General features: G+C 36.2%; 6 protein-coding genes, 1 long non-coding RNA gene and 1 other non-coding gene across 20 annotated transcripts in view; 5 read left to right on the top strand and 3 right to left on the bottom strand.

The window, feature by feature from the left end:
• LOC105249895 overlaps positions 1 to 42,474 on the bottom strand; it is a 44,064-nt gene extending 1,590 nt beyond the window's left edge. Inside the window, exons 1-2 of one of the 2 annotated variants that reach the window (XR_003123341.1) lie at positions 38,363 to 42,474; positions 1,444 to 1,681 (exon numbers count right to left, since the gene is read on the bottom strand). This is a non-coding gene — a long non-coding RNA (POU domain protein CF1A). The remainder of the gene's footprint in view (positions 1 to 1,443; positions 1,682 to 38,362) is intronic. The other variant, XR_003123342.1, reaches the window with a different exon arrangement.
• Positions 42,475 to 77,507: 35,033 nt separating this feature from the next.
• Positions 77,508 to 85,183, top strand: LOC105249893 (radial spoke head protein 3 homolog B). Of its 6 annotated transcripts, none has more exons than XM_025412366.1 (11): positions 77,512 to 77,632; positions 78,269 to 79,155; positions 79,823 to 79,906; positions 81,142 to 81,223; positions 81,384 to 81,557; positions 81,669 to 81,797; positions 81,879 to 82,082; positions 82,222 to 82,384; positions 82,567 to 82,653; positions 82,835 to 83,029; positions 84,998 to 85,183. In XM_025412366.1, the coding sequence occupies exons 2-10, from the start codon at positions 78,371 to 78,373 to the stop codon at positions 83,023 to 83,025; spliced, it is 1,899 nt and encodes a 632-aa protein (XP_025268151.1). In that variant the 5' UTR covers positions 77,512 to 77,632; positions 78,269 to 78,370; the 3' UTR covers positions 83,026 to 83,029; positions 84,998 to 85,183. The 6 variants fall into 6 exon arrangements, with proteins under 6 accessions (XP_025268154.1, XP_025268151.1, XP_025268150.1 ...); XM_025412365.1 differs by lacking the exon at positions 84,998 to 85,183 and adding an exon at positions 83,723 to 83,852; XM_025412367.1 differs by lacking the exon at positions 84,998 to 85,183 and having other exon boundaries at positions 79,826 to 79,906; positions 82,835 to 83,852.
• Positions 85,184 to 89,755: 4,572 nt separating this feature from the next.
• On the top strand, positions 89,756 to 92,394 carry LOC112639162 (zinc finger protein Xfin). The gene is made up of 3 exons (XM_025412282.1): positions 89,756 to 90,079; positions 90,719 to 90,980; positions 91,535 to 92,394. Exons 1-3 carry the CDS (start codon positions 89,756 to 89,758, stop codon positions 92,392 to 92,394), a joined length of 1,446 nt encoding a protein of 481 aa, XP_025268067.1.
• Positions 92,395 to 94,182: 1,788 nt separating this feature from the next.
• Positions 94,183 to 95,292, top strand: LOC105249891 (ATP synthase subunit delta, mitochondrial). Its single transcript, XM_011255664.2, has 4 exons — positions 94,183 to 94,281; positions 94,492 to 94,617; positions 94,711 to 94,908; positions 95,005 to 95,292. Exons 2-4 carry the CDS (start codon positions 94,501 to 94,503, stop codon positions 95,170 to 95,172), a joined length of 483 nt encoding a protein of 160 aa, XP_011253966.1. The 5' UTR covers positions 94,183 to 94,281; positions 94,492 to 94,500; the 3' UTR covers positions 95,173 to 95,292.
• Positions 95,293 to 96,399: 1,107 nt separating this feature from the next.
• On the bottom strand, positions 96,400 to 101,269 carry LOC105249892 (zinc finger protein 148). 3 transcript variants are annotated; one of them, XM_011255665.3, is made up of 5 exons: positions 101,013 to 101,269; positions 99,737 to 99,954; positions 98,684 to 98,966; positions 98,299 to 98,482; positions 96,400 to 98,169 (listed from the first exon to the last, which is right to left on the bottom strand). In XM_011255665.3, exons 1-5 carry the CDS (start codon positions 101,240 to 101,242, stop codon positions 96,586 to 96,588), a joined length of 2,499 nt encoding a protein of 832 aa, XP_011253967.1. In that variant the 5' UTR covers positions 101,243 to 101,269; the 3' UTR covers positions 96,400 to 96,585. The 3 variants fall into 3 exon arrangements, with proteins under 3 accessions (XP_011253967.1, XP_011253968.1, XP_011253969.1); XM_011255666.2 differs by lacking the exon at positions 101,013 to 101,269 and adding an exon at positions 99,158 to 99,164 and having other exon boundaries at positions 98,684 to 99,029; positions 99,737 to 99,861; XM_011255667.2 differs by lacking the exon at positions 101,013 to 101,269 and having other exon boundaries at positions 98,684 to 99,029; positions 99,737 to 99,810.
• Positions 101,270 to 104,437: 3,168 nt separating this feature from the next.
• Positions 104,438 to 109,635, top strand: LOC105249903. The gene is made up of 7 exons (XR_003123336.1): positions 104,438 to 105,010; positions 105,776 to 105,998; positions 106,845 to 107,137; positions 107,200 to 107,268; positions 108,132 to 108,230; positions 108,747 to 108,965; positions 109,039 to 109,635. It is a non-coding gene; the product is annotated as an uncharacterized LOC105249903 (transcript).
• Positions 109,636 to 110,495: 860 nt separating this feature from the next.
• LOC105249890 (neuropeptide FF receptor 1) lies at positions 110,496 to 138,990 on the top strand. Of its 3 annotated transcripts, none has more exons than XM_011255663.3 (9): positions 110,496 to 111,024; positions 113,183 to 113,625; positions 119,555 to 119,697; positions 122,133 to 122,305; positions 124,782 to 124,974; positions 125,938 to 126,041; positions 127,538 to 127,661; positions 129,397 to 129,566; positions 136,637 to 138,990. In XM_011255663.3, the coding sequence occupies exons 2-9, from the start codon at positions 113,333 to 113,335 to the stop codon at positions 137,024 to 137,026; spliced, it is 1,590 nt and encodes a 529-aa protein (XP_011253965.1). In that variant the 5' UTR covers positions 110,496 to 111,024; positions 113,183 to 113,332; the 3' UTR covers positions 137,027 to 138,990. The 3 variants fall into 3 exon arrangements, with proteins under 3 accessions (XP_011253965.1, XP_011253964.1, XP_025268155.1); XM_011255662.3 differs by having other exon boundaries at positions 129,394 to 129,566; XM_025412370.1 differs by lacking the exon at positions 110,496 to 111,024 and adding an exon at positions 111,948 to 112,395 and having other exon boundaries at positions 129,394 to 129,566.
• A 3,176-nt stretch (positions 138,991 to 142,166) lies between these two features.
• The window catches only part of LOC105249889 (extracellular signal-regulated kinase 2), an 8,313-nt gene continuing 6,300 nt past the window's right edge, over positions 142,167 to 144,179 (bottom strand). For 2 of the 3 annotated variants that reach the window (XM_011255659.3, XM_025412376.1), the window contains one exon: positions 142,167 to 143,120. In XM_011255659.3, coding sequence (XP_011253961.1) covers positions 142,503 to 143,120 — 618 coding nt within the window. In that variant the 3' untranslated portion in view covers positions 142,167 to 142,502. Of the gene's footprint in view, positions 143,121 to 144,127; positions 144,160 to 144,179 lie in introns of all 3 variants that reach the window. The other variant, XM_011255660.3, reaches the window with a different exon arrangement.

Raw genomic sequence — 144,179 nt, 5'->3', positions numbered from 1 at the left:
AATGTTGTTACAATTTTTTACATCGGCTTATAATTATTGCATTCTTTTAAGGAGCAAAGTAAATCAAGTCGAAAGAAAATCTTTCATTAAAGGAAGGAACGAAAACAAGCTCTATAAAGAGGTACTCTTATCAAGATTTCGATATTATATACTGTCAACAAGTATCTTTCATATCGCGTGCAAGCATTTCAAACTCGCACTTGCCAACGACTTCTCGTCCCATCTATCAACGCCATTTCTCTTATTAATGTGATATTAATTAAGGAAAACACCGCGAGAACGAGTGATATGAGACACTCAAAATACGAGAGATGCGAATGACAATACACAATTCTAGTTAGATTTTAACGTGGAAAATGAACGGATAATATACGCGGGGAAGAAACGGCAGGGGAATATGAGAGATCTACCATTCTCTTATCTGTTTGTATCTTTCCATCCCTTATAATTTTTTCTCTATCTGTCGTCCCTATTGATCTTTTTCCTGTTCCCTAACACAACCTTCTTCCTCCTTGTCCTTTTCCATCATTCTTAGCTTGCTCTTCCTTTTACAGTGATTTTTAGTTTCTTTACTTGACTCGTTACACCCGGTGTCGATGGGGTACATATATCGCGTGTGTTTGGTACCCCTATCGTTTCTCTACCTTTCCTCTTCTATTTCTTTATTTCTCTCTCTCTCTCTCTCTCTCTCTCTCTCTCATTTTTTTTCTTTTTTCCTTTCTTTATATCGATACGTGCATCCGTTCGCTGTTGTTGTTGCTGTTGTCCCTCCCAAGGATGAGGGAGTAAGCACGAGGGCTATAGGCCATAAGGGCTAACAAGGTGATTACTCATGCCTCCCATAAGAAGAAGTTACAAGCGGTTTCGAAGGTTTATTGCGGCAAATGGCGAAATTTGTACCTTGCTAACGATTGGTCGTCTTTTTGCTCCTGTCACCCCCTCCTCTCTCGCTCTTTTTTTCATCGTCCTCCGTGCACGCTCCGTATGCATCCCTCGATATACGCGATCTTCGTGATTTAGCGCTCGATACATGTAATTATGCATCGAACATCGACGTATTCTAAAAACGAGTGACACCAACCCTATCGATCGCGGAGAAACCTAACCGTATTTTATCGTTATCAACGTTACTAAAATCCGCGAGTGAAGCCCGAAACGCGAACTATCAAATATTTGCGCAACATATATCAATCAACTGTCGGAACACGTCTAGTTCTGCAAGGCAACAATTTAAAAAAATGCAGAAACATGTAGCCAAGTAAAAGATACTAAAGAGAAACAATTTCTAGCTATGACAATAGAAGAATACTTTCTTCTTTCATGTTCTCGAAATAACCTGATATATTATGATTTTTTTCAAGCTAGGAAATTTGAAGAAAAAAAAAATTTAAACCTTAAATGGCAAAGTAGGAGATTTGCTCGCAACGATAAAAAATATCTCACCTCAAATCCGACGATATTTGAGTCCGTCCGAGTGTCCTGACTGCGCGCGATCGACGCGATGACGCGTCCCGGACGTTCCAAAAGCCTTGACGACCGATCCTTGACGGCTGGATACTTGTTCTCGGAGGCCCCGACTGAGAGCGGCGGCTGTGGCGGCCGGGTTGGTCGGGGCCCATCGTCGAGTTCGGTGGGTCCGAAAATGGGTCCGGGGGACGATCGGCAATCCGAGGGCAGGAAACTGCAATTTCGCAAAGTAGGGCCTTAGGTTGGGATCCGTCTTTATTCCGAGGTCAAACTCGCGGCTCGCTTGTGTCGAGAGAGGAAGGGGGGAGGACTCTCTCTTTCTCTCTTTCTCTGTATCTCTCGATCTTGTTCCTTGCCCCCCCACTTCCCCTCATATGTTCTCTCTGGTCGGCCTACGGCAGCTCGAGCTCCGGCAAGCTCTAATTAGATTTTAAGTGAGAAATTGAGCCTGCCGGCAATTTTAAGGAAGCCGAACACACCGCCCTGATTAATATCATTATGCGCGTTCGCTTGTTACACCGTAGGGCCCACGAGATGGAATCCGCGGATATACAGGCAGATCCAAAACCCCTTCGTAATATTCTGCATTTACTATTCAATAAAACTGAAATCTTGATTGAAAAAGATTTAATCGATCGAGATTATTCCTCGCAAAAGTGACTAGTATTTTTTATAAATTCCTATTATATCTAGTCCATGTAATGTGATAAATTGACTTTGTATTATAAAGAGAAAAAGAGAGAAAGGGAGAAATGTGTCATACAACAAGTAGAATATTAAAAACATATAGAAATTAAAATCCATACATTTCGATCATTGAATAATCTTACGAGTCGTCTGTTGTTTTTAAGAAAAAAATGAACAAACAAATGTCATTCTTGGAGCGTGCTATATCAAAATATGCGGCGGCTTTTATGCGATGGTCAAGATAGCCGTGTGTCCGAAGGACGAGAGACAACAACGAAGAAAGATCCGCCGAACCATTGAGAGAGGAGGAAGAGAGGTGTACCCTTAAAAACGCTTATTTTCGAATAATCGCGCGATGGTGCCACGGAAAAAACAGCTTGCAATTATCATTGTTACATGGATGCATCGTCTGCATCGAACGGCATCTTTTCTTTTTCACCGCGAACTCACTTTGTTTCTCTGCCCATAGGCAATGCTAATTTTTGCGTTTTAAGGAAACGAGGCCCATTGTCCGCGATTGCCTCGTCGCGTGTTGCCTGACACGCGAATCATGCATATCGATACGCAAGTTTCACGTACGTTAAAGGGGTCCAATAAAGTATAATCTAGATAAAAATTTAAATAGTCGTTCTCACACGTGAAGAAAAAATTAGAAAGCTATAAATCAAACTCCCTGAATTGACTGAGATTATATAATCACTAGTGAAAAATTATTATAAATATGTAAAATCCATGTATTTTTTTATAACGAATCTCGAACAAATGACGGTACTTTCTTTTTTCCCTCGTGCTTGCAAAAATCGCGATTGAAAACGCGGAGAATATCTCGCCAAAACGATACGTACAAAAGTGATGTTAAATATGCGTAACTGGCGCTATTGCTACACGTTTGCTTTAATGACAGCTGATTGGATGCTACCAATATGCGTGTTCCGTAACAGATTATATATATTATCTAATCGCTTAAGTAGCGCATAACCAGGATTATATTAATTATATTATTATCAAGTATAATCGCACGGACGGATTAGAAATTGGCCTGAGAGAGTCTTTGTTGTTTTTGTAATGAAATAGTGGGTTCGTATTATTAACGCGATTCAGCGGTGGAATATTTTTACATAAATCTTCATCTTCAACGTAATCGACGTGTGCGGTTGCACAGCGGCCCTGTTACTGTTGAATGTCGATGACGCTGTCGTTAGCGCTGGACGATCCAAATCATTAGTCTCGGCAAAGTGCCGTCATTAGCACAACATTAAATGGTTATTAAGGCGTGTACACCGGAAAAATGTGATCTCGCGGGCGAATAAATTAGACGAGAAAAAAAGCCAACGCGTTTACTATTAATCATCGTGTACGCCGTTAGCGTCGCGCATCGTTTCATATTGATTTCTGATTCAGTGCTTTCATGTGTTTGCTCGTCATATTGCGATAGCCGCAAGTTTAACGACATATCGTGGTCGGCATACTGTTTGTGATGGGTGTCGCATAAATAAAAATGAATGCACACATCTGGTTTGTTACTTTACTAATTCAGTTTCGAAGCTCGAAAGGCCACGAGGATCGCGAAACCTCTCGCGTGTAAAGCACCATTCCAGTATAAATCATATTAACATCGTGTTAAATCAAATCTCTCGTTAGAAAATTTCAGAATTCTTAGAATCTTTAATGTTAGGAGTCTCGAAACCTCGACAATTCGAATGTCCCGATTTAATGGCGGCTTAAATAGCACTGTATATCAGCGAGGCGATTTTTCCGAGTGACAGCCACGGCAATTACGTAAGTGCCATTACGGAAGCGTCGTGCGTGCCTCCGGTTTATTTCGTAAAAGAGAAGCATAATGAATGATGGCGCGGTCGGATAGACTTTACCCTTCGAATGCGCGACGATCATAGCGCTATTCATCAGCTGCGCTCTTTTACCACCGGCATGACGTGCCGTGGCTAATGGGACCTTTAAAAGCACCGGACAGTGACGATAATCCTGACGTTCCACTTCACGGCCGCCCTTCCACGCGCACGATTTCCCAAAATCTCATACGAGCGTCACGCGTGTATCACCTGTCGCGCACGCAAGCGCAAAAAATGTGTTGGCATGCAGGTAGCATAATTCCCAATGACTCGGTGAGCTTCGACCTACGTGTCGATCTTTCTTTAAGAACATGCGTCAAGCTCTTCTGAATAACTTTTACAGACAATGCGAGTACACTTGAGCAATAAAATGTTTATGTATCTCCTTTTTATCTATGCTTCTTTCATTTAATATATATATATATCTTTTAACAGAGTTACGGATCGGAGAATTAAGCTTTATTAACTTGATCGAGCTTTAAACACGTCAATCTATGATTTTTCTCTCTCTCACTTTTCGCATTTTCTGCACATTGATTTCAGGTAAGAGATCTCGTGCAGATTACGAGGTCTCGTAATGAAGTTGTTAACGCACGAAGCAGCGAGCTGGGCTTATAGCCCCTCAAACTTAATGCGAATAAAACGGCACTTATAAAATATTGCACGTATGAAGGATTTATTACGTAGGAATAATTATATAATTTAACACGTTCAATGGCGCATAAATTTTGCGTGACTTACCGCGTGGTCGCGCGAGAAAGAATTAGATATGCATAATTCTCTTATATTATTGCCGGTCAACGCTGATTCACGTGTTAAACGCATTAATTAATCCAGTTATATTACTTGGGAGAGTAAACAAGCAGTGAAAAAAGGCCTGAATTGAATCTGTTGCGCAGTTAAATAATAAATAAACGACAGAAGGTGATATAAAGAGATGGATGTCTTGTGTATCAAGTAGTTCGTTGCTCGAACGCGGCTAAAAAATGAGCCAGGAGGTACCCACTTAGCGGCCTTAATTAATGACTGAATCCATCATCGAGACGTTCCCACAATGAAGCAGGAGAGCTTCTTCTGCCACCCTACGAGCAAAGCCTGCGCGCAACTCTTTTTTTCTCGACTACCGCCTCTTTTCACGCATATTGCCAAGTAGACAAAACCGCGATGCAACTGGCTGCTGGCCGGTCCACCTTTTCAGAACGAAGGTCTCCGCCATCTTCGCCTATAACGGTCGCTCGGAACCGCTTCAGGAGGCTGAACTCGATTTCTAAACTGGATTTTGACAACACTTTGAAGAAACATCTCGAAACGAGGATAAAAAGCGCGACCCTCTCCAACTGACGGCGATTGCGACGTAATTTTCTCCCAGTGAGAAATTCGAAAGAATGATAAATGGATGACATTGATCGAGCCGATTAATTAATAATCAAGATAACGCGAAAGAAAAAAAGATCGGAGCGCAAATTCCCGGTGAATTTTAATCACACCTCTGGTCGATATCCATCTAAGAAATGTAGAATTAGCAGAGGGTCAAGATGAAAGTTGGACGTAGTGTCGCCTTCGGTATCAAGTCATCAGAGCGGCAGCAGCGCGTGCAGGAGGCGGCCGATGATAAATGATACGTTGAAATCTAGCTGTGGTAGCACGGCTGAAACCGCGGGCCGGCGATGCGGCGTGAAACTTCCTCCCTGACGGACGAGAATGGAAGGAGAGAAGAAGAAAAAAGTCGAGAGAGAGAGAGATCTGAGACGAGCGACGAGAGCTGCTCTGCATCGTAGTGACCGGTAACCGGTGCTGACCGGTCAGCATCGGAGAGAATCCCAGAGAGCGAGAGCCAGTCTTGCAGAGTCCCGAAGGCTAGGACTCCTAGGGAATCCAAGCAAAACCGGTCCAGTCGGATCCGGAGCACCCGCTGGTCAGTCCGGGCTGCCGACTATCCTCTACCTGATCTTTCTTCTTCTCATTTCTCTCTCTCTCTCTCTCTCTCTCTCTCTCTCTCTCTCTCTCTCTCTCTCTCTCTCTCTCTCGCCTTCTCCGAGCGACCACCTCGTACCCTCGAACACCCGACCACGTCTCTTCAGCGCCTGTAAAAGCGTTGTGGACAAGGCGGAGAAGGACTCGAACACGCCCCATCGACTGTCGAAAATCGATATTTCGTGCAATTATTCGCACGACGCGCCGGGAATTTCGTCACAATTTCCGTCGTCGTCTCGTCATCGTGTGTTTCTATTCGTCGCTTATTCTCATCGTTTCTATTCATCGCGATTGGAAGAACGAGGCGGATTCTTCTTGCTGTCGTGTAAAGCGATATTCTTACGCAATGGAAAAACATTCAGAGAAAGAAACGTATATGTAGTCTGCGGGGCTTTAAAATACCAACGGTATGACGGATGTGACTCCAACTGACTCTTCCTTTCACTCCGTCTTGTTGCTGACACGATATATTTTTCGCTCAATCCCGCAATCTCTCTAATACAAGTTGCGCTTTTTTCAAGAATACGCGCTTTATAAATCTTCCACAATGAGCTCATGCTTTCCATCTCACAAATATCCGGGTTAGCTTTGACTCTTATTCTAGAAATTAATATTTTTCGCATTCATATTGCGTTCATTATCTAAAATAAAAACCGTGTGACCTTCGATAAGACTTGGATTCCCGATTTTGAAAAATTCTACGACACCGTATCTCTCGTTCATCAGCATAATCGATCCGGTAGCGGACAAGTCCACTACCGATCGACGTCAAAGACTGCCGTGAACGGTATACGAGTAACAACGTCGCGAGATGGTATCTCGATACAGAAGAAAAAATCATGGACGTCGATGACGTGATTACGATGGAACGTCGTCGTCGTCGTCGTTAGCTCACGCCCGTGACGAATCACCCCTTGAACTATGCGGAGGACGACAGCTCCGTTCCGTCTCGCTCTCTTTCTCTCTGAAAACTCTGGCGAGGAGACGACAAAAGGGCCACCGGTGTGTAAGAACGAGCCGGTGACCCTCGAGGGCATCGTCGCGATCGATCCTACGATCAATCTGTCACCATTAGATTCCAAAGTGAGAGAGATGCTGCGAAGCTCTCGGAGGGAGCGGATCTCCGAACAGTTTTCTTGCGCCAATAGCGGTATCCTGTGCCAGCGCGACACGATTATCGATGCCTTAATTATTTATTTAGAATGTTCCAGCTGGACCGGATCTCTTCTAATGATTCCGCATACGCAGAGATGTAAAGGCAGCGACAAGTATCGCGAACACGATATGGAATATTGCACGCGCGCGATTCTAAAGCTCGGCCAACGTGCGTAGGTAGTTGGCTATTGCTATTTGCACGCTCCATACATTCCTGCGAAGACTGTACGATATTAACTCAAGTTCGCGTAAATTAGCAACGAGCGAGGATACGTGGGCTCCGTATCTCGGAAACTTCCTCGCCAGGCCGAACTATCATAGAAAATAGTCGAGAGATGATCGTAGAATCGAGAAACGTGAAAATCGGAATCGCTTAACCAAGGGTAATAAAGACATCGATGGGCAACGATAAAGCGCGAAACGAGAAGCGATGAGCTGTTAAATTCGCAAAGTTATCTCGCGTCTCTCGTCTCTGACTCTTTTTAATCTTCAATCGACCGATCGCGATCGTTGTATCTCATTTTCTCAGACTCGCATCCGGAAACCTTATACCGGATTGTTCCTTTTCCGTGAGAATCACCGATACGAGTAGTTTTGCGATCGAATAAAAAGCTAGAGCGCAATGAACTCCCTTTGATTTCCGTCGAAATACGTTGTTACACGTGTAGTTTACAGACGATTTCTCTGCCAGATATCGCGATACATCACGTTGTTATTATATAACGCGTGTAAAATGCGATTTTAATTATTAGCGCGATCTCCGATCGCATCGTTCCGATTATATAAAATTCTTACACTTTTCCGACAAAATTTCTCGGAGAAAATTTCTACGTAGCAGTCGGTCCAAAATCCCCCCACCTTGCTCGTGACATGGATTTATATTCCATGACTGAGTTGCGAGAACAGGTTGGTGAAAATTGAGGAAAAAGCACGTACTTCTTTAGAAAACACGAAAACACAAAACTCGGTACGATCCCAGACCTGGTCGGACTGCCGTTCGAAAGGTACGAAGGGCGGAACACCGGAAGCCGCGGGGAGAAGAGAAGCGACGTCCTGGGTTCTCTTCTAGACAATTCGTCGGATCTCAACGATAGACACCTCGCTGGCACGCTCGAGTTCTCGCAGCGCAGCATCCGAAAAGAATCGTGCCGAACCGGCATACTCGCAGGATTACGCGTCCCCTTCGTCCTCCTGCTCCCAGGTCGCCTCGGCTTGTCTCACCTCGTCTCACCGGGTCGCGCTTCTTTCCTCCTTCGACCTCGACCACGACCACGTCATCGGCACGTACATGAAACTTTTACACAAACGCTCGCCGACGTGGCGAGATACCCCTTGCTCCTCTCGTGTCTTCTCTCTCTCTCTCTCTCGGAGTAAAACGACGCGCAATGAGACCCGGCGAGGATCCCGAGCCGAAAGCGGTCGCTTCCTTTGAATCTTCCTGAGGTTCTGCCGTCGTGCGCCTGCTCACGCCAACCAGAGGTTCTCAGAGATAATTCTAGGAGAGACTGTCAGTGAAGCGAGAGTGACCAGCAGCTCTTTAACGCTATTGTAATGTCCATTATTATTCAAATTCGCCTTGTTTGGCCCTCATACTTTGTCGGATGTACAACGTTGAAGAACGGATTATACAGTTCATCAGTAGCAATGTATACCGCAGAGAATGATAATCTTGAAGACATAACGGTAGCAAAAGAATCAAGTGTTAAACACTTGCAAGGAAGGCACTTCTGTTATAAGTAGAAGAAAAAGCGCTTCCATTTTAATTAGAAAAAATTGGAAATTCTCTCGTCGAAGAGAATAATTGTTCACGAAACAAATTTTTTTTGTATATTGCTGGATATCTTAACAAGCCATAATTAAGCGGCGAAAGGGAGGAAACGACCATCAATACCGGTGAGTATAGCTACTGACACGGTAATTACCGCTATTACATCCTACCCGAACGTCGTATTTAACGGGTAAACGCCATTCGCCTACTAATCGCACGAGAAGCCCATTGATCGATCGCATTCGATGCACCTCGTGTTACGTCGCCTCCATGCAGTCTTTTTTCAATACTATTACATTTCCCGTGGATTTTCTCGTAATGGTCGCTCGTATCCGCGACTCTCGTTACGGTTATTGTTATGGTTACGTATTCGATATTAAAATCAATAGTCAAGAGATTTATATCTATCGACGCTAAAGTTTTTAATCGAAACTGTGATTGCCAAGACAATTGTTTGTTTGATAAAAATTTGTGTGAGACAAGCAGACAGACAGCAATATCAATTATTATTATATCGAATATGCTTGTAGAAAGAAATGATCTCAGAATTATCTCTCAATTTTCTGGAATTTTCTGGAATTTTGACAAAACAAATTCGAATTTTCTTAGAAAAGATAGAATTTTCTCCGACAAACTGTTATTTTTGTTGACAAAAGCGATATGATTACCTAGCGTTTTCTTTATTCCATTTCTCATAAAGGAATCCTGGTCGGTAAATGCATCGAATGCGTTTACCTTCCATGTAATCCTGTAAGAGCCCCTTAGTACGCTCCGCGAGCTCCATTGTCGCGCGATCTTAACTTCTACGGATTATAAACTGTTTTTTATTTGGCATTAGTGTTTTGCTCGCTACTTTGTCTGCTTCTTTCGCGCAAACTTGTGACCCCTGCTGGGTGAGTAAGGCCTTCGTTTTTGTTCCATAAATCCGATGAAACGCCAGTTGCAACGCCACCGATGAAGACGTCGACGGAGAGGAAATTTTCCCGTGCTCGATAATTAAAATATTTGTTCGAGTTTTAAACTAGGAATATATATAAAAATATATTCGCATGTAAATGAATTTTAAAATGAAGAAAATTTGTCCATGTTGTATATTTTAATGAAAATCCCAATATTATACAACAATCATGTATTTTATATCAAAGTTTTTGTAATTTTATAACCACTAATAAAACAAAAATGTTTATAATTTTACAATTACTAATAAAACAAAAAATTTTTATAATTTTACAACTAGTAATATTTCAAAATGTACGCGAGCAATATCAGCTATCGTTTGAGTAGCATTTTGCAAACGGCTGGCTCTCGCGTGCCAAGACGCATGTTATGAACGGTCATAAGAATTTTTTTGGCAATAAATATCCTTCGGTGCAAGCTTTATCACGACATATACCAGTAAAGGATGAAAAAAAAGAATATCGCGAGCGCATATATCCCTTTTGCCTTGGACTGGCGCGATGCATGGATAAAGCTGGATCCATAATTCCTCTTTCTCTTTTCTCTCTTGCACGTACCATCCGTAATTAATGAACACCATGTAGAATAGGGAGAATTATTGCACGCTTTACGGGCGCGGGTTCTTCTTTTGTGGAAAGACCGAGATTGAAATCGTGCCCACGGATACAAGCAAATTTATGCTCGTTCTCGTAATACGGAAAAAAGGAATGAATCATCGAAGCCATGTGATCGGCTACCGCGATAATCGGATGACGCGTTTTTTATCGATACCGAAATCCATGGCTGTCGCGAAATTACATAATGATTGTTCGGAGGAAAAATTAAAACCATGTATCAGTTAAAGTTAAAATTAAAATACGATATGTAAGCCATTCGATTCAATGATTTATTATAATATAATGATTAAATTAAGGAATAAATATCCTTTCTTGCTTGATCAGCAGATTGCTAAATTTAATTAATAAATTTAATCTTTATTGTTATATAAAGCTCTTAACGTATCTATCAGCCAGCAACTAAAAGGCATCATCGAAAAAATGATACACAAGAAATGATTTGTACATCTTCAATGTTTCAATTAAAACATCTTTTCGCGTTTAAAATCGTGTTAAGGAAAAGCGGCACCTTTCGAAGCCTAGACGGTTTTCCGTCCGTGGAACACTAGGCGTGGACAGCTGCGTCATGAACCCCCATAAACGGCGGTCCCCATAGCGTGCGCGCAGCGTGGATGAAAATACGACGATGTGTGCCATCGAAAGCGCAGCAATGCGCGCGGACAAAAACTATAGATCGCGCACAATGGCCACATTGTGATGGGTGTATCCACAAAAGGCGTCGATCGAAGCGAGAACAGCAAACGCGTCGTGCCAAAAATCGACTCAGAAAGCTGGCGAAACGCGCGTGCTCCATCATTCCACGTCGGGGCGGCGTAATAAGGGGACACCCGGTAGCCGCCGCGCTCGATGACACACACCGGCTCTCTCTCCTCTCTTTCTAACATAGTGATAGTTATATTTATATAACAGATACGTATATTTTTTTGGTCGATTAAGGAGATGTGAGAAAAAAGCTTGGGCGGCTTTCGTATTTTAATTTCGCGTAATCAAGATAATCAAGATAATCAAGATTGATAAGTTCGTATCACAGATAGCCAGTCGAGGAAATGGGAAAAAGGGTGATTAATGACTAAATAATCAGAAGCGCGTTAAAAAATTAATTATGATGGCGGATAATATCGGGCTCTTTCTGAAAATTATAGAGATCAACAGCGAAAACATCAAGTATTATCGCAACTTGAATTAATTTCTATTTAATCATATGCCGATAGAATGCGTTTTTTCGTGGAACTAACACGAAGCACGTATCTAGAGAGATGTGGAGGAAAATAATTTGCGAGAATAAACGGGACATGTAAATGCTGGCGCCTAATCAGGAAAGTCTAGTATGTTTATAGAAAGAAATATCGTTTAATGCAATAGCATTTCATAGAATTTTCGAGCTCATTCATAGCTCGAAACTATGATAAAACTGCCTTGTAATTTATTTTTATGTTTATATCTTGCGAGTCTATAAATACGTTACTCAATTACTTGCGCAAATATTACATATTAATTATATTAGTTACATATTGCTAATAACTGGGAGCTATTATATTTTCTGCGGGATAATGAAGATCTTTTTTGTTTGATAATCATTATTAGGTGAAGATCAAATTAATTATGCGTATTATAAAGTAAAATTAACAACTCATGTATTTTTTACGCAACGCAAATGACGAAACAACGGCGAGAAGTAGCTTCGATAAATCGCGAAGCAGCGATCGGCGCGGAAAATCACCGACGCGAAACTACCGCGCGAGACCGCAGTCAATTAATCTAAGGACGCGATTCCTCCGCTTGCAACTTTATCGCCGGTATTGTGACTCACGACGATCTTCGTTGCAGGCTATTGCACGAGTCACGAATCCGCAATGAGTCTGAGTGTACGATCCTTGGTCACGGAAGATCGCCCGGAAAACCGTGAGAGGTCTCAAAAAAGGTATCCCAAGCTTGTGCACGAGAATGTCGATTCTAGCGCGAGCGATCGTCAATCGTAAGATTACAACTCTGCTTATTGTTAAAGTTAAAGAACCGAAAAAAAATGTTAAATATACAGGTGCTAAAAATATAATAAAATAAATGAGAGTATTATATCGAAGAAACTTATTTTTTTATTATTTATTCTTGTGAAATTTCTTCTCTAGCAAAGTTTCGAAGTGTGCAATTGGAAAAATTCTCGATCGACGCGCGAACCCCACACATTCTGCCTCCCCCTATTTATAACGCAAACAAAGGTGACAAAGAGCCGACACGCGGGGAGATGCACTCCCTTTCTCTCCGTGTTTTGCGCTAGTCGAGATAGAGCTTCTCTCATCTACTATATATACCGTTACCGCCGCTAATGCCACCGGACAACAATGCGATCGCGTCCGCATCGCACGCGTCCGACCGCTAATTCCTCACGTTTTCTCTCGCCCCTCCTGTTTCGATACATCAACTTCCTCACCCCACACCTAGCACGAGATCTGACTGTACCGCCGTCCGAATCTGGAATTGGATTTCAGGAAAGGCCGCTGTTAGATTTTTTCGGGCAAATCTCGCCATCTGCTCGACGCGGTCCCGCGTCTCGCAAGGCACGACTTGATATAAAAAATACAAGAGAAAATTTTTCTTTCGAGTAATTGTGGTATTTGCGAAATTTATTTAATTAATTTTTTCGTGAGTTGTAATTAAAAAAGATTTATTTTGTGTGAAGAGAGTAGTCTTCTCTTAATTTATAGGGTTCCCTTAATTTATATAGGGTTCTCCTGAACGATGTTAATCGTGTGCTCATTTTGAGGAATAAATGATTTTTACATGATCGAAGAAAAATCGTCGATGAACAATAAAGTGCGAAGGCAGCGGAAAGTAGACGTCCAGAAAGTCGCGAAGCGTCCATGGAAGGCCGACGCGTTCACAAGAGCTCCTATCGATGCGATGGAAATGCAAATCCTACGGCAAATTCTCTCGAGGATAGATGCGAGAGAGTAAGAAAAGGAAAAAGGGGGAAAGAGAGAGAAAAGAAGAGGTTGGCAAGTGTAAGAAATTGAGTTCTGGCGAAAGAAACTTGAGCACTCCCGGTAGTTTTCCTGTAACGCAAGGTCGACCGTTTCTCGTTATACACAGAGATAGACTTGTATAAAAGATGGTAAAGCATTTTTGAAAAAGTAAAGCAAAATACATATGTTATACTTGCACACAAAGCGTTATAGAAACAAAAATAATGTACGACCCCCTCCCCTTCAATATCATAATCTTTACTAATCCTCTATAACTCAATAATATAGAATATTAAGTTGTTAATAAAACGATAAAACAGTCTCGTTAAACTACGAATCAACGATAATCGTGCAATTGCTCGTAGAGGAACGCGGAATGAAGATGGAAAAGGGGTTAGTTAAGGAGGAGGGAAGCCGCTTTTTTCCGCAGGTAAATATTTCGTCGCTATCGCGGTTTAGAGACGATTTAATGGACGGCCATTAAATTTGTCAGCGGGTTCCGGAATTCGTGCTCGATCTCCCCATAAGAATGAACGGAGGGGGCTGTCGGCCACCTCCCGCGCCGGGCCCGTTTATCGCCGCCACCCGGTACATTCGGTAGCCGGGTGTACGCCGATAGTGTACCTGCATCCGAGTGCTCAGAGGCTCCTCTCTATCTCTATCTCTCCCCCGGTTGGAAATTTGCATGGCATTTACATCCGATTGCGGCACAACGCAGGCTGAAAGCGGCGAGCGCGCTCGTGGTCGTGGTGGGACCCGGGGATCGAAAAAGGATGGGCGAGGGGGAGACCGAGGGGTTGACCGATCTCTCTTCCTTCCCTTTCCTCCCCCTTCGCTTCGACCAAGGGGTCAGGGATGCGTAGGTGCACTTACGTCGGAATTAGACATTATTTTGCCACTTAACTCCGACGCGTGCACCGGCAACGTTTCAGCGACTCCTTCCGCCCAACGAGCTGCGTTTCGCGCCCGGCTAAGTGCTGTTTACGAGACGGACAAGTTAAAGAGGGATCGAGGGGAGCCTCGTCTCGCTGCTCGACTGGGAAAAGGATCGTTTGCTCGGTAAACGATCCCGATTTCTATCCAAAGGATGTTTATGCGTCAGTCGTTGGACGACTGTAAAATATATCTTCCTCATCCTGAAGAAAAAAAAAAACGTGACGACTGTGAATAGCTAATATAAAATTTGTATATTTTATGAATTAATTCTCTTTATTGTAATTTCGCACGAAGCGAAATAAATATTCAGATGCATCGAGCATCGATCGACATTTAGACGGATCGATAGCACGTGGCTAGAAAAAAAAATATATAAATATGTATTATATTTATTATTCATAAGAAGAAGATATTTACATAAGATAAAAAAAAAGATCGCCGTCGCGTCGTCTGATGCAAAACGTTGGTTCGTGGACGAAATTGACAAGCGCTGACAGGTGACCGTAATTTTCTGCCACAAGATTCCACTGGAGATCTCTAACTGTCGTAATGATATCGACAAATTCATTAAGCGTTCACACACGTCTGCATATTTCGCAATGATTTCACGCGCGTGCACGTTACAAGGACATCTGCAGGACGTTCTCGGGTTCTCGGTCATTCCTTACGCGTGACAAAACGATTACTCAATTTTTTTGAATCTGTACAGTCACGCAATAATTCATCGGATTTAATTTAAAGCGAACTCCAAATCTCGTTTCAACCGAGAGAATTCTAAGAATAATTCATTTTCAAAAAGCTCGGTAATTTATTCGTAAGAGTTTCAAGAGAAAAAATAATTATACATATTAAAAGACTTTTTTTTTTCATGATAAAACAAATGAGGCGATAATTAATGGAAGTAGTTGGCATCTTTGAAAGGAGAGGAAACTATCTTTAGACATTAATGTGCATTTCTAAGATTAAGCACGATCCGACACATGCATACATGAGAATGTTCCCGATATCCGAATGAGCACTCAAGGTAAAATCGCGGGGTCAGGGTCATAGGTGCAGTTACGTCGGAATTGGACATTATTTTCAGCGAGTCCCGGCCACTTAACTTAGGCGTGCGCGAGCGTGTGCGTGTCATATGCGTGTCATAGGTCCTATTATCGCGGCCACTTGGTGCAGGAATGACGATACTAGTCTGCTCGCTATTGAAGTTTGTACTACGAGAGAAAGAAAGAGAATACAATAGAACACAGCTCGACCCATTTCAAGCCTTTCTTGCTACTTTATGACATTGCTTTATTCGAATTTTAAATTTTTCGCGAAACACAAATTCTTTTTCAATAAGATATAACATTTACACAACTTGAATGAAATTCTACAACTTGTGTGGAGAATTTATTTAATCGATTTAATCTTCTCGTTCCAATGAACGAGACTCGATAACAAGCAAAAAGCTTTCGTAAGAGAGAACGTTTGAGATCAGCTCATGCATGAGGCGGATCTCTGCGAAATCAGTCCGGTCGCAGATGGAATCCGAGAGACATTGTATAATATATATTGACAGACCGTGTCGTAAAATATTTTTCCACTTCGTATATATCCCTTCGTGTATACGTCTCCCACTGCCCTCCCCCCCTTTCCCGTTACCGAAGGAATACAGCCACGAGCAATAAGACGGTTATAAAGCGTGGCTGACGCATCAAATATAATATCATAAAGGCAAATCCGCTACATAAGAGGGCATGGATGTTTGCGGACGATCTTGTGCAGCGCAAGCCGCGATATAAAGTCATCAAGCAGAGCTATCAAAATACCAAGACTTCTGCTTCTGGAAAAAAAAATCGGGACCTAGTTACGGTTGGGAATCGGCGGAGGAAAGCCGCCCGCATCCGCGAGCCGGGCAGAGTGAAAGGGGAACGCGGTAGTAAAGTCGATTGGAGCATCGATAAAATTGAGAATGCACGCAGTCTGCCGCTTTTAATGAATGAACGTCTCGTGAATATAGTAACGGCAGGGGGGAGTTAGGGGCACCGCGAGGAGACGGGGGCAGGGGTACGCGGGAGGAACGGCGAGAAACGCGGAGGGGAAGGGACGAGGCGGTACGTGTATATGTATGTACGCTCTCGTGTATACGGAGCTTAACGTTGTGTAATGTCGGGACGTAGCCGGAACGGATAGCGGTGGCGGCGGCGACGCGGGGAGATCTACATAATGTTTATTATGCTAACCTAGGCCAACGCGCTTGCATCAACAAGTGTTATATTATCATTCAAATAAAATGTTTTAATCTGCATACGTTTTATCGCCCTCCCGCGGGCATGCGGAATGCAACGCCGGCACGAGACACGCGTTCCACACGCGGCACGGTAGACACGCGCCCGTCGTTCGGCTCGTTTAAATGTCCGTCGAGCGAGCGGAATTCCTTCCGGGGCGGTTCCTTCGATGGCGATCTCGAGCGGGCCCTTCTCGGGAAGATTGATGAGAATTGTTTTTTCTCCGCGTACACGGTAAAAAATTGTGCGTCCATACGTTAAAATTTTCTTGCGTTGCCACGTTTCGATTAGTACTTTAATGTAAAATTAATATACAACTCATATGTTATTAAAATAAAAATAAAAAATATAAACAACATTAAAGGCTCTCGAAATTAACAAAATAAATTAAAATATTGATAGGCCATAAGGAGCCAAACGCGGATGTAAGGCGTGTTCTTTTTAAATAATTATCCAAGAGGACGATCAAATTAAACGGTCATCTTTAATACCAAACGTTTCGGACTCAATTCGAGCCTTCTTCAGTGATTGTGCATGATCGTTGAGAGAAAACGCGAGCTCATCAAGGCAAGTCAACTCGAAGGAAGCCAGACATACATGGTTCTTTAAACGGTGCAAGGCGCAAAGAGCGATGCATCGGTATCGAGAAGACGTGACAAAGACGAACACGAACACTTTGCGCGCACATAGCCGATTAGACCACGTATGTTATTATTTTTATAACGTTTTCATGTGTCACATTTTTATGTCAACTTTATAACTGAACTCTTTGTATATGTCTCTTAGAAATGGAATATTAGTCTTGAGTATTTTTAACATAGTCATTTTGAACAATCAACGTGTCTCAAAGTCAGTTTAATATTCTAAGAAAAGTTCAAGTGAATCTTGAAACAATATTGAACTTTGACATAAAAAATAATCAAATTTACTAAAATCAAATGTTTCTATTACAAATAATTTAAGTTAAAATTATTATTATTATATGTTAATGTCTCCTACAACAATTCTTAGAGTTATCGTAACCATTTTTTTATGTAATTTTTAATTAATTTGTATGTTATTTTTACTTAAAGTCACGATATAAAAATAAATGTGAAGTATCGTGTCAATTATATAACATTTTTAGTTTGTCAACAAGTAACATATGACGAATGAATTTTAATGAATTTTAATGAATTTTAATTTAAAATTTAGAATGTACTTTTTAGGACATGTGAAAAATGTTATAATTAACATTTTATATAATATCCGTCTTTAACGCGCGAAGCTTCTCCATAATAACTGTTGCGATGTGCGATAAAATTGTATATACGCGATTTACATATCATATGCGAAACTCCTCTTTTCCCCTTTAACTTTAGATTATATTAAGAGCCTTACTTTTCCAAGTTTTCCTCATTCGACGTATTAAAAATACATAAATCAAAATGATCGCTCTCCGGAGACACGAAACGGGCGAATCCGTTCTTCGAGATCAGAGGAGTGCTCCTACGATATTGTATTCAGAATTGGTCACTCGGAGACACTTTATCATCGCCCGGCGGCGAACGGGGTCTCTCCCGAAGGCAAAAACTTTACGGCAGATTTTCGATTAGAGACGGAAAAAGAAGTCCGGCGAGATTTACGAAAAGTTTCCTGGCAAAGAGCTTTAATCTGAATGCGCTTTATCGGTCCCGCGGGTTACCTTGTATATGGAACGCGCGTCAAAGTTCCGCGTTCCCCGACACGCGAGTGCGTGCACGTGTCGCGGTACATGAGTACTTATTAAAGGAACGCCTCGTGTGTGCCACGAAATGCGGAAAAAAGTCGGCCCGTGGCAGTTACATCCGCAATTTCAAGCGTGACGACACGAATCCATGTGACACAATTTAATTAATGATTCGCATGCTCGGTGACAACTGTTGTACGCGCGAGAACGATTCGAGGGAGCGAGAGGGAAAAGGAGCGAAAGGGTTTAAAAGCACACGCGATCAATCACGCAACGATCCGTGTCGCGGCGTGACAAAAAAATGGAGAAACGAGGGTACGACATATCAATATAAATAATAATTTGCAAATTTTTCTTTCTAATGTTTTTCACTTCCGTCGTTTGCGTATCCGCTTGAAACAAGAAGGACGATTGCGCCCGCTAAACATATCGTCGAAGAAGACTACGCTGCGATTATTCATGTTTACATTTCGTATACGGATATATCGAACCGCGAGATCTTTGCTTATAAATTCACCGATGCGATATAGAGAGATTATCTCTGCGATCGCTGGTATCGCAGCAACGAGAGCTCGTATATCCGAAGCAGACAGAATCTCGCCTCCTCTCTATCTCACTTGCGGCTGATCCGGTAATCATCCTATTTATGTGTCTCTATCTCTCTGTATTTCCGCCCCTTCGCCGAGTTCGTCCCGCTCCCTCTGGATCATTCGCGCGACGATCAGGGTGGGATCTTTCCGTGCCACCTGTGTGTCTTCATTATTCAGCAATGCAAATAGATTGCAGGAGAGCGCATTACCATAATTAGATTCAATATTTGTAGCTTGTCACGCCGTTACTATAATTCATCATGGCGACCGCGCGTCTATCCCGGCGATTTGTCAGTCCGATCTCATTCCGCAGGTGAAAAATGCGTGATTAATACGTAACGCGGCTGAGGTGAAATTAGCGCGATCATGTACTTTCCGCGAAACCCAACACCTATTCGACGTAACTAGATGATTCCTGTATTTGAAATATGTGTATGACTGCCCGTGTACATGATACGAACGGGTTTCTCATGGTCACAAAAACGTGACGTGCAAATTAATTTCTCAAACATAAAAAAACGATCTACAAGATGCACGATTAATAATCATTATCATCGAAGCGCAACTAGTAATATCGAAGAAAAGGATGTCTCATTCAGGAAACATATTTCGTCACATTTTACTGGGTTTATTTAAAACTATGACGACTATCTCAAGGATTTTCAATTTTGCGAAACTTAATAAAATATATCGATGAATCTATATCTTTGGAATTATAAGCGAATGTGAAAAGTAAAATGAAGATTTTTTTAATGAAGATTTGATGCATACGTTTCCTTAAACGTAAGCCGCCTACTAAAAATCCGTGAACATAATATTGTTTTTCCATGCATAACAATATTATTCTCATAAATAACTCGCAAGAAATTTTGCTTGCTTGCGAAGAAAATGTAGAAACAAGTCTCGACAAGACAACATATCTGCGATTCGATCTTAACTTTGCGAAAAGCACTCTAAGGTAATAACTTTTCAGCGCAAACGTGGATTCTGGAGAGTGATATTGATCACGAAGATCCATGGTGACGATGAAACAACGAGTATTCTAAGCTAAACGATAAGCCAACACAAGCATAAAACGTCTACAGTTAATAAATTTACCGAGCACAACAATATAAAGGCTTCTTTTCTTCAACGTTGTCTAATTTGCATGAGCAGGAAACACAGACAAAGTATCTTATAAGAAGAATTGATAAATCTGTCGCGTCATGCGCGATTGTTCATGCTGGAGTTTGTCGCTCGTGACTCCATAACTTCTAACTCTCGCGTCTACGTGTCAATCTGCGTCGCGATTTATCATAAAAGCTTCTTTATTATTTTTACACGTATACACACATCCCGGTAATTCTGGCTGTCTCGTGGCTGACGAATATGGGTCGCGTTTATGTCACGGCGTGTCAACTTGTCATTATATTATACGTTTCGCATACGGAGTGCATTTCGCGAAGTCAAGACGCATTTGTAATGCATGACGCTCACAAATACGATACTCTGGCACGAGGCGAGTAAAAAAAATGATTTTGTCAGCGCATGCAAACGCGTCTGATCCAAGACAGTCGACTGCACGTGAGCTTCGCAGGTAACCGAGAAAAATTATTCCCGATACGCATAAAAACACGTATAAAAATAATACATTTTATATCTGTTTTTTTCCCCCGAAAAAGATATATTTTACGTAAAGAGCCTTTTTTCAGATCTGAAAATTAATTTCAGAGCTGTCGACGAATTTCACACTGGGCCTTTTCCGACAAATGTTTTCGGGTTAGTCAGTAGATCGTGGTGGACGTTTGCCCTCAATTAACTTTATAAGTGAGTAAGGAGGCGTACGCCCGATCGTCCGTCAGTTCGTCCGTATCTCAATTGCATGGGATGTCCATTCTACAAGTGCCAAATCTCACTACCGGGTGTTGGGCACTTTTATTGACGTGTAATGCAGTCACAAAAGAGCGGAAGAACTTGCAGGATGCACGCACTAAGATTATTTAAACGGAATAGCTATTCCGTTTACATCAAATGCTTGCACGTTCATAAATATACTTCCAAGATATTAAAATAATTAATATATTTTATAAAGAGAATATTAAATATTTAAATCTGAATTATTATTAAATATTATTAAATATTAAATATTATTAAATATTAAAATATATATAAAAATGAATTTTACACATGTAGAATAATTAATATTTTATACTGAAGGAATGTATCTATGAAAAAAATTTATTATTTATATATACTATTAATTTTCATACAAAATTAATTGTCAATGTTGAATTTATAATATTATCCTTTTAAGAATGTTTAATGACACATCTAGCGCAAAAAATCTTGAAATTAAAGATCAATTCTAAATTAAATGTCTTCGTTTACGAGAAAAAAATTTCCCAAAATACATAAGGATATTTCTTACAGAGAGATAACTTCCAATCAAGTCGCGAGAAGGTCATCTCCTACGCTTTTACGGGTTCAGCCAAGCGCCGGACCCGTCGTTTTCGCAACCGAGCGCGTTTCCGCGGGCAGTGCATAAGTCAAGCGAATGTCGGCGGATACTGACGGGATCTCGGCTACCTAAAAAAGCACGGTGCTCTCTCGGGAGAGAAACGCGCGTTCAATCTTTATCGTGCTGCGGCGCACACCGCGATCGCGCATACACGCGCGAACGGAGACGATGCACGCGTGTACGTGCGCGCAAAATGAGAAAAGGAGAAAAAAGTCGCGACGCTTACACATGGACAAGTCCGCCGAGTCCGCCCACGCTCGCGAGTGTACCGTACAAGAGGCGTATACGGCCGCGTTCGCATGACGTGCATTACACACACGTTACGCGTGTATACGCACGTACGTAACGCGACACGTGGACGTACAGGTGTACGTTTCACGAGCGCATGCGTAGGCTCGTTTACTTAGCCAATGCCATACCTGAGTTATTTATCTGTCTTTTACCCGGCAGCGCCAGCCGAGAATGCCTCTATATACGAGCCAACACTCCTAGAGTGCTGTACGCGCGTGGGTCCCGAGCTGTTCAAGGCCTACCTGGTTGTGTTGCTGTCGGACGCGCGCATGAGAGATCGGTTCTCTCTCTCTCCTCTCTTACGCCACGTCCGTCTCTCGATCTCCATCTCGCTCTTTATCTCCGTCTCTTCAGCTCCGATCTCTCTCCTCCTCGCTATTTTCCTCTCCTCTCTTTCCGTATCTCTGTGTTTTCCTCTCTCGATCCCTTTCGCCGGGGCCACTATGCAATTTCGCGTGAGAGAGGACGAAAATATCGGCGAAAAAGATGACCCGAGAGAAGCGAAAAGTCGCCGTGAGGACGAGGTATCTCCGAGGAATCTCCCACGAAGTGGATCCGGTACTTAACATCGACGAGTTCGCGCTTGATGGGACCTCGAGTGGCACCAAGAACAAGCATTAGACGATGACGTCGATATGCGCCGACGTATTTTCGATCGTGCCGAGTGGAGGATGTGTTGGGTTTGCAAAATTGAGCCGCATTTTACGAGAGATTCGAAAACAACGAAGCATTTGTGCAGCACGAGATGCTGAGCTTAGATTTGTTTACAGGTTCTTACTGTTTGCTTATGAATCCAATCACTCACTCCTCTTTTTTTTTTGTATTTATTTTAGAAGCAAGATATGAATGCTTGGAAAGAGAGAAAAATCCTTGTTGACCTTGGACTTCGTCCAAGATTATTGCATTTCGACGACTTTATCGAAGTTGCACTATTCTCGAAAAGTAAAAGTCACGACAGAAAGTCGCGCTAAAAGAAAGAAACGGAGATTCGTTGCGGAGATACGTAAACGATAGATGAAGTCTCGCGTACGCGGCTCGCGCTCGCTGTCCGTAGCCGGATTGTTGAGTGACGTCAGCGTCACCGGAAATGGAATGTAGGTAGCGGTGCTTATTAAGCTTCAGAGTGCGAGAGAGGGAGAAACAGAAAGAGAGAGAGAGAGACAGAGAGAGAGAGATGCAGCAAAAAGAGAATGAGACGGAAAGAGCGGAGCGATCAGAGAGAGAGGTCTAGAGTGAAAAACGGGGAGAGGGAAGGATGGCGTTCAATTGTTTCCTCCGCACACGCGTGCCGTATGCACGTACGTAGGTATGTGCGTACCTACGTCCGCTCGTACATAGAAGACGAGGAGAAACGACGTCGAGCCGCGCCGAAGATCCTAGTGTGGGCATCGGCTATTAAATCAATGCGCTGGTGTCAGGATCTGTTCACGCCTCGCTAATACGCCCGTGGAATGTCAACGAGACGACTACCTTGAGAGGAGACTGTTGTTGCAGTATGGAAGAAACTTCACAAAGTCAGAAGGGGTAAAATATTTCCTCTCGCCGAGTTCTTCGACGAACGGAGATTTTAAAGCGCGAGCGCTAAACGAGGAGCAGAAACGTTAAACTAACTCGCAGAAAATGTTTTCGAAACGATTACAACATGTTTGTCCGGAAAATTAAACTCTATGGATGTTTACATTCTTTTTATTGCTCATTTTCAACGCTTTATACTTTGAATTTAGCTAATCAAATTATTTTAAAGGCAGTTTGACTCCAATAAATCGGAGCACACATGCAAATGGCATGGAGCAAAAACCCCTTTTAATTACTTCATCTTTTACGATGAGTGTAGAAAAAAATAATCACGCATATGAATTATTTTCTCGATCGCTCAAGTTGTTTGTGAACGAGAAACGAATAAGGAAGGATGAGTAAATTTGCGAGACCGCACTCGGGAAGAACGCTTATTTAACCGATACTTAGATAGAGAGCTTTGCGGTTTTGGCGTATTATTCTCATACTTCCAGTTCCTCGTCGCGTCATCTAAACATATGCACGAGCAAGAACGGCTGCGTCTACGCGTTCGTTACGCTCCGTATCCCTCGAGAGAGGCAGGCATTGAGGGAGCGGCGAAATGTTCGTCAATAACTAATTAACAGAAGTAACGCGACAATTTGCGAGGCTCGAGCGACATGCTCGACAGGCGAACGAGAGGTTCTACGCGCGTGCATATCCCATAATTAAGGCCGGTGTTATCTTGTCGCGCGTACACCTTATCTTTCACTCGTTTCTCATCGTTGCACAAAGTTACGCGCAGTTCTCCTCAGAAAAAGAAACACCCCGAGCAATTTAAAAGATGGATAAAATATATACAATTAAATAAATTTTATTTAAATAAATTTTTAAAAATATATATAAGATTGTCAAAAATATCAAAAAAAAGAAGTTTTAAAATATTGGTTGTTCTGCCTAAAACAGCCTATATAAGCGAAATGTTCGCACTTGCAATATGTTAGGTGCAGAATGTCGATGAATAAAGATCGACGGTAGCGGTTCAAGATGAAGTCGAATCCAGCGGAATCGCGCGAGAAGTGTCACTAGATATAATTATGGTATTTCAGATAAGGGGGTAACATGTAGCATCGACTTCGCCTAGCTACCGGTCTCTCGTACGTGCAGCCACCTTTATCAATCGGCTATTAAATCAATGCACCGCCGATCGGCGTACACGCCTTACTAATGCGCGATCCTGAGGAATGTCGGGAAGGCGATCGGGATTGGCGCCGTGATAACGAGATCTCTCAAGAGAACCGGAATCCGTTCATGACGACTCCATTGAATTACTACCCTTTCGCGCCTTCTGATCCTTAACATTCAAGTGGAAATCAGACTGAAGAGAGTCGGCGAGCTCACTCTTTCTTTTTCCAAAAAGGACTTTTCTCTCACACAAACTAGAATTCTTTTTAAATCTCGGAATATTATTTTATATAAAAATATAATTAAAAATATTTATATTTTATATAAAAATATTTTATATAAAATTTGATATTTTATATAAAAAAATTATGTGTTAATAGAATAAATATACCACGTTTTTATGAAAATGTTACTGGTAAAGTAAGGTACAAAGTTGGCGCAGTGTATTTTGAAAAATGTCATAAAAGATAAGATATTGAAAAAGTCGATGTTAAAATTTGAGAAACTTTAAGAAGACCGATGTTGGTCAAATTGATCGTCGAAGAAAGCGGCACAAATTGCAGCGTGCACGCGCGAATCCACGCAGACGTCGCGTTACGCCTATAAAAATAATTTCGGTAGGTGTGAACGAAATCGCCGAGGGAAGGGATTGAGAACGCGAAGGGATGAGGAAGGAAACTACGAGCACGACGAGTCCGAGAGCGCATGCCCGCTGAAATCGGAGGGGTTGATGGGGGTTGAGTAGCGCCTGCGCCCTCCGTTTCATCCCTCCGTTTTATCCCTCCTTTAGGAACTCGCCTCTCCTTATCAGCCACCCCACTCCGTTATCATCCCCCCTCGTTTTCTCCGTTTTCTCTCCCCCTGTCTCTCTTTCCCCTTCCGTCATCTCTCGTTTTTCCCGTCGTCTCTCGTCTTTCTTCCCGTTTCTCCGTCGCTCGTTTGCGTTTCCCTTTCTCTTCTCCCCCGACTTTCCCTCTCTTCCTCGTCGAAACACTCGGATTTTATCCCTCCCTCATCAAGCATCTCTTTTCCTCTGTCTCCGCTTTTCTTTCTCTCGCTTGTTGGTCAGTTTCATCCCTTTTCGATACGCTGCTCATTGTTCGCGCGTGTCACGCATCGCCGAGGTGAAACCATCCGACGATTTCCTGGCTGGCACCTGGTTTCGCGCGCTGCTTTTTCCCCTCTCTGTCTCTCTTTCTCCTGTTTGCTTTCACCGCAGAAGCCGATTGTTACCGATGACCGGTCGGAGGGCACACACGATCGGTGGGTCGTAACGAGACGACGGAAGGGGAGAGCGACTTCCGAAGTGACCGATGTCACTGTCAATGATGGAAGAGTGGGACTAACGAGGGTGTGACAGGTGTAGCGTCAAATTAGTACATTTGTGATCCCAAACCGGGGGCGAGTAGTGCCGTTGGGGATGAAATCAGTAGAATGAGGGAGACAGTAGCTTTAATAACGATGTTTAAAGGCTGTTGCGCTTTTTCAAACGTCATTTAAGGTAAGATTTAAATGGAGTTTGTCAGGATTTAACGATTTTACGCGAAGATGACTTATTCTGATGCATTATGTAGCATCAATCAATCGTCAGATTCTAAAGTTTAATGTAATATTACACTATTAATATTGATAACAGTAAATAGACTCTCTATTTAATCTTATGTAACCTGCATTATGTCATTATTTGATAACGTAAATTTATCAAAGTTGCGATGCGTACTTCAGAGTATTGAAAAATTCATATGTACAAGATTTATCTGACGGCATCATAATATCTTACGAGATAATTAACAGGTATCGTTTCTTAATAATTTCGAGTTAAATAATTGAATGATCTCATAAACACGCAAAAAATGTATAAATTTGCGCTCGATAAATATTCGATTCGCCAATGATGCCTTTAGCATATCATAAAGATTGATTCTCTCGAGTCTCTGTTCGAAGAAACATGTGGAACCCGCGCGTATTAACAGCTTAATCACGGAATGCGTCGCGCTTCGCCGCGTAACTCTTGGTCGAAACGTAATGATGCAATGAGAAAAGTGCTTACGTTCCGCGTATCTTGCTTTCTCGATCCTTTGCGTGATGAATCTTAATCGGATGCACATTTCCACACATAATTAAAGCCGATTCGCACATTAACATAATAATCTGCCTCGCGTGGATACGCCCGGGATGGCGCGTCAGACGCTTAAACACGTTGCACACCGGGGAACCGTTCTTTCGGCACGAGGAACCGGAAGCACGTGTCAGCCACCTGATCGTCACCTCCGTTGCGCGACCGTCCTGCGTCAGCATACAAAAACAGGGCCATTCATATCCCCGTATCGATCTTTAATAACACGCTCTTTAATCTAGAGCAGATTTTTTCTCGGATAGCGATCTCTTATTTTTATCGATGAATATTTTATCATTTTATCTCTATTAAATCGAGTCTAAATACCGGTTTTTATAGAAGAATAACATTTTTATTATATAGATTTTTATATTAATTAGATTTTTATTAAGATTTTTATTATATAGATTTTTATATTAATTAGATTTTTATTATATTAGATTTTTAGTCCTCTATGAAATTTGATTCAAAATAAATGTTTGCTTTTACCGGAATCTTCAGAAAATATTGATTCTTTGATACTTTTGTTGCGGAAAAATCGGCGGCAATTTATCAAACGAGGTGGATGCGATGATGATCACGTCCAGTGGAGCTTTCACAAGCGCCGAAACGAGCAACGACAACGATGAAGTACGCTGGCGGATCGTGGGGACTATCGCCGCTATCGACGGCCACGATTATGATCATCGGCATTCCCGTCTTTTACTCTCCCGGCAGAGATTACCTGGAGCACGTTTTGCGCGCTTCCGAAGTGAGTAGATCGTAACGCGATACCTTCGCCGTGACGCCCATTCGCCTCGATTGGCGAAGATCGCCGCATCGTCAGGAAGCCGCGATCTTCGCCACCGGCGCGCACCGGAATTTGCATATTAATGTCCCGGCGATTTTTACGTCGTCTTCCCGCGTGTGTTATTGTCGTGGGGGGTTCCCGCGACGTTATACGAAATTAATTCGGAAATTACAACTGCGTTTATCGACGGGCCTATAAAAATTTACGGCAAGCATTTAATGGATGCTCTACAACTCCTGTCGAGCTAAAAAAACCAAAGATCCAAACTAAAATTGAATGTAGAATAAATATCATTAATTCCTCCATTGCAATATGATATTATCGAAGAGTAAAGTTCGATTCTTAAATTTAGCCACTATTTTGAGTGAAATTACTTGCGATTCTCGTGACCAAGAAACGAAGCGGATGAATAATGCATCGGAAGGTTAATTTGCGCACGGGGAAGCCGCAGCAGGAAGCGAACGCAGGCAATGAAATCAACGGGCTGTTTCCCAGTCGGTGCGATCATATCCTTTCGCCTTTAACGGCCATAAAAATAAGCGTGACATAAACCGCGAACACAATGCGTGTAAAAACCGACTGTAAAAATGCGTACACGCGCGAGACGCGGGAGAAGCAGCGTCCCTTTTTCACCGCCGCGAAAAACACCGGCGGAGAAGTATTATTCCCTCGAATAGATTCGGCGGGTTGTAAAAGAGGCGAGACACCACGGTTTTACCCGGTCGAGATTTACGAGACAAACGAACGCGTTCGGAATATAACGGTCAGTCGTATCCTGCTCGTCGTTTGCCATGGCACGAGAGGTGGTTAAAGTGCTTTAAGCCCGTTACACAATTGGGACATCGAGTTCGGCTGGAAGAAACGAGCTGTTACGTGGTCGTCCTACCGATACAATAAAGACGATACCTTTATCGAGTATCTTTTGCACCTGCTAATTTTACGACGGCGAATTGGCTGCATGATAGGCTAATGATCGAAGGGAAACGGATCGGAGCAAAACAGAAAAATGATAAGCGTATTGAAAGAAAGATATTAAAAATCGTAATATAACAATAATAAAATAAAAAAAATTGCATATTAAGTAATCTACTCCAAATTTTGATGGAAAGATCTTCAAAATCTCACTTCCAATATTCTGTACATTACTTCTCAAATTCAGAGTTCAACTCGGATACGCATTAAGTGAGACCACTTAATTAAGAGGAAGAATAACATTCTATAATTTAGTAGATTTGCATGCGATCAAAGCAACTATAAAACGTTTAATTATTTGTAAATCGATGTATATTGGGATATATAAAATAATTCTTCTTGTGTAAGGTTTTTGCCGCATAAAAATATTTTTACGTAACTTAACATGATATATCCGATAAAAAAAGACTTTTCTTCCGATCCCGCATGGAATAATTGGACCAGATGTGACATAGTTCCAATTAATTCATGGGCATGTAGAATAGTTATACAGAAATAACGTGGACAAATCATCAAAATCGAGCGATCTAAATATTTCATGGCCCAAATTTAGCATGACGCGATAAGCAATTATTTCGACGAAAAGCATCAAATCAATCCGTGATATACCTAATAAACATCGACATACTGGTTACGATAGCAGAAATCTTGTTACGCCAAATCGAGAATGATTTCGGCTACAATAATAATTTACTATGTGCCTTTCGATTAGTTTCATCGGACTTTCAAAATTGTCCTCCAGTCCTGCAATATCGAAATCCAATGGAATGAAGGAAGCAAAATAAAATATTGTTAAAAATATTGCAGCTGAAAGTATTTTGAAGTAGTCTCAAACAAAAATAATATGGAAAAATTGATATTTTCTACACGAATCCTTAGCTATTGAGGAAATATTATTTTTTAAAATTCTTTTCCTCTATTTTTAAGTCTGAATTATGTTATAGAGATCCTTCTAGACGTATTTATTTTAATTCCGCTTAAAGTTACTATTTTTTTGCAATCCAGTTTTTTAATGTGGTTTACGTCGCAATTCTGGTTTATCAAGCAATCGAGCTATTTACGTAACGCTTACGAGATATATAAGAAGGATATCCAGAAAATAAACAACATAATAAAAATGTATGGTCCGGGATTATCTAATCTTTCAGATTTAAATGATTTAATATTGAGCAACGGGTGCGACCAAATTCCATAAACAATATAATTGGACGCGAATTTAACTCAAAACTAGTTGTATCTTAAAAAAAATAAGATATGCAATTATTATCGGATAAAGTCGATGTTAAAGCCTTTTTTGTTTCGGATTACGTCACTCGACTCGAGTAATAAAATTCCGATGGGAGGAGGCGACTTGCTTCTTCAAGGTAAAACGTGCCACGATATTCGATTTCGCGATAAGCAACAACGACACGAGCCTTCGATGCGTAACTGTAGGCGTAGCAAGAAACACCTTCGGAATCAGTATGATGCGTTCGATGATGAGCAAACAGCAGGCTATCTCTAGGAGCTCACGAACGTTAGGGTAATGTTTTCCAACCTTCTTTGCGTAATGGACTACTAAATGATAAAACAAGTTGAGTGTGAAATGTAAAGAATGCATTAAAAAAATATACGTATATATTATTAAAGCATTCACATTATAATTAAAAAATCATGAAAATAATTCTATTCATTATTCGGAATAATATTATTAAAATATCGCTCATCTTTCTAGATATTTGCATATGTTGAATCACACATGTGGCGCTAATTGACTATTAACTAATTTTAGAGAATGCGATATGTAATATAATCAATAATTCCGAATTTCCAGTATGCGTTCCCCAGTTTTTTGTCGATTGTTTTAACGCGAACGATAATTGTGAACAATATTTTATTATTCGATATGGGAATATATACATGCATATATTGAAACATACCCCTCCCCCGGAATAAACGACGCTTAATCAATTTTGCTATCTCAGGCATGTTTCTTTCTGCGACACGCGATTATTCCGCTTGTCATTTGGCCGTCATGGCAATTTCATCATATCGTGTGATAATTACACACGATGCGGTGTACGAGATGGAATAATCGAGAGATCGGGCGAGGTACCTCTCTCGCCATCGATCGACAAGCAGAACCATACTTTGTTCGTGGAAACGCGAGAGACAATCGCGAGGAAAAGGTCTCGGAGAGATGAAGAATTATTCAGGTTCGATCGATTATACGCGCGAATACACATTTTTCGCTGTTTTCTCACGTCGCTCACGTTGCTTATTAAGCTCTTAATTAATGCAATGAAAGACTTCAATATCATGCCACGGTTAAGTCGCGCGAATGAACTTTTATTGTAATTATTCATGGATACATCATGAATGGAAATGAGACGCGAGAGTAAAAGTGTTCGCCCACAATGATTCGACGAAAAAAGAAACATTTCATCGTAAAAAATCGTAGCCTCTGCGAAATAATGAATAACTGATTGATTTAGCGACGCGTCAATGTTTATTTCCGTAAAATTTCGATGGATAGAGCCCTTTAATCTTGAATACCTATCGAGTGAAATCTTTTCGCGCAGAAAACTCTTTCAATTATTAACGAGAAATGTAGATTGTCAGCAATGATCAAGACTAAATTGAAATTTTCGCATTTATTGGATCAACATAAACACACACGCACAGACAAACATTCACATGCATCGTACAGTAAGTAATTTGGGATATGGAGCATCCGTAGAACAAAATTATTCTCATGATACTGGTGTATATGGAATATCGAAAGGAGAGAATTTTCCAATCACAGATGATGATGATGATGATCGGCAAATAAAGCAAAACGCCAGGTGTATGTTGTATTACTTTCATGTCGTTTATTAATCGAAATTCAATAGTAATTTAGCTTCTGCCATTCTAACAAAACGTACGCTCACCATCACTCGCCAAATTTATATTTTTACGTTAATAATAATTAAGATTTAATTATATTAATAATATACAGCAAAGAGAGGAAAGAGGGACGGGGGAAAGAATTGTTTACAAATGCGTATTAACGATTTCGTGTATCTCTAAGTTATCTTTACACATGTCTCTTTGTCGCCTCTCTTTTGCCTGAACATCGCTCGCAATTTGTGGTATCCGTACGCGTTAATATTTTAAGAAAACGATCATCGAGAGATCGGGGATTAAAATCCATCGAAATCGGTGTAATTTTCATGAGTTTACATTTTGACACGTACCAGAGATATATATAAGAATAATTTATAAATAAAAAAATATTTATAATTATATATATATATATATATATATATATATATATATATATAGTGTAAAATATAAATTATAAAATATTCTCCGAAAAATGTGTCAAAAATTAAAGTAAAAATTTAATATAAAACACGAAATATAAAAAATAGCATTTTATATTAAAATATTTCCGTCAATTTTGTTTGAAATGTTGTTAAATATTTTAATAAACATATAGTATAACAAAAAATTAAACTTATCAAAATTATACCGATTTTATTTTTTATGCGAGATCAAATCAAAGAGCGCGGTTGTTTCGCGAAATCATTACCATTGTCTCTGTAAGAAAAGAAAGAAAAAGAAAACGTTATCTCAGAAAACCATCTAATTATTAAATTTCACGTTCGCGTGCCTTGATCTGTTCAGAAAAGGATTTTCTTAATTTTCTCAACAAACAACTGCGCTCCTCGACCTCTATGCGTCCGAACACGTTGTTCGCCACGATCGCAACAATCGATATCGATTTTTCGCCAATCGCACGCACACATTTTTCTATCACTCGTTTTTCACACTTCTATTTGTCCTCTTTTTTACATGTTCAAAAAAATGTCGAATTTTGCGCAAACATCTCATTCATTGTTTCCCAATTTCGCATCGATCTCTCTCTCTCTCTCTTTCTCTCGTTCTCTCTCTCTCTCTCCCTTGCTCGTGTTCCGACGTCCTAAAAAACGAACGGTCCGATTGTTCAGCCAATAAAATCACCCAACGCGATCGATCACCGTTAATTTCGATCCCGGGGACGCCCATTCTTTTTGCGCGAGAGCTAAATTATAAGCGTCCGTCGGTCTCGCAACGATTCTCACAATCGTGCGCTTCGCTACGATGCCGATGAATAAAATCGTTTATCGACATAACAAAATCACTTTACCGAACGTATACCCGTTTTCCTTTTCTCTCTCTCTTTCTCTCTCTCTCTCTCTCTCTCTCTCTCTCTCTCTCTCTCTCTCTCTCTCTCTCAATCAAGTTTTATATCTAAACGATAAAAATCATAAGAATGTATTGTCAAATTTTATAAAAATAAATTGCTTTTTGTTTCTCATAATAAATTTAACCGCAGTGGCAGATGATTTTATTGGCTCAATAAATCTTTTTTCAAATTAAGGTGGATGAAGACTTGTTATCTTTTACTCTCGTATCATAATATTATTGTATTAATTAATATTAATATTAAATATATATATGTATACTATATATATACATATATATATTTAATTTTATATACACATATATATATATATATATATATATATATATATATTTTATAATATAATATTATATATTTAATATTATATTAATATTTAATTAATATTAATATTTCACACAATGATAATACAATACGAAAATACGTACTGAATCTGTATGCATTTTTATAAGTCAACTTTTTGTTGCTTCTTCACTTCTCACCCTCTTTCTCTTCTTTGATATTTTTATAGAAAAGAAAAAAAGATTGTATGGTAACAAACATTAATCAAATTCAATATATCACATACAACTCTATTTTAACATATCTCATATATGCGATTTATTAATGTGACGCGAATATTATTATTATTATTATTATTATTATACGTAATTAATTGACTAATGCGAAAGATTCTTGTAGCCAATGCGCCTTTCCAAAGAATATTTTACTATCAATATTTATTTCGCTAACAACTTTTTATACGGTAATAAAAAAGATTGCATCATAAAATCAACGTGCAGGGCAATCTCCGCGGAATTTATAATTCACGAGCGTCAATTGAATTATGCGGAACAGCGTGTATAAAAAATATATACACATGTATATGCAAATGAAAATGCAAGTGAAATTTTTTGAATAATTTTAATAATGAGCGTCGCACGTCAATTCGCATATCATTCATGAACGCGATTTTTGCGTTTTAGAAATTAATTTACAGCATTTTTTTAAATTAAACGTTGGATTATATCATCACAATTATTGAGATTGCACTTGCTATGGAAATTAAAAACGTTTTACATTAAAATCATCGACATATTTCGTTGATATTTTTATCAACACTGCATTTAATCAACAAAATGTATGAAAATTTCATTAATGAAATCTTTGTCGATGCTTTTAATGTGTCTCTAGAAAAAGTGAAATTTCTAGTAGATGATGACTATCTTTCGGCGAATCTGATTTTCATAAGACGAAAATAAACCCAGCCAAATCGAAGATATATTCGACAAATCGCGTTCGAAGAGATGTGGAAAGAACCCAGTGATAAGCATCCAACGGCCAATTGAGCAAATAATCACAGAAGCTATGACTGATAATAATACACGTAATCGCGGATGTCATTATCATATGTAATATACAATAAAGCCACTATTTTGAGCAGAGAGAATAACGCGTCACACTAACAATATAAGTAAGAGAGAAAAACTTTCTTGTCTCTTGATAAAAAAAAGAAGATTCTATTAACATTTGCAAATATTTGCGCATGCTTAAGTAAATTTCCGAGATTTAACACGAGTTTTTGAATCTTTTCAAGTAAAATTTGAATGTTCGCAAAACTGCTAAAATTCTCGTCACGTTAAGTTTATTCGAATTCCCTCTTTATTCGCAAAAACAGATATTTGTACTGTGAATCATATATCATAAATAAAAAATTAAAAATCGATCCAGTCAATAAGCAAAGCCGCATAGTATAATAATTATTTCAGAAACAGCCGGATGATCCCAAATTGAGACTATCAATTTACAAAATATAAACGTTTCTTTACGGTCATTATTGCAGAGGATAATTCCTACGCATTATTACAGAAAATTTATCCACGTATACGAATAAAAAGAGGACATTCGGGGAAAAGCACTGTAATACACGAGACTGACGAAGGACATTAGCGTGAACTTAACGACGTCGAGCGACATAATGCCTGAAATTTCTTGGAGCGAACCTGCGGAAAAATGGAAACGTTTCTATTACACATCTCGCCGGCATCGGTAAATGGACCTAACAAGGATTTGACTCGTCCTCGACGATGGCGCGGCGATTACGTCAAAGAAGGACGACTATATTCCAATGAACGAGGAGGCTAACGAGCGTCGCTAATGCAGGAAGTACTCAACGGCTCTATCTTCGCACGAGGATGGACGGTCTAATATCGGATCTCGTAAAATTCCAAAGCTCGTCCCGGTAGGCAAATATACCTCTGCCGAGCGCGAGCCATTGTAATAGTCGTAGATAAGACCTTAAAGCTCGGACGATAGCACGAAGAGCGAATACGCGTTAACTGATTTGTAGGAGACGTTAATTCACGATGTGCAAAGGAAAATAATCGATCATAATAAAAAGGCTGAACTTTCAAGTTCGCGAGAAACTGAGAATACAAATTATCAAACGATATAAACATATGTGTGATTCCCGAAATTGAACAGATTCAGAGGGGATATTTTACAACCCCCTTCACAAATTTATTAATCAATTTTACATGGAAATATTTTATAAGAGATTTATATTACACTAGAGCAAAAAAAACAATACGCATTTTTTTAGCGCCAAAGACTAGATTCACTTTATAAACTTAGTATCACGTGTCGTAGACGCGCAAATGGCTGAATACACCTAAGTAGGGTCTGACAGGGCCAAAAGACTGGGAATACTGTGCCATTATCGAGACGTCGAGGAATTACGGAAATGAGCGGATGCGTTAAGCGCATTATAACGATCACGAATTACGATGATTAGCGGGTCGCGCGGTGGTCGTGTAATGCCGTCCAGGGAGCGGTAGGTGCCTTACGGTGGGCCCGCCTTATTAAAGTCCCATGACGCGCGCTCCGTGGAACGATCGCCGCGCGTCCCCATAAAAATATCTCTCTTCCCAAATTGGACCGTGAATTACAAGCCGCGGCTTCGGCGCGCGTTTGCGCCCCTAAACGACTCTTTTAGCCCGCCAAGTAGATGCCGTTATTAACGCGTTACCGGGCATTTTATATATACCTAGTGCATCGTTACGCAGCCCCAACTGCCAGACGCAAGTACGACACCGCGGATGCGTATAAATTACCGTCGGTTTTTCGGTAAATACGCGCAATGTCAACGCGATGTTTCGGGCATTAATAGACGATGACGGACGGGTTCGTTGAACTACCTTATTTAAAGAACGCGTCCGTCAAGGATATGCTTTTTACGGCGATCCAAGTGTTAATGAGTTGTCTATTATCATCTTTCTGTTATCTTCTAATAAGCATTGTGTTTCAATTACAATGATCAAAGAATATATATGCAAGATAAAAATATAAATAAGTCGCATTAATTGCAATTAATAATCATTCTCCAAGCTAACATAATTTTAACATTATATCGTTTCGCGTATCAGAAATGTTGCGCGGTAATAAAATTAGAAAAATTATAAGGGAGTTTCTGATATTCAAGACAACATCTAAAAAAATAAGTTCTTTGCCACATCGATGTCAAATTTCATGAAGAACGTGCAAGATTAAAAAATTATTTGGGAGATGGGAAAGTCGCAAATCGGAACAACCGCGAAGAACAGCAACTATGTCAGACAACATCGAAAGATGACGCCAGGCGAGTGAATTCGCTGCGTAACGAGCCTATCGATGGGAAAGAAAAGGAGGTGACGGCGTGTTTCGCGTAGGCACGTTGTTGGTACATCGGTGCGATTAACAAAGTACCATACAACGATTGAAGCGGAAAATAAATCGCCGGAGATAAAGCGAAGGTGCGCGTCGGCGCTATGAAGTTTGCGACCACCTACGCGTTTCACGACACCGAGAAAGAGCCGCAAAAAGGCAGAGTCGATCGACAGGGTTCGACAGATTAAAAAAAAAAAACCGGCTGAACAAAGCGAAAGAAGGTGAATACTGAAAGAAGGTGATCGAGGGAACTCGCGACTATCGAAGGAGATCTTCTTGCGGAATGCATCGAGTGGCAACGTTCCTACATGCGTATTCAGAACACAATCTCGAGATCGATAATTGCTAATGCAAGAATTATGTGGCAAATATTATAGAGCAGATTGGAAAATGTTGATACGCTTGATTAGGCAACGCGATTATCGAAGCGACGGGGAGGGAGTGAGAGAGAGAGGGGCGCATAAAAAAGTGTGGATACTCAGGATGGGGATGTTACACGAGACACACGACCACCTCCGCGTCGAACGGCTTTAAAACAACATCAAAAAAAAGGCGGAAAGTGAAACCTTGACGAAGCGCGAGAACAAAAAACAGAAAAACAAACATACGATCGATCGATCTCGTCCCGATTTCGAACGCGTGGCTCCTCGAGATACAATTTAAATTTCATGGAGCGTGTAAGGTCATGTTTGTTCCTCGTGGAAAAATCCCTACCGATCTATAACTATTTGCTGAATAAAATATCGTTGAGGATTTTAACTCAATTAAGCAGATATTCCTGTGTCAATATCTCGCGGAGGAAAGAAAAATTTTGCGAGAATAAATTTTATCTGGAATATTGATTCTAGATGTAATATCCTTTCAATAACAATATGTGTGAAATTTTTAATTATTATTCAAGATTGTTAAATGAAACATGTAAAAGAAATTTCTCGTGCGTTTCTTCTTATTATATTTTTTCTGATCTCACTTGAAATTTAAAGACTATAGTGCAAACTTAATTTTACCGACGGCAAGAATGACAGCTTCGTCATCTTTAACCAGTGTCTCTGTATATTTCATATCACGCGTAAATTAATTATACGCGTCGAAATTTGCAGAAACAACGGGAAAAAAAGAGATTCGTGTAGAGAGACGATCGGCAAACAAAAAAGGCATTAAAAAAGATTAAGTAGCAACGCAGCTGTAGTTTATGTAAGAACAATCTAAAATTTCATGTACCATTTACATATGAGAAATGCTTTTTTTCCCTAGCACTTTAAATTTTACGATTTTCATTCTTTTGTCATATCGAAAATTTAAAATACATTAAGATCTAACAACAGAGTAAATATGAGCGAAAGATTGTACTATTCTTCACAATACAAACACTATACGATAATCTCGGGCAATTAATAACACTTCTACGTAAATCACATAGTTTATCATCGTCTAATACTACACACTTCGTGACGTAAAACACTTTCAGTATATGATAATGCACGCGAACGGCATGCGTCAGCTTCGCATCTGCCTAAGCCCATTTGAAAAAAAAAAAAAAAAACAATCCAGACAGAAGAGAAGACGAGTGAAACGAGAAGCGGAGAGGCAAGGGGAAAACAGATTGAGAGAGCGAGAGAGGAAGAATCCTTCGATATCTTCGTGCCCGGCAGCGATGGAAAACGATGAGATTCTCCGCGCTCGACTCCCGGGCAGCACAAGTATCGATTAATATTGACAATGACAATAATAATAATTAAATTATAATAATCGCAATAATAAGAGATAATAATAATAAGTGACAATAATAATGGTGGCGAATATTATAATAGCAATAATAATAATAAGATCACCGCGTTAACGCCGGACTTGTCACATTTACAACTTTTTTTCGAGACCAGACAATATGAACGTCACAATAATATAATAATAATAATAATAATGTGATAATATATATAATATAATAGTATAATGGTATAATAATAAACATAATAATAATACAATAATGATAAGAACATAGCTTCCTTCCGATCTATACATAGACATAGAGCTTTCGAATCGCCACACATTTCGCGGTTTCATATACATATATATCCTTTTTTCTATATTTTTATATAATATATCATCATCTATATATATATATATATATATATATATATATATTATATATAGATTTGTGTGTATATACACATATTATTTATGCATACTTACTCTTTATACAGAAGGGGTTTTTCACGCGAGGGGGGATCTGTCTTGCCATCTCGCTAGGATTTCGCACGCGCTTTTCCGATACGTGTTCCCTCTCCGATGTATACATGGACCTTCCTGTCCCTTTATATATATATACATATGTGAATGCGTGTATATATATATATATATATATATATATATATATATATATATATATATGTATAAATTGTCCCTCTTTTTTTCTACTTCGTCGCGCCGCATATTCTTTGTCTCCCTCTTCCTGCCTTTTTCTCTTTATCTTTTTTTCCTCCGTTTATTCCAGCTCCTGCGTCTGTTTTTCTCGCTCGCCGACGACGATGACGACGACGATGACGATGACGACGACTCATGTTCTTTCTCACTTAACTTACTAGCTTTATCTAGTACATTATTTACAATCCATATTTATACTTATGTTACATCATTCGCCGAGTTTGCTTCGAGCAAATCCCGCGCGAACACAACACTCGCTTCTTATGTACGTTCTTTTCTTGTTGCCCGTTCGTCCATCCGTATAATTGTCCCGCGAATTTCAGATTCTCTTCGCGGACGATAAGCGGGAAAATCGCACGGAAAGACACTTTTTTACGACGCATGTTTCGTGTCCGATATTCTAGCCCCGCTTCGCGAGCGAGAGAAGGAGATTAAAAACACATGTCCGTCCTTTTCAGCCGCACCCTTGCCTCAAGTCCATTTCGCGCACCCTGTTATTAAACTATCTTTCTTCAGGTTCCCATCGGAGTAAACTCACTTGCGTTCACCAACGATGACGAAAGAAGAACAACAACAACAACAGCAAACAGGCAACAAAGTTCGCGGTCCAGCTTAGATTTCACAAACAGACGAACGGGCCTCGACCTGACCGCGCGAAAGAGGAACGTCATCACTTCGACCCTTCGAGAGAACGACACTGGATCTCCTCCTGGATCGCGTCGCAGAAAAACACGATGAGAAGGTATCACTTATCACCGAGACATCGTCGATGGAGGAATTTGTCGCGACAACGCGAGTAACGACGAGCTGACGGCGATGACGATGACAAAATCCCGAAGAACTCGGACGAAGGATATTTATCAATGGTCGCGACGTGTCCTCTTTTACCCCGTTTTCTCTCATCTATTTTGTCCGCAGCTTTCATTCTCTCTTCGGACCAGGGCGCGGCGGTCAAGGTCGACAAAAGATCGCCGACCGAACGCGTCAGCTTCTCAGCCTCCCCGGTGGACCGGTCTCGGCCTCGTTGAACCCCGTTGAATCTCGTTGAACGAGCCACCATTTCGTACCCTCGTTTCGGTAACGAGCGCCGCCATCCGGCAGGTAGAAAGGGCGCCGTGAATCCGTCAGCTACGAAGTCGTGTAGCTGCCGGTGCGCGCCTGAAGGTAGTGATGATAAAACGGCGGCAGGGTCGTCGTTTCCGCCGTCGACGACACGTTTGTCGAGTTCTGTGAGGTTACCGCGAGGCCCAACGGGGGAGGCCCCGGCGAACGCTAGTGAGCCGCAAGAGAGTGAGCCGTGAGAGCTTGCGGGCTGAGCATCGGCGGACTGTGGCTGTGGCCCATGGGCGAACCGTGCAGGTGATCCTGCGGATGATAACCCTGATGAAGGCCGCCTTGGCCCTGGTGACCCGGCGGCATGCCCTCCATCATGCCGTCGCCGAGAGTATTGGGCGGCGTCATCCTCTTCTCCTTCTGCCGTCGATTACAGAACCACACCCTGACGACTTCCTTCTCGAGTTGCAGCGAGTCCGCTAGCGAGGTGATCTCTTGAGCCGAGGGTTTGGGTTGCTTGTGAAAGTGTTGCTCGAGCGCGCCCTTCACCGATACCTCGATCGATGTTCTCTTCTTTCGCTTTCTACCTTGAGCGGCAATCTTGTCGATGCTCGTCGGCGAGCCAGTCGTCGAATCCGCTTCCTCGAGCCATTTTTGCAGCAATGGCTTCAATTTACACATATTCTTGAAGCTCAACTGTAGAGCTTCGAACCTGCATATTGTCGTCTGCGAAAAGACGTTGCCGTAAAGAGTACCGAGGGCGAGACCGACGTCCGCCTGGGTGAAGCCGAGCTTGATGCGTCGCTGCTTGAACTGCTTGGCAAAGGCCTCGAGATCGTCCGACGTCGGCGTATCCTCCTCGCCGGCGCTGTGATCCCTGTCGAGAGGGTGCCCCGCGTGCAGCGGATGCCCCGACGGTGGACTGTGATTGTGCGCGTCCCTCAAGTGGTGAGGTAGTCCGGTCTGATGATTGTGGAGCTGATGCGGATGCTGGTGCGGATGCTGGTGCAGCATGCCGTTCATCGCCGCATGGTACTGTTGCAGGGTGGTGGGCGAGGCCGCGCCACCGCTGGGGTTGTAATGCGCCGACGGAACGACCGGTGCGTGCCAGGAATGCGGCGAGGCCATGCCCGGTGACTGGTGCGGGCCTCGATGGTGCATCCCCTGGTCCGTCGCGGTTGCCGCGGCTGCCGCGGTCAACGGTTTCACATCGAGACTTGCGTTAGCTTGATGGGGATGATGATGAGGATGATGGGTAGTATGATGCATGCCCATCGAAGCCGCCCAGGGATCGCTGCCAGGTTGTAGGCTCACCCAGGGATTCGCCGACGAGAGACTCGCCGGATGGGAGAGTCCGTTCGGCGACGGCGAAGACGACACCTGATGGTGATGGTGATGGTGGTGATGATGCTGCGGCGCCGGCATGTACTTCATCTCCCCCGCATCGGCGGCGCTGCGGGGCGAGCCCGAGGAATAGCCACCTACGGCGATGTTCATTCCGATCGTTGTACCCGAACCACCATCCAGGTCGGTAGATACTGCGCTACTAATCGGCATGTACGTGGTAGCGGCCATCTACTTTCCGCTCGTCAAGAGGCTTCGCAAAACCCCTTTGGTGTGGTTGGTTCCACGCCGTGGAACGCCCACGGGTTTCTCGAGCTCCTTTCGCAGAAAGATCTTCCGTATGTCGATTCCGTCCGATAGATGAAATAATGAAGATTTTTTTATTTTGCGATAAGAAATCTCCACGAAAATATTGATTGTCACGGTGGAGTGTCTCCTCGCGAGATCTTAGGTTGTCGAGTGTTGTCAGTTGTATATCTAGTCACCTTACAATAATATACGATCGTACGATACTCGACGAGCAGTTTTTTTAATCACTCTTCACACGTAGCACAATCCACAGTTCGCGATGACACACTGAATACCAGACGAAGCTGGTCATCGCTCTTGACGAACTTTCGTCCATAGTTTCTCAAGATTGTGCACGGGATATAGAAACATCGACGAGTTCGCGATACGAGAGACGTTGGTGTGCTGTCTTCTTATCTTTTCCGACGGGGATGGATCCCCGCGGAAAGAAAGCGTGGATCGGAGCACCGCTTTGTCGCGGTACTCCGGTTTTTCCTTTCCTCTTGTGGCACGAGAATCACAAGCGAACTGATCGCTTTATGGTTCCGATCTCCTTCGAGAGACGAGTCGGGAAGTCACTCGCGACCAAAGATATCGATTTAGCCGAGATCACACATCCTTGGAGGGGATTCGAACTTGTCGAATAATCACTATCTCTTGAAAACGACGACGACGATGACGTCTACAGCGATGCGAGGATTACTCCACACTGGTTAGGCGTTGCGTCCGTGGCCCCGATGTGGTAAACGCGAACCGATGACGACGATGCACGGCGCGACTGCACTCGGGGGTTGCCACCGCGGACCGACGACCGAGCAACGAGCGAGCGACCGACCGGCTCGGCGTAAAGGGACGTACGACGGTAATCGCGGAACGGAAGAGACTCGACTCGGCGGGAGTAGAGTAAGTATATGATGTCGTGCGTGTATGTTCCTTCTGTCGGTGGATGTCCCTCTCTTTACATGAGTGTACGTGTACGTATACATACGGTATACGTGTATGCGTGAGTGTGGGTGAGAGAGTACGGGGAGAGAGAGAATATGTATATGTGTGTGAGAGAGAGCAAGAGAGTGATTGTGAATGTGTATGTGTATGTGTGTGTGTATGGCGGCGGAGGAGAGACGGGTTAGAAAGATCTCGCTCGGGCTTTCATGCGTTATGCATGTCGTAGCTGAGAGCGACTGACTGCCTCGCCTCGCAGCTCGCTCGAGGTTCCCGAGGCTCCCGGAGCGGCTTGTGGTGGAGGTACGTCATGCGCGCCACCGTCATGTTCATCCCTACCAGAGGTGAATGCGCCACTCGTGATTGGTCGGCCTCGCAAGGTGGCCGTCGATGTACGTCAGCATCAGGCGGAACCTGAACAAGACCTGCCTACGAAGGTAGGCAAGGCACCCCAGGCGCCAGTCCTTCTCGACCCCCTCTTGTTGTCGCTCGACTACGCTCTCGCCAGGCTAACGATGCTCGTTCGCTGATGCCGTCGACGTTGCTGCTGCCGTGCTGCGCCGCGCCGCGCCGCACCTCACCGCACCGCACCGCACCGCACCGCACCGCGCCGCACCGCACCGCGCCGCACCGCACCTCACAGCACCGCACCGCACCGCACCGCACCGCACCGCACCGCATCGCGCCGCAACCACACCGTTCTGTTGCTCTCGTGGCGATTCGGAGAAGCGCGACTCGAGCTGTCGACTCCACGCGACGTGCGACAAGATTCCACGTCTGTCATGACCCAAGCTCCTCGCGACTTCTTCTCGGATGTGCACACAGTTTATCTTCTCTATGTTTACGTCCCGCCAAATATGTCGTTTTTTAAACGACAGAAATTTTTCACGATCACGGTCGGAACATCGTCGTGATCTCCCGTGACACGCGCACGCATGCAACAGGTACTAATTTCTATGGATAATTGTATGCGCGGTAGACATCGCGATAGCTCGGATATCCCTGTCCTCGTATATCTTGTGAGAATATCCGGTGGGCCCACGAGATTCTTGCGGGAATCGCGCGAAAGGCATTATTAATTAAAAAAAATAATGATAATATATATATATAAAATTACTCTTTACGCATATCACAAGGAATCATCCTGCCTAGATAAAATTAATAGTCGTAAAATCTTCATTTTTTTTCATTTTCGAATTTAGGACAACCGCCTCTATATGCGACTCTGCCGCGTCACGATTGTTTCGCGAGAACCACGATGGCATACTCGTCACGTACGCGAGCGAAAGATCAATTTTTCAGGCACCGTCGGGATACAATCCTGCTCGTCGACAGTTTCATTTCCTTTTCGCGTAGCTCGCGGTGCAACAGGTGCACGGGTAATCGTTGGTCTCGACTCGTCCGCTGATTACGCGCGCCTTCGTTATCGATATTCCGCACCTCGCACCGTAGCCTCGTAGTCGAGTAGCGAGAGGAAAAGAGGGATAAGCCGATAAGTTTCATCCGTCGTAGTGCGAAATCTCGATTTATGAACGGCAAAATTCTTTTTTCGCAAAAAAAATGATTAAGTGGAAAATAAAAAACTCAAGAAAATCACATGACAGCTCAACAAGTGTGCTATAAAATACACAAATTTATGTAAGCTTTAATTATTCACGCATTTTCACTCGTTATGTAGTGCAAAATTCGCGGATATAGAATTTTTCGAAGAAATCTAATCAAAGTTTAATCGATCGCATACAACAGTACACGGTAGATATTAAATCGAGATGATTAATAATGAAGAATGTTCAAATATTTTCCGTGAGGGGGTGGTATTAGGAAGAACGAAATACAAAAAGCGAGTGAATAAGCGAAAGCGAATAATAAGTGCATTGAGAAGAGGAAAGGGGGGGAGAGAAAGAGGGGACGAACGCGCGAGTGAGCGAGGTTTAGTACATTTAAATGAGAGCCACAGGTAGCAGCATTATGCAGTACGTGCCAGCCACCCCTCAGAAGGGGTGAGTTAGATCATCGTGTGCCGCGGGATCCTCCTGTGTCGTAGTCTGTTTCAACTACCCGACTGGCTTTGCGCGCCTTCGCACCTGTGGCCACGCTCGCTCGCGTTATTGTTGCCGCTAACTTCCTTCTCTCCTTTTTTTTTCCTCTTTCCTTTTGCTCGCGCGTGCGAGAAGCGCGGCTAATTATCGCTTATACGAGACGTATGCGAATTCGTCGAACGTTACGATAAAAAAATAATAGGGAAAGAGATGACAACTTATATATCTCTCTCGATTTTTTCTCGGCTTGTGATTTAAATGCATTACATTAAGAAAAAAAAATAAAAATAATTTATCTCAAGTTGACTTAATATAGAAAATAAGTTGACTTAATATAAAAAAAGGAGATATTTTAAATTGATAAGAGATATTATTGAGAGATATTATTGATTAGATTGATGAATGTGTATGCCTTGAATTCGTCAACGATGCACATCAATTTCTTACAGATCGATATTCCTCGCATCGTAAGTTACCACTTTGCAAACAGGCGCACTAAAAGTCTCGCGATTCGAAAAAATTCCTCTACGAGACATTCTTCAAATAATTTTCTGCAAAGTGCAACAGTTGTCCATTTCTAAGTCGAAACGGTGAAATTGAGGCTCTCTTAACGCACGAGAGAAACCGCGGATTATGCTCAAAATATCGCGATGCTTCGGCCAACGACGATCGGTGTCGCCGCGGAATCGTCGATATTTCACTTCGACGACTTTTATTGCGTCTTTCTTATCGTCATCACGGCACGCTCGGGCGGTTGCAAAGCTCTGTCGCGCTGAGAGAGAAATTATGCATTCCGCGTGTACGCGGGTGTACGTTGCCCGCGAACGGTCTCTGGAATTTCACTCGCCACGTCCCCTTTCTCCATTTCATTGCTGCAAGTATACACGAATACGCAAAGCTTACTCAAGTTCTTGGATCTTGGAATATCTGAGATGCCGATAAAATGCGTCATATTATCAAATTAATCATTATAAACATATTATTAACATATAAACGTTACATATGCATTATCATTTATATTAAATAGATATTAAGGTATATTACTCTCTTTTTACGGGGATGTAAAATTACTTTTGCGGTTTTATATATCATTTATGTACGAGTTCCGCGCATTAACAGCTCCGCTGATCTCGCCGAGACGTAATGAAAGACCGGCCATCCGTCTTTTCTATCTCTTTTCTAGCGCTTTTTACCTTTCGCCGTCAACTTTTCGCGGATACACCGACACCGCCGATGATCTACGAGCGGTTGATAAAAGACTCGCGCGAAACGCATAAATTCACGTTCATTATACCCGCAACGGTGGCTCGTTGCCATAAGTGCCACCGCTTATCGTGGGACACTGTAAACAGGCGATAGATATAGAGGGACGGGGGACAATAATAGAATCGTCTTTACATATGTATCGCTGCGAACTGACAGATTATGAATGGCGCTGTTTAAAATGCCGAAGACGGATCTCGTCAAGCGCTCGTTCGACTGAGGTGATATGACGTGCATACGATTTTCACGCGACGCGCGCGTCTTCGGCAAAATACTGGAAACAGAGAAAGGGGTTTCGAAAAGGACTAAAAAAAAGTGCTTATTTACACGAAAATAAAATTGTCGATAATTTTAGGCAAATCAAAGAAGGAAAAAATTTGATGTTGGGTCTTAATTTTTTACTTTGATTAAAAAAAAATAGACTTCCTTGAATAATGTCATAAATGAAATAATTATTTGCAGTATCGTATTGATTAAAAAAATTTCAAAATAAGAAACATAGAGCGAAAGAGAAAATTTTTCCTTTATAATCGCTTTAGCCACTTAATTGATATCACGATATTGCTTCTATCTCCTCGATCGTTATCTTTGCGATGTAGACAGCCCGGTTTCGCAAGTTTGAGTGTCGATCGATCGAGTAGGTCGCGTCGTCATAATGCACCCTTAATTTGATTTTGGTACCCCCATTGTGTCAAATTGGATTGAATGCTGCCGTGAAATATTTGCTTAGGATCCGACAGGTAGCTAGCTGGTTTCCACGTCGCGTAGACGGAACAAACTTGTGGAAGGGGAAGGAAGGAAGATAAGGGACGAGAAACGAAGAGAAAGAGAAAGGATAGGTGCGAGAAAACGCAGGAAACAACTAACAACGGCCTAGTCCTAACTGCGCGAAAACGCTTTACCTGAATGTTGCTTGCATAATTTAGGTGCACCTTTCGGAGCTCAACCCTGAGGGATATATACGGCCCGGTTGCATCTTGTTCTACGATCAGAGGTTCACCGAAGAGTGCGAAAACATTTGTGCATGACAGCATCGAAATCGATTCCACTTAGGCGTTAAACGACCAATTTTCCTTCTTTATCCGTCTTTTCCTCTTTCTCCGCTTGCCGACTTTATAATATAGGGTCTCTTATAACATGCACTTATCACGTCTTAATTTCATCGATACAAAGTATATTAAAATAATTGATGGGAATTTTATCGCATACATTTGTGTAGCAACTTCATTTAATTTACTGCATTTAAAAAAATATATTTTAATATGTAGCATAAAATAAACAAGAGTTATATATGATGCGTAAAACAGCCGTATCTTGGATCATTTTTTATTTTGATCATTTCCTTTACAGAAAAAAATAAATGTCAAATCAAAACTTATATACTTAAATTAACGCGTTTATTGTTTCATATATACGCAACAATCTATAATCTTCTTAAAAGAATTTAATAATTTTAAATTTTAACAATATTATAATCTTATTTCACTATAGTAATTGTCATCTCAAGAATAATTATTTAATTCTACTTTAAGAAATTTATAATCTTTGATTTAAAAATGTTATTTTCTTTCTAACATTTGTTCCTTTCCATTCAAGAAAATTAAATCTTAAATCATAAGAATATATTTTTCTTGATTGAACTATATAAAATGGCTTCATTGAAGCAAGCAATTATTCAAGCAATTATATTTTTCTTTAATTAACATAATATATCTTATTTCAAGATTTCTATGTTAAAGCTAAAGATATTTTTTCAAAATAAGAATGTCCTTTTTTTCTTAGCACCGAAATTAGCCGCGACACTTTGAAAATATCACTCGAATTCCAAATAATCGCCCAGCCAACCGTCGATGCGCGACAATGCTCGTAACGGTGGCTAAGAGAACGTATTTACATACGAAATCCGTTTGTAGACACGAAGAGAGAAATACGTATCGAACGCACTCCTAGACATACAACACAAATCCTCGCCCACGTTGGAAGGTCACGATAATAGGATACGCACACAAGATCTAGCTAGGCTATCTTTTTCAAATACATTTGAAAGTACAATCGTACTCCTTTTTAACGTGTCATCGAAACTCGCATCATAATGACGATGATCCGAATAATAAAATTCTTGGAAAGATGGTCGAGAACATTTTAATGATCTTTAACGACTAGCTGCTCATCCAAATGCGTTTAATCCGGATATTTGGAACGTGTCGTAGGTCCTGGCGATCATAAAAAAGGGACTCATTCGAACCATCTACAGGTACGAAAATATACAAGCTAACATTACATCATACATGGGATATTCGTTAGCAAACACGTTTCATCGGTCATCAGAAGCATAGAGCATGATGCGTAAATTTTTTTTTTCAGTTTCTACCGATAGTCCAAAAGCTTGTCAAAATTTCGTTGCATCCATTTCCCAAAATATGCGTAAGCCGAAAATGCTGCATGAGAGCACACGCGAATTTCGCACGGATTTGATCATTTGTTAAAACAGAGTGCAACGCCACAATGTGGACTGTCGTTGTGAATTCGATCACATGCATGCATACATACATACATACATATGCACAGTATCCACATTTTAACAATCGTTGAAATAAAATCCACAACGATCTACAAATCAGCGTATGTCGTTCGCCGAGGAGCCTATAAAAACGAATATTTAGAACGTGTCGTAGGTCGCGCGGTCATAAAAAAAGTAAAAAAAAAGCGGAAAGGAATGCTACGTCACCCGTACGTGAATGGAGGACGTTAACCGATGTAATTTGGCCGCCTTTATGCCCGAAATGAATATTTTAATATTTTAATACGAGATATATATACGTTATGAGGGATTTTATGGTGCGCTATAGAGCTTTTCCCTATTGTGGGTATCTGCTCCCGTGGCGGTAAGGAGAGGGGAAAAAGAGTAACACAGAGAGGGGACAGCGAGATTCGATGTTCAGAGAGAGAAGGGAGGCAGCGATACGAATAGTGGGGACAGAACTCGAGGGGACAGAAGAGGGAGTGCCATGGGTGTTGTTTAGGGGAAGAAGGGGGATCTGGTGCATAGTGAGCAAAAGTAAAACGAGAGGGCAGCAGCACGCGGCTATGCTATCGTAAAGAGAGGGGAAACTGTGTGGAACACCCCTTCGAAGGGTTGCTCGAAGAAGGGAAGCGTTGACAAATACGGTGACACCTATGGAACAAGCCGAGAGTTTGATAGAAAAGAAAAGAGCTTCGAAGATAATATGTTATTATTATACCTTTTCTGATAATTTTAATTACAATTGCATTCGCAAATTTATCCGATAAATTAATCTCTTTTAACATCAACAATAACAATAATTTTATAATGAAAAAGAAGAAAGACTCATATCATTAGAAGAAACATAATCCAAGAAGTTATATTAATTAGAATAAAAGTATCTACTTTTGTTGATTACATTTTTTCAGCATGATTAAGTTGGCGATATAAATTATATATTTGCAAAAAGAAAGAGGAAAAAAGAGAAAAAAAAGGAAGAAAGAGATATTATAGTTTTACAATCTCAATATTTTCTGAAAAAGTAAAAAAAATCACATGTTTTTTGTCTCGTATTTTTGTGTACCCCATCTGTTCCTACTTTTTCTTTTATCCTCTCAGAAGCCCATCACTGCGTGATTAAAACGATTTTTCAAGCCGCACGTCAAGATCTTTGTCGTGGCGAAGAGCCGTGAGCTTCCTCCCTCCGTCTCGTACATTCCCACTTTAAAAAGTTCGATCTGCCACAGCGCAACCGTTAGGCCGCTCGGAAGGAGAATCGATAGCTCGCGCGTGGAAGGATGTAAGGAGCGTGAAGAAATATGTTAGCGCACGGGAGGGAGGGCAGGACGATGGTTTTATTTACTGCCGCCGGTCCGTGATCTGAATTTTTATGATCGCGACCGCCGTATCCAGGCGCGATTCATCCCCGCGGTGACGTCACCGCGTGGATCTGACATGTAATGTGACACACGGGCATCTACGCTTACTCCAATGACACCCTGTATAAAAATATAGGATAGTTATTTCGAATGGAGATAAAGTGGCACAAAATCCCTGAGCTATTAATATCCATAGGTATTTGCAGAATATTAAAGAGTTTATATATAAGCTTATTCTCTTTATATGTCAAATCTTTATTTGATTTAGTGGAATTTTTTTGATACGAAAGATCCATCTTTATTTATCGAAAGAATTCATCGATTAAAAAGTCGATGAGTTTTATTTTATGCAAAAATTTTTAAGAAATTTATTAAATTCCTACAAATGATTTATCATCAATATTCTAACAAATTAATATTCCTTTATAACACACGCGTCAGACATTGAACGCGATACAAGACGCTACGAATTAACAGGTAATTCGTGGATGACCGCTATAATGCTCAACTACATCGCCAATGTCCAACCAACCGGACGGAAATTCCCGATGGATAGTAGGAAGGTGCGGAGCTGTTAAAGCGTCACGAGGGGTCAAAGAGCCGGGGAAGAGGAGCCAGCCGTTGGAATAGATTAGGCATCTTGGATTCGATTATAATCGCCGGCGGATCGAATCGCTTTCGAGACTAACTTCGTCGACCGCGGATCCTTGGCGGGAAACGAACGAAACTCGCCCGGGATTCGCCGGTCCTGGTAAACCTTACGCTGTACGCGAATTTGCGTTTGAAATCGAGAATGAGAGGTGGGCTTTCGTCGCTCGAACCTGACGCTCTCTCAGGCGCAGACTATTTGATCCTTGCACTCTAAGGACCCGCTAACTGCGGCGGAAACTTCGACGCTCTGGGTATAGAGTTGATTAAGGAGACGATAAGCGCCGCGCTCGAGCTCTTGCTTAATGCAGCGAGTCAGGAGCGCGACGTTACCGCTGAAAGTTAGTGCGCGTTCGCTCGCCGCTGCTGCTTCCTTGATTAAATGATGTAACAATGATACCGGAATAATTTGCTACGATTATCTTGTATAATTAATTCCACAAATTTGATGAAAAAAACATAGAAAATGAAGTACGAAATCTTGACAGATTTAAAGTGAGAAGCTACAACGTCAAACAATTTCAAAAAGTAATAGTATAAAGATTAGTAACAAATATACATATTTAATAAAGATATTATTTTAAAAAAAGAACTGCAAAAAACAGTAAGTAAGAATACATCTTATAATAAGAATTAATCAATTAAATGAAACATTTGATGTGCAAAGCAAAGATGGGAATGATGTATGTAAAATATATTTGCACATTGAAAATTACATTACGTTGAAGATTACATTCATCAAAACATAACAACGATTTCGAACCCTTCTAGTCGTGGCAGGAGTTGCGAGAACGATTCGTCCTTCGTTCGTGTGCAGCCCCGAGGCTGCGTCGTTCTTCCATCCCCCACGAAAACGGAACCGCGGCGAAAGCACTGGCAACCAACAGTCTCGCGAGAGATAACGATCGAAGTCTGAAATATGCACCACGCCAATTTACCGATCGAAATTATTATTAAGAGGTACCTGTGGCCGAGAGAGAGCCCGAGGAATGAAGCCCGGGTACTCGGGGCCCCTCGGTACCCCTGCACCACCGTCGACGCCGAAACCTGGCGGCTTCTGCTCCTTTGCACCATCAGCCTATAATATTCGATATGCGAAAATCGGAAAGTCGGGAGAGAGATGAAGGAGGACGGAGAGACAGAAAAATTATAAGAGGAAAGAAGGACGACTAGAACTCGAGAATCGCCAAGTTGAAGGGGAGGAGAAGATCGGTGTACCCCTCGTGGGCAGATCTATACCGCTTATGAAATATATCGTAAAGCTTCGTGAGGGAGATGGGGAAGAAGAAAGGTGGGACGTCGTTCGAGAAGGCACGGTCAGGAAGGTAGCAGCTTCGAGACGAAACAAGCAGAAGAGAGAGAGAGAGACAAAGAGAGCAAAGAAGAAGGAGAGATTGGAGGCTAAGCCTGTAATCACGAGATTGCCAGGAGCTACTGCAGCTGATTGTTATCTTGTATCTACACCCACCACTTTATCGCCGGCCATCTTATTACCCTCGACATATTGACGTCACGCACGTACACGAAGGAACGTACTCTCTTTCTTTCTCTCTATTCCCCCTCCTTCTATTCGTCCTCTATTTTGCCCTCTTCCTCTTTTAAAGACTGTTCTGAATCAAAATCGCGAGTTATTCTCACAATTGTCAGACCCAGTCAAGATCGCGTTTATAAAAAAACAATGAAACTTTTAAACTTTTGATAAAGTGTCTCGTCAAAATAATTTTGTTTAAATATTCTTTTAAAGTGTCTTGGAAAAAGATTAATATTTCGAAAGATAATAACAATTATTATAGATAAAATATTTCTAATCAAGATTTCTAATCTAACAAGTCGGTCTTCGTTAATTTTAAAGAGAATAAATTAATTTAAAAATATGTAAATATGCAATATCAAAGCTGTCAAATTGTCGATTCTCTTCCAAAATCCTGAGACTTATTAGTTACATGATTTAGAAAAATCAATGCTCACTCTTAAAACTAATTGCAAATCATTTTACTTTTAGTCCTTCACTTCATATCATCCTTATCATTATTATCGTTATTCGCGATTATTCCTGTCCTTATCGGTAACACGTCGATAAAATGCTCCTTCGATCGCGGTAATTAATCGGTGAGCAGGTCCCTCCGATAAATTCAAACGAACGAAAGCGGGTTATTACAAGTCGGATTCCTCGACAACACTCGAAGACGTCGATTCTTCTTAATGTTCAATGCGCTCCCGGCAACGACGACGATTCAATTTGTTTTATGATCTGATCAGCGTAAAACTGATCGCTTGATAGGAAATTATAAAATTCCGAGATAGTTAGAGGTACACTTCTCAAGCAATGCACTTAACTTTCATAACTAGCTTATAAATTATTGCTGTTTTTTGTTAAATAAAGATCAGATCACAGAATCTATCTTTAAAATATAGCAATAAATTATTTTACATAAAACATTTGCAAAATTGCATTTTTAAAAATATATTTATATGTTAAGATATATTAGAGGGAAAAATGAAGAGAGCTAGCATTAGAAGATAATATTTCATACAATCCATGTAGGAAAGAAATAATTATTCACCCGAATGCAACGTTCTCATAGTGCGTACAGTCATGGATTGAAGCATATTACATATCGATGATTCAAGCGAAACCTCAAAAACCACGAGATTTTAATCTAGATCGCATCATCGACATAGCTCGTTAGAGTAGAATCGTCGCTCTTTCGAAACGTCTTACTCGTCTCTCGCGTTCGTTTGTACACAATTTATTTATGGCGTCTTCTGTGAAAGGGATTAATAATGTCGTCGAGACCAGTCGATAGTTGGCGACAGAGAGTATGATCGTGTGCCCTTCGTGTTCACGTAGAGTAAGTCATTGGGGATTAGCCGAGATCGCTAGCTTTGATATGGAAATTATGCAATTGTAAAAGGCATGCGAGCACAGGAATTATCAAAAGGAACATACTAACCGAAGCGCGATGGATACAAACTGATCCTAATTTTCAAACTGCACTGCAAAGGCAACTATGAAAGTGAAGTTTAATTCTCACTCGCAAGGGAGCAAATAAATTAAAATACAGTTATCGACAAACAAAATGAATATATTTAAATAACAATAATTAAGGGATACACTTAAAAGCTTTGTCACTTGTCGATCGGATAAACTTTTTTATTGTGGTTTGATCTCGGGAAAGAGAAGCGCGAAGCTAATAGCAATCGATAGCCAGTTTTTTCCGGAGATTAAAGTGAGCTAAGAAGCTGAACACGATCGCGGCGAAAAACATGAAAGGAAAGAAGAAATTCACGAATTGCAAAATGTAATTATCGGCATTAGTCCGCGGGGTATCACGATTCACCAGGGCTGGTCCTGCTGGTCGAGTGGGTGGCGGAGCTTTTGTACCGGGTGTATAACACGTCGTGAAGCAAATTTTACCATAAACATTCATAAATGTACCAGAAATATTAAAATGATTTCAGATTGATTTAAATAATTCGTGAAAAACATTATCAGAAATATCGAAATGATTTCAGACTGATTTAAATAATATCGTGATAAACATTGAGAAACGTTGAGAGAGAAATATTGAATATTATAAATTATATAAAAGAAAGAAGGAGAAAAATATATACAAATTTCATTTCTTTTCGGCAAACATATTGTCAAATTCATTCCGAACCTTCGTCTTTTCCAGAATTTAAATCATCTCGTAAAATCAGCTTAAGTTCTATCGGTGAAATTTCGCGATGGCTCGATGACTGCGTTGGAGGAGTTGGCTTTCAATGACGATCATTGCGACCGATTTCGGACAAATCGTGAGATACGAGGGGTCGGCACAATTTGTGCCCGAGAAATCGAGAATAAGGCGATAAGATAATCGGTTTGGAGAATATCGTTCGATTATCTCCTGACTAACAAGCCTCTCTTCTTTTCTAATCGCATCGCGGCGATGATTCCTCGTTTCGAAACGCGCTTAATAACCCGTTTGGCCATTCACGAACGATCGTGCTGGGATCATTGACGACAAGTCGATTCTAAATTACAAGTGCATCTTGAGGTGCACGTAAGTTATCTGAGAATTAACCCGGTTGGTTATCACCTAATGAGATTAATTGTAAAACGAAACTCGGCGTGAATTATGATTGTTAAAGAATTTAGGATCAATAATTAGAAATAATAATTTAGTCGCAAGAATTAATAATTTAGTGCGTAACAAATAATTAATTAAAATAATTATAAATATGTAGGACGTTAGAAAATCATCATTATTTTAGCATCATGACTTTACGCTAAAAAAAAGGCGATGATGGATATAATATTACACGTAATAATCTATCTCATTGAAATTATTTCATATTAATTATTTTAATTCATTCGTAAAATCGTGCCTGATAAAATAACGGTGAATTATAAGCGATTTTTAATAAAAATAAAATGCAACGTTATGTGCCACACCACACATTTAATTGGTATCTCAAATTAATTTTGTATCAATAATTTTACATGCGTGAAATTAACATAATAATTAACGCTTTTAAATAATCGAGTATTTACGAGATGCACGATTATCATGGTAATTAAACATCTAAAAAATATCTATGCACGCACTCGTGTTTTTCGACACCCCATATACGAGGACCAGCATAGGTACGAAGCCCGGTAGCCCAGGGCCATAAGGTCGGCCCTCCTCTACTCCTTCACCTACACGCGCAAGAGTTGAAGGAGGAGAAGGAAGAGCAACGAGTAGTAGCAGAGACGAAGAAGCGAACAAGAAGGCAACGAAACTAACGAGGAAGAAAGAGAAGAAGAGAGACGATGGGATCGTCCACATGCGACTCGAGCTTACACGGTCTATACTTTGCGCCGTGGTATCTGTATCTCAATTCTGACGGCGTAACGTATGAAGGTGGCACACACAGGACAAAGAGAGACAGGATGAGGGAGCCGAGAAGGAAGCTAAGAAAAGGGAAAGAAAAGAGGAGGCCGAGGGGAAAAGGAGAAGCGACGGAGCAAGGCTCGACCAGGTCCCTTGCGTTGTGTCGGAGAGCTGACTCCGTAATTTTCTAATTATATACTCGAAAATAATTGGTTATTATCCTCCATCGTGTGTATGTGCGCGTCTGTGTGTACCTGTGATGCTGCGCCGGATCGCGGATGCTCCGTAGTTCGAGCCTAAAGGGAATCACGAGCGCGTCACGGAGCGCCGCACCGCTTCTTCTTCTTCTTCTTCGTTTTCGTCTCTACGTTTTCTCTCCATCTCCCCTTTCCTCAGTGCCTCCGCGAGAATCATCTGCCATTTAAGATTCGCTGCGAAAGACAGTTTCTTGAACGGCTCGCAGAATTAACGTTGGATATTTTTTTGAGAGATGGAAAGATACAATGGACACATCAACCACAATCTGCACGTGATAGATTATTCGTAACTCGGTGTTTAGAAACGCAAACATAGGCAAGCCTCGACTTCGAGATGGAGAAGGATAGTCATCCCGGATGCAGGGACGTGCTGACGGGAGGAAAAACGGGAAGTGCGGCTCTCGACGATAAATTAGCGACGAATTCATGAGTTTTCGTCGACAGGACACGTCGGTAGCAACGGTAGTCCTTCAAGGACAAAACGATAGTCATCTCCTCTTTCACGAAGGGTCGAAGAGATTCACGAGTGGAGCGGCGCTTCGCCCCTAATTTGCCGTGGCAACGTTCTTCCCGAGGCCCTGGAACGCGCTCGGGGTATTAATAAAAACGGTGAGAAATAGCTCGCGCAATATCTGAAATCGGTCTCACCGTCTCATCGACATTTTTCCGACGGGCAGCGATCGAGGGTATCGCGATATCGTTCGAAGGGTTGGTAAAATCGTCAACGTCGCCCAATAGGAGTTGTACGATCGGTGAATCGTCGACAGGTATGTCGGCGAGATAGATCTCTCGATCGTCCATATCGATGTTATCGTCGCGAACGACTCGGTTCCTCCAGAGATACACGTGTTGGCAAAACGTGTCGATTGGATGGAAACGATATCGCTCTCTTCACTCGACAGAACTTGGTGAGAGAGATTCTTATTTCGCATACATATCATACTAATTTAAATATAGGAACTTTGCGCGTCGATTGAAGCGAGATTTGAAGTGCCAAGTGTATTAATGCAAGAAAATAATATTTTTTGAAAATTATTAAATAATAAAATAAGGAGATATTGAAGGTGAATCGATATAGTTTTTTAGAATTTTTAACAAGTTTGCAACGTGTTCTTTTTATCGAGTCATGTAGAAAGGAGAAATCGAAATAATGACGTACATTTTTCAAATGCATGTTAAATTAGCTCCATCAATTTTCACAACTCTACCCTATTGTGAGAGACGTAAAAAAATATTTTCCCAAAGCACGTCACGACGACTATTCCTTCACCCACAGATAAATTATCATGTGCATCTTAAGGTGATCTAGCAAGCTTCGCGCGCGACATGAAAGAGATCCATCGATTTGAAGACATTAAAAAGTCGGTTCTTCTGTTAGACGAAAAACGACTCGCGATCGAGATGAAACAGACCGTTCGTGAACGATATCGCCGATATCTAGGGCTGTAAGAACGTTGAATGACAGATCGTTGATGTGATCTACAAGAGGAATGCAAAAGGAGAGAGAGCTATCTTTCGAGATCGGTGACGATCGAAGGATCGATGGAAAACGACGACCACCAGAAGGGCACGTATTTCTGAGGCGGTGGCGACGTTTTAAACGGGTCATTAGTTTACAACCGGTGGCACATTAATTCGCATTAGTACACGTTTTGTTTACATACGTATGTCGGCACGGACCGAAATCGACAATCTCACGATCAAACTCATGCAACGGCTAAATGGAAAAATTATGCCCGTGAAAATGGTTCTTTTTATCTCCTTCCTTTCCTCCCGACCGTCCCTCCGTCCGTGCACGAACTTTTGAAATTCATGAACCACCGCGAAGATCTCGACCGTTCGATCGAAACGTGCGAGTGTCGCCGCGTCGTATCGCACCAACATTAGTCCGTGCACACGGAAATTTACGTAATACCGGTGTAATTCTCGGCCCGATCCGATTCGGGATAAATATAGGTTGCACGCTGCACTTTAAGGATGCCCATTACTTTCGGCGCGATCCTGTGGTGCAATAAAACTAGTGCGATTAAATAGCTGCTGTGTGTGCGTAATAAAAGTAACGTGTCAATTACAACACTATTATTCTTTTATAATTTTTAATGTAATTTAATGTAATTTAAAATGCGGGTTCAATTTAAATCTTTGTTAGATTCGCAATTTGTAATTTCGCGACAAATTATGTAACTAGCGATGTTATATGATACATGAAATGTAATTAAAACTAGTACAAAAAATGGTTGACAATATTTTACAAACATGACGATTTAAAAATTCTCCGAAAAAAATATATATATTTTTATTTAAAAAATATTTATATTTAAAATATATATATTTTTTATCTAGTACTATATTTAAAGATGATCTGTGAGATAATATTATATATGATGGAAGCATGCGATTTCATGTTATCGAATGTAAATTAGAAGCAGGTCAAAACGGAATTACAGCGCCCGGCGAGCAAAGTTCCAAAATGTCAGAGGTTATAAGTGGCCCTTCGCAAATTTTAGACAATGTATACCGGAAAGGCTGATATATATCACTGCTGATAAGGCAACTAGCTGTAGGTCAAATAGGTCTGTTCTTGCATTATTTATGCATCGAAGACGATCAGTGGAGTGGATCATGTTTTTATTCAAGTTATAAAGCAGCACACATTACGTACAACTTTTATACGGATTACTGTGTGTCAAGAGTGTGTTCTTATATTAACAAATTAAAAAGAGAGTTTGATTGTACTATTTATTTCATGCTTTTTATCAAATTAATCTTTTTTATAAAGCATCGAATCTTTATAAATTAGCTTATTATAAAAAGAAAATAGAATTTGCAAAATATGTGCGATGTATAGTTCTTAAAATAAAATATAGAAAAAAAGACAGTAGAAAAAGACACTAGTAAATCCTGCAGAGATTGCAGCATAAGGTGGCATAAAAATAAATAAAGTAATAATAAAGTCTCATTCGTCATCTTTAAGAAGGATAAATGGAATCTTGCTCGGGAGAAGCACGCAGCATATTTCAATATCTGTGGAGAGGAGATTTGTCGCCGTTTTTAATCGGTCGATGCGGCGCGATGCTTGCCTCGATATCAAAAGACCGGTCGTCCAGCCCGTCGTCGACGTTCGAGCTCTAATGCATATGGAAGCAGGAAGCTGACGACGCCGAAAGGTCAGCCGGCATTTCGCCGGGTGACGAAAGGTTATCTCCCGCGCGGCGGACGCGGATGTGTCAAACGTCGGCCGAGTTCCCTCCCCCTCCCCCTCCCCCGCAGCCTCCACTACCTCGCCGCGCGTCGGCAGTAGGCACGAAATGAAATTCAATCTTTGACTACGCTGGATTTGCATACTTTCCCCCGCTTCGGAAGCTCGGATGACTGTCAACGCATAAACACGGAATTACCATAAGAGGGCCCTATCCCCGGAGCGATCCATTTTTTCGGCCAGGCCGGACCGGTCAAGCTGTGCCCTCGAGTTGACTTCCCAGCCTGTGTGAATAGTGATACTTAGTAGATTGCTAAATGGTGTAAATTAGCAATGCGTCTAACGTGTTCGGAAATATTACACGAATATTATCATAAAAATGAATATATTTGATACTCGAAGTTTGAGCTTATCTTCCATGAGTATTAAAAAGATATCTAACAAAATTTATAATTAGAATTTAATAAATTGTTAAATTCTCGCATTTTGTATCTCACTTTTCATTCTCTTATATAAAATTTAGCAATTATTGTTGTTTCAATCATGAAAGACAAAGACTGCGAAGAGATAAGCGAGACGATTCGGAAGACGAGCGAGACGAATAAGAGCGCGATCGTAGAAGGGAGAGGAAAGAAAGAGAAAAAAACGAAAAAGAGAAAGAGAGAAAAGGGGCGAAGGATCGCGGGGTCGTCGTTCCTGCGGATGATGAAGTGGCCCTCTTGTTATCCCTAAATACCACGCGCGGCTCATGAGCAAACAGCGACCGCAGTGAGACTGCCCGCCGGTTAACACCGTCGATCCCTATGGGGGCCCATAAGACCCGCGCCTTAGGGGGGCCGGAGCCCCCACTGGCTTCTAGCACCCTTGTTCAACCCATTATAAACAAGGCCTGTCTGGGCCCCAATGTATTATATACCGATATTCCTGCCTCAGCCTGCCGGATTCGGGACTCGCGCGGCGCCCACATCCTCTTCCCCGCGATTCTCCCGCTCTCTTCTGCCTTTGATCGAGGAACTCGTCGAAAAAAGTGTTTGCGAGATAATCGGCGTTTTGATCATTCTCACGGCATTTTTAATTCGCCAGTCAACTAATAGAAATAAGTATAACAAAAAGACATATAGGATATAAGTTACAGTGACTTTTTTCGAGATGAGACGATAGAGGCATTTTATATTTGCTTGCACCTCGCTAGATCGAAGGCTATGGCTTTCACAAGCTTAACTAACGCTGGTATCGAGCAATCGTTAACCTCCACCATTTTTGTGTGACCCAGAGGTCCGAGATTCACGGAGGGCGCGCGAGAAGAGCGTTGATTAAATACCGTACTAATTAAATAATTTATTACAAACGCCCGCGCGGTCCACGCCCAGCTGATAAACGACGGCTCATTCTTCTGCGGACCATGACGGGCCCATGGAATGCTCTCCATGAATCCAAATAGGATTTTCTCTTTTCTCGTCCTGGCAGTTGGCGGGCCGGTATCGCCGTTTAAAGAATAAAAGATCACTGGCCCGTGGAATTAATCCTTCTCCGACGACGCACGCTCCTCAACCACTAGAATCGATATATGCTGCAAACTCGGTATAAAAAATTGATCAATATATCAAGTATTTTAATAGAAAATAAATTTAATACTTTAGAAATTTTAACCAAAATTATAATTGTCAAATTATTACTTTTATATTTATTGTATTTATTTAAGGTGATGTTTTTTGGTGCGATTTTTCATGGCTTCTCGATTTATTATAATAATAATGAATGTTCTTAGCCCTTTTTGCATTTATCAAGAAGCCTTTCGTCAATTTCGACAGGCAGATGCGACAAACATGTATTGCCTCATTTTTGTCATGCCAATCTTCGATGCGTAATCTGCTGGCTTAGGAACATCGCTCGCAGCAACGCAACAGAAAAATGACATAACAAAAAGGATCTTTGGACAGATGTCGTCTGTTCGCTAGTCTGTAAAAAGCAGCCGCAAACGACGATTTTATAGAACGAAGTTTCATAATAATAAGATATATATTTACTTTATGAAAACAATATATACCAGCTATTGCAATGCATAAAATTTTTTAATATTGTTTTATATTTCTCGACGTATCATTTTTACTACTATTATCTTTTTAAAATTATAATATCTAAATTTTACGATTAGATTTAACACTTAAAATTAAAATCTAAATATATTTTTTAAATATACTTGCCCAGTGTTTTTAAATATATTATTATAAATATAACTATAAATATAATTATAAATATATATTTAAATATATAAGTATAACGCTGAAAAAATTAATCGCACGAGTGCTATTGACAAGAATAACAGAATAGTTTGTCCTAGATTAACAAAATACATATATACCCCTGCTACGACTTAATACTCTTATTCGCTACAATATAAGCTGCGTCATTTATCGAACGATAAATTAACAGTAACAGTGAAAGGAGACCCTATTCTTGGATTGAATCGTTTCCGGTCGACGCGTGTTTCTCCCCCGTCATATTACCGAGCCATTACTCCCCAACATCCAGTCATTCATTCCGATTTGCTAAAGAAGCTAAAAGATCACACGAGAGTGAACGCATACTCAACTCACTGCCAATTTTATGTCACTAATATTTATCAATAATTGTAAGTAATAATTAATGACAAAATGATTTTCAAATATTCTATTAAAAATAAATTCGCATTTAAATAAATTTAGAATTTTTTCTTAGTAAAAAATGTTTTTGTTAAATTTAGGATTTAGATCTTTCAGGATTGTAAATTAAAATTTAAAGGAATATTATATAAAAACAAGTATATATAAAATTATTCTATATATATATATTTTTTTTTTTTTAAATTAATTAATTATATAGACTATTTAATAACTTTTAACGCAAATTTATTTTCGGAATATATGATATATCTATCAATCAAAAAAATACAGAGATTATTTCTATAGACGATACTCTAAAAATCGCTTGTCACCCCGCCGGAAAGCCACCCCAGGACACTAAAGCGCGATCCATCCTAACAAAATCGTCGCGGGTCTCGGCTGGCGATGCGGAAGCAGCCTTTGAAGGGGTCCACACCGGATCAGAACGAATCATTAGTGCCGTCGCGACACAATGGTACGGTCACGTGGACCCCAGGAAGTTTAACGCGGCGGAGATTGCGAAACGCTCGCTGGACAGAGAAAGACGAAGCTTCCCTCCGTTTTCCTTTTTTTTTCTTCTACAACGTGTACACGTGATGTCTAAATCTAAGTACCCGCGACTCCGGAACGAAAGCGGAGCCACGATGTTACCGGGAATAATTTACGATTTGTTATTCCGTCCCCTCTCCTGATACTCCAGTTTCTACCCTCGCACCGGATATATTCCCGTCTATATACATAGCCAGTGGAGAAATCGCCCAATACGAAAGAAAATAGCGTATACTTCCGTCAAATATTATTGATTTATTTAAAAAATCAGAAATATCTTTCTTCCCTCTTAAATGAAGACTTGGTAAAACTATTTAGAATTTTGAGAATCAAATATCTGAAGCTAGATCCATGTCAATTATTTGCCCTTGAAATTATAGGCTAGCATTTTCTATATGATAATGCGTGAGGGCTACTTTCACTCGATAAATTGTGATTGAAAAAGGATATTCAATCGCACTTCCTCCCGTGATTTTGACTTTGGCCACCGCGCTTTACAGCCTCAAATTCTATTCAACATTCTCGTATTCAGCATCCTCGCGCTCGCACGATTCGAAATTCTGTGTGCGCGATCATCCCGCTCGGCGCTAACCGAAATAGAGTGCATTCAGAGACAGCGCTGGAGCGTGAAGCATGATCGAGACGCTCGACGCGTCCATCCCTGCCTCTCGAGGAGCCTATCTCGAAGGAGCGAGGCCTGCGGCTGGAAAATATTTTGGTATCCCATTGACGTTGGTAGTGGTTTCGCAATCCCCTCCTCCATCTCTCCTTCGCGATGCGTCGTCGGCGGACAAAAAAAAATGCACGGCGCGTAAACACAATGGTGAAAACGATCCTCGATTTCTTCGGCATTGTAGCTGCGCTCTGGGAACAACTCCCTCCCGCTCTTCCTCCCGTACAGTAACCGTCGGAGGGACAAATTTCACCCCTAAACGCGCAAATAAAGGATAAAAGCCGCCAAATTAGCCCAGCGAAAGCGACATAAATCAAAATATTAGAAAACAGCCGCGTGGATGCAAGCGGTCGGTGCTGGATGAAGGATTTATGGGATCGGTCCGGCGTACCGGGTCGACGTGAAAGCGAGGGCGTGCCCCCCGTTCCCTCGTTCCGTCTCTTTCCTCTCGATGCCTCTCTCCTCGTTCGCGCCTCCCCTTCTACAACCCCCTCTGATGCATCCTGCAGCGCGGATCAGCGCGACTTTTGTTTAAAACATGATCTATCGCTTAAATACCTAAAACCGGACTATTTATGGGTCTGCCACCTAGGGAGGAGGGACGTCACCCCGGACAGTGGCAGGATCCTCCACTCCTCCCTTTCTCCCTTTTTTTCGCCAAGAGCGACGCGTCTATGCAGGTGAAATCCCACGCCTTTGAATTCTCTCTACGAACGTGAAACTTTCTCTCTTGCCCTCCCTTCCTCTCCCTGTTCTACCCCCTTCTGTCCTCTTTCATCGATGAAGGGCATCCCCAAACTCCCCCTCGAATGCAACGAAATTTGACACATTCCCTTTATAACGGCAAATATTCTTTTATCATTTGGACACACTTTCCAGACGGCGCGATCGAGGGTTCGAGGCTCTCCTGTTTTCTCTCTTTCTCTCTCATTTATTCTTCATGTCATGGAGTCTTTACAAAGGTGCTATCTATAGTGATAGCAACGACAATATGGATTCTCGAGCGGCACAAAGCGCGCAGACAAAGCGTGAATAGATATAATATTTCCTTGGACATGCAAATGTCTGTTGCGCAATTACGCGCTACTGCGCATTTTGACGTGCATCATCGTAGTGAATCATGGCTAAACGCATGTGTCCTAAATCGATTACATTACGATTACAGACGAGAATTATTTTGTCAATAGAAAGAATTTCTTTTTATTATTAGATTTTATTTTCAATTTAATCTAATATGTTTAAACAATCCAAAAAAAATTTCATTTATCTATGGAAATAATCTTATAAATTATAGCTGTAATTTGCATGTGTCAACAATCGATAAAAGACGAGAAAAACACTTGTACATGCTTATAAATATTTTAATCGAAAACAAGACATCTGTTATTTTCCGTTTTTTATTTAGGTTTTCAGATACACATCGATTCTCGTGATGCGATAAACACGAGGGAGATTGTTGTTTCTGCAGCAAAAGTACACGACATATATATCTTTTCCTTCTTTCGTTCTTACTCTCCCGTCTGAAAGAGGAACGAAAAATGCACTTTAGATGGACCATCGATAGATAGACGAGCTAACGAACAGGGATCCTTTATGTCAGAGAACGAAATAAAAAGCTATGGAGATTGCGACGAAGATTATGTCGACTTGGTGGCGCAGAAGCTATGTCAGGTCAGCTTTGTTAAACTCATCATGTACATCTTTATGTTATTGCACAAACAGAGCGATGCAGAGTATTTTATTTGCCGAAAGAAAATGTCTTTAAATTTTGATGCACGTTATTCCGAAATATAATTTTCCAACTGCAAATGCATCGGAATTCTATATGCTTCCCATGAGTGTTGCATCGAAATTATACGAGAGGTTGTTTATGTCGAACGAGCGCATTACGATTCATTAATATTACCGAGCAAACGTCGAAAAATTAATATTGTTGCAATCATTAAAGAGGCATTAATTGACATTTTGTAAACGATACATGTTATCAAAGTTAAATTTCAAAAAGTATATTAGCTCTACAAATGACAGATAAAATTTTCTTTTTAAAAAGATTTAAAAAAAGTTCTTAAAATATGAAAAAAAAAATAAACATAAAACTTAATGAGGAAAATTACTATAAACTTTGACAAGTCATTAATATTGTACGAATCAATACCGCGCATTTTTATTGTGCTTTAAAATAATGCAGGATAACAAAAAATCTGATTATCCACGATTATTTGTGATTTCTTTTTATGTGCAAATTGACAGACAGTTATTTCGAGCAAATCGCCGACTCGCAAGTGTCAAACTGCGTAAAAGATCTCGCTATCATCGCGATCGCTGTCGAATCTTGTTTTGCCAGTCCAAGTTCGCGAGAGCGCGACAACAACAAGCGACAACAGTCGTCGACAAGGCCCTTACGTAAAGGTACCGAGCAACGATACAGTGACGCCGATAAGACGAGGGGGGTCATGCATTGTCGCGAAGATACGTAATATACGCGTACCCGCGTGAATAATGTATGTAGCTCGTTGTTATCTATGGAGCGACCGCTCGCCATCGACGCGGGATACATATAGCGATAAGAAACGACAGAATCGTACCTGATGTCCCGGGCTACCGTGAAGATAAGCCACGGAATAGAAAAAAATCGGAGGCGGCGAAATCGGATGTGGCACGCCTAAAAGAAAAGGAGGAAAACAGAAAGGAGAGAAAAAATCCGTAACGGAAAGAGGAGAGAGAGAGAGAGAGAAAGAGACAAGAAAAAAAAGTCGTAAATGTATTTATGTATCTCGCGCGATTGTGATCCATCGAGATGCTCGTCTTTGCTTCTGCAGAAGTACATCTCACCCAGAGCCACTTTGAATGACTCTTGCAACACGTCAGTTATAAACATACAAACCATTATAAACCGACTCTCTCATCTCTCTCTCTCTCTTTCTTTAGAATTGTAAGTTTGTATTAATTGTAGTTAAAGCTAAATCTTTTTTCTCTACTTATATCGTACGCGAATTAGAAATATGATTTAAAAACCAGAATTGCTTATTAATTAAAATTTATTTATAAAAACTGCTAATCATATTAATTACTTAGAACTAAAAAAGTATATAATTTTTTGAACGTATAAAATACAATACAAAATAAAAATTAATCGTAAGGTATTCAAAATCGCGAAATGCAAATATTAATAGATGGATATGAGAAGATTTTGCTCTCTCTTTCTCTCTTTGTTCCCTGGATTGATATCATCGGTCATTTATCTTTATCTTTCAACTCGGCTTTTTTTTCATTGTGTTATACGATCACGTTTATAAGTCGTGTCGAAAAACCGCGGCATCGATCGCTCAAAATATATTCACGAAGACTCGTTTTACAACGCAGTACAACCGATCAATACGAATCTACATTGCGTATTGTCACACGAACATTCAAGAGAGAACAGATCGATTTGAGCGATCGATCTTAGGGAAAATTCAGTGTACCGTCCGTGAGTTATAACAAGGAGCTACTTTGATAAAGATCGCTCGAACATCATTTGCAATGCAGTTTTGTACTGACATCTCGAAGAATCGATTGAAAAGAAGAATCAAAACAAGCTCATGAGAGAGAATCAGATTTAAAGAAACTATAAAAATTTGATTTTGATGAAAAGAATGTATAATTCACGTAATAAATATATAAGACTGAATTAAAAATTATTACGTTTATATTGCAGCTACGAACTAACGAGAGACAAAAACTGTTCGTAACTATTTATAGCACGTACGGCCGATGATGGCGAAAATCCATTTTTCATCAAGAGGACAAGATCGTGGCAGGATGTAGCGTGCGTTTTACCTGCTTCTTTAACAGGGAGAACACAAGGCGAAAGACAAAAGCAGACAGCGAATGTGCCGATCTCGCTTTCCGGAACCATCGGGTGCAGAGTCTCGGGAGTCGGGGACGTGTCCACTTTTTTTTCTTTTCCTCCCGCTTTCCCTGTGCGTCCGCCACCCCCCTGATAGGATTATCTGATCCTTGCTCTCATCGCCGAAAGAACAAAACGCGAGTGACCCTATCTGGCCACCATCGCGATCGTGGTACATGATCTACGCGTCGCTGTCCTTATCTTGCTCCGATCAAGGATACTTACTTATTGTTAGTCCCGGGAAAGAGAGAGAGCCTCTTCCATCCCTCGGGACCGCGGCTACCATCTTGCCGAGATTGTGCCCCGCACGTCGTGTCACGTACGAGTTGCAAGCTAGCGACAGATATAATGAATGTTCCGCTTGCACGCGATCCGTTGTTCTACAAGCATCGCTCCCATGTTAATTGCTTCGGTGGAAACAAAGATACTGGTTATTGTTAAGATTTCTTTTCTCCGTCGACGATATGTTGCGCAAACTTAAGAGAAAAATCTCACACGTCGTATTATTTAAAAATATCGATCGCACATTACTTACTTTTCATCGTAAAATACAAAGAAAATTAAGTAATTATTTTAATTTAATTGATAAAGCCAATAAAACATTTACGGATATAATAAGTCTTAAGCGGCATATATGAAGCGGAGATGATAAACGAAGTTATAAAAATGAATAATGATGGATGCACTTGAATGCGTGTTTGTTAAGTAGTTCGCGAGCGCTTAATATTTTAATAATCTGTCAGAAAGGGAGAATGTTAACGGTGAGAGATTCGATTAATTTTAATAACACGATACACGGCAATATACCTGTCCGACAGTTTTAACGCTATCGAGGGTGCGACATCAGCATCACCGGCACAAGTTATCCATGTTTTCCTTTATGGATAAAGCAACGTCATGGCGTGACGCGTAAAACCGGAAAAGTTCAGCCCACGTTGTTGCACCCTGCAGAGAGAAAAACGATCGTACAGGTGCGACGCCGAGCGTCGGAAATCGCACCTACCACAAAGACGACAAGCGCGCCCGTCAAAGATGTGATAAGGCCGGTGATAAACGTCCTTCTTCGTCCCATTAGCGGATCCAACCCATTCGAGATACGTTCGAGAATGGAACGTAGTCGAGGTTGTCTTTTCATCAGTTCCAGTATAAATCAAAATTATCTCTAGCATCAGATCTAATCGTGGAAAATTATATTATCCGTCATATTTTTGATGATTAAACGGCGACAAATTTTTAATCGATATTTAATTCGTTTATATCTGTTCCGTTTAAAATGTACTTCTTCATCCTATCAATCTTAAAAAATTTCAGGTATAAAATATGACACTTTGCTTGGTAAAAGATAACGTTTGCTCTTCTACATAACTTTGTTTTATCTAAAAGATTACAAAATTTTATAAAATTGCTGCCAAAGGAATTTTCTTTATAATTCTTCGTAATGAATCATGTCAGTTCAAAAACAAATAATCAGCCATAATCTTAAAATATAGCAATCTTCAGGTAAAAATATCTTCAGCAATAGATTATCCGTAATAATCTTAAAATGTAGTTAAAATATTTTCCAGAAAAAAGATAAGAAGCAATGCTTGAATGTTATTCATCAGAAAGCAACCTGACATCGCACGAAAGCAATCGCTTAAAACACTCATGTCAGTCTTATGGTTTTATCTCTGATACCGTTAATAAAATAAAACAAAACTTGGAGAAGGATGTCTGGCGATTAAGTGCATTTCGGTGAGGCTGCTCAACGTGCCTCAAAGCAAGCACGTTTTATGCTGCCACGATACTCGACTGACAACACCGATACGATAGGATCGGGGAAACCGATCCTCCATGGGCGCTACAGCTAAAGGTGGAATCGGCGATGCAATGACAAAAGTGGATTGCGTGCTGCAGGATTCGGAGACACGACGGAGGTATCTAATCTTCTTCATGGGTCAGGTCGATCGCGGGGGAAAAGATCGTGAGAAATCGCGACGGTGGATGCGAGGGAGGGAGATCCAGCGAAATGAAACCTAACGGGATTTGACGTTCGTCGAATTCCGCGGGATCACCTATGTAAGGCGAACTGCTCCGTGTCTGTTACAGAATTCAAAATGTTTCCTAGGCATTATCTGTTACCATTTCACGTTTTCCGCGAGTCTGGGAACTTCCTCGATGTAACAAAGTAATCTCTCGTAAAGATTATTAGTCTTCTGTTGCGCAATCACGTTAAAGGAACGCTATTATCTTGAAATACAGCAATTATCATTTAGAATGAGATCAATAGATCGAACATATTATCTCGAAATATATAATTATTATCAATTTCGGAAATTTTTCAGTTAAGAAAAAATATTTTTTTAATAAAAAGACATACTTCAACAATATACACAAATTATTATTTATCGAAAAACACATTAAATTTATCGCGAGCTAACTGTATGTATAATAAGCTATGGTATATATAAGCTCAGGCGCAATAATAGAAGTAATAGAAAATGTTTAAGCTCATTTTTCGAGGACTATCAATTTTTCGCTTAACGCATGTACATCGTACGTCAGTCATGTCTTTATCTAGCGACCATTATCTGTCGGACATTATCTACCTAGTCTATTTTGGTATGACCCTGCATAGTCACGAGTTGAGTTTTTTGCTTCTCTTCGATACAAAATATTATTTTTTTGGGCATAATATATATTTGCTATTAGCAATCAGTGAATCATTGTAAAGTAGCACGATAATATTCTGAGAACGGAAACAGAGTGCCCGGTGTCTGAAATTCAAGTCCTTTCGATGCTCATAAAGAGGCTCGGCTAGTGAAATTTTCGAAATCGATCTATCGTTCCCATGAGACTACACCTGCAGCTAAACGATATTTCACCGGCGCCATAAGATGCCTCAAAAGAGAATGCAGCTAAACATGTGGCGCGGAATAGTTTTTTAAAAGAGCACGAGGAAAGGATCTGGATTTATTGTATGATCGTAATTAAATTATTAATTAAATATTAAAAATATACGGGAAGCATATCTGTTTTCACTGTCAAAGTTAAAAGCAAATTTTATACTTCAGACTAGTTGGTAATTCAAAAAATGCATTCGCACAGAATACAAAATTCTGTTTTATGCAAATAACCGGCATGACTCATGCTAAATATTCAGGAGAAAACCTATTAATAAACATACATTTTTGTAAACAGCGTGTCTTCGGCATAGATAGAATTGTTTAATTGATAAGAAAACCTTTTTAAAATACGCCTGGATACGCCTGTAAAAAGCAAAAAATAGCCTAAGAATATTAAATATTACAGCGCATAAATTTCAATATGTTCTACAAGTTTCAATGGCAAGAAAAGAATTGACAAATATCGAAGCCTCACAAAATATGATATTAATCGACAGCATTGAATTTTCACCGTAATAATTCTATGTCAAAATTGGCGAGCAACATCTTATATAAGCCGAGTTTTCATTCGCTTAAGCGCAACACCGAAGATCCTTTTAGCTCTTAAACAATAGCCGCGTCGCGTCAACTTTCTCATAAATTTCGCTACCCGTCCCATTCGGGGATCCTCTTCCATAATTCGTCGGCATTATCAAAATCACGTCGGCTAAAACAAAATTTTCTGCAATAAACATAACGCTCTCGTTGATTTAATAAAAACTTTTCGACGTAAGAGATGCAATTTTTTTCTCTCTCTGATTATTAATATATTACATTTTTTAAATTACCTCATAAATTGAAATTCTTCGATAAAAATGATGATAATATGACAAATTTCATAAAAAATTTGAAACGCAAATGATCACCGCAAAAAAGAAGAAAAGAAACTTCAACTACAGTTCAAAGAAAAATCATAGACAAGAGCGGAAACATCAAACCGCTTGAGAAAATAAAATATACAAAAATATGTTAAGTCCAAATCTTTCTTATATTTCAATGTAATTTCGGCGATAGAGCGAAAGAGAAACTAAGACATAGATATCGAATGCAAGAAAAGCGAAAAGAAAGATATAGAGAAGAAGAAGCAGCGATAGAATCCCCAGAGATCCAGGTAGATACTAATGGGCGCCCATTGTTTTTTTCCCCACTGTTTTCCTAGCAACGTCCTTACAACAGGTCCAGTTCCCCGTTCATCAGTTAACATTGTCCGTAGCATTAGATCGTTCTTGTTCCAAATTCGAGTTGGAGCGCGCGCGATCTACCGCTTTCGAGGAATGCAAAGGTTCGCCCTGCAAGGGGCGCACAATTAAGAAAAAGAAAGGACGAGAAGGGAGGAAGAACAAGCGGAAAGGGGAAGCGAGAATGAGACAAAAGTCGAGGACAATGGGCAAAGGTGGAACTATCGTGTAAACGAGATCGCCCGGGTGGCGAACAACCGTGGCCAAGATGAGGGTTGCGCCACGAGCAGAAACATACTTCCGTCTCGTTTGTTCGACCTGCTCGGTCTGTTTACCTTCGCGCGAACAATCGGTCGCATCGCGGTAAAACAAACAGCAGTTCGTTTTCACACCGCGTCAAAATATTGTACCGCGCCGGTGCAGATGCAAATGCGGGGTTGGACCGATTCGTCGAGGTTTCGTCCCGGTTCCCCAATTAACCGTGTTTGTGCGCGACGACGAGGATCTGAAAATATTTTGACTTTGTGATGACACAAAAGTCATGTTTTAACCAGATACGAAGGTGATATTGCGAGGAAAAAGTTTTTGCTCGGAATTCTTAATATATGGATCGTTTATCACAAATTATTATCCCTTATTTTAAATTTAAAAAAAAAACATTCAATAATATTTTTCTACAATATCTGATATCTAATATTTTTCTTCAATTATGTAATTTCTAGAAGAACATATTTTAATTATTTCTAAGAAAAAAATATTCTATTTTTATTTATTACTTTTATATATTTTATATGCTCAAGTACAATGCACTATCTTTTTAGTTAACATTCGAATAAATCGAATATGCTTCTACCTGCGAATTGTACCGAGCGCGATAATCGTGGTGCTAATTCGCGGGGCGCAAGATTGATGTCTTATCTCGAGTTAGGCTCAACAAGATGAGACTGCCAAAGAAGACGAAGTGGGTTAAGAAGAAGAATGAGAGAGCTGAAGGATGGCAAACGTGCTTCGGACGGCTCTAAGGAAGGGGATGGTGTAGTTGTCTTTTAAACGGAGCAACGTTACGTACCCCTGACGAATGGACAGGAGGAGGTGCCGATATCTCAACCGTAATTTATCACCCAGCTAGACCAGCTAGAAAACTGGCGGGCCCCGCCACTCACTCGTTTGCTCGCTCGTTCCTTATGTAGACACGGGCCCGAAGAGAGAGAGGAACGCGAACGGAAAATAGAGAAAGAGGAAAGACACGAAAAAGAGACTATGAACGCGCTGCACTGCATTCTCTCTTTCTCTCTTCTTTTCTTTCGGGCCCCTCAGGGCCCCGGGCCAACCCTCATTACCACGCCTCCAGACTTCCTAGTCATTATCTGGTGGTTCCAATACCGAGATCGAATTTCATCAGGAATCCCGACACTGACATTCCATAGGGATAATCATACCCGTCTTTTGCCCGTATGTGCAAAGTCTTTTCCCGTGAAATCTCGATTTTTTATGCTCGACATAATGCATTTTACATAATTTCACGGAATTACGTGCACTTTACGCTGCGCCGTACTTATCATTAACGCTCAATCAAAACCATCGAATACATCGCGCAATTATAAATTTTGTTGATAATGCGTTATGCGACTATTACTGGTCATTCATTATATTTGCACCATTATACTGGCATACTAATATATATATATATATGTTATTTTTAAAAGCTATAAAATATTGTAAAAGAAAAATTATAAAATAAATGCACGTATATGTAACATGGCAAAATAATATATAAAATATAAACAAAAAAATTCTTCTCGAATTTCTAAATAACTTCAGAAGAATGTAACAAATAATAAAATTACTCAAAATTACTTATTTCAATATAACAATTTACTAAATATACATTTCACTGTCCTAATTCCAAATTTTTTTTATATAAAATAGAAGAGCTGATGAATATCGTACAGCTAGTTAAGATCGATATAAACTGCCAGACAGGGATGAAAACTCAATCGTTAGTCGGCGCGTGACTTCAATTTTCTCAAAAATTTCTAAACGTCTTAAGAGCAGCGAAAATTTCTGGAGATAGGTCCCGGAAGATTCCGCTCGTGGGTTGGTTGTAAATAATTAAAAAGGTCCGACAAAACAAATATATCGTTTCGCGCAGTGTGATAGATGATGTTGCTTATTCAGCATCCTGAGTGAAGAGAAAGAAGAAGAAACTATCGTCGGAGAAGGCAATGCGATAGATGGGGGAGGAGAGGAAGGAAGGAGAGAGAAGAATCAAGACTCGGTGGGCTTTTAGGGGCCTTATGTGGACCCAGAGAGGGTTCAAGGGCGTGCTGGACGTTGCCGAGGCAAGGAAGGCGAGGCAATTAGGAGGCACAGCAGGGTGCCAAAATCTTTGCCCTCTTCCTCTTTCTTTCCCAAATCAAACTACCACCTCCCTACGCCCACACTTCCTTCTTCTCTTCTACTACTTCTTCGGCGGGCTGGGCTCCTCGCTATCAAGAGAAACGTCATTACATCTCCTCGGGAATAGTATATCTTTGATGAATTGAATCATGCTATTAATGACAATTTAATATTACTCTCGATAACACTTTTGCATTCTGGAATTCGACAGAATGGTACAGAAATTTTTAAAAATCACTAAAAAAAAGTAACTAAATTTTGATATTTTTATAAAATTTTTAATTTTTTGATGCTTTACAATTGTCATGAATCTCAATTTTAATTTACCAATATATTTCTAATTAAATTATTTTTAAAGTAAAAATTAATATTAATTTTAAAAAAATATTTACATGTTAATTTATCAATCTTAATTTGATTGTTTAAAACAATATTCATTTAAATTATATACATAATATTATATTAATAATTTTTGTATTAATAGTGAGATTATTATTTTTTACAGAATTAAAATATTTTTAGTATTATATAGTTTTATTCAATTAATTCTTGTATCATAAATATTTAGCATTTAACATTTATCATTTAATAAATTTCATCATATATCTATCGGAAATAGACGCAACTTCGTGTCCAACTCGGTAAAGTAGAAAAGTCTCATCCGATATAAGTATCGATTTAGTTTTACCCAATAGGTATTGATTTAACGGACTATGTCCTGGTAGAAATCAACCTTTCCCAGAATAGCTAAATCTGTTCTGATAAAAAAGTAATAAACTTTTTCTAAGTTAGATAATATTTTAATATATGCTATAAAATATTAAATATAACTAATAATGTTATATTAAAATATATTTAACATTATAATATTAGACTTATATTATTAGATTACAATATTTTTGAAAAAAAAAAAACAAAAAAATAAGGAAAATAATAATGATATTTATAATATTTATAAAAATAATAAAATTTTATAGAAAACAATATGTATATATAATTTACATACATATAATTTTAATTAATAAATTGTCTAAAATAAATGATATCCTCGTATAAATGATAATTCAAAAATCTAATTTGCATTTTAAATAAATTTGAATTATAAAAATTTGAGAATTTTGTATCTTAGATACGAAAAAACTGCGAGTCGCTATATCAATAAAAGTAATTTCAGAATTGATCCGTTTCTATAGTAACAGACAAAGAGCTTAGTAATGAATGGGATTCGCCCTGAGAAGTCGGGTTACCTCTCTTCATAAAAGACTAAAAGCCGCGCAACAATTTCCAGAATAAAATTTCTACGCAATTAAATTGTGTAAAAAAAATTAACAATGACTACAAAGATGACAGAACGGTGTCGAATGTGCAGTCGGGGATTACAATCTTACAATATACCCCTCAATACATGCGAGAAGAAGGAGACCTACACTTTCGTGAAGAGCCCGAGGGCGATATTACACATTCAAAAGAAATACAGAAATCCTCCAATGTAAGTACAATTAACTTTTTTTCTAACAAAAATTAGATACACAGAATTGAAACATAGAATAGAAATTAAAACATAAAATTGTGCATGATTTAAATAACGAAGAATTTGCAAACTTGGAAAATTGCTTAATAAACATCGACAAACTTAAACAAATCTAAGCTTTTAAGAATTCACAAATGAGCTTTTTTCACAAAAAATATTAAGGAGGAATATCTTCTATTGAGCCATATATATAATATGTATAATTAAGTAAAAGATTATTATTTAAATATTTTTCAGAAATATTTTCTAATTTTATTAGCAACTTATATTTTTTTCCAAAAAGACAATGGGACGAAAATAATTGCACATGCTGCTGATAATTGCATAAGCCACTTAACCTAATTAATAAAAAAAACAGCTTTTTGTTGATATATTTTCACGTTTATTGTCGATGCAACAAGTGTATGATATTCTGATAAACCATGTTTAACGACTTCATACAAATATACGCCCTAATCATTCCCTGAATTAATGAACATTGCAGGCATATGATACGGAAAATAGATTGTATTCGTCTCTTTACAGTACATGCTACATATTTAACACTGTGCTAAGCTTATTCGAAAGTGTGAAATTTCATCTTTACACAAAAGATAGACATCTATTAAAAGTAGAGTCATTCTATTTTTCGCGCATAGTCTGTCATTAATTATTTTCATTCTAACAATTTATCTATTTTATTATTATCTATTTTATTATTATCTCATTTTTTTGTTAACAATTTATGTTCTATTCCGAAGAAATTATTGAAAGTACACTTTCTCTCTCTTTTTCTATATTTTCTAAAACCGAAAGAAGAATATCGATAACTGGAAAAGCACAGCACATCGATAATGCAATGGCCATTTAATCTATATATTACTGCGCTTATAGACGACAAGAGGGAATGACCGCAGTTGCAGTTGATCTTATCGTTGACTATTGTACACGAAAGAGTACAAAGTATGATATACTATGCATTCGCTTTATGCGATTTCCACTTCTATATGGAAGTATAGTTATATTATAGAAATTTCTTCCTTCCGCACAAATCTCGCATTAACGATTTAGGATAATATTTTTATTAGCAAATTTAGTGAAAATAAAAGATCTAAGAGAGGAAAATTAATTTTTCGCAATGAATAAAGTTTTAAATTTCATAAAATTTTCGAAAAAAAATTTGCATTTGTAGCTTGTAAACTCTTCACTGTGAGTAAATTTAAATCTCGTTAAATTTATTAAATTTCGCTATCGATTGAAAAAATATTAAACAAAACTATACATGATAAAGTAAGAAATTATTTACACGAATGTATCATTAAAAAGAACTAATACAAAAGTGACTTGCTTATACACTTACCATTTTATAAAGTTCTATAAAGTTAGTGCACAATACAACTCTGTTAAACAACGGTTTTTCTGATTGTGACTTGGCTGCGTACTATATTTAGCATACACACATACATTAAGCCCTTCGTATGTTACATAATAAAATAACTTGCGAGTGATATTGATTAGAATAAAGAAACGCGCGCTTTATGTTACATTCGGAGGAAACAATCGAGCATGAATTAGTAATAATAACCTCTTACGTAAATCTGCCTTAAATGTCAATTCTTTGTTAATTAATTAAGAGATCGATGAGTGATCTGCGTGTTATCGAGAAAAATCGTAGTGTTGAATAAAACTGTTGTCAAGTTAGATGGAATAGAAAATTAAAAAAGTATATATATAATTGTGCGCATATAAGTGCCCTACTTATTTTATCGTTTTTCTAACAATAAAATATGCTTTTAAGCTAATATAATTGCATGCGACGTTTCACGCAAAAATGTGTAGAAAAACTAGTCGGAAATTTCTTCAAGGACATCCGCAACGTATTAATATTAATACAAAGTGCAGTAAAAATTCGCATCTTTACTGCACATATTAATACAAAATGTAATATTTACATTCAATCATAATTAATTTACTTTTTAAATAAAAATTAGTTAAGAAACCTCTTTAGTGCGAAAAAGACAATTTGAAGATATAAAAGATAATTCTGAGATGCAGTGATTTCTATTTTAGGAGCTGAAGGAGAGCGATAATATATGATAAACTACTATTGATGATCAAATACAATAGCCGTGAGTCACTATTTGTGGCACTGTTCGACTATAGATCGATCAATCGGGCAATTACGCCCATGCAAAAGCGAAAAAAATGATTTTTTATTACACCGCGCACGAACTTGGCGACAAACTTTTATATTATTAAATTTCTCTTATCATTTTCTGGATCTCGATGATCAATTCATTAGATTAATATTCTTGTAATAATCTAATATATCAAAAGCTTTATTCATAAAGACACCTCATCGTCAGATTAATATTTTTTTTGTAATATGTTAAAAGCTCTATTGATAAAGATACTTCGTCATAAATCTAGATCTAAAATAGATGAAATTTGCAGAAAGATAAAATTACATTATTTATAAAATTCATAAACGAAATATATTTACGAGATCTTTCTAAAATAAAAAAATAAAATAAAATAAAATAAAATAACATATCACTTAACTAATTTTATTAAGAGTAAATATACTTAGATTAATAAATACTCAAGTAATAATAAATACTAAAAAATGTTGATAATAAATCTTTAGGAAAACGAAACCTTTACAAATGATTGCCATATATATGATCATACATAAAATATGACGTATTTGTGTTTCGGAAAATTAGAATTGTTTTGAAAAACTGTAATTTAACATAACTAAAAGTAAACAAATTTTATTGCGTAATATATTGTTACATAAAATATAGTTCATATTCATACTATCCCTGATCATACTCTAAATCTAATTTTTCATACACATTTGCATAAATCGCGTGATAACAAAATGCCTTACTCATCTCATAATTCATTTTCACCTATCGTTCTATCGCGTGCATATACTTATTACGATTATAAAGCAAAGCAATCAGTTATATCTTCGAAAGAATTGTGAAAGATAAGAAACCTCGACGTCAAGATTATTTACGAGCAATGTTTTCAACTTGGTGTTACATATACATATATATATATAAAATTTCTTTTATTAAAAAAGAATTGCGCACATTTTATTCGTTAATTTAAGGTATAAGTTGAGCTTTCGCGATAAAATCGACCGCGAGATCAAATACGCAATTTCACCTTGAAGTGTTGCTAAGTTTGCAAGTTCCCGGACAGGTTCCCTAGACGAGTAGCGGAACCCACCGTATTCCACCCTCTGTCGGACTTAAGCATGCGCAACATTCGCGGTGGTCAGCATTATTGAGTGGCCGGTCGCGGGGGTGAGAATATACGTGCAACCTGACTGCGGTCTATATCGGTCGATTCTAAGGACATTGTCCAGTCTCTGAACTCCCCCGCGAAACGGTCAGTAATGTCGCAACCGTACTCGACGAACGACTACATTTTTCCTTCTCGATCTTCCGTGACCAGCAAAGCCGCCGATTCGGCGCGAATTTCGCACAGTACGTATCGATATAAATCAATTGACAAGGATATCGAAATCGATATAATTTCGCACAATTCTAACTCTTTTATATTATAAATACGCAAAAATGATCTCTCTGTCTATTCATAACAATGAGAGCGCAACGATTTACATAACAAACGCGTTAAAATATTTATAGAAAAATGATGCATATCCAAAAATTAAAATTTGTCTAATACGAATAAAAAATGTTTAAAGTAGAATAATTTCTCTTGATAATAATGCTGTTTATATATGTTATAATATCTTATGATACTCTTAATCATTTAAATAATATTTGCACAAAAAATCTTTATTTTTTTATATATTATTTTATCAAGATTACACACGAACATATTTTTTCGCCATGAGCGTTAAGTAACGCAAAATTACTGCTTATATTTCGCAATTAAACTTGGTTGTAGCTAGATCTCGTGACGCAATCGATTGAATAATTCAAGAAATAATTACGAGTATCACGCTTGCGTGAACTTCGTTATGTTTTCACAAGTGCAGACGATCGATGAGCAATTAATAGACACCATAATTATCTAAGATTTTCGAGAAGCACATCTCCTTTTCTATAATAAATAAAATTACTCGAATAAAAAGCAATATTTTTGGAATTTTAAAGGAAAACCACGGTTGAAAGGCAAAGCATATCGCATAATTTTATTTGTCTTCGATCGATTCACGATGTCCGCCACGCAATCGTGCGTCTAAAGAAATTAAAAGGATGCCAGCCGGTATTTCGGCTCTGGCGCCGTCGACAGACGCAGAATCTTTCGATCATGAGACGAAGAATCCACCAGCCTTCACGATCCTGCAGAAGGATGGCCTGGACTCGAGTCTGCCGCTCCTACACATCAACGAGGACGACGAAATAAACGCGCCACGACTCACCAATCTCAAGAACATGAAAAATGCGATAAAAAATAATCTTCACAATTGTAAACGCATCAGTAAATCCAATGAACATCTAGTTCTGGCTAGTCTACAATCGAACCAGACCAATCCTCTGAGAAAGAAGCACCAGAGCAAGAGTCAGGATAGTTTAAACGAGGAAAAACCGCCTGTAATTAAACCTAGCATCATCTTATCCACAGAAGACTTCAATGAGATACTCAATGCGAAATTAAAGAAGATACAGGAACAAACCGAGGTCGAGCAAGGTCGCAGATCGCCCAAGAAGTCTATCTCGCCGCATAAAAAGCCATTTATCACGACCGTAAGGTCAGGAGAATTTCTAATGCCTCCGCCGGAAGTGGCGGCCCTACTCGGTATCACACCTAGCGGAACCGACGAAGAAACGACGGACGGATGCCCGGTTAAAAGCAGGTTTAAACCCTTAGTATCGTTGGCCAAGAGACCGGAGGTACGTCACAGTAGTCACAACGCCAGATGTCCGGCTGCCCTCAAGGCTACCGTGGACTTCTCTCTTGGCATGATGAACGCCACTACCATCGCTACAGCCTCGACCTTAGACGAGCGAGCGAGAAGATTCAAGAGGAGTGAACCGCCGTAAGTGACGCTGAGGCGATGTAGCACGATCGCGTTATGAACATCGTCCCGGCTGTTCAATTAGCATGTCGTCCTTGTTTTTTTATAATCAGTCAATTTAGGAGCGGAATTCATGATGCTCTCTTATTTTACAAAATTTTTATTCAGAGAAATATTTATCTCAATTTTCTAAAATTATATATTATATAAAATAAAAAGGTTATCATTTTTTAATATCCTCTTAGGTATAATTATGTTTTACTAGGAAAATATGTTTACTAGTTCAAAATTAATAATCTCTTTGGCCCTGAAAAGTCTCCTTCCGTCCAGTGGATTTGGTTTGCGGTAATGCGACCTCGAACCTTTTCGCAGATGCAAATCGCGATATCGAATCTTACGTTCGTTTCATATCATCCCTGCCGAAAATTCGATGCCCAAGACACCGTAGCTGTTGCTGAAATAATCGATCGGTCAAAAGAAACTGGCCGAAAGAAATGTGCGAAAAGATTTCACCTTCTTCTCAATAAGCATGTGTATATGTGAAAGATATGAAAGAGCGGAGGGTATTTCTGACTTAAAAAGCAACGGGCAGCGATGAGCTCGATTGAAGCGCGTGAATGAAAAATGATGAGAGGCACTTCGAGAGGAGGAAAAGGGCGTATAAGAAGAGCGGGAATTGTTTTTCTAGCAGATTCCCGCAGGCGCCGCGAGCTTTACCGAAAAAGTTGGCACCGATCGAGGGCATGATGAATATGCTGTCGACGCTTCGCGGGTAACGAAAACACCTTATACCAAGTGGCACCACACTTATCACTGATCTTTTATTTGATAGCAGCTGCTTTCTCCCCGCTTTTTTTTTCTTCTCATCGGTCTGATTTATTCTCGTGCGCTTGCGGTCGTGTTTGAATTATCTCTCTTTCTCTCTCTCTCTTTCTTTAAGTCATTGTCGCTCCTGATGCACCACGTTTTAAATACTCATAGAGTGAAAATTATATTTCATGAAAATGATCGATAATATTATCCTTTACTTCTCCTTTATTATTCGAAGAGTTTTTTGCATAACTAATTATTATACTAACATAAATTTAAGCTTACGATTACGACAATATAAGAGTACATTTTTTAAACAAACGTCCGATTTTTTTACTGTACAACAATTTTATCATGTCTTTGATAACGAAATAAATCTATTAACAATTGCTTTTTGCTATAAATTTAAAAAAGCAATTTTAAAGAAATTATCAAGAAATTATCAAGTCATCTATGAATATACGTAGGCCAATCTAAATGTGCTGTGCACGTAAAAGTATGTCATCAATATATAATAAATTTTACCGTGCTTGCGATAGACACTGTCGCGATTGTTATCGGAAACATTAGCGTGCAGCAGGGTCGTAGACACCATCATTTTATTACTATGCGATTAAAATGCTTCATTAAATGCGAACAGACAATCGTATCTGACACGAATATAATTTTAATGACAAGTTGCAAATTTAAAAATCATTTCTTTTTTATATATTATAATTTGCTGCATAGCGTGACATAATCTTTTAATCGTTTTATTTTATATAAATATATATATAGTTAGTATATATACTCGTCGACAATAATCGAGAGAGCAATTGGATTTCGTATTATTATTATATATCTTGACTCGAAATTGAAAAATATTGGCAAGACTAAATAACAAAAATGATTTAATAAAAAATTGGCGAAATATTTGAAAGTCCAAATAAATTAAAATAAATTAATATAATTAAAAAATAGGTAATTAAAAATGTATTAAATTCATTAAAAATTAGGTATAGAAATTACTACAACTTTATATATATTGTTATAATCTCAAAGAAATTTATTATTGCAAAGTTTGTCGATGTTTGCTCAAGAGCGACGAGTCTTGCAGTAATCATTACTCAGCATGTTAAACTCAGCTGAGCTTTTTCCAGATTTGTTTGGTGACCATTAGAAACTGCATTTCATTATAAATCGATCGTTATTTTGCAGCGAACAATCGGTTCCTTTCGGGAACATCATGTTTGACCGTCGCGTGGCTCGCGGAAGTACATTCGCTCCCGTTCCTACTCTAGTAAGTATTCTTGTGAGTCTTTCAAAATAAAAGAATCGTAATTTTTTTCATTTTATTAATTTCATTTAATTCAATTTAATTTCAATTTAATTAATTTTATTTATAATTTTATTTATAATTTTATTTATTAATTTTATTCATGAAATTCGCATTTGCCTAGATCGATGGGGAACAATCGATAGCAGCGAGGCAAGCGGAAGCGAAACGAAGATACTTGGCGAGGAAACGTGCTCAAATGCAAGCTTGCAGAGCGCTCGTTACGAGGACGGGTTCACCTCCTCCGGTTCCTGGGAGAAAGCACGAACCAGTTCAAACCGAAACCTTTCTCGAGGAGGTTAATTAAAATTCGTATATCTGTTTTTTTATTATAGCAATGAATTATTATTTCCCATTTCGACAAATAAAGCGCAAATTCAAATGTTAATATTGATTTATTATATTTAAGCTGGCCGAAAAGCCGGACGAATCCGAAGTAGCCACACAAACCGATTACTTTTTGGAAAAACCGGAACCACCAAGATACTACACCGACAAGATTGGTCAAGATGCTTGCACTCAAATTGAACCAGGAGAGGTACTTAACGGTTTTTATCATGACACTAATTTTGTAAGATATAATATTTGTATATAATATTTTTTACTATGATATTTTCAGCTCTTTGATTATGACACTGAAGTTCAACCGATTCTCGAGGTGTTGGTAGGCAAGACTATCGAGCAAGCCCTAATCGAAGTTTTAGAAGAAGAAGAAATTGCTACTCTCAAAGAACAGCAGAGAAGATTCCATGAATTACACGCTGCTGAAAAAGCTGAAGAGCAACGATTGGCGGAAGAAGAGAGAAGACGTAGAGAAGAAAAGGTACTATTTTCTCGGATTTCAATTTTTTAATATCTCGACAATCTTTTAAGTAACTTGCCTATTTTTTTTTATATTATCATAGATAGATGAAAGACGCGCGCATAAATGATTAAAAGGAAATATTTTCGATCCATTTCAGGATCGACGATTGAAACAACACGAAGAAGAGATGAAAACTCAGCAGGAAACCGAGGAACGAGTCGCGGCAGCGGTATTATTAACGGGATACATTGCTGAACTTTTACCCGCAGTTCTGGAAGGCCTGAAAATGTCTGGCTTCTTATTGGACGAAATCAAGGCCGGTTCGTGAGCTCGCAAGAAATACTGACTACTTTTTCTGAATTTGTTAACTATAAAGGTTTCTTAATTTCTCTTTATTTATCGATTTTATTTTTTGTTTAAGTTTCTTTTCGTCCTGGATTATTTTATTTTTTATTTCATCTATAATATATTAAATTGTTGCGAATATCGTGATTTGTTGCAGATGTCGAAGAAGGTTTCATGCCGTGGTTAATGAAGGAAGTTAAAAAGGAGATGGGCAACATGATTGAAAGCAGAGAATTGTTAATGGGTAAGGCTGAACGGAAAGTAAACCGGCAAAAGTGTTTTTTTTTTCTCAATTTATTCTTTCTCAAATTTCATTTGAAATATAAGAATGAAATAGATTGAATAGAGATTGATTTTTATAATAATGATATAACTTTATAGAGAGATAAATTTATAGAATAATTTAATTGTACAATTTTTTACAGAAATTATTAGAGGAATTTTGGAAAATCGCGCGCGGACGTACAGACAACTCGGTGAAGATTATGATATTTCAAAGGAAAAGAAACGTGATGAACGTGACGTAATGAGCGTAGATAATTTAGAAGAAGGTGAAACTGACAGCAATTTCGTGAATTATGAATCACCTGCGATGGAAAATCAAAACGTGATTTAATGTGGTAAATACATTTGTATATATTTGCGGTATAAAAATCGAAAATTTTATTTATAGTTAAATCAGAATTTAAAAAATTTACAAAAAAATTAAATACAATTGAACTCTAAGAGAATGAGCCAGGGCGTAAAAATAAAAATTACGGATCGTAAATATTTTACGTGATATGTACAATTCGATAATAATTTTCATTATCGCGCTATTCGATAGGCGTTAATGATGCACTTCGGTTAAAAAACGAGCAAATCGTAGTTAGCTTTCGGATTTAGGGATTCACCTTAACCAGCACAAAAGCAATTTCCGAGCCCGGTACCTTTTACATTAAGCAGTGTACACAGCTGTGCAACAAATCCATCTCCTCCGCTTGCACCCCCTGACAGGTCACCGCAAAGCTCGCAATCTCTATCGCAAACAGTAACTATCGAAAGAACGCGAAAGATCCATCGGAAATTAATTATCGATTCTCAAAGTCAGCGCGGCGTAATCTCTCATAGAAATAATGTAAAGAAAAAGTTTACTTTCGCTCAGAACGATTTATTCTAAAATAATATTTTTAACATTACACATTTTTTCATTATTGCAGAATTTTAACACGTATTGCTTTAAGAAAAAATTTAATATTCTTTTTATATATATTAATATATTATTCGTAAAACACACATGTGATGTTAATGATTCATCACTTATCTGTTTGTAGTCTAGACTGACTTGGGAATCCATAATGCTGCACTATGATTTCGAGACAGTTAAAGAAATTTATTACATTCCAAGATGTAATTTATGATTTGTTAGATCCAGTTCAAAGATATTTCTCTCCAAAAAAATTAAGTATATATTAAATAAATAAAAATATAAAAACAAAATTTATAAGCAAAACATATTTTTCTTGTCACGAATTATTCCTGTTTATTAAATTGCAACCTTTTTAATGATTCTCTCGAGATTTAAAGATAAAAACATCCCCTAGTTGGTATCTTAAAAATCACTTTTAGACTCTGGTAAATCGATTTTCATGGATTAACATCTAATCCACATTGAAGAATTGTCGCAGCTGAAGATATTTCTCTTACGTCAAAAATAACAAATGTAACATCATCAAAATAGAAAGTGTTCTTGCTACTACTATTTGGACTATTATTTCAAATAACAGAAATTTTTCAGTATAAAGTACCACAAGTGTCGTAGGTTAATTATATCAATAATGTAAAAACAGATGAAAATACCAGCAGGATTGATAAGGCGATTAATAAATTAAATTTTGTATAATTGTATAAATTGTATAATTTATAATAATTCAGAGTATATAAATTAAGTGAAATTTTGGATAAAGGAAATTTAAATAGAGAAAATCAAAAAAAGAAAGTAATGATAGAATATTTTTACTTGTGTATATAAATCTCAAAATGTACTATAAATTAGGAAAAATCTTATTATTATTTTTAATTATCCAAACTAGAAAAAATTAACATTTTTAATTGTATGAATAAATATTAAACATTTAATTCAAGACAAAATTATACTTAAGAAAATGTATTTAAATTTTTTCCTATATAAATTTGTTCATGAAAAAATAATATTTTTCAAAATATGTTCACATTGTTAACATACATATTGTTAACATCAGTATGCCTGTATGTTCACTTTAAGAATGACAGATACTATGTGACGGAAGATCATTTTCGAAATCTATCTACAGACACACATAAATCACCGATACACCGCAAAAGTAAAAAAACCTGTCCGCTCCAATCAGGATTAGATCAATCATAATGGGATGAGGTTTCACGCTGAATTGAGATCGGCACAGTTTTAAAAAGCCACCCACCCTCTTTAACTCACCCCTGGCGACGCTGAGGGAGCGGGGTGAGACAAGGGAACATATTGTATTGGATTAAATTAAGCAGGGAGCTACTTTCTCGTACCGAGTATTATATGCACAAAACTTGTGTGCCAAGTGAGTCGTGTTTTCCAGGGGGTAGTCTACCACGCGGAGGGGAGAGGAAGACCAAAGGGGGGTAAAAGATGTCCGAGATGCACCGGGCCGAGACCGGTATATGCCGCGAGGGATCTGACATTATTTTGTCATGTGAGCTGTGTCACCTGCATCTCCACATGATTTTTTTCCTCGCTGCGAATACGACACATGCGAACTTAAGAATACTTTATTGTTAAATTGCGCAAAATAAACAAAATAGCGCGTGTCATATTCTTTTGAACAAAATATATTACTCTTTATTTTTTTTTCAATTTAACTTCACAACTTTCATTTATACGATAAAAATCCTTGTACAATTTATTACATTTAACATAATTTCATATTTTGTAAAAAAAAACTATTTTTCTTGGTTACTCACTCGAGTGAAAATGAGACTGTCGTATTTTAATATTTACAGAATAGACAATCAAAGATTAGATTGACTCTTAAAATCAAGTAAACAGCTTCTAATGGTTAAATACTGCTTTCAACGCGGGACGAGTGATCAGGGATAGAGAATATATCTGTGGGGTATTCGACGGTCACGTGTCATGTTACATGGCACTCGTTTCTGCGGACAAGGGCAATATGTCGATGTGGCACGTGAACAGCGGAAATGCACTTTAACTTTTCTCTTGTATGGAATGCGACACAGACAAATTTGCAACAAAAATATGTTACATCTAAATTTTTCTCTGTATAATTTTTGTATAAAAATTATCCAAAACTGAGTAATTATTATAATAATTGTTAGCAACATTATGATATAATAGTATTGTTCTAATATTTCAAGTAATATAATAAATATAGAATCTATAAGTGAAGTAAAAAGTAATATAATATGAAATAATAAGAAAAAATCTGAAAATTATCGGAATTGTTGAATAAACAAGAAATCGCTAGAGCTCTAGATGCGATTCGCAGCGAATATTAATAATACATAAGCCGCCGTCTCGTTCGCGTGCGGCACCATTAGGGATAGACTTTTGACACTTGCAGAACCGAGACGAATCACCTTTATGGCCACCTCCCCGCAAAGGCGACCATAACTCAGAATTGCAGTAAAGGGACGCAGAACAATAGCATTGGTTCCCTTTCTACGTAGCAAAAGGATAGCACACGCATCTCCTGCCATCGACAATCCGAACTCGATACGCATAGACCGCGTCCACGCATTTTTAAATGTATGCAAAATATACTTATTGAGATAACGACGATATAATATAGAAAATTTTTATATAATGAGATGAATATATGAGTAAATTTAAATAGCTCTATATCTCAATACAAATACTTAATCTTGAAACAAAACGTGAGAACATGTATTGTATATGTAATCGATTTTTATATTTTATATGTTCTTATAATAAAATATATATAAAATATATAATAAAATATATAAGAAATTTACATTAATTTATATATTAAAGAAAACTATTAAAAATATATTTTAAAAGTTTCTTCTCTTGCGTTATACTTTTACCTTTTAAATAATATATAAAAAATGAAATTTTATTAATTAGATTCAATTCTCCAATACAAGACTAACATGCTTGTGTCTCCTCGTACATCGTCACATTGAATACTTGGTGCACGGCTTGGTACGCGAATACAAGATTGTGGAGGGTATTACCGCGCGTGGGCTTATTTTGAGCATCTCACCCTAGGGACGCAGCAATAATACGTAGATGATAATCGCGATATTAATATCGCATTGGGAAGCGCACACATGCGTGCAAGGGGACCATTGGTCACGGCGAAACACTTGCTTGCGCTTGCTGGCTCCGCGGTTCTTTGAATTGCACCCTGATTTTAGAAAGAGACGACTAGAGGGTACAACCCTCCGCCGCGATACGGGCGACAGACACAAATTTATCAACAAATTGCGAGAAAAATATAATATTTTTCCCACTACTTGATATAATATTATATATATTTACTAAAAATTATTACAAAACTTAATTAATTAAAAATTATTATTATTAAGCTTAATCATAAATATATTCATTTATTAAATTATTTAATATTAATGTTAAACGATAAATATATTTATTTATTAAATTATTTAATATTAATGTTAAACTGGCTTTAATGCATTTTATATACCATAAATGTAAAATTCCGTAAATTTTGCGTACAATTCACTCTCCAACCTCCGCCTTCTGATATTTTCCCCAATAGTTACGCCTTTACTGGGAAGATTTCCGAGTCTCTCGTCCTTCTGTTTACTACCCACGAATCGTGCAAAGGGGGGCTGGAACACTTGCCGCGTACATTTTGGGGCACGATAGAATGGCGAAACACTCGTGCTCGAGTTTCCAGCGACCAGAGAGGGGTTGCAAGGGATGGTGCGGCTTGTGAACACTCGTGTCATTCCCTGCTCTGACATCGTACACGTGGATGAATCACGTCGCCCGTAAGAAATCCGCAGCCTGAAGGGACCATGCTCTTCTTCTGGTTCCGGATCAGGCTGGTAAGCTACGCGTAGCTTTAAAAGCTTGTCTTAGGAGAATTCAGAAGAATTATGTTCAAAGCTCGAACATAATTAAGAGAAAGAAGTAATTTAGAGTTATTAATAAAAGAAGTAATATAGAGTTATTAATAAATATTTATTTAAAAAATATCACATTTAATTTAATTATCTGTATTTTTTTACTTTTGTCTTCTATACTATTGTCTTCATAGAAAATTTTTTAATTCAAATATTGAATCTTAGATATGTGAACATTTTTATATATGTTAAAATATTTAAAGAAACAATTTATTAATTAACGTTTTGTTTTTAATTGTTTCATTTAATAATAAAAAAATCATAATATTTTTTATAGGAGGGAATTTTTATGATATAAAAATCAATCATTACATTATTTTTCAATTCAATTGGAATAATCCTAAAAAATTCTTAAGAATACGCTATAATTTCAAAATAAAAGATATACTTAATTTAAAATGAAGATATACTTAATTTAAAATGAATCTCATATTGAATAAACTTCATAAACTTATTTAAAAACGATCATGTTTCTTCATAAATAATTTGTAATTCGTGAGATATATTAAATATGACTCCATTTTTTTTAAATAGACATTGAAATGTTTATAAATAAATAATTGGATTAAAAAATCATGTAGAATAATCATTTATTCATTTGTGAAATAAAAAAATAAATCTTTTACTTCGCAAAATGTTGTAACTTTAATCGTCGATATTTAATTATTGCGATATTCCATTATCACGTGAATAATTAATCTTGTCGTTGAAAAGAGAAGTGTGTCATGTGCATCCAGAAGAGTTTTACGAGATCATCTATCTCGCAAATGTAAAAAAGAGAGAGATACGTATTGATATCGCACCCGATCGTGCCGAGTGCATCAAGATCGACGAAAGATTAAGCAAATTCATACGATATCGCGCCTACGCGATCGACGGCCCGGACCACCGAGAAGAATGAGCCACTTAATTTCCTAATCAACCGTTGATTCAGATGCACCTTTCGGCCGATCCCTCGTAATACAGAGACGCATAGTAGGCCGCAGCTGAGCCAAACAATGTCCTTTCACATGAGGCTTTTATAGCCCTATTGGCGTACTGAAAGTCCGCTCCTGGTTCGCTATCCTGTCGATCCGCGAATCAAGCCATGTCTTCGTCAAAATCGCAAAAATGAATATATTTTGATTTATCATACTTTGTAATAATACTACCGTAATCAAGCATGATGTCTATTCTCTCTACTTTTACGAAGATATATTTTATCGTGAAACGCATATTTCAGCTTAAACAATTTTTAAATATAATAATTCACATAATATTTTCACTTATATTTGTATGAGGATTTTCTATTTATTATAGCAAGTGCTACTTTTCTGCCACGTGCTACTTTTCTATATATTATTAATATATAGAAAAATTGAGATATATACGCTCTCATTTATTAATAATTGATTTAAATAAATTGCGTTGTAATTTTGCATAAATGTAAATGCGAAATCTATTTATAGATATTAATTACATATTAATAATTTATTTAAATAGATCTTGCATTTATTTAAATGCAATACGATTTATTTAAATTAATTATTCATAAATGAGAATATTGTATCTTAAATTTTCTGTTGTTATTTTCCTATATATTAACAATATGCAAGATCCAATATCACGTGGCGAAAAAGTAGCACCTGCTGCAGCAAATAGAATATCCCCGAGAGTTCACGACCAGCTAGCTCCTCCTATTCTGTATGGTTGCACCAACGACATGGTTCAGAAGCAACCAAAGGGTCCATCTATGACCGATTCCTAAGTAGAATTACGTATATGTATACTCATACAGAGAAATATAGAGGGGAGAACACAGCAGTTACACCAATGCTCAAAATTAGGCACCACCCCCAGTATATATTTAAAGCGTCCACGAAATCGTCTCTATGTTAGTTGATATCTTAACTTGGTGCCATGACTAGTATACAGATCATTAATGTTCAACGATTCAAGATACACTTTGAAACAATTTTATTATGACAAAAATACGAATACGAAAATGTTGTGGTGTATTTCTTTCGAAATTTTATGGTGTTTAACGTTTCGAAACTTTTACTATATCGATATTTTTAATGTGATAGAAAAAATTATCATCAACTCCCAAATGCATCTTCTGGAAATATAGTTTATAAAGAAAAAAAATCTTAAAAAAAAGAAAAATCGAGGTTTGTAACCTTTTTAAAGCACAAAGAAAAACTTTACAAGAAAATTCTTTTAACATGAATCAAGCTACAATTCCTATAGCATATCCTGTAGTGACAGAAGCAGAAACAGTGATGACAAGAAGTGAAAGACTGGAAAGAGCTAGTTTATTGCAAAGATATCCGATGCAAGGACACTCAGTGCAAAGATATCCAATGCAGAGATATCAAGTGCAAGAATGCCCAGTGCAAAGATATATTAATTTATCGATGAATGAAAGACCCAACTTCTTCATGAGCAGACCGCTCGTTCGAGCTGCTGGACTTCTCAATGAAAATTCAACGACAGAAATTATCGACGTGAATATGTTGCCTCAAAAAAACACATCGATCATTCGAAATGTATGTAGCAAAAATATATAGAATATTAAAAAAACATATTCTGCATTTCATTTCAATATTTCAAGTGAAACATTTTTCATTTCCACGTATTTTACTTATCAAAATGATAAAAAAGTTGAAGGAAATAATATATTGCGATGGAATAATTCTGTCAAAAAAATTTATGGAATTTTTATCATCAAATAAATAGTTTTCTATTCATGTTAATATTTTTAATCATAACGTGATCATTATTCAATAATGAATTTCTGGATCAAAATAAATTTTGCTACGTTTTTATTTTTTAATATCTTGAATGTGAAGCAAAGATTCATTTAAGAAAACTCTAATACACATAATTTTTTATTTTATATAATTTTTATAATAAACTCTTTTTTTATTTTGGAATGAACTAATAAATCTTAAATTTTAATTTGACTATTAATAACAACATTGAACTTTCATGGTGAAACATGAGTGAAAATTTTATTTCATTTGAATGAACTAAATTTCTTTGATTGAGTTATTATTTTTATTTATTTCGAATAATTTTTGCATTTAATAATTGCAATAGAGTAATCTCAATATACATATAAAAATATAGAATATTTCACAAAATCTTAATTTTCTAATTTTAATTAAAAATTATTAATGATCCAGAGTGTCATCGAAGTTATTGACATTGGCGGTCGACTCCATTGCCTCAATGAACCCATAAGTTCGTCATATTGGCTAAAGATGATTACCTTAGCAACAGATTTTCAAAATGCCAATATTTTACTTATGACTAGCAACAGTGGACTCATATTGAAAGTGATAAAAGACTTACTTCCAGGAGAACCATTATTCATGTGGTTCGCAGATTGCACTTTAAATATGTTAAACATTCCCTTTTTAACTCCAGCCAATTGTGATATTCAAGGTATGAGATCAATTTATTAAGCAAAGTAATCAATCATGAAAATTTATTAATCGTAAATTTTTAATAACTTTTTGATGATAATTATTAGATATTTCCTTAATAATTTTATAACAACACACTATCAATTTAATAATTAAAAATTTTTCCCGATATTATTTCGTTTGATCTTTAAATATGAAATTTGTAATAGTTATTTATAATGAAATTGCATCAATCGATAGTTCTAATACATGCATGTATATATAATATATTTTAATTATTGAATAATATACACATTTATATCATTTGGCATTATTATATATTAGTACAATTATATAAATATTAAATTTTATTTGATGCAAATATTTTAATTACGCGATGGATATTAAATTTTATATTGACTCGAGTGACCGTCGCAATCAAAAATAATTAAAACGTTTTTATAATTAGTAAAAATTTCTACTTATAATTTCAAATTACGCACATTAATATATATAATACTAATATAAGATAATAAATGCAATATTAAATAACTGGATATTTATTAATTGCTTATCAATTTTAAATAATTACAGGTCAAGTCTACACGTGCCATATTTGTAAAAGATGTTTCGACTATCCAAACCCTTTAAAACTACACTTGCTATTAGATTGCAATCAGAAGGACAACAGTTATATTTGGACGCTCTTGGCGAATAAAATTGTTTGTCCTCCGAGAACGAGCCTATCCTTCAATCAATATTCAGAAAGAAGTTTTACATTCCAGTTAAATCCTCTGCCCGTATCCAAATCGATAACGTTACCGGTCAATATTCCATCATATTTGACACAAACGACGGAAGCGAATCGGTCGATGAAGAACGATTCGCCGTGTTCATTAAATCGACTGTCACCCCTGTCCTCGAATAATCCCTCGCCGATTCCAACGTATCCTTTACCAGAAGTCTTACCGAGTTCATCGGCTTACAAATCGTCCGTGGAGAACCTAATGGATCGTCGCATGATTTTAAAACCTTACAATGTTTTGATGCATCGAGATCGGATGCCCTACAACTGTCCCACAGAAGAATCTGGGAAGAAAGCAGATCCTGCGGAAGTAGAGACACGCGCTAGCGAAATCGGCAAATGCAACGAAGGATACAGATGCATCTTCTGCAACAAGATCTATTCGAGAAAGTATGGTCTGCGGATTCACATTAGGACGCACACCGGTTATAAGCCTCTGACTTGCAAGGTTTGCGAGCATAGATTTGGAGATCCTAGTAATCTTAACAAGCACGTGAGATTACACGTGACAGACGACAGTCGTTATAAGTGCGACATATGCGGCAAGGTACTAGTTAGGAGAAGAGATCTGGAGAGACATAAAAATTCCTGGCATTCCGAAAAGAACGATGATAATGTTTCCGATGTCGAAATTAACGACGGAATTTAAGAATGGCAAATTTTGCGAATTTTTATTTAAAATAATAGGTGTTTATCTCACATAAGTGGCGAATAATAGGTGTTTATCTCACATAGGTGCTAAAGAGAACGTTTGCGATAAATCGAGAAAAACTCGAAAACGATTGTAAATATTAAAATTTTAAATACAGACGGAAAAATTATTTGAAAGTTAGTCATAAAAATAATATTGTTTCTCGCTATTCGGCACATTTTATAGCAATTATTAATTCTTCATCATTAGAAAAACTTTTGTAATTAGTTATAAATAATATTATTATATAATTATTATTATATAATTAATGATGTGTACATAACTTGAATCAAATTATAAATCATCCTTGTTTATAAATATAGCTTTATATATGTGTTGAGAAAGTAAAAAGAATAAAAAACCCGATTTGTCTTTATTACAAATTTCTTGTATCAGTCAGAAAAAAATATATTTTTTGTTGATGTTAAAAATAAAAAATTCTACGCATCATCAATTTCTATTCTTAATCATTAATACTTTTACATTATTTCATATTCTTTTATATTTTGATAGCATTGACAAAAAGTATGCTAAAACTGTAAAGTTATAATTTAACAGAAAACATATTTGCAAATAATGTATAATTTGAATCAAACTATAAATCGTCCTTGCTTATAAATATAGCTTTATATACATATTGAAAAAGTAAAAAAAAATTGAAAAATCGATTTGTCCGTATCACAAATTTCTTGCATCAGTCAGAAAAAAAATTTTGTTAATGTTAAAAATTCTACACATCATCAATTTCTATTCTTAATCATTGATATCTTTACATTATTTCATATTCTTTTATAGCATCGATAAAAACGGATATGATAAAACTGTAAAGTTATAACTTAACAGAAAACACATTTAATATATAAAATAATATATATGATTTGATGCAAATAATATATATGATTTGAATCAAACTGTAAATCATCCTTGTTTATAAATATAACTTTATATACGTATTGAAAAAGAGAAAAAAAATCTATTCGTCTTTATTACAAATTTCTTGTATCAGTCAGAAAAAAAAATATATTTTTTGTTAATGTTAAAATTAAAAATATTTAACCATCATCAATTTCTATTCTTTCTTAATCATTAATATCTTTACATTATTTTATATTATTTTATATTTTGATAGCACCGATGAAAAGTATCATAAAATTGTTAAGTTATAACTTAACAGAAAACACATTTGCAAACAATATGATTAATTTATCTCTTAAAAGTAGAGCTACATGAATTAAGCACATCAATTTATATAAATACTGTTCTTCTTTCTTTTAAAAAACGATACATATACGTTCATAACCGATTTAATCAGCTTTATGAACGAAAGATATTTTTGCTTGCAAATATGCGATCCACTTTTTGAGGATGTATGAATAATTAATTTTTTTATGTATTTATATAATTAGCCATGTAAAAATCACAACAGTAAATTCACTCACCGATATCGTTGTATAATGGTTGTTGTTGCTAAGTGCCTCCCTCAAATACTAAAAAAGAAGAAAAACAAGTTAGATAAATTCAAGAAGATTTATTACAAGAAAAACATTATAGATCTCAAAATTTATATCGTACATTGGTGAAATAAGTTATCGGATGCCATTTTTCGATTTTTTTCATCGCGCTAAACATTTTAACACTATTTTGCACCATGCACTTTGAAAAAAACAGAACGTAATCAGTGTAGCCAACTGAAAAGAATAAAAAAATTTTTTTAGAGCAATGTCAGCGCCACTTCTATCAAAGCTCCATACCATGTTGTTATTCAGTCGGTTCTATCGGCATCGACTGCATCCATATTTTGCACACATCTGATATTAGGGCTTTAAACGCGGATATTTAATATCAGTGAGTATAAAATAATTTTATTGCTGACAAAACATGTGAAAAATCTCGCTCAGAAAAACTCAAACTTATTTCTCGAACAAATCACTTATAATATCGAGAAAACGTAATAATACATGTATCTTGTATATACTTGTGATGTAACAACCTTGCCAATATCATTTCATCTAATGTAAAAGAAACGTGTTTCTAAAAATTTACTCATTTTTTTAGCATATTGAAATGGCCACTCTCGCTCGTACCTTACGTCCTTACCTAAGATGCATCCAGAACCAAAGAAGAACCTATGCAGAAGTTGCCAGTGACCAAATGAAGTTTACATTTGCTGGTGCTAATCAGGTAAAATTAGAGTAGAAAATTATGCAAGTGGTAAAAATATTATAATAATCATTTTTTAACACTAACATTTAATGTTTACTTTTTCTACATTAGGTATTCTATGATCAAGCTGCGATTCGTCAAGTCGATGTACCTTCCTTCTCAGGTGCATTTGGCATTTTACCAAAACATGTTCCTACACTGGCAGTGTTAAAACCTGGAGTAGTTACAGTATATGAAGAAGATGGTTCGACAAAGAAAGTTTTTGTCTCATCTGGCACAGTCACCATAAATGAAGACAACAGTGTACAGGTATATAATATTTTCAAAATAATAAGTATAGCTATTTTCAAAATAATAAGTATAGATTCTAAAGTAATATATTATCTATTTGTTTTTATCTATTAGATTTTAGCAGAAGAAGCTCATCCAGTAGAAAATATTGATAGTTCAGCAGCAAGAGATATCCTTACTAAGGCTCAGCAACAGCTTTCCTCGGCAACAACAGATAAAGACAAAGCTGAAGCAGCTATTGCGGTTGAAGTTGGGGAAGCTCTTGTGCAAGCTGCACAATAAATATTATAAGTAATATTATATACACATTCACTAAAAGTTTTAGGAGAAAGCATGTGTTCGACACATCTTCATCATAATAGCTGTATAACAATGTGGCAAAAATAAAAATATATTAAGTCATATATGTATATATTTGATTAAAAACAGATCACTGTGCTAATTTTCATTCCGTTATATGAAAATTTATTATTATTAAAACTAAAGAAAATAAGAAATACAAAGGATAATATTGTTATATAGATAGATATAAATAGTTATTAAATATTCTTTATTGATGTTAGTTTTGGTATTTGTTCATTAACAATAAATATGCTGCCATTTACAAGCTATTTAGGTACAATGATTTTATTGCAAGTACTTACAACAGCCATAAAAATTTTCACGCTTTAAACTGATAAAAATATTTTTTTCAATCTACTTATTATTATGATAATGCATAAAAACAACGAATATAAATCTGAAATCTAGTACCACATTACTACTGTAATATCATAAATACTTTAGATGTTCATAAGTATTTGGCACTTCTTAATTAACCTAAAGATTATAAAGTTCTCCTTGATATGCAAAAAGTTTTTTTTTGTAAATATCATAAAACAGCAACAGAAAATAATATTCCTAGAATTAACACTGTAACATATTTTTTAGGGAAACATACATTCAATTGTTAAATAAATAAAATTCTCTTATACAAATATTATATGTATGTATGTATGTGTATGTATATATATATATATATATATATATATATATATATATATATAAAATTTTTGGTATTATCATTTACATGCTGTACATATTTTTAACAAGTTCTTTAGTAATGTTATAAATCAATATTACATAGAAAAAACAGCATATATATTTGTGACTGAGATATATCAAGAAATATAACATCTATTTATTTTTGGATAAGCTATAAAATATTATTTGTTCATATCAATATCATTAATTTGTATAAAGATAATAATATATCGTATATTTATTGCCTTATATTCATATATGTGTGTATCGTTAGTTTTATCTCAGTTCTTTTTTAATATAATATTTGAATATTTCATTGTTGTGGACACTTTATTTGTATTATCACAAATTTTTTTTAACGCAACAGAGTACTTTTGTTTATAAACATTTTTTGTAAAAAAAGTCTATAAATATTTGGCACAAATTATATAATATATGTATAGAATCAATTATAAGATTCTATTAAATATAGATATAAGTATGATATAGACATATGTATGTACAGTCATATATTCTCAATTTGTCCTAGATAAAATATTTGAAAGGCAAAAATTACCCAAGGCGAATTAAAGCTATCAAATGTAAAATCACATCTTTATAGGGAAAAAAAAGACGTTACATGAAGATAGCATTATTTTCTTGTGTGACTAGTTAATGAAGAAAATATGTGATTTATTGATTTCTGGCTAATTGACACTTCAGCAAGGATGGTAGCAATTTTTCCCTACAACACATATTTGTGGTATTGGTACTTTTACAGCAATTGCTAAATACTTTCTGTAGTTGTTGTAATGTCTTTAAACAAATTACAACACAGCAAGAATCACAACCACCGGACTCGGTGTTGCAGGAACATCCACTTTGCAAGGAAGACACGAAGTCATCTACGATTTTTATTGTATCTTTTTTCACAACTTCCGTCTCATCAGAGTTATGTGTGCAATTCTGGCAATTTTGTAAATTATCGCATTTGCAATCGTTACATTTACATATATCAGCATCTGCTGTAATCTCTTGCAGAACATTTTTATTATCTTTTTTGTTTTTAATATTACTTATACTCTTGTGCTCATAATCGGCAGCTTTTTGATACTGTACAATCTCGGTATTTGCTAAAGTATATTCCATATTCACTGTATTAATATTTCTTAAATTTTCCATAGGCAGCAATTGAGAATCTATCTCTAATGGATAAGGTTCTGGACCTACTAAATCAACCAGGGAATGAACTGCTGTGGAAAAAGCGTTTAACTCAGACCAAGACTGTGCTTTCAACGTGGGTGCAGTTGCCAATGCCGTAACATCTATCCAAGATGAAGGTAATTCTTCTTCCGTGGCTATCGCGAGTTCAACAGCTTCGGATTGCGCGTTTGTAATGACAGTGTCTGCGCACAGATCGTGATTTGAAACCGCATTGAGAGAGTCTCCACTTTGCAAAGTCGCATCATTCATGAACGAGAGAGCATCCATTCCATTCTCGAAAAGAGTTTCATTCGAGGAACTTATAATATCCGGAATATGACTAGTAATACAATTGGCACTATATAACGCGTTACTGTCGGCTATACTTTCTGCATTCGAGCGGTTTGCAAATATATCGTCAGAAACAGTGGAGGATTCGTTTTTGTACTGTTTTATATCACTTGTGAAATCTGTTCCTTCCGAAATATGCGCTATTGTGTTTTGCAAACCATCCTGCATAATCTTTTGTCCTAAGTTTATCGGGATAGATTGATCCTGCTTATCTATGCTATCACTACACACTTCTGATAACGAGGATGACTTCTGCGGATGATGCCTAACTATATCCGTTAAATTATCATGTTGCATATTTGATTCAGTCATTTGATCGAATACTTTAAATTCGTAATCCTCATTATTGTTAAAAGCATCAACCGCGTGTTCGTTAAAATTATCTAACGCGCGCATATCCGTTGCGAGAAGTGCAACTTCGGTGGTTCTATTATTCGAGTCTTCTACATCTTTGGTAGAGATATAATCGAGTCTTACATCCAATTTGCGATGATTCATAATGTCCATTGTTACATTGGTGGGAACTACTTGTCCTACTGTATCATTTTCCGTAGAAATATATGATATATTTTCATGATTTTGCGCGAGATCTGAAGATATTGGTATGACAGCGTATGACGGTATAATGGTGTCACTCGCGCTAACTTTCACAAGTTTCAATTCCAATTGAGTCACCTTTTTTTGTTTCTCAATAGCATCGTCACTCCTGTTGTCTCTACGCTTCTGTTAGGAAAATAAAAAAATAGAATTTGATATAATTAAAAGAAGTAGTTAGTTTGATATAATTAACGTAAAATATTTCTTTTATTATATTTCTGAAATATTTTTAATTTTTTATTTTAATATTCTTACCGTTTCATTATTCACAGTTTTATTATGCGTTTTTATGTGGCTTTTTAAACTGTGAGGAGTAGTAAAACGTCGTCTGCAATTTTCGAAGGTACAAACATACGGTCGTTCGCCTGTATGTGTCCTCTTGTGCGTTTTTAAATGATGCGAAGCTGTAAAAGCTTTTCCGCAACCCTTTTCTCTGCACCTTAAAATAAATATAAAATAATATAATTTCACATATAATTATAATATCTATACAAAGTGTATAATGTATAATAATTTGTATAAAGAAATTAGTTGAGTTTCATAAGATCCATTTTTTCCATTCTATTTACTGTGTTTATAAGATAATAATTGTAATATCCTCTTTTTCAATATTATAGAGGAAGTATTAAGGAAAACATACTTGTATGGTCTTTCTTGAGTATGAGTACGTATATGTTTCTTGAGATCGCTTAAAGTAGTGAAGAATTTAACGCATCCAGTCTCTTCGCAGTTGAATGTATTGCCACTATGAAGTCTTTGGTGAGCTCTCAGTCTGTAAAGGGTATTGAATGCTTTCTCGCAGCCTTTGTGATTGCATTCGAACGGTTTTACTTTTGTGTGTACCCTAATGTGGATCTTTAGGCTGTAGGATGTGAGAAAGGCCTTGCCGCAATTCGGCTCTGCGCATTTAAATCGATACTCGCCTGAAAGTTTTGAGAATTCCCTCCACATAAAAAGATTGCAGGGCTACCTATCTCTTGCAGTATCTGAAAGCCATGCAGGTCGAAGCGTTCCCTTTATACCAGCATTGATGACTTAATAATATCGCCGCAAAAATTATAAATGTGATTTTATTGCTAGCATCAACACATGGTAATATGAATTTTACACTTACCTGGATCCTTTCATCCAATGAATATGCAAAAACAAGAGCACATGTTAATATGACATAAAAAATTGTATATTAAACAAGCATCACATGCAAAGCATGATTTTCTTAATGATATAAAAACAAATATGGATTAAACAAATATGAGTGAGGCAGTCAATAAAAATTATGAAATAATGAAAATTCTTTCAAAATAAACATATTAATTAAAATAAAAGATTTTAAAAATATTAATTTAAATATGAAATTAAATATTAATAAATATTAATTTAAATATAACTTGTATATATAAATTGTATTTTAAAAAATGTTATTATATATTATATTTATAAGTTAATTATATATTATATTTATATATTAATATATTATTTATTTTATTATATATATGTATGTATATAATCATTTTTATTATTAAATTTCAGTTTTTTTTTAGTAAATCGTATATAGTAAATCATATATGTTAAGAACATTTTATTGTATTATGAAAGTTTTATACTCTGATTTTTTATCACACCTATTATTTAAAAAACACGAAACTACATGTAATTATTTTTTGATAGAAAAAATTTTATTTTAAAATCTTACCTTTATGTGTTTTCAGATGGGTACGCAAATTTCCAATGGTACTGTATGTTCTGCTGCAGCCTTCGTATTGGCAATTATAACGATTGATGTGCTTCTGACTAGTATCCGGGTCAATATTTTCAATTGCGACAGTTTCATGAGAAGTTGCATGATCTTCAAATAATATATCTTGCTCTTGATGAATTTCATCCTTTTGAATGATTATATGTTGAATATGCCTATATATACATATATATATATGTAGATACATATATTTGATATTTACTTCTCTTTAATTGTTAAAAAAATAATATAAATTAGATTTTATCTTCTGTCTTAAATTATATTTTCTTCCATATATTTAACAATTTAAAGTATTATTTAAACAATATTTTTTATTTAATTGTGGAATTAAAATGGTATTTTACATTTGCTTTATTATTTCGGAAACTTTTCAATTTCTCATACATGAAAAATATGTAACATATAAACACAAGCATGCCAATTTTATTACTAGGTTTTGCTAGAAGATTTTGCTAGATTATGTATGTAGTAGTTAAATTATGTATATAATAGTAGGTATGAATAATACACATTTGCTATATGTGGATATCACTAAAAATAAATTTATAACAAACAGATGCTTCCGTTTTCGTCCAATAAGAAAATGCAAAATCATCATATTGCAACTAATATTAGATAATATTATAACATATAAAAACAATATTTTTTAATAATAATAATTTTTAATAATAATAATAATAAATCACACAATTACAACTCATAATTCATTGTCCATTTCATGAATATAAATTATTAATAAATGAAAGAGAAAAAATACAATATGCATATTTATATTTTAATGTACAATAAAAAACATAGTATGTATGTATATATATGTATATATGTGTATATATATATATACATATACTACATGTGATATAGTGATATAGCTTTATTTTGAAATTTTGTTACACAGAAATAAAATTATGAAAATCTTGAGAAACTTATATACGAGGGAATACATCGGCGAGACGTAAACGTTCGCGTGTCATTCGAACGCCCATTTTTCTCAGATTAATGAATTAAGGCTCTTGTTTCAAAACTCGTTATAGCCTTATAAGGAGGGGGACGAGAAATGTACCGACTATCACCCGAGCGCAAAGTATCGACGGTACCCGATTCGAGATTAACGGATCCAATCGCGAAAATAACGTCAGTACTAGCAAAACGATCGGAAAACGAGACCGCGAGATCGAGATTGCCGAGGGGAATTTCGAAATCGGGAAAAACTCACCCGGTCGTGTTGTCATCGGCGGGTATCGGCCTCTCGTTGATAGCAGCTTCGTCGTCGGAGTACTTTTCATCGAACACCGTACTCTCCTCGTAGACCTCGAAACCCGTCAAGTCCAGGGTGTTGTCCAAGCAGTCTTGCAGATCATGCGTCTCGAGAAGCCTGTCCAAACTGTCCCCGATACCATCGGCATCCTCGTCTTCTTGAAATTTGTCGCTTTCCCACGTCGCCATACTTTCTTGGGGCTGCGCGACAAACAAATCGCGCGACGGCCTCTCTGTCGACGCTCCGATATAATCTGCGATTGATAAGACAGGTCGCCGGACGATCGTTATCGACGCAAATATTGCACAATTAGTGCATGTAAGTGGGACACAGATGTCAGGATAATTTTATTTTTGAGCGCCTAACTTCACTTTCGTTCTTTAAATTCTCAGAGAAAGGATCAACAACTGTCCGCAGCTCCAGCTTTCTCTTTTATAATCAGGTAAAAAGAAATCTGTCGTAATTCTTGATATTTAATATTATCTATTATGAAATAAAGTAATAATACTTGTTAGAAGAATAATAATACTTTCGAACAGAAATAAAATCAAACAAAATAGTTGAATGATTTATAGTTAATGATTAATTAATTACTGTCTATCTATAATTAATTATAATTATTACTTAGTTAAAATGATCAATATTTCATTCACAGAAGTTTCTTGACAAGAAGTTGGAGTCACAAAGTTAATCAATCGTCAGAGCATTTAATCCAGACTTATAATTCGTCTCGAATATTCACTGAAGAAAGTTGGGTCTGGATCACTTCAGGAATTTGTTAAAACATTTCGCAGGTATTTTACGTACATATTTATTATCATTTTTTACGAATCTATTTTATGTTATTTACGAGACTTATGGTACTATAAATACTAATTCGTATGCGTGTGTAAATATAATATCATTATTATTCAAGTTGTGATATTGCATACGCATCAAACACATTACTGATTTATACTTTAGCCAAAGTAGCATATACTCGTCATGATCTTGTTTAACTTAATCCTACGATATTTCGATATATACATATATAGTATCTCTTTAATATTCTTAAATGTATATCAAGAAATTCTCTAGTTATCTATCTTAGTCTATCATGTTATATTCCTATTAATCTTAATGAAATTCTGTTTGTTGACATTAATTTTTCCATATTCTTTCCTTCTCTCTATCTCTTAAATCTTAAAATTCTGAAAGAAAATTTTTCAATTTATGAATATTATATCTCAAAAAAATATAATTTAAGATACACTTATTTTGTTATTTTTTTATCACTTCTCAATAATAATAATTTAAAAATTTAACGATTATCTCTTTTTTTATAAACAATGTAATAATTTTAGAATTTTTACTGAATATTTACATTACTAATAAAAACTTATTATATGGGTTTACTTTACTTAACGAGCAAACTCACATTTTTTGCATAATACTGATTACATATGTTTGAACGAATCGTTATAGCATGGAGATAAAAAATGAAATTGTTTAAAGTTAATATATAGATTTATTTATTATTATTATCTTTAGTGTCAGTGTCTAAATGTCTGTGTATAAATTATAATGTAAGATTTTTTATTAGTTTGTTTTAGAAGACCTACTTTGCCAATCATTAATAAACGAGATAAAAATGTCGCGTTTTTTTTTGCAAAAAAACGATAACGTAATGTGTCGTTACGTATTCTTATCTGTATAATCCTTTCGTTCTTTACATTCTGGGATCTATATTTCAGAGTTATTGAATGTTACATGCAAAATAAATATTTTCATTAGTTCTCAAGTCATTAATGATAGAGTACGCTTTTCTCATTTCGTATCTAACAATAAATGTTTATCTGTGCTACATATCACAAACGGAAAAACTAACTGACATTTCTACTTGAACGATGTCATCGTAGCCTATTAAGTTTTTGTTTTGCTCGCCTTGATATTAAATTATAATGTAGTGTGTATGCATATAAAAAATTTTACATATAAAAAACTTTTTCTGTCGGATTACAATGTGCCGAATCATCTTATCGATGATCGAAGCTTGTTTCGCACACGATTCTCATGTGATATATAGAAAAGAATGAAAGATTAAATATTTATATATTCCCCTTTTATTTCCTTTTAAAAACTGATTTCTCTTTAATTCCATACCCTTTTGCAGACTACAGATGACAATATCTGATTATGCTTTATTTAAAATGCAAGATATCGGTATTCTATTATTATCTTTGCGTATCTTTTCATCTCTCTCTAAAGCGAATATGAAAATATTATAGATGCAATATTTCCTGTCCTATTCCATGTCTCGATAATCTCGGGGAGCATTTAACATATAATCACAATATATAAATGTCGCGATATGTACGTGCTCTTTATGATTGCGTCGATTAGTTTTATTTTTCTTCTAGCGGATAGACAGTAGTTATCTGAAGAATCGTCATCGTGATGTCAGAAAATAATTAACAGTGACAGTCGGACAGTGTTAGTCTGTCACGCCGTCAAATTTTTGAGCAGGATACAGTCGTGCGTTAATTGCTCGCTTGTAACGTTAATATTTACACTCTATCGGTAGCAGATTAATATCATGAAATGTGAAGCACACCGGAAAGGCCTCATAAACACACATACGTATGTACGCATACATATATGACAGACATATTTCCCATTTATTTTACCGACATCGCAGTTAAAGCGGCTAAGTAGAAAAACTTAGTTTACAGACCGACAGTAGTATATACGGCCGCTTCAGGGCGGACACACCGTCACTCAAGCTAGTTTTGGTATAGTTAATATAGTTTTAAGAGTTATAATGTTCTCTAAGTAATTTTTAGCAATTTATATTCACTCTATTTGACGAATCTAGCGTCGTTCGAATTGGAATTAATACCAAACTACTATAATTTAGGATCGATTACTTTCGATCGGAAATGACAAGAGTGTTATCAGTATGAAAAGGTCCGATCTCGGTGAAACATTTAGCTTGTTTGTGTATTGCCGTGAGTATTGATAGGAATATGAGATACACTTGGTATGTTTTTAATTCTTATTTTTAAAACTCGATGCATCAGCTCCATTTATTTTATTTTTATCTTGAATTTGATGCGCGCAATTTTTCATAAATACAAATTATACAAGCCACAAGATGTTGGAAACTTTTACATTTTCGTGAAAAAATTAAAAGTTATATCTCTTTCAAATATTTTTATTCATATATTTTTATCTTGTTTTTCACTTTGTAGAACATTATATAAAAATGCATTAAATGCCTTTTTTACACATTGATGTATGCGAAGTCCTTGTCATCACGTCGACATGATTTCTTCGAGTCGGCTTTGTAGCCTCGCGTTTCTCCCACGCATATCTCAAGAATCTCATTAAAAACGGAATAAGGACGCGCCGTATTAAGAAGCATTTAAATAAAAATACCGACGGGAATCGTGTCGTGTGTTTTGCGAGACTCGCTATTTTTTTCAAAGAAAAGAAAAAGAAAAGTGTTTCCTATTTTTTATTTCGCCCGTCAGGATCGATACGATGGTGTCTTTGAGTGATGTACGACCGCTTTTGCATACCGCGAGTTTGTTCGGATGCGGATTGTACGTTATCAGCGAGGATGATATCGTGATGATGAAATACAGTGTCGTTTACTCTGGCCTGTTCGCGTTGATGTATACTAGTTTCTGTATAATGAATTTTTATATGCTTTGGATGGACGATGTGTTGGATCCGAGGCTTTTGATGCTCACCGTCCTCAGAACGATACTCTGTTACGCTTGCGTCTTGACCGACATTGCGATGACTTTGTGGTATAACTGGAAAATACGAGCTGCACTCTCGCAATTACGCATCTTCGATCGAGCGACAAAATGCAAGGAGGGTAAACGCTCTTGCCGAATACGTTACGTCTGTTGGGTTTTGTCCTTCGTGATTTTATTGTTTTGGTCGATAGTCGGATACATAACATCTCAGTGAGTATTAATTATTTTCCACCTAATCTGCTAGCGAAGAAAAGGACGATAATAATAATAATACTATTATTATATTAATTAAATTTTTTTTGTACGTAAGAAGGAATTTAATTAATATTGTTGACTTCTTTATTTAATTAATATTCTTTCAAAGGACAATGTGTATTCATGACATGTCAATATTCATAGTCAGACATGATATTCATCATGTCTGACTATAAATAGGATATTACTACTCACAAAACATTTAAAAAATTTTTCTCAAGTTCATAGATTTTTACTCCCACAGTCTCTGAAATAATATCCTTTTTTTTACTGAACATGTTGATTATGTAAGTTTTAATTATAATATATAAATTATGTAAGTTTTAATTATAATATATAATATATAAATAATTATATAAATTTTGAAATTTTTAATACACGAATTTTAAAGCAAATATTAAAAATTTAATGATTTTTTACATTCTTTCGATGTGTGAAAGAAAAATCCTTATTTTATATTTTGTACAACGGTAGATGTTTTATTATAAAATAAATTTATATCGTAAAATTTATTAATTTATATATATCGCAAAGTTTTTTATATTAGAAGCATAATACTGATGTACACATATATTATGGAAGGAAAATTATCTAATTATCGATTTGTTATCGCTATGTTAACATATTTACAAAATACAAAAATTGATGATAAGTAAAGAATTAAAGCTGAAAGGAAATTAAGAAGAATCAGTATCATATCGATATTTCTTTATTTCACAGACTTAAACCTACTTCGTACTTTAATGATCTTCATCGTGTAACAATGCCGTCATTCACAATTTCATCATCCGTAGAGTCGAGCCCAGATATTCTGTATTCAATGGTCTAACTTACGCCGTCGTTAATGCGACAATGTCGATGCAACTGATAACGTTTGCCAGCCTGTCATCCCTGCTGTACGAGAGATTTCACCGTCTCTGTGAAATATTACTACTACCTGAAGGTGGGTTAATTGTCAAGAACAATGTGTCTCTCATATCCTTTGCAGCAATTAGTGGACCAATAACTGATTTGCTGATAAATTTGCGGTCGTTTGTGTCAATTACTATAGTTTTGATTGGAGCAAAGATTTTCAAAGATTTTTGTCATATGATGTTGTCATTCGTATTTAAATCACATAGAAATATAAAATGAAATTGCTGTTTGAAGTATCTGGGTTTTTTAAATCTCAATCGTAACTGTCATCTGAAAAATTTGACAACGTTGCAGTCTTTTGTGAATTTAAACTTTTCAATTATTTTGCTCCCACTTGCTTTTTTTTATTTTCCCCTTTTGCGAGCATTTGTCTATCGACATTCGCTGCCTGAGTGTGTCGACACGCCTGCTTTCTCACGACTTGTCCAGTAAAGATAGAATAGCCGCGAGGGTCGAAAGTCTGGCAAATAAATAATGCTGTTGATTCATGACTTGTTTTAAATACAAATAAATAGATTTTTCGATAAAATGACGGAAGTATATTCGTTGAATATTTAGTAACAACATTAACAACATTATTAATAACATTATTAACAAGATGAACATTTTAAAAAGTGCTTTTTATTGACAACAAATTTCTTTATGTTTACCAATTATTTCACTTTTTGTGTGAACAAAATGTATAAAATGCAATTAAAATAGTACAATTATTCTACTCTATCCCATAAATTTAAAATTCTAATATTTAATAAATCTTATAATAAATTATAATATTTAATAATATCATGCATAGTGATTTAAGTACACGAATCGGAAGTACCTTCTATATTTACGAATAATTATCTCGTTGATGCGATAATGCATGTTTAAACAGATGGCAAAATCATGGTGATGGATCGATTGAGCAGGCAGTTTCGCTTGCAAGAGGTATGGTGGTTACACTCGTGTCTCACCAACGGGACTGAAATGATAAATTCCGTATACGCGGTGCAGCTTTTGCTGTGGATCTCCAGCATGTCTTTCAATACCCTAACGCGCATTTATACGATCAACGATGGTGGTGCGACTTCGCATCCGTTATTGATAATAAGGGAAGTAATGTTGGTATCCGCTTGCGTAACAAATTTATTGATCATCAGCATCATTTGTCACGCGACCGCGAATCAGGTATGTTGAGCCATGTTTGAGGAAGATTTCTCACCACTGACTAATCTCATTCTTTTCCAAAGGCAAATCGCGTCGGCAAGATTGCCTTCGCTCCGTCATCGACTGTTCTTGCGAAGCGAAATTTTATGCAGGTAAATGTGTGTGTATGTGCCGATTTATTCTACGTCAATTCTAAGATAAACTTAATCTTCTAAAAAATTTCTTTTTTAATTATATATATATATATATATATATATATATATATATATATAATAATTAGAAAAGAAGTAATTAAATATAACATTAGTTTAGATTTAATTAAAATTTTAATTATTTAACTGAGTTATGGAAAGGCAAACATTTTTTCTCAATTAAAAGCTTAATTATTATATTACTATTATTAGATTATTAGATTAATTATTAAATTATTAGATTATAATTAGTGAAAATCAAAATAAAAATAATTAATAAATTTATTACATCAAATCTTTTATAACAAAAACAGTTATTTTTATGCAATTACGATCCTAATAATTAGTTTCTTAAAGAGCACCTAATCGATAATTATACCGATAAATATACCGATAAATATACCGAGGTGCATAATTAACTGCAAACTCTTGCAGTAATATTATTGTGTCGTTATCTCTATCGTATTACACGTAATAAAGTTTCACTTCCGCTTAAAAGCTATTTGCATCAAGCTCACTTCTTGCAACTCTCCCTATTTTTTCTGTTCTTACTTCCAGGCGAAGTGGCAAAGAAGGTCTTCTATTATTAATCTTATTAAGGTCCTTTATTAATCATTTAAATATTTGATAAAAATATTTTTAATTATTACATCAGAAATAGGATCTTGAATGATTATTAATTTAAAGTGAAAAATTTTTAGAATAAAATAAATAATAATAAAAATTTTGCTCAATGTATTTCTGAAAATTTCTCCAACTTCGCCAACCTTTTCTATCAGATATTAATAAATATACAAATAATATTAAATATTAAATGATTGTAGGACTGCAATGTGGAAGCTGTAACGTATTTTCAACTACAACAAGTGCACTACTATGCCTTCTTCGGAATTATACGCATCGATCTTCCATTGCTACTCTCAGTAAGTCTCGAAAAGAATAGCATGAATCAATCTTCCTGTTTAAATATCGAAAGTATTTGCATGGCATGATAGGAAATAGAAAGAATAATCGTACGCGAATGTTGCTGCTTTGAAAATAATCTCTACTATTTCAAGCTTGAAAAGAGAAACGCTGCATCGCTTTGAAAGGCAAAATTGATTATTCACTTAAATAGTTTTGTTGTAAGATAACAACGCTCTTTATCTCGACGTTTGATTGATCTCAAAGTAATTATTTAGATTCAGAATTATATTTTTTGAACTCCTTTGATCATTTTTATTGTAATAAAAAACAACATCGTTACTTCAAGTTTTATCGATTAAAAATTATATCGAATTCCTACTTAGAATTTTCTTGATTTTAAACTTTTAATAAGCCACTAAATCATGGTTTGCGCTTGGAAGCCTTTTTGATACTTTAATCCGTCGCTGCATAAAATCGTTTACATAACATTGTTCGGAATGCGTGTTTCAAACTTTGATCCATTATTTTCGCAGATAGCCTCTGGTATAACTACATATCTAGTGATTCTTCATAGCGCTAATATCTAGCATAATCTTCAGGATACAACGTTATGTTTGTGCGATCAATCGATCGATCGATCGATTTATCGTTCGACCACTAATTCCAGCCTCATCTCTTCTCACGGCTTTAATGAATCAGCGATCAATAACATGTTGAAAGAAAGGATGCGGAGCCTCGTTTTTACGTAAAAGGTAAAGAGATATATTGAATCGACGTGTAACATCTCTGTCACGTTTCGATTAATCTTTGATATTAAATGCATAGGCAACTTTGTGAAGGGGAGAACAAGTGTTTGCCTGTAACAGAATACACTTGAAATTTGGCCGCGGCTCTTTTGCATTGAGAGCACGTTGTGACAACGGCAACACGAGTCGCAAGCGCGCGACATGTCGTTTCGTTCATCGATCGGCCGGCAGCGGATGCTGAAAAAGCGTCAATATCGTTCCTCTGTTGTGTACAATACGGTGGTAATGGTTAGTAATTTACTTGGAACAACGGCGGTAATCGCGGGGGCTTCCTACGTTCGCATCGCAAAAAAACACTCGGCAACTCGAAGAATTTGCGGATTACCGCGATTATATATAACGGATGATTTTTTTTACTTGAAGAACTCTTATAAACTGCAAAAACTCGAAGAAACCTGGTGAATACTCTTGAGACGTAATACTCGAAAAGGCGTATTTGGTACAATGAGAATTGCAAAGACTTCAGAATCCATTTTCGCTTCCTGCGAGTTGACGCTTTCAATGGCTTAAAGTAGGAAAGATTGAGAAGGATGTTGAATGTATTTGTGGAAAAGAAGGATCGTACGTTCTTAATGCTGAACGTACCTCGCTGACAGTTGGAAAATATAACCATTGAACGGACAAAGCCTGATGAAAAATTTCAAATTGTCATTCATTTGATATTACGATATTATTTTCGCAATTTTTCGGTGCATAATTTGTTAACAAACAAAATTTAATTTAGATTTTATTTGGAAAGATTGAAGCACTCCAAAAATAGTTTGCATCAAAAATAAAATATGAAATAATGCTAATATTTAAATTGAAAGTAAACAGAACAAGTTTCAAATTTAGCTATTTATATTTATTGCGCTTATTACGTACTAATTATTTTATATAGCATTTGTAAAATCTTTATTTTCTATATTTTAATTAAACTGACATTCGTTATGTTGGTGTAAAAGATTTATTAGTCATTTATCAAGTTTTAATATGAAATAAAATTCGAAATTCGAATCGAAAAATTTTTTTTGGATGAGAAAAATATATTGAAGTTAGTAACATTTTTACTTCGATTTTGCTATAACTTTATTTTCAACTTTATTTGACAGATATAAAAAAAGCTTTTACTCTAAAGCTTTTGAATCTAATAATTCGAAGAATAATCCAATCATTTAATTTCGTTTCTTTGTGTTAAAAAATCTGCAAATATAAATTACATTTAAAAAAGTGTATTATATCATATTTCGAAATTTAAATCGAGAAATTAGAAATTTATATTCATAAATTTTCTAAAAGTAAAATTATTACACGAACGAAACGTGAATTTTTCCTGTGAGCATATAGATAATAAACTGACAACTTGCAAATTGGATTTTGTAGAACCGATTGTAAAATATCTTCTCATTTCGGTTTAATAGCATTATTAATTGAGTTCTTCTATTGCTCGTATTTTAAGTTAATTTCAGTGAAATTTGTCATTTCGTCACAAAGGCTTTGATGAAAGTTTTCCAAAGCGTTTGCGGTTTGACATCTGCAGAACCCGATGTGCGGATTTCCATCCGGATTGCATCGCGCGCGGAGGCGGATGAATGGAAGGACGCAAGCGCGCCGTGTGATCCGTCAACGTGCGCCTTTAAGACCGGCGGCGGGAGCCGCGATTCTTCCCGATCAGTTTGCCGTAGACCCGCATCCGCAACTTTTCGACCGTAAGGTCGTGATAGACGTGATAATTCTTTCGATTTCTCATACAACGATCTTCGAGAAATCGATAACGATACATTTCCTCAACATGCGTATCGAGAATCGATCGATGAAAATGTTACGAACCTGTCGGTAGTGAAAAGCTCGGATGTGATTGTGACGATCGATCTTGATTCTTGTAATATAGTGATCCTACGACGTGTATCTCGCTTTGAAGAAAGTACTTTCAAGAGATGTGAAATTTTATGTAACGACAATTAATTTTGTTTGATTTATTAATTTTTTTTTATTTCGCGGCTGCGAGGATTGAAAGCTGCTTTCGGTGAGTTCAACTCTCGATATTTATGATTACGATTTTTATGATTGCTCTCTCAATATAAAAAAAATGCGAAAATTGTCATATAATATAATATAATAGCGCGTTTGTCTATATTAAATCAGTTGTATCAATTATATCAATAGTATCAGTTGTATCAATTATATCAACAATATCAATTTCCGGATCTGTGTTAATTAGCGTTTTAAATTACGTAACAATATGTAAGAGTAAAAGGATATCATCGATGATTGATCAACTTTTTGACGATCATTTTTCCGATCCGTATACAATAGCATCAGCTGTAGACTTTTACTTGGACGGTTATTATTTTCTATCTCACACAAGTCCGGATTACCGGCATAAAAATCGATACTTTCACTGTGATGAATCGCTGTTACATCGCAATAGACTTTTTACAAATTTTAGAAATAATACGCAATGTACCGTACCAACATCATAGTAAAATAAGTAAAAAAACAACGGAGATATAAAATTCGCATTGATGTGGATTGTGTGCATTGTTTGGTGGTAATTAATCATTCATCTTTTCATTTTCAGCAATACATAGTATAGTTTTCCGCAAAAAAATATCTTTAATAATCATAAAATACTGTAGGATGATTGATTGATATGTATTTCGCTTTAAATTTTGCGATGAATGGCTTTTTGTGTTTTTGTGTTTTTAAATTCAAATTTTTTAAGACTTTTTTTAACTTCAAATCCACTTGTAAATTATTTTAATATTATATTGATGTTTTTATATCAATTAGAGAAAAATTATTATTCAGAAACTAAAAAGAAATTATTTACGTCACTAAAATGTACACGCGATATATGCTTTTATAATTAGCATACATGAAAAGTTGACTCTGACAAATATGGTCTCTTCACTGTTAATTTATAATTAAGTTAATAGAGAAAAAGCGCGTAATTTCAAGTATCACACCATACGATTTTACGTAATAATTTCGTAATAATGGAAGCAATAGGTTTATCGATGTACATATTTATAACATATTTACTTAAAAAAGAACTATTTTGCATTTGAATACACGACCACGCATTTATTTGCGATCTCATTAACATTTTTCTGGCGATATGACGTAAGCAAAGTTCACAGCATAATCCACATCTATACATTCGAGATTTTAATCTCAATTTCATTCATGGCATTGTACCGTATTATTGACGCATCAATTGCATCGCAAAGTAATCTCGCAGCATGCATCTGCTCGAGATTTACGTCGGGAGTTCAGAAATCCATTTCGAGAAATCCATCCCGCAGTCGACAAACATCAGTCGTCATTCGGACGTACGATCGTTCTTAATAGGAGCAAATGAAAAAGCAAATTCTGTGGTAATCCGTTCCTGATTGTAAGTAAAAGCTCTATCTCATTCTATCGCTCACATCGTCATTTCGCACGAGAGACAAGTTGCAATCGCTATGCGCTACGTATGTACCTACATATATTACCTCATACTTCTCGTTTGACGTACTTTGAAGCGTAATCAACTATTTCTCATTGTTATATACCATGCGCGTCATATCAGTTACGATTTAATTGAAGCGACAAAAACATGGCTTTGTTAATTTTCGCGACAAAAGACGAGTGAAGCTCGCTTATTATGCATTAATTATCATTCGCAAGAGGTCTGAGCGATAACTCTATAATCTTCTCCTTGTGAATTCGTATTTTTTACCATGCGATTATTCTTCATCTAGAGAAATATAAATAAATTATGAAAAAATATATGAGAGTCGAATAAAAAAATTTTTGAGAGACATTTAATTTCAACAAAAATGAATCTTCATGCTATAAACACTAGTCGAATCTAAATTCAAAGAATTTTACCTTCAACGGCGGAAAAGTACGAGAAATCCCCGCGAAAAAGAAAACAACAAGATTAGGCTCATTGTTCGTGAAATTATTTTAAAGTGCGATAAGAATCACTTGGACGAACACGCGTTTTCTGGGAAATCGAATTACGTTGTCTACAGGAAGAGATGAAGAGAAGAGTAATGAAGTAAAACGATGTTTTTATATATCGGGCGACTTTTTCTTCATTTATGCGAGAAGCGGCTCGGTTGCACCCCCAAGCGACAATTATGGCAGTTCCGCGCAATCTCCGAGCGCGCTCTCCTTTTCTTTGTTGATTCAAGACACAGCCCGAGGATCGAGATATTTCGTATGCTTGTTGGAAGACTTTTCCGCTCACGTAGCCGAGTGGTAAAATACGTAGATCGGTGAACTCCCCTTCCTAACCCGATCCATCAGTGCTTTACTCTCGAGAGAGAGAAGAGACCGCAACGATGAGGGTGAACGCGATCGGTATTACGTCGACGACAACGACATCAACGTCGGAGGCGACCGCGACATCGAGAATTGAGGTCGCGACCAACAGTGTGCCATCCTCGTCGATCCCTTACAACGGCACTGTAATGGAAATGGACCTCATGACCGACATACTGTGGGATTTTTATGAAAAATTCAACGGAGAGACTAACTACTTGCTGATCATCCTTTATGTGCCAGTGATGGCACTCGCAATAACCGCCAACATTCTTCTGATCGCGGTGGTCTTCAAATATCATTACATGAGAAGGTATGTATATAATCTTGTGTATGGCTATGTGTGTATGTGTGTGTGTGTGTGTGGGTGGGTGGATGGGTAGGTGGATGTATAAAAAGGGTCTGTAAAAAGGAAAGAGAAAGAGAACCTTTTAGCAATGTAAGTTCATCAGATTTCACATAAAGATGGAATATTTCTGTAAATAATGTTACAACTCTTTAAATAATATTATTCTAAAATGATAATGTAAATAATTTCCGGTAAAAGAGGAAAAGACAGACTCAATAAAGACCTTTTAATAACATTTTGCTTGCATATTTTATGACATCTCTTCATGCAATGTAATATCATTGCGATATTTTGAATGCCACTTTGCTAACTCTTCTATTGCGGTTTATAAAGGACAATAATTTGAAACTTGCAGACGGTTTGATATCCTTCGGTTACCTGAATTACGCTAAAGTATTTCAATAATGCGAGTACCGAATCTCTCAAGAGGGATGCCTTTAATTGAACGTTAGATAAAGTTTGCGACGTATTTGTAATTTAAGTTTATCGTAGCTAAAAATTTGGGAAAAATTGAAAGCTACTTTCTTTGTAATATTATTTTTTTGTTCCCTTTATAATTCCATTTATATCAAGTTATATTGAATAATTACAGATTCTTTATATTTATTATTTATAATTCTTGAAATATTTAAAAAATGAATATTATAATCATTATTAAATTGTAATCTTTTCAAAATAAGCATATATATGTTTAGAGATACAAATTTTATTTAAATAATATTGTAGTTGTATTATCTTGAAATCAAGAGTGCTTCGGAAGAAGACGGCGTCTCATAATGCTTTAGCTTCTCAATCATGTATATCATGTACCTTCTACATCATATGTATATGCAAAATAGATAGAGAAAAGAGAAAGAGACACAGAGAGAAAGCAAGAGAGAGAGAGCTAACTACGGCAAAACAATATAAAACAATGATGAATAAAGCAAGATTCTCCAGTGATATAGCATTGCATTATCTATGCAAGCACATGAGGCTAGATACAATTCAGAGTTTGCTATACACATAATGCAGCATTCAAAGTTTGCATTTCTAATTGTAAGTTTGTAACGAATTCACATTGTTGAAAATAATATTAAAGAATAAAATCATACTTGTTCGTGTATTTATACTTATATTTTTTTTTAAATTTATATAAATTGATTCTGCAAAATTAAATCTACAATCTTCAAAGTTAAAAATTAATTTTAAAATATCAAGGAGATTGAAAATTTATAGAAGTGTAAAAAATAAAAAGTCCATACGTCTCTTTTCTTAATTTTTGATAATGTATTGCGACAATTTTACTTCTTTTAATATATATCACGCGCTGAATAACATTATCCGAGTAAATCAATCTTTCTCCTTTGCTCTTCTGCTAATATTATTTCATATGTCAAGCGCTCATTATTTTCGTACAAGATAGAAGGATATTCTTAATGAACTACCACAGGGATATCATGTGAACATTATGCAGTTTGTTTAAGCGTATGACAAATTCATTTTCGCATTTCAATACGTTTCGTTTAATTGCTTGTGTATAATATTTACTCAAATAATATCTATCTATAGCTTAACAAAAGCATTATAAATTTGTAGCAATATATATAGGAAAAGATATAATTTGTCTTCCTGTGCTTACGAATATGACATTTTATAATATATGTGTGCTCACACGATCTCTCAACTGTCTCCTCTCTCTCTCTCTCTCTCTCTCTCTCTCTCTCTCTCTCTCTCTCTCTCTCTCACTCTCTCTCTCTCTCTCTCTCTCTCTCTCTCTCTCTCTCTCTCTCTCTCTCTCTCTCTCTCTCTCTCTCTCTCTCTCTCTCTCTCTCTCTCTCTCTCTCTCTCTCTCTCTCTTTGTATGTTCTCTTGATATATTATATTTATAACGTAAATATTTATAGCGTAAAATCATTTATTTCGCGAAATAGATGTGACAGTCAGTTATTTTAGTCGTCAATGTTATATGAGTAATTGTACAAAATTCACGTATTTAGCATCACTTTTTGTAGTTTTACCTTTGATATTTAATTTCAGATATTAAATTTTTTTACATTTTTATATTTTTTAATTTTTTTATATTTTTTATATTTGGTAGCTTTTCATATTTATTTAATTGAATAACAAAACAGAGTATCTTAAAATTTTATGGAATATTTTTTATATGTCATAAAAATGGGTGTGCATTCATGTTTAAATAAAATATCTAAATATTCTCTTTTTTCTAAATATCTTCTCTTTCTCTCTCTCTCTCTCTCTTTCTCTCTCTTTCTACTTGGAAGGTATGTAGAATCTCAATTATAAAGATAATAGCTATGAGATGCTAATTAAACAATATAAATAAGTGTATATAATTATCATTTTAACCAATATAGAAATTACGAGAGGAAGAGATCTTACGTGACAAAAATGTAAACGCAGCTGGACATGCTTATATGGAATTATAGTAGAGACATGCAGTAAGATTTTTCAAATAAAATGGGATCTGCGAATAATATTCGAAAAATAAGCATTTGAGATGCTTATGATAACTTATATACCTAATACTTTATAATGTTTATTTAACAACATTTCTTACACTAGAAAAATTTTTAATAATTCAATGAAAATATTTATAATGCGTGATATTTTTATAATATAATCTTTATAATGTCACATATAATATAATCTTTTATAAATATAAATTAGGTGTAAAAAATCTCTACATTTACTACTGTTTATTAAAAATATATGTCGCGCATTAAATTTTCATTTATATATTTTACTCACGAAGAGAAGTCTATTTTATTTTTATTTCATGTAATGGAGATTTCATATACGTAGATGCAAGCATTAAAAAGGATTAATAGTAGAAATGAACTGGATGAACGCGATTTATCAGTACTATATTCGATTTCGTACGTCAACCGCGATATATGGAATACAATTTCGAATTGAATCATGTGAGATTTTCGTAAATCACATACAGAAAGCCCAAGGGAGGGAGATAACGGATTTCCGAATACACGGACTTTGATTGGTCGAACTATCCTTTCATTCGCAGTTCGGTTTACCGCAAGATGTTGCTATCGCTACGTTTAATATAACCGGATCAAATAGCCAACAATTATGATTTTGAGTAAGCCAAGTGGTAATAATCTAAATAAAGCTTAGATAAATTAGTTACAAAGGATTGGCGCAATTAATGCGTAATAACATTATTATCTTTACCGCTATTTTTAACATTTTTACAATTAGTAATCTAGAGTAATTACGGTATTCACACTTTCAATCCAAAGCTCGATTGTTCACTCCTGTAATTTGATTCTCATAGTTTTGTTTACACGAGAATATTCATGTTGACAACCTTGAAGATCGTAATTATTCCTACGCACATGGTAATGCATCCTTATGAAGGTCGCATTACAAATAATTTGTTTATAGACACAGACATGATAGTCTGGTTATGCTATTATTCGTGACAACTATGTGCAATTACTCTTCCGAATTACAGCCGTAATTGAACAAGTACCACATGCATGTTGACACCACATGTATGTTTTATCAAATCATTTCATGGAATTATTGAATTGGTTAATTGAATATGCGGCATTCTTGCATCACAACATCAATAAGCTTACACATTACATCGCATAATAATCTCTCTCAGAACAGAATTGATCGCTACATACATTTTCATGGTCATTTTCTGCTTAGATATAGGATTTTGGAAATATGCGTATTAGATCTCTGTAATCTCTCTCGATTTGCATTGCAACAGCTTCGATTAAATTTGCCAATAAATACAATAATTGGCGACAATAGCAATTTTTATGACAAATTCGAAATAATTGATTTATGCAAAATGTTAGAAAAAGGAAATGCTTCAAATAGTTTATCTGTATATTTCGAGATAGAGAAAAACGTACAATTGAAAATCTGAAAGCAAAATCTGTATCGATTAATTTTAAAATTTTCACAAAGCTCGCAGTGTCCAATGTTGCTGGTTTCAATTTCATTCATTTTTCCATCTCGCATTCTAGTATAAACTGCAAGAATGTATTATTCTCTAGAAAACAGAAAACTATATTCGAATATTTAACACGGGCGCTCATGTTGCATTAGAGAGAAACATTAATTTTCACCGAAGTAACTTGTCTACTCCCGACTGCGAAGAAGATGCAGACTATTGCTCTAACGAAGAAGAATGTATTCCGGGTACAATTTCAAACATTTCGCAAAGCTGTATGTATCTGTGACCGCTTATGTCTAACGATATACAGCATCGCATCCCTTACAAATAACCACCGGTGAGTCGTTCATAATAGATGAACGTACGTAACAGCTGGGCGAAGCTCGACGCTTATTTTTCGCCCAGGAATTGGCTCCCATACGAGATGCACGAGAATCACACAAACAAAGACCACGATCAGCCATTGGAACAACTGTTTCATGCTGTCTGCTTTTCAATCTTGTCACCGGATAAATTCGGCTTTCTCGTTTCGTTTCATCTCTGAAACGATATTTCTACAGCGCGACTGTATTATTTTCGTCATTTTTTCACATAGCTCTCTGGATGATTGCAAAATCACACAAAGCAAAAATAATTTAGTGATACCTTCAAAGGAAAAACTTATAAAAGAGGTAATTACTGGATAATATACGGATAACATTTAATTTGAATTTGCTTTATGAAAATGTCAGCACATTAAAAAAATAAATTTATTCTGCATTTATGTTATATTATTGTTATTACGACATAATTATTTTTATTTGTTTTTCTTACTTTCTATTATCTCTTTTATTTAATATGTTTCATTTTGCTCTATATATTTTTTTTATATATTTGAAGTTTATATATTTACAATAATGTTTTTCTTGATATATTTTTGATGAATATTTTTTTAACATTTCTCTCTCTCTCTCTCTCTCTCTCTCTCTCTCTCTCTCTCTGTCTCTTTCTTTCTTAATATAATATATAATCAATTCTTAACAAAATAAATCTGAATTTTTTGATGAATGAAATATATTCATTAATCAAAGTTGTCATTAAAAGCAAATATCTCTGTCGAATTTCTTCTTTGTTAACAAAAAAATTAAACAAGTTCGTTACAATATCAGCAAATTAACAGAATAATTGAACGGACAAAGAAGGGCGATGCAATGTGGGTGTAGTATTCAAAGATCACGCCAACTTCTCTGATGCTTCAGTAACTGACAATGATGTTTGTCTCTTTGATGAACAAGTACTTGCAAAATGTAACGAGGAACTATCCCTTGATTCTTGATGTCGATAATATTCCTGTCGATGTACAAAGGACAATGCGCTTGTCATTTATTCCATCTTCATTATGACCTTTGTACTTCAAGCGCATTCCGTATAAAGGATAGTAACACTATAGAATATTTGATAAGGAATTGTGATTTAATTTCCCAATGGAGAAACTAGATAGCAAAACAATTATATTTAACAGATATTGGAGTAGATTTGATATCGCGCGATGTTTCCAAGGCACGTATATTTATAAAAAATTTATATTATAAAAACGTATATTTATAAAAATATTTATAAAAAAGAAATAGGCAAACAAAGTTTTTTTTTAAAAATAGACTAAGAAATAGAAATATGACCAACCATTTCGTCGGTTAACTCTCAATTTAGTGATGTATTGATTATCACGATATACTATTGGTATCTGTTTTTACAAAGAAATTGATTCTGTGAAATACACAGACAAAAAAATATACATATATTTAAAAAATATTCTAATTGATATAAGATTGCGAGAAAATGGAAAACGAAAATGTTAAATCTGATAGAACATACAATTGAACTTTAAGTTGTTGTTATATTTAAATTTATATATATATATTATTAAGTTATAGTTTTTGTATTTATGCGAAAATAAAAAGAAAATATCTTTTCTTACAGTGTTACAAACTATTTTGTGGTGAACCTTTCTGTCGCCGATTTATTGGTTACCATTATATGTATGCCGGTTGCTGTCAGCCAAGCGGTATCGATTGTATGGAGTCATGGTGAACTTATGTGCAAACTTTCCTCTTATCTTCAGGGTGAGTATATATATTTCATGTTTAAAAAATTTGCAGAAAAGGAATCGAATATTTTTATTTCGATCGCACTTCAATCTTTCGCGATGTGTTTATATTACTCATTGTTTGATATTTCGCAACGATATATCATTGTTGATTTTATCACTTTTATAGTTGCGTATTTTTGCCAGTTTTCTACATTTTACGTTTTTTTTTACATTTTATACAGGCTTGTAAATAACAAACAAACTTCTATGATGTATTATTCCATCGTGTAGCAAAAAAAAATGAAATCAAGTCGATAAAAATTGCACGCTGATTTTATTGTTGCTTCGATCGTTTTCGCGATTATTGCGTCGGATGTTTATCAGACAACTCGGGTACGTAAGCAACTCGATTATGCATCGTTCTATGGTAATGGGTTCCTGTTTTGCAAAACGCGTTCGCGCGGTTTTAATATCGTGTAACGTTTCTGCAGCATCCAATGGAAAAAGCGTTGTATTTTTATCTAAAATAATATTACCATCTTTTACACGCGTGTGCGCACCTAACATAAAGCATCAAACAAGTTACACGTATTCGCATTTCTTCAAAGCATCTGTTAACATTTTTCTTTGCCTTGAAACATTCACAACCGTTCGCTTTCAATCTAGATGAAAGTTTCCCTTTCTCAAACAATTTAAAGAAGAATAATGATTCTTGCCGTAGTGATAAAAAGATGCTTCAAATATATCTTCATCAAAATGACTTATTTCACATATCATCCAGATAGAACGTACATGTGGAATTCCATATGTAATTTCATGTAATGTAATATTAGCCAAATTCTTTGACATTTTATGTTCTAACATACATTCAACTCATATTCACATTTTATCTTTGTTATACGTGTTATTATGTTATCTTAACTAGACATGCTATCACCGTTTATGTATGCACATATGAAAGAACGAGGAAGAGAAAAGTAGGTGAAGGAAATCAGAAAGCACTCCGCTATAAAAACTGTTTTCGCATTATTAATGGAACGAAGATTTATGGAAATTATGATTCGAAACGACATACATTATGCACGGTACAGAAAACTGATTGCATAAAATATTAACGTTGTAATTGCTCAAATTTGACATTATTATACATACTTTTATCTTTGATTCTTACGTTAGCAATTTATACTACCTAAAATAATTAAAGTTTATTGTAATAGTTTTTACGTACGTATGTATTTTATATCTAACTGATTTTTAATATATTATGTCTCTTACTTAGAGTCTTTTATTATTATTTTTACGCTCTAACACCTTGCGCCACGGTCTCTTAGCCTTTCTATTTTATTTTGTATTTTTATCATTTGGACCGGATTTATTGTTTTTCTTTATGTTTAATAGTTTTTATTAATGTATTTTTCGGTGTTTCGCGAAAAAAATTTAAAAATAATAACAAAAAGAAAAAAATATTTCTAATTTCAAATTATCTTAGAGAAACAAGGAAAAATATAATTATAAATGATATTTTTCTTCGTTTCTTTAAGCACGCCTTTGTTAGATTAAATCGCAGAAAGAAACGACGGATATATGTTATTCTACGGGAGGCTTTATTTAGCATGACCTTGCTTTTTGCATACATTAATGTCGTACAGCGATTTAAAATGCAGAAACGTATAATTGATTTTGCGTATTCGCTAAGGACATATCTCTTTGCAACTTTTCTCTCCCTCTTTTCCAAATAATTTCCATTTTATACATCACGTGCGGCAACTGATGGAATCCAAGTAAAGACGATAACAATCTCGAGCGAGTCTCCTGACAAAAGCATAAAATAATGTAACGTTTGCGCATATTATGTAATTAAGTCTCTTTATAACAAGCTTTCAAAGACCCGTTAATGATATGAAAATCAAAGCGCATAAATGTCCCTTGTTGAATTATTGACAAGATGGTCAAAGAGGGGCATATTTTTTTAGTAACTTTTTAATAATTTTATATAAAAACATTATTTTGTTATCACTTGTGATACGAAATAGAATCATGTATAAAACTAGTTTGTAATTTTTAACAAGCAAACACATCCTGAAAATAATGCAATATTGCTACTGTGTATTTCATATATAAATTGATGTTTGCATGTTCGTTGTGTTTAAAATATTTCATAAATATTTCGTAATACATATGAATGAAGTTACAATATACAATAAAAACATTAAAAAATTGAAAATTAAAACAAATTAAAGCTCTTTTAAATTAAACAGTCGCAACTAAAAAGTGACTTTGAATTAAGATAAGATTTTATTAAGAATAAATTATTAAAGCAATTGTCTTTCTTTTAGTAACGATTCAATTTATATGGTCTATTTCACACGTTTACGAAATTAGATTAGGCAAACGAGAATAAAATTGATTAAAAAAAGCGCGACGATGTACTCGAATTTTTCTTCTAATCATCTGATCACTCGTTTATAGGTGTTGCCGTTGCTGCTTCGGTATTCACCATTATGGCCATGAGTATTGACAGATATTTAGCCATAAGGAGTCCCATGGCGTTTCGCCGTGTATTCAATCGCAAGAGCACCGTACTCGTTATCGTCGCCCTCTGGCTGGTGGCCTTAAGTATCTTTGCTCCCGTTCTCAGAGGGGTAAGTGAAATCTTAATTCCGAATCGACATTGAGCTCCGGTTTAATTATACGATGAACGTATCGACATTTGTCATCAAAAAACTGCGGGTAATCCACCAATTCGCTCATATGTTGTGCACATATAACGAAATCTTTCACTTGAAACAAATAAAATTTATATATATATATATTTGAATTTTTGAGCATTTTCGAATATTTTTATTTTGAAATAACATGAAATTTTGTATTTGTTATTTGTAGAAATGCGACAAATATTTACAAACCTGAGAATTTTATTTTTACGATCGTACAAATGGATTTACAAGTGAATTTATCAGAAGAATCGCGTCGCGATTGTTAATGCGGATCTACTCGCACGAAGAATATAAATGATATACACGCGAATTGGGATATACTTTGATTCCTTCGAGAGAAACGGGATCTCGCACGAGACGGTATTTTGCGGTCTTATCGTACCCGCTGGGATGTATTTATTCTTCTACGTTTCTTCTCATGTAAATCTCTTCCCATGACCAAAAGAGAATGTATTTGTCCACAACATGTACATTCGCGGCCGTTCGAACGGCCGTTTTTGCATGTCTGTGCTCAAGGCCATAAATATTCGCATAAATAATCTCCAGCTTTCATATCTGGTTTGTCTGATATAAACAGAAATTTGAGATGACATTCCCAAAAGAGCAACGAAACATGAGTCTATCGAAAATACCGGAAAGTGCAACGATCGCGAAATTATCAGAGGGATATTCGTGAAAGCCGGATACGCAAATAACGGATTAGTGTACCGGCTCGTATGAAGAGAGGGGAGCAGAGAGAGGATTTGGCAAATATAGCTTAGATTAAACTAATTCAAACAAGACGAGAGAAGTGCATACATTGCAGAATGGAAATGCCGTCGACGACGCGATGCTGAAATCGACGTCGCGTGCGAAACGCGAATCGAAGTTGACTCGACCGATCCATATTAGTATAGCCTTTCGCACAAAGCTGCGTCCGTGCTTACATCCGCGTTTCCCGTTTTTCCCAAGAAGTCACTTTGCTCGATATGCCCGTATTGTGCACGTACTCTATTTGACTGACGAGCGTAAGCAAAATTTAGGTAACGTAAAAATAAAATAAGCCGCTCTTTTTCTCGCAGTTTCTTTTCGTCAATCATCAAAATTGCTTTTCAAGTGTGGAAAATGTTGATGGCACTCAGGTTTGGGAAATTAAATACGTACAATTATTGAGAATCTCGTAATAAACCTGCATTGAAGTTTGATCTTTGAAAAAATATGTGTGCAATAATAATAGAGCGAACTTTTGACATAAACTTTACATTTTTTAGAGAAATACATTTTATATAAAAACGTTCCGTTTTTGTCTGAAAATATTTTGACATCGCGTATCTCACCTCAGGATAAATTTTACTTGGAATCTCTTCTTTAATCCGACATTGAACCTATAAGCTGACATGCAATATGGAATATCTCAAGAAAACAAAAAACGTCAAAAGCAAAATTCTTACAGAGACATGAGAAATATATGATATGCACTGAATATACATTAACTTATACGTTGTAACAAGATACTTGTGATGAGTGAGGGTGTAACATGATATTATTGGGTGAGTGAATCGATCATTAAATGGCGATACAACCAAATACGCTGAATGTTGTTTGGGGCAAACCCCATAAAGCCTAGAATAGGATTCTCTTTGCTGAGAGGGTTCGATAAAAAAAAAATGCGTTTTTTCCTTCACATTCACGTTTAAATAAACCTCTTAATTGATTAACGTTACACACCTTCAATAATAAATAATCGAATTAATTCAATGAATGTAATGCAATGACATTTAACCTACTTATAATTAATATAAGCAATTGACGAAATATCATTAACTTTACTGATCATCAAATTCTACTACTATCTTTGTTGTAAAACTAAAAAACTAAAAAAACTAAAAAAAAATTGAAATGCATAAATTAAAAATTGAAATAATAACGGCCATAAAAATAAGTAATAATAAGCCATTCTTTTCAATTGTAAGCATTGTTTGCAACAACGATTATTAAAGAATGGCATTGTGGCTAAATGGATTCTAAACATATTGCAAGACGACTAAAGATCGTTGGGAAGAATGAAATGCAAATGAATAGCACGCAAATGAGCATTCGTCCATTAGTTAAATTAATCACGTATACATCATAGAACAAAGTTATATCAATTATTGAAGTCCTTCAATCCGCGATCTATTTAGCGCATCAATGACGATGCAATAATAATTAATCTTAGGCCTACAGAAAATAGATATTATTAGAAAATTAATTTAGGAACATTAACTAAGGAAGCAAAATGTTGAAAATTTCTTAACGAATTACGTCAGAATCATATTTCGTAAGAGAGATTTTTGTATTAAATACTACATATTGCGAAATTGAACGTAGCGTTATGTCTGCTCTACTGTCATGCTATCACGAGTTTCATTTCTTTTTGCAGACGACTCTTCACAATCCAAGCATGGAACTCCTCAACATAACTTTCCACGGTTCCTGGGCGATAAGAGGAAATTCGCGCGATATCTCGCAATTACCACCGGTTTTCTATATATGCTCGGAGGATTTCAGACCACTAGGCATCAGAGCTCATGTCTTCGGGGCTGCATGCTTCGTCCTTGTTTACGCTATTCCAGGTAAATTTACATAATTAATAACGAATTTTTTTTTTCTCTTTTATACGGCTTCATCGCAAGAAAAATGATATCGGTTATATTGCTTCGAGCAAACTTTATACGGGAGAAATGAGGGAGAACATCAATACGGATATGTGTCACTAACGATATTATGATAGGTCAAATGTAATTATTTTATCATCCTATTACTATCAATTATTATCGCGTGTTATAATGCGCGGTTATGATTAATTAACTATTATAAATTATTCGTATTTGATATAAACCTAGTTTGATGAATTTATATGATCTTTAATATTTCTATATAATATTCATAATTAGATTTCTTGAATTTCTGCAAGATTTATAAATGTGCGTTGTTTACAATTTAACGAAAAAATTTTTAAGACTTTAAAATTTCGCTTTTTCTCGTTTCTTTAAAGATTCAAATAAAGATTCAAAGGAATTTCTTAATATCTTAAATCACTTCGGTATTCAACTTTGCAAAGAGTGACAAGCAAATATATATTTGCTTGTCACTCTTTTCGCGAACCTGAATACTAAATGGCATACATTGTCGTGCCTAGAAACAAGTATACGTTCTTGCAGCTATGAAGGGAAGTCGAAAACAAATCATTGTTGATTGATTTAAAAAGAGTGACGGCGCACGTGATGTGGTACCTGAATACCCTTAACGTTTACTGCCAGTGACGCTTTTTTCCGCATATTCTTGTCTCTCACTTCAATCTCAATAAAATCTCAAGATCCAAGAATTCCTTGGCTATAAAAAAAATTGTCAATTTGAGAATTAGATATAATCAGTTAATGCGACAACAAATTTTAGCCTTGACATAATGTTAATTATATATTTATTACTGTGTCCCAGCTCTGTAATTTGGACACTGTGATTTATAGAATCGTTTGTCTTCGTTTTCGTCTTCTTTTACAACGGCTCTTTCTTATTACGTGTTTTGGACGATTTAGGTTTCGTCGTAATACTAGCGTACTCGATGATGGGCCGCACCCTCTGCTCTAGGAAACCACCCTTTGACTGCGACAGCGTCGAGGGAAGCGCCAGCTCGCAGCAGGTTAGATCAAATTATCTTTAATATGATATATGATATCCAATGACCATTAATTAATATGAAATGTTCATTGATCAAACTCAATAGTTTTATAATAGATATTCCTGCGCGACTCTATTTATTAGAAGATACAATCCTACTTTTAGATGCGGTATATATATATATATTTTTTTTTTTATTTTTTTTATTTTATCGGTAAAAATACCTGCGATTTCGTTTATTTGTCGCAATATGTCAATCGCATGGCGCACGATTGTAATCACTCGAGTGGAATAAACGTAAAACTGTTACACGACGCGTTTACAAAGCGATACCTGAATTTGCGTGAGCGCGAATCATTTATCGTAAATCTATTTTGCAACTGCCGATTGCGAAAGTCTGTCGAAAGATATCTTCCCGTCGAGTTTAATCGAATCACGTCATTCCAAATGCTTTATGACAGAAATCCCACTCTAGTTTGTTAAAGTCCGTCGAATCTGTACGCGAGCTCGTCGCCGATAATAATTGCAATTCAATGACGAGAAATTTGCCATCCATATTATTCTTTTTCGCAACGTCATTCACATTCACTCTTTCAAAGGTGTTAAATACGACTTGACTTTTATTAGAATTCAAGGTTAGTAAAAACTTTATTAATATTCTCTTTCGTAAAAAAGAACAATAAATTTTTTATATTTAAAACTTTTTAATTACAACTTGGAAAGTTTTATAGAAGGTAATCACGCCTGATTTAAGGGATATTTCTTCTCTTATTTTCGTTAATCGATAAAAAATAGAACGTAAAAAATATGAAAACAACTTAATCCATAAGCTAGAATACTGTTCTAAATAAAAATTAACTAAGAAGAAGAGAAATTACATTCTTGGAATTTAATTTCTGGAATTTAATTCTTGGTACAATTTTGTTTTGTGATACCGATCTGATCTCTTTCTCCGTATGCCACAATACCATCTGCACCATGATGCGAGGAATTAGTTACAAATAAACTACAAACGAGCTCCACGAACATTTGCTCCGCGAACTTTGTGAGATTGTATTGTATGTATTGTACGATTGTATTATATGTTTTCTCCGAGTGACACCGTGCAATTTCCACAGCGGGATATTACTGAAGAATATACGTGTATGTACACCCGTGACTAGTGACCTTCCAGCATATAAATAACTGCTAATAACATAATTTCAAGGAACGACCTTTATTTCCTATGAAATTATTCCGGTGACACGAGAGAAATTTCTCAAAGTGCCTGTCGATTACTTTTCGCGACGCGATCAATCGCTCCATCGTGCATTTTTGTGAAAAAAATATATCATCCGCTTAGTCGATAAAACTCAAAGGGTGACAATCGATCGACTCGAATCAGCTGATCGGTCTGTGTTGTTTCGTCTGTCCCGTAATTGTTCGAAACCTATTTACACTAATCCCCGCGGAATCCATTAGGCGTACGATTAATTCCAATCTAAATTCAGTAGACGCGCTGATACCTCCTATTCGTAGAGCTTCAGACTGGTACGTGAGAGAAGGCGAATCGCTTGGATATTGCTGCTCCTTGCCGTACTCTTCGCCCTATGCTGGCTGCCGTATAATGTGCTCAGATTGTTGGTCGATTTCGGTGTTGTCGGTGAGTGCGATTTCGTAATTTTTGCTCTTCTTGTGATATCTTGTGATTAAAAGTTGTCAAAATTTCATGGATATTTAAAATACCTCCCATATTCCTGGCTAGATATATGTATCCATTTTTAAATTTTGTTACGATGATTTGATTATAAATAAACTATGAGAAATGAACTCTACAAATTTGGAATTTTAGGAATATTTCATGATTTGTTTCACTTGCAGTTAAAATATTTACGTGCATTTGAAACACTTCCAACTTCCGATTACACTGTATATATCCATACAGCTTTTTATGATCAATCGTGTGTACTCATCTCCATTATAGGCTTCCATTCTATTATTCATTGTAAAAAAACATCTGTTTTGTTTTTTTCACGCAACCAAGCGATTATATCTTTTATAAATCATGAATCGATTGCACGCATAAAAAGAATATATATGTAGAGAAATATGCACAAAGAGATTCAATTTTCTACGGATGAGTTATTAGAAATTTTACCAAATTAATGAACCGATACAAGTAATGTTACTTTGGCAGCTGTGAATAGGTAGAGGATATTTGGTTAAAATCCTCGAAATTATTCGCGTCGAGAAGTCCCTAAATTCAGGGATAATTTAGCATCTGTTGCTTAGATACGCGAAGCTCGAATAATACTACTACGCATAGAAAATTAGGAAGCAACCATGCGTAATAATGACAACGCTGCATTTTCGAAATAGAAATAATGAAAATGAATATATTTACACACATTATGTAATTTTATATTTTTATCTTTCTCTTCTCTTTTTTCTTTCCTTGATATATATATATTGTATTTATGTCAAAATACAAAATAATTGCGAATAAATAATCTTATGATAATACATTCATTGCAATGAAGAGTCTTGACATATTACACATTTAAAATTGCATCCAAATTAAATTATGTAAACAGTCGTGAAATATAATAATAGATTTTTTTTTAATTTTTTATCTTTAAAATTTAGAAAGATCCTATTGCAAATTTTGTATATATATGCGCTTATTAATCCACGAAATTAATCCAAGTTTATAAACTATCTGAAATATGTCTGTTTAACTCTCCGAATTACCTTGTAGTTTATTGTAAGAATGATATACAGTTTGTTGAAACGAGCATAAGTTTCATATCATCACACGTCTACTTTAACCTACTTAAACCTTTATGCAAATATATTTATGAAATTCGTTTATGAGCTGCTCTTTACATTATTGTGTCATAAATGTACTCGTTCTTTTGTTAAAATACTTTTATATATCTTTTTCTATCCATTTAGTTGTGCACTCTTATCAACAATATACATTATCTCTACAATTCAAATTAAATTAATTTTTTAATTTCATTAATTAATTTTTTTCGCTTATGTCTATGTTTCTGTAAAAAGAAAAGACTTTTCAAATTGTCGATTAAAGTCATTAATACAGATTCATTATCATTTTTAATAATTAGCTTACTGAAAAAGATGCAAAATAGAATAATATGATGTAAAAAGTCAGTCGCTCTATTACAAATTTTCTCATAATTTACCACAACTTGTTCTATATTTCACAGTATAATACTTTTACAGTATAAATACTTTCGTATTCTTCTCGCAAAAGAAAAATACGAGTGTTTTTATATCAGCAACATATGACGATGCATTAATTAATTTTAATTAATTTTTCACACGCATCAGAAAAGAGTCGCGACAAAAAGACCATTGAAAATTGTTCGCAGAAGAAGGGAGATCGATAACCGACGCACTCACGTACTGCCTGTTCCTGGGACACGCAAATAGCGCCCTAAACCCCGTCATCTACTGCTTCATGACGCGCAATTTTCGGCGCAGTGTTTCGGAGATCCTGCGTCGCACTTCTCATGGTCTTGCGCGTCGTAAACCTCGCCGTAAAGTAAGTACCAGTTATATACTGCAATGCATACGGTGTACCACGAAATGTATATGTATAATATATATGTATATGTATAATATGTTTATGCATGTGGGGAAGTATACACGTTAAAAAAGATATTTTCAACTGGAAGAACAAAAAAGCTCTTTGCAAGTTGAATCCATCAGGGCGCATAAGGACTTCTTTCCTATATAAAAACATCTTCCTATTAAAACTTCTTGTTTCCGTGGAGAGTATATTTTTCAATAATATTCTCGCCTCATCTGTCATAATATTGGCTAATCTTTTAATGAACGTACGATTGCAGTTGATGTAAGCTCACTTTATAAGATCGAAGAAATAACGATCGCGAGTGATAGGATTGCTCGAGTGCTCGCTACTATAATTATTCGTCTCATATAAATCATAAAATTCTCATGGAAAATACTGCTTGAAATTATTGCTAAATACTATTCAGAAATAATAACTAATACAAAATAACTGTGACATTTTTGAGCATAAAATTGGATATTTAATTTTGCACGAATTACGATGTATTTCATATTTTGAATATTACTACGATTTAAATCATATATTATTACAAACAATATGGATTGTTAAGTGTTTTTTATATCTAATTGAAACAAATGATATTTGCACATATAGACAGAGATTCAATGTAAACAGACCAATAATAAATTAACAGATAAAATAGTTATTTCTGCTGATCATTATTAAAAAAAAACTTGTTTCTAAAATAAAATTTATTTTAAAACGATTAACCAAAAATCCTTTGGATCTGATGTATTTTCTGTTACGTTATTTGTACACATTTACTAATATTATTTTATATAGAAAAATCCTCTCTTTTTTATTTTATACTAGAATCCAATGATTTCTTTCGTTTTCTAGGAAAAAAGGGGCAAAAGTATTTTTGTTGCTACGTAGATGTTTAGGAGACTATCTAAGTATTCCCCTGAGCGAGTTTCTATATTTCACTTAAGAGAACGTTTATGTGAGCACTATCCATATATCGTTCAATTAGATCTTTTCCTTATCTATATACTTTATTTGCTTATCTTTCATGAACGGCATTAATAATTTCTTACGGATTTTACACCTACGCGATAAAAACTTGTTGAATTTGCATCTTTTAATTATAAGATTTTCTTCGCCGTACGAAATTAATTATACAACTTACGGAAATATGATGGAAAGCAGACAACATTGGAAATATAAACAATATAAAAGCAAAACTAATTATTTCTTCATTATATTGATGTTTAATATCAACCAATTAAAATGTATAAATATAATGCCATAAATTATATGAATTTTTTATTTATTCTTCTCTTACTGAAATAACAATCTCTTAAATTTTAAAGCTTTGCAGCGGAATATATAACTGATTTACATTTAATGCGTCATAATTAATTGAAAATGAAGATGAATCTCAAATTAACGTATGTATGATATGCCTGTTGGCATAATAATCGCCTAATAATGAATACTGAACTTGCGTCAAGTACTTTATTGGAAGTTCCTTACTCCAAATAACAATTGTCCGCCAGTTGAATGCTTCTACTATGCCGAAGGCTATTGTCGACTGATGAGTAAAATAAGACAAAGTTCAGTGTGCTTCGCGCAACTTTTAAATTGATCTCAGTATGACCTTTACAATAGAATAGGATAAAATAAATGGCGAATATGCACGTTATTTGAATGAATAATGTAAAACTCCTTGCATAGTATCTCCTTTCTATTTTATACTCTATTTAATGCAATAATCTTGAAAGAATTAAAATTAATCTGAAATATAAAATTGCAAATTTTTGCGCGCATACACATACGTGAATAACTAATATAATCACTTCCTACTTTATAAAGATTTTTAAAACTTAGCTTACATAACAATAACTTGATTTATATAACAATAAAATCAATTCTTATAGTCCGTTTTTATAAAATCCCGTGTTCGCGAAAATATATTCTCACCTTTCCTCTTTCTTCAATTTTTTTGATGAAATTCTAGAAATCAAAGCAATGAAAAACTCAATAATTCTACTTGGAGGTGGATATCTTCACTTTTTCTTATTTTGAAATGTACCGTGCAGAGCTTTACAAGAACTGAGTTTTAAAAATTCTTTTATCGCATTGACATAAATTTATATCTCCTCAAACTTTATTCATTGCGAACGTATTTCGAAGTAAAATTGAAAAAAAAATGCAGATCTCTAACTAATATCTCTAAGATAATTTTTCTTCTTTTCATGATTATAAGCCATTTATTTTAGAAAAATTCGATGAGAAAATTTTTTCGAATTAATAGGTAAGCATAACATTTAAAATTTGAATAAATAGTGTATCGTTAGATCGATAATACGATTTAATTAAAACTTACAAGGCTAGCAAAAACTCATTATCAAGAATATAACATATAATTTAAATATAATTAATTTTCTTGGTGTCACATTTCGATTAACATTGAGATTATTAATAAAGATGTAATAATCATAATCGATATAATAATAATAGAAAAGCGCGATGATAAACAATGCTAAGTAAAAATTGTATGAATATTTAATTTACTCGTGTCAAATCGTGTCAAAAGTATATTTAAAGGTGTGCGAATGAAAAAATTACAAATATAAAATTACATATATAATTACAATTATTACAATTATCAATTATTAATATGAGAAAATAATAAACTTAATAAACAATATAACGCAAACATGAATAACTTTTGTTATTTATGTGATTTTTATATAAATAATTGAAATTTTTTAGAAAACGAAAAATAAAATATACATTTTATATTAAATTTACACATGTATATAATTTATTGCGAGAAAATAGTAGCTGCTTAATTAAAATTCGATAGAATCAATATTATGATTAAATTATCAGCTTGATTTTAATTGTTCATTCTGGAATATCGGCTGAAATATTTAATAAAGCTTTAATATAATCTGTATTGCAAAGTATCGGATACTAATCTCTTACATCTTACGTGTGTAATATATGAATAATATGTCCTGAGATGAGATGCTCACAATAAATTTAAAAAAATCAAAATAACTATTTTTAATGATGACTTTTATTTAAAAATTGTTGATATGTTTGCTGAAAGGAATTATTAAAATATTCGACACATAATATATCAAGACATTCTACACACATACACACACACACACACAGACACATATATATATAATTTAAAATAGTATTGCGGTTTAGAATATCATCTATAATATTTTTGTATATTTTCTATGAAAATTTTGACTTCACATTTAAAATTAAACAGTTGTTTATCTTATATTATAAACATAGATATTATATAACAATTGTTATATATCTATGTTTATTAAAAATGATAAACAATTGTTTCATTTTAGTTGTGAGATCAAAATTTTGATAGAAAATATATAAAAATATTATAGATGATATTCTCTCTGAATTATAACTATACTATTTTAAATTATATAATTTTATGATGTAATTTATTATTTCTTCTCTTTACTATACGTATAATTTGATAAGATTATCTTTGTAATCTGATAGGATAAAAATAATAAACTATAATTATCGTAATAAATTACAACAGATATAATAGATATGTTATACTCGTTCGCTAAGATTCCGCATGTGAAATCAATATTGCGGTTTTATAACGGATTTTTTTAAGCGGATAACTTAATTTTCACACTTTTCGTGTCCGTTCCTTTGTTGATACCAATTAGAATTTCCATGACGAAGTATCTTTCTGTACTAAACGAATCGCCAAGGTACTCACTTTCAAAGAGCTATTCTCATTGTAAAATTCCTCTTGCAACCCTTTTATTTTCTTGAAGCAAATTTGCCCTGAAGCCAGATTTAATTTACTTTCTTTCATATAAGAGAGAACTATGTAGTAAATGAAAAAAAAATTCCAGCCGGAACTTCAAGTATTTAAACAGTAAACTAAACTCAAGTTAATTAATTCATTTATATTAATGCATGCAGGAGAACCATGTACAGCAAATCAAGCAAGAAAATATAAAGCGCAGTTAAATGTGAGATAGTATTGTTATACATGTATCCTGTTTTCCATTAAGCGTTTAGTCTATTTTCCTTAGTTTATACTTTCTGTTATAAATACTGTTATGTGCAATATATTTTTATAATTTTCGAGCTTTTTAAAAATTCGTTTGTATTATGTATAATTTATGAACGGACTTTTTTCTAAAACCTGCCCATTTATAGAGAGAGAGAACGAGGGGGGGAGGAGAGAGAGAGAGAGAGAGTAATGACATTTAAATTATTTTTCGAAAAATTTAAAAGCTCATAAATCTAGCAGTATTTCTCTTAATTTCTAGTCAAGCATTATACAGAACGCGTATGTTTCAAAACAACATTTAGAGAATATCGTTATTTGCAAAGTTATTTGCAAAGTTCACATTTTATAAAAAAAAGATTGAAACAAACAACTCATATTTTCATATAAAAAATATAATATAATACACAATATGTATACGTGCATTGGCAATATCATATCTTGAGCACATATGCGAAAATTCTGTATATTACTCCATACGTTTTATTTGGTCAAACTATTTGTTTTATTCCATATACATCAAAATTGCATATTCATATTTTGTATTACAACTTGCTCAACTCCGTAGGATAATTAACTATATTCCATTTTGTATATGCATTTGATACATGTACTATTTATCATCTTGAAATCTCTTTGTCATTTATGTGTATCCCAATTAATGCATATATGTCACATAAATTATAAAATACTAATTTTCATATTATAAAATACTAATAAGAGATATTTATATATCTGTGTATCTGTATTTTTATTATGTATTTTTATGTATCTTTTGAATTTTTTATGTATTTTATTATGAAGCTTTTATGTTTATGTGTATTTTTTATACAATTATTATTATTTATTAAATATAAAAGATAAGTATAATGTTTTATTATTTTATTTTTAATTTATCGTGCACATTCAAAATCGTATAAAAATAAAATTAAAATATGTATTTTACAAAAGATAAAATTTTGTGTTTTTTATGTTTGTACCATTTTATAAATTCGTGCAATGCAGGAGATTGGGATGGAATATTTCTGTGTATATAGAAATACTACTGGGATTTGGATGAAGTCCCTTAACTCCAACGAAGTTGAAAATATGCGATACGACTTTGGCTAAAAGTCAACTCCACTACAACGTTTCCGTGAAAAAATGATACATGATAAAAAATAAAAAAATAATTATCATCGAAATGAATATATGTCATCGAAAAGAAACTTCTAAAACACGAATAAAAATAGTCATTTATAATAAGGAAAAATATAATAATTTTTATAAATTATAAAATATAAAATATAATAATTTTTACAAATTATAATAATAAAGTAGACTATATCACTGTATTTTTAGATGAATATTTTCCTTGAAATTTATTTTAAAAATTTAAAAACAAAAATCTATAAACGCAACAGATGTACAAGGATTACGAGAGAATATGTCGATATACTCAATGATGTAGTTTAAACAAAAATGGCAGTGAAAATTTTTAGGTTCGATTTTTTTTACAAAAATCACGAAACAAACAATTATAAAAATGCAATATAAATCGCGCTTATCAGATGTATTTGCAAAATATGCAATATGATTGGCGTTCAGTTAACGATCACGTGCAATATTAACGTACAAATTCAATCCGGAATAATTATAGCTGCATTTTTCCACGATCATTAATTACGCGAACGATTATATTGCAATTTAGTCGCACATCCATGTCCGTGATGATGTCAAAAATATTTCAAATAAATTATTATCTACACTCAAAGCACTTGAAATTTATTATAAAATTCACAATTAGAGAATGTATGTACAATTAAATGCAATTCGTTATCGAACATCGTAATAAAATAATTTATGTATCGTTCGATACACACGTGCATGAGAAAAGCTCGACGTAACATTATCATACATCCTTTCGCATGTTTATGCACTTTTTATGCACAAAGCATTTAACTGCGTATACAATTCGCACAGAAATCAACGGACAAAGGACAAATGCGCGCATTTAATATCGATGAATTATTCTAAAATATAGAGATATCTCCATAATGGAATTTATATGACGAATTACTCCACGCGCTGTAATTTTCAAATTCGTGGAGTACACATGACATTATTGTGTGATTCCATCAAATGACCCAATATAAATTCTCCGCATAAGCACGTGAAATTATAGTGAGTGCGTGACGAACGTACACGACGCGGTTTGTAACGCGGTTTCGACAGCCTCCTGTCGAATAAGGAAATTCATCAAATACGAGAGGCATTTTGTAAATGCGTGTTCTCGGTTTTAGTTGTCCTTTGATTACAGAACCAATTTTATATCATATTACAATCGTCCTGACTATTGTTGTCATTTGGTTTCACGGATTTGGTTTCACGGAAAATTATTAAAGCTATAGAGTATACTGAACGCTTAATGTAATTTATCGATAATTAAATCTAATTAATGATCGATATTAACTGCTGCTTGGTTAAGGATTAGGAGCGGGCAAAATCTGCCTTTAAAATCTCTCGAAAATAAATCCGCAAACTATTATAAAGATGTTATGAGGCAGCATAAATGCGCGACGCAAAGCGAGAGCGTTATTATTGAATCACATAGTGCTGATGTGACCTCACCGCATAAATGGATCAAGATAACAGAATTATAATACAGCTACGCACAGTCAATATAGATACGCGCAGTGCAATATATGTTGCATTATCATTGACGCGATATTCTAAATAAGTAGAATTATCTCTCTCTATCCTATATTCAATTAGACGGCTCGACGGTAAAAGAAGGTCGCACTATTTTTCCTGCTTCATATCTAAAACTAATCCCCATAACTCGCCTTTCGTAAGATTCTTAAGCTATCAGCTGAGTCTACAATAACTTTCTTTCCATCAATTTCATCGTCATTTTCGCCTGGCTGGATAGAATGAATTCTTGCGGTTCACGCAACGTTCATATGATGATCGAGGGTCGCAATCGAAAGCCGATCGCTCTTTGACACTGTTGCAGAGCGCGATGATCGATGACGGCTGCGGCGGATGCAGTGTCCCGGCTGTCAACGGCGGCGCGAGGCGCGGTCTGTTGCATCAGCGAAGAATGCTCCCCGGATGCGGTTGCGGCATCCCCGTGCGCGGAAATCGCAACGCCGTCCTGGCGTTAAGACGCACCGCGACGTCCAGCAGCGGCTACGACACCTTCTACAGCCGTCATAGTCCGCACTTGCATTGCTACATGCTGAGGAGTATCCGCGACGTACCGCGAGCACAGGCCAATCCGCCGGAGAATTCTGACGCCAGACGGGATCAGCAGCAGGAATACGACAAGAACAACGGGCTGGAGACCAGCCAACCCCGGCCGAGCACCCTGTGCACCACAGACGAGCGACGTCCTTGCCCTTGAAGCTGAAGAGTCTCGAAGACGTAAAGGATCTTTGTGCGGCTACATGTTTTTATGTACGATTTTTATTCCTGTGCGATGTGTGTCTACAAATATATATATATATAATATTCAGATATACTTTGGCGGTTAATACTGTGACGTAATATATGAGAATCACTTTTGTCATTTTTTTATTCCATCGGGAAATTTTAGTCTTGCGTTTTCATCGCGCATTGCCGAATGTCACGATGATTCGTAAGAAACTTAACGTAAATAAATAGTAAATAAAAATCTCCTTCTCACACAGGTCCGAAGTTTCTCGGATTGCCACTTGTATCACGACGTTAAACGTGGTGCTCGAAAGAAATTCAATTTGCGAAAGTGGTTTAATTTTATAGAAAATATATCTCTCTTAAAAAATTTCTGTATGTTCCGATAGTTATAGCTGCGAACACAATAAACCGAAGGCTATTAAACATCATACGTGCAACGAACGTGAAATACGCTCTACCATATTTTGATTGAGTTGGTTTTATTTCTGTGAGTGACTGCAATACGTTTGCAGGATTACGAATTGAGATTTGATGGGTCCAAACGGAACGAAAATTAATCAACTCCTCGCGACAGATTTATTTATTAATACATTAAAAAAAAATAGGAATCAACGAAATATAAGGAATCATTCGAAATTTATATTCAGCGTCCGAGATTAAAATGAAACATGAAAAAATCAGAGTTTGTGATATCTTAAACTTTGTATCGAGAACTCGAAAACTACTGTCAAGTGAAAAAACACGCGGATGGCTGTATCCTATATCATAGTTTCGACAATTCGGTCCACGAGATGTATGTCTGACTAAGACGCATTTTTTCTACTAGACGCGCGGAATATTTGTCTCGCTTAAGCCATAAACATGAAATTAAACCTATCTACGATGCATTTCGTGTAGAGCATACGTGTATGTGTTAATAACGTTTTCGTTAATAGCATTAATTAATCATAAGTCACTGTTAGCGTGATTATCGTAGGAACATCACTATTTGTCATCATCAGTGACAATCAACTATAATTGTCCCTAATATTTGTCAGAATAGATTGACACGATGGGAAACTGAAGGCACACTTCCGCATAAACGTCAAATCAAATATAAATCAAATATAAATTTCTCTTCATGCGTAAACTCTCTATGAGACTAGATCCAAGGCAAGTGTTTTGTCATATTTTTTTAATAACACGTGCCAGAAATATTTAGATCAAGAAGATATATATCAACCGCAACCGATGTATCTTTCGCGTTTCATCATTTCTGATGATCGTTCCACTGACAAATGATTTTTTTTTTTACGAATTGTATGATTGATTTATGAGAACGTGATCGTTTGATATCGCGAGAACGTGCTTTTTTTAGTCGATAATGGCTGTTAGAATATTGTGCGAAAAAAAATGGTGGGGATTCAAAAGCCCCACGTACATGCATATAATAGAATTGCTGATAAATGATGCGATGGGGCTATTAATTAATCGACTTCCGAGCATCGACGGGAGAAAAATACGTTGCAAAAGTAGGAAGAAGAAGAACACAAGAATATAATAAGATGATTCGAAACACGCCGGCGACTGTCTGGCGCTGGTTATCGTTAATGGAGAGACTACCACTTTAACATTGATCAATTTTCGACGGGGTTATTGAAGAAACTCGCCAATAATACACATAGTGTGTACGCTCTGTAAATATTTGATCGTCGCAAATGAATTTTCTTCAAGCGGCATGATAAAAAGGGACGTATTTCAATTAAGTAATTTGGAATTTTCGATAAGTCATATAAAACGTTAAGATTTCTTTCACGTGTGAGAATCTTTGATCTTTTGCCAAGCGAAGGTCAATACGTCGAAGGATTGCTAAAATTGTAATAGCCGAAAATTGCGGGTTTAAAATGCTGTAAATTATATCTACGTGTATTTTCAATAAAAAATAGCTAAAAATTGTTGGATAAATTGCGTTGGATTGAAATTATATATTAATTTTCCATTGTGTGTGTGTGTGTGTGTGTGTGTCATAATTCTTGAAAATTTCTATAAAAATTCATAAAATTGATAGTCTTCCTATCATATATATTATTTCTGCAAAATATATACTTAAATAATGATGAGAGACTTATTATGTTAATTAGATTATTAATATGCTGAAAAAACGAAAATTGTGAGTCTACTTTTTCTTTAAGAACAGGAAAACTTAAGATATGACGGAAGAAATTTTAATTCAATTTCCATCTATTATCTCTATTAGCCATCCCTCCCAAAGTTCCGGCTGTTAAATGATTCGTGACATTGAAACAATCCGGTAATTTTACGACAGTTTTTATAAAGATTCTCTTTTTTCTATACCAACTCAATTTTATTGCGACACATCGATAAATTTCTTTCTTGGTAAAAGGAATGCTATGGAATTCGTACGATTAATAATCACTGTCACGGAAGAATAAAGGATGGATCGAGCAATTTTTACGCTCCCTATGGTCTAAGTATCTGGAGATTCGACGATATAAACTTGCCGGAAAACGGATTGAATATGAAGGCGTAGCGTTTACAGCATGAATATGAAATAGCTCGGGATTTTGCCCGCTTCAATGAACGGCATGCAAGGTATGAGCCGAAAGGATCTCTCATGTTTTAGCTCTTTCATGCCGACCCACATTAATTCATTGGATCGTAAAAGATTAGTATAGCACAACAAGAAATATATAAAAAACCGTAGCTGGTACAATTTAACCGACCACAATGATGATTTACTTAAGTCAAGTTTATAAATCGCATAAAGCCTGGCAATTTGACGTAAGTAGATTTTTATGTACGAAACTCGTAATAAATAGATTTTTCTAAAACATCGTATATTTTCCACCGAAGGTATATGTATAATCTAAAGTCAATGAGGCAATTTTATTAATGACTGATATTAAAAAAAATAGATTACACACCTGTTGAGATGCGCATAAAATAATCCGATAAATAAAAAATTTTGCAATGTGTTATTCGATTAAAAAATTTGTTTTCTTAGCTAAGATTTTTTAAAGAAATTTTTAAATTAATAAAATAAATTTTTTTATCACATTCGCGAAATAAAAAACTTCACAGTTTGTTAGGGCATTGACCTAGATTTTAAAACAATTCGCTTATACGATTACGAAACAATGAAAAAATATGGATTAAAGGATTAAAGAATGTTTCAAACTTAGCGATAAAAATTTGCAAATCTCGCATATACACAAATGATTATTTTATTTCATTGAAAGATTTGAGTAAATTAAAAATATCTTTTTACACTTATACTTTATGTTGACAAAAAATTATTACTTTTCATAAAACATTCCCATTAATTTCTGTTTAAATCACTGTTCTTTGCAAAAAGAAACTTTCTCGAAAGATATGTAATTATTAGAAGAAAAAAATGATCCTTTGAATAAACCAATGATTATACGCGCAATAATAACCGATGGTAATATGCGCAACATGCGCTTATATACGGAATATCTCTATGCGACGAAGACATCAAAAGATCGAAGAGACAGCGGAAAGGCTAAGAGAGACTACGATGTACGTGTCATCATACAAGAAATACCTTTATGAGAAGCGAGGAATGTAGACCAGAGGCAGACAAGACGATCTGTTTTCATTCTCCTCCAAGCTCATCTCGCAGATGATGGAAGTCTCGTCCAGCTCGTGTTACCTCAATAGAAGGAAAATGAAAATGGATCCGATTTTCTTTTAATGAAAGACGAGTGTAACTCTCTCTTCATCAGAGAGCTATTGACGGTTCGATGGATAAAAAGGGCTCAATTATTCTCGCTCGAGTAATTCGGATCTGAGATACCAGTTACCGTTCCTAATAGCTTTCTCGTTTCACACGATCTATCCCATAGAGATCCCGATGGAATTAATAGTAATATTCATGATATTCCGATTGCGTGTGAAACGCGGAAATTTCAATTCAAACAGAATTTTGAATTATGGAAAATTGATTTCGAATTGACAGGAACCCGAGAACCATTAACAATCGCTCTTTACACGAAACACACACCGCTTATAATCACGTATGTAAAAGCTTAATTGAAAATTAATCAACTGATTAAGAAGTAGTTAATTCGAATCCATTTACTACATAACACAGATATTATTATATTTATATTATATCATATCTTTATTATATAATAGATATACTGGACGTATTCAGTTTCTTTATTAAACTTTATTCTCTCACGATACGTATAGTATACATGCTGTTGAGTGACGCTGTACAAAAGTACGACGACACAGATATACAATGAGATTTGTACACTAAATGGACGGATAAATCTACGTGTTGCGTGTATGATGCGTATATATGCGTGTTCCACATATATATCCGCGTATAAATAAAAATATCATAGAAAAATGTGTGTCACGCGCTCCATTATATGGCCCCACATGAATCGAGTCACATTGTGCGCGCGCTACGCGTTTACCTTACGTCCTAAGCTTTCACGGGTTCTTCGAGTTTCCACGGAGTGATCTCTGTGAATTCTGTCCTCCACTTCGCTCTTGCTGTATCTTTGTAAGGATGAATGTTTCTTTCCCTTTCAGATTGGAAAAAGAATTCAATCTCTTATTCGATCTCGTTATTGTCGCATTTTCGTTATCGGAAAGGGGAAAAGAACATTCACAGCGCTTATCTTCTACTTCCCTTACCAATATTTTACGCGGTATAAAAAATTGAGGTAGTTGTAGTAGCCTTAAAGATCGTATTTGCTTCCAAACTTTGATGTTTATGGGGCCGTTCTTGGCCAGCGGATTATCCCCGTGAGAACTCGAAGCATCAAACGCGCAGTTGATAGCATTAATTATGAATTTATCTCGTGCAAAATTTGCTTATTTACTTAGGAACCTTACTTGTTCGCGTGAGGCAGCTAGTTTCTTGCACGAAGATGAACGAAGATGAATAAAGAGAGCTTCGCGACGATCATCGGTTTCTTATCACGGAATTATTAATTCGACAGCTTTTTCAAGTCTCTCGTTGTAAAATTATTTTTTTGCATTATTAAAGTAAATATTATAAAACAATATATATTTATTAGAAAAGTTGATTTACTAAATATGTAAATTATAATTGTTAAGAAATTGATCTAAAAAAGAGATAAATATATAGGAAACACACACATACATAAAACATTCGTGATTTCGTATTTTAATTCTCTTCCGGTGTACATCGAAATGGACTTCAACTGCAAATTTAATTCACTGGATACGATTACAAACTCTCCACGAAAGTTCCTAGAACGTTTAATTATATTGATGCTATCGAAATCCTCACTGAAAGGATTCTACTGTACGCGATCGGAACTTTCACGCGTTTCACTTCCAGATCCTGCAGGATCTCATCGAAAGAAGAAGCAGATCGATCGTCGCACAATTATCTCGTCTAATTTTCGCTCCTCCACGAGAGAAACCCGCTCACCACACGCTTACCAGTTTATAGTCCCGTTACAGAGATCCTTGTAAATTGAAGCCGCAATCACACCGTGGCTCTGACTGTGACTGTCCAGGAATCCCGATCTGTCGCACATTGTCGACGATCTTCTCTGGATAACGCCGCTGTCGAAACTATGTCTCGACTGTAACCGGTTTGCTTGATTACGCGCCGTACTTCTAATGCGATTGTTAATCTCGGTATCAGCACTGGTGCACGATCTGTCGACGAGATTGCTCTTATTTTGGCAGGACACACGATTTCGCTCACGAGACTGCTGCTGCGCCGGTGGTGGCATCGTTTGATTTAAGTAATTGCGGATGGCCTGATGATGACTAACGACGTACGGCGATTCCGGGCTGCTGATTCCACCGGTCCTCGCGAAGTGTCTCGTAACGTTGCTCGACATCAGCGGTTGCCTGATACTTTTTGGACTGTCCGTCATTGGCTTCGCCGGCATCGTTCTGGGTCGATGATCGTCGGTGCGATAATGAGCTTTCGCCGAGGTAAGAGACTTGGGTGCTTGAACGAGAATCTGCTCTCTGCAGGCTCGTCGTAGCTTGGCGCGAGGTGCCGATACCGCTAATTGATTCAATCTGCTTCTGGCACCGCGCTGAAATTGGATAACTTTTAAATTTGCGACGAATACCGCTAACAAACGCGGTATCGCGATACAGGCCGACTACGGCCCTGATGTAAAGTAATTAACGACTCTGCCCATGATGAAAGTGCAATGAAGCGGACGATATGACGCGAGAAATTTCCGAATAATAACTTGCACTATATCGCGAACTCCAAATTTGCGTGAACGCATCATCACCGATGTATTAAACATCCCTTTAAATTGCCTTTTCATCGGAAATTTGCATCGTGAAAGTATATAAAATAATTGCCACATGCCAATCAAAATGTGAAGAATTGTATACGAACAGGTATATTATTATACGCATGATCAAGGATACGTGATAAATAAATATATAAATATATATATATGATACATTTCTTTCTATATAATATTTGTACGATATGCAAACACGTCAATGTCATTTACGTAAGGTAAACAAGAGTAAATAATGGCGGTTGAAGAAGTTTTACAAATAGTACGTATCTGTCAATCATACAACGTAAATGCGACTACTATTTCACTTGCTAGATAATGTGATCATAAATTTTTATCGCCACCAGGCGAGAGAGTGTCAGCGTCAGATATGAAACGCGTCTGCGTACAATCAATCCTAGGCGGCATATAGATAAGTATGACAAAGTGCATATTGTCATTCTCTTCTTTATATATGACAAAGGCTCCGGAGACGGCGCGATAATAGTGCCATTGAAACAAGCCGTGATATTTTTTAGCGTCAAGAATTTTTTAAAAATACAACAAAATAATATTTAATGTTAATTTACAATTTTAAAATTGTAAAAATTTGTTATAATTATCGTTATTTATCTTCATTTTGGGATAATAAATGTCCCAAATTTTGCAAATTGCGTATAAGTTTTAATTGCTACATTAAAGGTTCGCTCATAAATTATAGTGTCGAAGTATAGTGGACAACATGCATAAATTAGAATTGCATGCAATTTGCTAGGTGATGCATGGATCAATGATTACAGTACCTACTAAACGCAAATCCCACGCGACACGTAGCCTGTAATAACAGAATTCTCC

The sequence above is a fragment of the Camponotus floridanus genome, unplaced genomic scaffold, assembly GCF_003227725.1.
Source record: "Camponotus floridanus strain SB8 unplaced genomic scaffold, Cflo_v7.5 scaffold5, whole genome shotgun sequence".
Classification (NCBI taxonomy): Eukaryota; Metazoa; Arthropoda; class Insecta; order Hymenoptera; family Formicidae; genus Camponotus; species Camponotus floridanus.
Note: the sequence above shows the minus strand (reverse complement) of the source record. Positions and strands in the feature narration are given on the sequence as shown.

Coding starts and splice junctions, on each gene's coding strand:
- LOC105249893 (XM_025412366.1), top strand. CDS start 78,371: ATGCCAGCCGGTATTTCGGCTCTGGCGCCGTCGACAGACGCAGAATCT. Junction 79,907..81,141: donor ATGCTGTCGACGCTTCGCGG/GTAACGAAAACA, acceptor GTTATTTTGCAG/CGAACAATCGGTTCCTTTCG. Junction 82,385..82,566: donor ATTGGACGAAATCAAGGCCG/GTTCGTGAGCTC, acceptor GATTTGTTGCAG/ATGTCGAAGAAGGTTTCATG.
- LOC105249890 (XM_011255662.3), top strand. CDS start 113,333: ATGAGGGTGAACGCGATCGGTATTACGTCGACGACAACGACATCAACG. Junction 126,042..127,537: donor GAAGCGCCAGCTCGCAGCAG/GTTAGATCAAAT, acceptor TCCTATTCGTAG/AGCTTCAGACTGGTACGTGA. Junction 129,567..136,636: donor GTCGTAAACCTCGCCGTAAA/GTAAGTACCAGT, acceptor ACACTGTTGCAG/AGCGCGATGATCGATGACGG.
- LOC105249891 (XM_011255664.2), top strand. CDS start 94,501: ATGGCCACTCTCGCTCGTACCTTACGTCCTTACCTAAGATGCATCCAG. Junction 94,618..94,710: donor CATTTGCTGGTGCTAATCAG/GTAAAATTAGAG, acceptor TTTCTACATTAG/GTATTCTATGATCAAGCTGC. Junction 94,909..95,004: donor ATGAAGACAACAGTGTACAG/GTATATAATATT, acceptor TTTATCTATTAG/ATTTTAGCAGAAGAAGCTCA.
- LOC105249892 (XM_011255665.3), bottom strand. CDS start 101,242: ATGGCGACGTGGGAAAGCGACAAATTTCAAGAAGACGAGGATGCCGAT. Junction 98,967..99,736: donor CCATCTGAAAACACATAAAG/GTAAGATTTTAA, acceptor CAAAACTTTCAG/GCGAGTATCGATTTAAATGC. Junction 98,170..98,298: donor AAACTGTGAATAATGAAACG/GTAAGAATATTA, acceptor TTTTCCTAACAG/AAGCGTAGAGACAACAGGAG.
- LOC112639162 (XM_025412282.1), top strand. CDS start 89,756: ATGAATCAAGCTACAATTCCTATAGCATATCCTGTAGTGACAGAAGCA. Junction 90,080..90,718: donor ACACATCGATCATTCGAAAT/GTATGTAGCAAA, acceptor TTAATGATCCAG/AGTGTCATCGAAGTTATTGA. Junction 90,981..91,534: donor AGCCAATTGTGATATTCAAG/GTATGAGATCAA, acceptor AAATAATTACAG/GTCAAGTCTACACGTGCCAT.